Genomic DNA, 113,158 nt, shown 5'->3' with positions numbered 1-113,158 from the left:
CCGCCCAGGGAACCCCCCACGGCAGCTAACCCCGTCTGGGGAGATCCCTGCCGCGGCACCTAACCCCTCCTGGGGAACCTGCCCCCCAGCTCACCTTGGCTCCGCCTCCTCCGCTGAGCATTCCGACGCCGCTTTAATTCTCCTCCCCTCACAGGCTTGCGGCGCCGATTAGAGGAGACTTAGAGCGGGGGGGGGGTGCTCAGCGGAGGAGGCAGAGTGGAGGTGATCTGCGGCGGGGAGCGGTTTCCCCCGCGCACCCCCCCTCCCCGGCCGCCTCAGCTCACCTCCACTCCACCTCCTCGCCTGAACAGGCTTTTAGGCGCCCCCAACCACTAAGCGCCCTGGGCGGCCGCCTAGTTTGCCTAAATGGTTGCACCGGCCCTGGGTGTTTGTCTAACCTGCTCTTAAAAATCTCCAATGATGGAGATTCCACAACTTCCCTAGGCAATTTATTCCAGTGCTTAACCATCCTGACAGGAAGTTTTTCCTTATGGCCAACCTAAACCTCCCTTGCTGTAATTTAAGCCCATTGCGTCTTGTCCTAGCCTCAAAGGTTAAAAAGAGCATTTTTTCTCCCTCCTCCTTGTTGACGTCACTAGGCATAGCCCTAGGTAACTCGGGAGGGTGGAAGGCCACTAAGTGTCAATGAAGCCTTCCTGCACTAGGCCTAAGTGAACCAAACTCTATCCTTCCATGTTTAAACTCTAATCAACCTCAAAAGCCAGGTGCAATTGGAATATGTAAGCAACCAGTTATCTGTGTGCAACCCCCTGCTCAAGCAGTAATAATGAGGCCTGCATGTTTCTGGCTGAAAGGAAAAAGGACAAGATAACGGTTTAAAGAAGTTACTAACAAGCTAGTCTTATAGCTGCCAAGAATGACTTAACTATTACCAGGGACGGAAGGGGTAGAGGGAGGAATGGGGGGAAGAAAGGGAGGGCTAGAGGAGGAAGGGGGGGGGGGTGAGGCTTAACTGCAAAATGTATAAAAGAAGAAAAACTGTTCCTGTTAGTGTGCTTGATTTGAGACTTGCCAGTCTCCTTGCACTGCTTTGGGATCCCAAATAAACTTTGTTTGCTTCTCCCCCTGGTGTGTTTATTGGCGCGAAGCACACCGGGCAACGAACGCGCTGTTGCTTTGCCTCGGGCACTCTGTGCTGGCAACATCCTCGTAACAACTTTTTATGTACTTGAAAACTGTGATCATGTCCCCCCTCAGTCTTCTCTTTTCCAGACTAAACAAACCGAATTTTTTCAATCTTCCCTCACTGGTCATGTTTTCTAGACCTTTAATCATTTTTGTTGCTCTTCTCTGGTCTTTCTCCAGTTTGTCCACATCTTTCCTGAAATATGGTGCCCGGAACTGGACACAATACTCCGGTTGAGGCCTAATCAGCACGGAGTAGAGCGGGAGAATGACTTTTCGTGTCTTGCTTATGACACTCCTGCTCATACACCCAGAATGATGTTTGCTTTTTTTGCAACAGAGTTATACTGTTGACTCATGTTTAGCTTGTGATCCACTATGAGCCCCAGATCCTTTTCCGTAGTACTCCTTCCTAGACAGTCATTTCCCATTTTGTATGTGTGCAACTGATTGTTCCTTCCTAAGTGGAGTACTTTGCATTTGTCCTTATTGAATTTCATCCTGTTTACTTCAGACCATTTCTCCAGTTTGTCCAGATCATGTTGAATTATAATCCTATCCTCTAAAGCAGTAGTTCTCAACTGGGGGTCCGGGGCCCCCTACAGTGCCTCAAGCAGGTTTCAGGGGGGCCTCCAAGCAGGGCCAGCATTAGACTTGCTGGGCCCTAGGGCAGAAAGCCGAAGCCCCACCACATGGGGCTGAAGTCCTGGTCCCTGAGCCCCGTCACCCAGGGTGAAGCTGAAGCCTGAGCAATGTATCTTCGTGGAGGCCCCTGTGGCATGGGGGGGCCCCAGGCAATTGCCCTGCTTGCTACCCCCCTAATACCGGCCCTGGCTTTTATATGCAGAAAACCAGTTATTGCGGCACAAGTGGGCCGTGGAGTTTTTATACCATGGTGGGAGGGCCTCAGAAAGCAAAAGGTTGAGAACCTCTGCTCCAAAGCACTTGCAACCCCTCCCAGGTTGGTATTGTCCGCAAACATTATAAATGTACTTGCTATGCCATTATCTAGATCATTGATGAAGATATTGAACAGAACCGGACCCAGAACTGATCCCTGCGGGACCCCACTCATTATGCCCTTCCAGCATGACTGTGAACCACTGACAACTACTCTCTGGGAACGGTTTCCTACCAGTTATGCACCCACCTTATAGTAGCTCCATCAAGGTCTTCTCTCCCCGCTCCTTCCCCCAGTGAAAGCTGAATGTCTCCTGCAGTCTCTTGATTCCAGCAGCTGGAACTTTAAGACCAACACCAAGTCTTGCGAGACTCGTGATTACATTGCAAGAGTGGGCAACGCCACACCTGCAATTGCGTTAGAGGCGTGAGTGCGCCGATTGGCCCCGGATGTTCAGTTTGCGGGGGCCAAAATGCTTGTGTAAATTGCACCTGCGAAGAAATGGCGAGGGTGGGGGGGCCATCCTTTTGAATGGTTCCCTTAAACACAGGGCGTCTGTAGCAGCACCAGGAACAGAGCCCCAATCTCCTGATCCCACTCTACTGCCCAATGCACCAGACCTCCTACCTTTCTCATGCAGCAGAGACAAAGAGGGAGGCAAGATTGTTTTTGCCCTGTTTTAAAGCACGGAGGGATTGGCAGAGCCAGGAATTGAAGCTAGATCTCCCAAGTCCCTTAATCACAAGGTTGTCATTCCTTTCTAACACTGCTGCCAGCTCACGCATGTGATGTGACCGTGGTTTTGCGGCGATGTTGATCCAAGTATCAGGGGATAGCCGTGTTAGTCTGTGTCCACAAAAACAACGAGGAATCTGGTGGCACCTTAAAGACTAACAGATTTATTTGGGCATAAGCTTTCGTGGGTAAAACACCACAGTCTGTTAGTCTTTAAGGTGCCACCGGACTCTTCGTTGGTTTTGATGTTAATCCAGAAGTTCTTACATACAGTAAAGAGTGTGGGTGTGTGTCAGAGACGTCCGTGTGTCCAGCGAGACCAGGAAAGGGTTCATCTGGAATGGGAATGTGTCCGGCAAGGCCATTCTGCTGCTCCCACAATGCTCTTGTCTGCAACAGAGACAATGAGGGTTATGTTATCTCAACAGGCGCTGTCCTCCCTGTGGTAGTCCTGTCCCAGCAACACGGCACCAAGGCAAATCCAGGGTGGTAAATGACAGTTATTGGCCTAATGCGCTGCTCTTGCTCCTACAATAAAACACTCAACAGAGTCTGTGGGGTTCTCCCTCTGCACCCTCCTTCTGAGATTCAACAGCACAGAGACCCCTAAAAGGCTCTGGACTTGGAGCTGAGATGCTAGTGTTGGCCTGGAGCTGACAGGTGTCTGTGCTAATGCATTATGGCTGAGATTTCCAAAGCTGTCTTGGGAACGTGGCTGCTCAAATCCCATTGGCAGGGGCACTAGTGGGAGGGGGGGCCTCACTTTGTTTAGGGATACATCTGAACTTTGGAATGTTTATCTGAAGCGTCACAGCCCTTTGACTCAGATCAGAGAGCAGGAACCTCGCACAACCTGCGACATCTCATTCTCCAGCGGAAGCCACCCGTGTCCTCTGCTGAGCCATGGGGGGGATAATGCCACCACTCAACGCACATTGCAGTTAAATGTTAACCCAGCAGGGGGACTCCGGCTCCAAACAGCCAGCCCGGCTTGTTTGGGTGATATAGTTAGGTCAGTTAAACAGCCAGGGAGCTAATGATCAGCTACACTCTAGACCTCTAGCCTCATAGTAGATCCCACATGGCAGCTTTTCCCATGCTTATCAGGGAAGTCTGTTCCAGGCTCAGCCCACACACTCACAGCATCCCATGTCTGTCCAGTGAGGGACACACCCACAATCCCTGCAGATCACTGTGGTACTAACACGGCTACCCAGGGCTAACAACATTGGAGTGCTTTCCACATCGTAAGCCATCTGCAGGCTCTGTTCCATTCACACATCCCAGGTGCAAATCGCTTCCTGGTCTTTATACAACAAAGAGTGCGTCCTAAATCCCACATGGCCAGCACCAAACTCATCTTGTATCTGGTGAGGACATTTAGTTCTGTGTAATGAGATCTGAGTTAACATTGTCTGGTGCTGGAAAAGGGGTTTGATGGGGGCTTATCACAGAAGGAATCCGAACCGGGGATGGGGTAGGTGTCAAACTCTCCGACTAGGTAACAGGACTTGCTGCTTCTTCAAGAGAGGACACAGCCCTGGGCATCAGCCCTGGGAACAAGAGACCTGAATCAGACCCCTGGTCCATCTGGCACCGTAGCCTGTCTCAGACAGTGGCCTGCACCAGATGCACCAGAGGATGGTATAAGAACCCCACAGTAGCAGATGTGGGATAATCTGCCTCCCATATTAAGTCTTATCCTGATCTCTATAGCTAGCGACTTAAGCCTGAAGCGTGAGGTTTGATATCCCTTCCATATTCTTGTTATCCATATAAATGTCTAATCCCTTTTTGAAACTTGCCAACTTTTGGCCTCAACAACATCCAGTGGTCATGAGTTCCACAGGATAAGTGCACACGGTGTGGGGAAAAAAAAGTATTTCTTTTGATCAGTGATGACTTTTCCACTTTTTGGCTTAATGAAATGTCTCCTTGTTCTTGTGCTATGAGACAGGGAGAACAGCAGCTAGCTCCCAATCTACCTTCTCTAGACCAGTCATTATTGTATAGTTTCCCCTTTTATTTGTCTTCTTTCTAAGGTAAATAGAGACCAGGGACCAGTTTGCAGGCACGTGCCTCTGGGCAAGCCAACAGGGTTTACAAGTTGCAACCCAAAGACTTCCGAAACTGTCACGTGCCTCTTGCGACGCCCGCCATGTGTGGCTGAGCCATCTCGAGAGCTCTCTGAAGTGGAGAGCAGTGGGGAGAAGGAGCTGAATTCCCCATTCTGTCTTTCCTTGTGTAGAGCTGGGTGCAGCCGGGAGGGGAATAGCAGTGGCTGAGGGAGGCCAGCCCGGCTTCGTCAGGTCAGAGCTGAGAGCAAATCGAAGTCCTGGCACTGTTTCTGCTAGCTTGCAAACACACCGACGCCGTCACTGGAGAGACCCCTGCTGCCCTTGTGTTCGCTCACCCACAGCTTCTTCGAGCACAAGGGGCTGCTGGTCGGACCAGGGTCCGTTACTCTTTAACGACGTCCTTTTCCTCCGTCACTGGCCCCGAAGTGCGTCAGAGCCACGGGTCGCTGGAGCGTCCTGCAGCAGCTCTTTGGCTGTTAACGCTTCCGTCGCTAATGTGGGTGGCAAGCGTGTGCCAGTGGCCACGGCCGTGGCACCAGTGAGAAACCCGTGTTACAGGAATCCCAGGGCTGCCAACTTCTTGCAGGTGCTGTGGTTAGGGCAGGGGAAAGTTTCCTATTGTTCCCTGGGGACTCTGCAAACTCCGTGAGAAACGCAGGCTCAAGGCACCAGGTTTCTTTCCTTGTCAGTCAATGGCTCAGGGCTCTCCCTGGCTGCATCAGAACCCTGAGTTTAGCTCAATGGGCCAATCATGCAGTTGGGCTCCCCCCATTTGGGTGCCTGGAAAGCCACTGTGTGGTTTGCCTGTGAATTTTGGTGTCTGCTGAAGGGAGGCCCGGGTTTGGCACTGCAGATGCTGTAAGAGGCGAGGTGCATTGTGGGACATGCTGAGAAAGTGACTCTCTCCTCACCAGCAGTGTTCCAACAAGGCTATGGGATGGAGTGGGATGTGATTTGGGCAAGTCTTAAGGGAAACTCCAGAAAACTTTCAGAACCTCAGAAAGAGTGTCCAGGCCAGGGGTTGATGGCTCATAGGCTCAAGAGTGCGAACAGGAAGCAGCCCCCTTCTCATTCACGATGCAGCTGCTTTATGGGGGTGCAGGGGTGGGGCAGCGCCTGCCTTCCCAGATTTGCCCACTCTGATGAGCACTTCGTGCCTCACCGCCCCGTGTTTCTACGTCGGCACAGGTCCCATGGCCTCCGCTTCCTCTGCGGCTCGCCTTGCGCAAGGAGCGTTTCCCATAGAGGGTGTGCCTCTTCCACACTACCATGGGCCCTTTGCCCAAAACGCCTTTCTCTGAACGGAAGCCCTGCTTTCGAGTCCAGCAACGCGAATAGCCGGGAAGTGCCCCACATCTGCACCGTCTTCTAGGATCTCTCAGAGGCTGTGAATGCTCTCCACCCATGAGTCACCTCAATTACCGTGAAGTAGAGGAGGATACCATTTGACCACAAATTCTTGTTGCACAACCCCACAGCTGGTGAGTTCCCGTTGCTGTCAAGATGTCAGGACTCCTCGAATGCTGAGGCTACCCGTCTCCTTCCAGGAAGCACCAAGAACTACAGCAAAACATCTCGGATGAAGTCCTGAGAGAGGAAGAAACTTCCCATCTGGCTCCCAGCAGAGAGATCACAAGAAAGATGTGGGGCCATGGCAAAATCCATCTCACGACACTGTGGTTCTCCTGGCAATGGAGGGCTTGTGCAAGGACCCCGAAAAGGAAGACCAGTTTGGTATAGCCACCAGGTTCCTCCCTTATCCACAGTTAAATTTTCCTGTCATACACGCACACAGAGATGATCGTCTTCAGAGCATCCCAGGCTGGGCCACACGTCTCTCTGCTGCACAGTGCACCTGTTTGCTTCTGCAGCAATGCTATAAAAGCAGCACAGGGTGGCGGCCATGTGGGGAGGAGAGGGATTGATGGGGAGCCCCTATATTTCCTTGGGAAAGCAGAAAGAGACATTTGTTTCTTCCCGTATCCATCAGGCTGGAGCAGCCCTGAGACACCGGAGAGGGGAGATGACAGAGCTGGGAAGATGTTCTCAAACACCTACCTACTTCGGAGCTGGGACTTCATCACAGACATGGGAACACAGAATTTGCCCTGTTGGATTAGCCTGCTGGTCCATCTAGTTCAGTGCTCTGACTCTAACCATGCTTAATAGTTGATACCACAGGGGAAGTGTCACACACATACAAAATGTACCTGGCCATCTATGCACAATTCCTTCCTGACCCTGCCGGGATCAGTCTGTGCCCCACTGAAGCATGAGAGTTGGTTATTCCACTCTTATCACCACCGCAGACTTTGACCTACAAAATTATGTCACGTCACCGCTGTTAGTAACGAGACTCCTAAATCCGCGGTGGGGATTTCAAGAGAATATTGCAAAAGTTGCCCCATCCCAAACGCTTCCTGCTTTGGGAGTCAGGATATCATTTTTGGGCCCCAATGCACCAGTTTTTCACCATGGATGAATTCTTACTGGGATTGATGAGAAATAATTGGGAATCACCCAGTTTGAACCCTGCACCCTGCTTTGGATAGAACCAGCATTTAATTAATTTTGGAGGCAGGGTGGTACGGAACGTGCCATTTCAGGATGAAGTGGCCAGCACAGAACCATGCTCATTATGGCAATTCCTCCTGCCTGGATTCCCGGTGCAGTGGTATGCCCCAACGGCAATATGTATTCGTGTCCCTCTGACTCATGGAGAGACACTCAGCAGGCATGTGGTCTGTCCTTAGGCTGCAGCTGTATTGTTCATAGTGAAAGTGACACATTCCCCTACACGAATAACATACTACAGTAATCTGCAGGGCTGCGAGGTAATGGCACCAGTATGATGCAATCCATATCACAGGATACGGGTACAACTTTTTAATAAAGGCACAATCAGAAATACCCACATAAGAGGACACTATTTTGCGGCCGCTCCAGTAGCATGTATCTGGACTTATTTTGGAAATTAAGCACTAGTGACATTTCTTTTAATGAATGGAAGTTGGCAGCTACTTTTACCCAGTCACAGTTTGGAAGGAGGTTACTTTTCAGAGCCTTAAGAGGGCAGAAAAGAGCTCTGTCAGATCCTGGTTATTTAAATAAATAAATAAAGGCTGCTTTCGAGATTGTCTGCCAGGTGTATGGCACATCTGGGCTCTGGCAGTGAGTGACAGAGTGAGGACACAAACCAATCAGTTCTCCCTGGCCACTTTCTTACTGTGTGAGCTCCCATCTCTGGGCCTCAGTTTTGCCAGGGGAAGCTGTGAGGTTTGATTCATTAATTGTTTGTAAAGCGCTTTCAGGTGTGAGGAAAGGGATCCGGGCCATGCAAAGAGCTATCAATAACGAGGCAAGGCAGGAAACGCTATGAAAACCTGGCAGCCTTTGTCCTTTGCAAAATCCTACCCAACTCCCCCATTTCCTCTGAATTCCTATGCATTTTCCTAATTGCTCATTAATTTGAAAAGATGTGAACAGCCAAAGGCCCAAGGTGCATGACTCATAATTATCTTCAACCCCCAAATTCCCCCATGGATTGGTTTACAGTAATGTCCTGGCCACATCCCATGTGTCAGTCAGTGGGAAGATTTGCATGTGTGTGTGTGTATGTGTGGGGGGGTTCCTTATAGTTGCATCTCTTCCTCTTTTACTCTCATTGTATATCTCTGTCCCTCACCCCTCTGTGGGCTGGTTCCCAGACCGAGGCCACATCCAAGCTGCCCATCGTCAGACCCGATCTGTAACTAAGCTCAAGCCCTGGTTGTCTGCATGAGCAAATTCTGTAGCTGCGATTCACCACCTCATGCAGCTTTGCCAGTGGTAGCCAGATGGGGCAGATGACATGGTGATAAAAACACATGTGCCTTCTTTAATCTACAGCTTCCTCCGTTGCTACCTTCAGTGGAGCTGCAGCTGCAGAAATCTGCTAGTGTAAGAAACAACCTGTGGGTGAAACTATGTTGCTAGGTGTGTGTGGTTAAGGTCTCTGCACATCCCTCTGCACATCCCTGTAACCAGGGCCGCCCAGAGGATTCAGGGGGTCCTGGTGCAAAGCAATTTTGGGGGCCCCTTCCATAAAAAAAAGTTGCAATACTATAGAATACTATATTCTTGTGGGGGCCCCTGCGGCCCCGGGGCAAATTGCCCCACTTCCCCCTCCCCCCCTGCCCCTCTGGGGCGGCCCTGGGAAAAATAAACATTTGAAAACCTTCCGCATCTTGGCACAAACACAGTTTTGAGAAAACTTCTTTTCAAGTCACCTTTACAAGGTATCACTGGTTCTCCACATCAGCTAGTGCTAAAAGGCACTAAAGCTCATTAAAAGGGTTGGACAAATATTTTCCGTCAAAACTTTTTTTGGATCGAAAACTAGGGGTTTTTAAAAAGCAGAAAAAATCACGGACAATGTCTGCTTTCCTTCAAAATTTGTTGTGGTTTTTTTTAATTGAAAAGCTGAAATTAGTCTTCCAAAACCTGAACATGGTTTGGGGTTTCAGAAGTGTGGGGCCAAATATTTGCTGCTTGCTGTGTTTGATTGTTTAAAGAAACAATAAAAAATTCTGCTTAAAAAAAATCCAAAACTTTTGAACCACCTCAGCTTGTGACCAAACGCCTGAGCCCATCCAGTCAGAGATTTTTCCAGGTTTCTAATACTTTACTGGCTTCCTTGACTCATATCTGTCTCCATAACTTTGGGTTCATTTAGGTTAGAACATAAGAACATAAGAACGGCCATACTGGGTCAGACCAAAGGTCCATCTAGCCCAGTATCCCGTCTTCCGACAGTGGCCAGTGCCAGGTGCCCCAGAGGGAGTGAACCTAACAGGTAATGATCAAGTGATCTCTCTCCTGCCATCCATCTCCACCCTCTGACAAACAGAGGCTAGGGACACCATTCCTTACCCATCCTGGCTAATAGCCATTAATGGACTTAACCTCCATGAATTTATCTGTTTCCTAGAGACTGGCTCCATGCGGTCCCTCACAAACTGGAGACTGTTACTGTGGGTTTGTCTTTAGTACAGCTTATGTACATACGCCACAAACTGAGCATTTGAGCTTGTTCCAGAATCTGGGATGAGCCTATGTTGTGAAAACTGAAATGCTCAAAATAGCACATGTGAATGGACACAGGGTGCTAAAATTAAATTAACCCAGGGGTTCTCAAACTGGAGGTCAGTACTCCTCAGGGGGGTCGCAAGGTTATTACATGGGGGGTCACGAGCTGTCAGCCTCCACCTCAAACCCCGCTTTGCCTCCAGCATTTATAATAGAGTTAAATATATAAAAAAGTTTTTTTAATTTATAAGGGGGGGTCGCACTCAGAGGTTTGCTATGTGAAAGGGGTCACCGGTACAAAAGTTTGAGAACCATTGAATTAACCCCTCTGGAGCCTTGGGGAATGCTGGGGGGGGGGGTCTCCCTTGGTAGGGTTGGGAAGGAGGTAGGTGGTGTAGGATATTGCTCTTCTCATGTGATCCCTCCCCCATGGCTCTCTTGGCTCTATCACTGTTAATCTAAAGTGGCTAATTTTCAATGAAGCTCCCCTTTCCTGACATGAATCTCCCAACGGCACTGAAATGAATTTGGCATTTGAGAAGTGAAAGGGATGATGGTAGCCCTAAGGGAAAAGATAACAGCTTGGCTCATTGTGTTAAATAGCTGTCTGCAAGCCTCAAACTGCTAAATGAGCTTTAGGGTAGGGAAGGCTGTGCCTCCCCAAACAGCCTGGCCCTGCCCCTTATCTGACCCACCCATGTCCTGCCCCCCGACTGCCCCTCTGGCCCAGTGTCCTGTCTTCCAACAGTGGCCAATGCCAGGTGCTTCCGTGGGAATGAATCCCCAACCCATCCTGCTCCTTGTCCCCTCTCCGCCCTCCCCAACCACCACTCCGGGACCTCACCCCCCACCAACCCCCCTGTCCCCTGACTGCCCCGACCCCTATCCACCCCCTCGCTGAGTCCTGACAGACCTCCGGAACGCCCACGATCCAACCCCCCGTTCCCCGTCCCCTGACCGCCCCCCCAGTAGCGCTGTCCAGGGCCGCTCCTGGGTTACCGGCGCCTCTCCCCTCTCTCGGAGCCTCAGCACGCCACGTCCAGGAGCTGCCCTGGCCCCTGGACAGCGCTGCAGTGGCGTGGTTCCAGCGGGACCGGAGCTCGCAGCCCCGCCCCCTTACCATGCGGCTCTGACTCAGTGGGAGGCTCTCAGGCCCCGCCGGAGCCACGCTGATGCAGCGCGCTGAGGCGCCGGGGGATGGGGGAAGGTGGAGATGGGGCCGAGGGCCCCTGTGGGGCCCGGGGCAAATTGCCCCATTTGCCCCCCCTCTGGGCAACCCTGCCTGTAACCCCCCAGAACCCCAGCAGCTCTGCCCATGCTGGGGTTTTAGTGAAATTCTCTCACTGGACAGTTTGTGAGTGGGGTGTTGGTGGGGTTGTAAGGGGGTGCCTGGAGGGGATCATTGGGGTGAGTGTTCAGTGGATTTGAGGGGCAGCTAGATGAGTTTGGGGATCAATGAGGATGGGGGGGTCAATGGATTTGGGTTAGGAGGGCCAGTGGGGGTAGAAGTCAGGGGTCAGTAGGATGGCAGTTGGGGGACCAGTGAGTTTGGGTTCAGTGTTGTTGGAAATCATAAGAACGGCCATATTGGGCCAGACCAAAGGTCCATCTAGCCCAGTGTCCTGTCTTCCGACAGTGGCCAATGCCAGGTGCTTCTGCGGGAATGAACAGAACAGGTAACATCGTCAAGTGATTCAAGAGTCAGGGGGCTCACTGGGTTTGGGGTCAATAGGATGAGGGTTGGTGGATCAATGGATTTGGGCTGGGGGTCAGTGGGGCTGGCAGCTGGAGGTCAGTAGGATGGTAGTTGGGGGTTAGTAGGATGGGGGTTGGAGGGGCAGTGAGTTTGCATTGGTGGTTAGTAGGAGGATAATGGGGGAGTCAGTGGTTCTGAAGGTCAATAGGATGGTTTGGGGTTCAGAGGGGCTGGAATGGGGAGTCATGGGTTTGAGTTCAGAAGGGGTGAGGGTCAGAGGAGCTGAGGGTCAATAGGATGGAAGGTCAGTAGGATGGAGGTTGGGGGTCAGTGGGCAGGGCTGGGGAGGGGCTACGGGGAGAGTGGGCAGGGCTGGGACTCAGAGGGGCGGGGTTGAGGTCAGTTGGATGGGGTTGGGGTCAGTGGGCGGGGCTGGGTCTCAGAGGGGCGGGGTTGAGGTCAGTAGGATGGGGTTGGGGTCAGTGGGCGGGGCTGGGTCTCAGAGGGGCGGGGTTGAGGTCAGTAGGATGGGGTTGGGGTCAGTGGGCGGGGTTGGGGTCAGTGGGCGGGGCTGGGTCTCAGAGGGGCGGGGTTGGGGTCAGTGGGCGGGGCTGGGTCTCAGAGGGGCGGCGTTGGGGTCAGTGGGCGGGGCTGGGTCTCAGAGGGGCGGGGTTGAGGTCAGTAGGATGGGGTTGGGGTCAGTGGGCGGGGCTGGGTCTCAGAGGGGCGGGGTTGGGTCAGTGGGCGGGGCTGGGTCTCAGAGGGGCGGGGTTGGGGTCAGTGAGGGCGGTGCCGGGCCCTTTAAAGCAGGCGCGCGCGCGCTGGTGATGGCGCGTTTCCTGTGACGTGTAGTTCCCGCGACTCCAGCTGTGGCCGCGCCGCGCGGGCTCCACGTGGGTGGCGGGCCCGGCGCGGGGTCCCGGGGGCGCCATGGCGGGGGCCCCGCCCCAGAAGCGCTTCTACCGGCAGCGGGCTCACTCCAACCCCCTGGCGGACCACACGCTGCGCTAGTGAGTGGGGGGGGGGCTGAGCCCCCATCCCAGGGAGCCCCCCAAGTCCCGACTCCCATCACCTGGAGCCCCCCTGCCCTGGGAGCCTCCTGCCCCACTGAACCCCATGTGCCCCGGGGAGCCCCCTTCATCCTGCCCCCTTCCCATTTTGGGGTCCCTCGATCCCGAATTCCCTTTGCCCTGGGGGAAGCCCCGATCTCACCCTTCCTCATCCTGAGGGGGGAGGCGTCCTGAGCTCCCTGTCTTCTGAAAGAGCCCTTCTGGTTCTCCCCCGCCCCCTTGTGGGAGAGCCCCTGAGCTGGGAGAGAACCGCCTCACCTTGAGCCCTGTATGTATCCAGCAGGCCTCTTCTCTCCCCCCCCCCCCCCCTCCCGGGGAACTAATCAGAGTGCAAATGGCGTAACCCAGCTGGGTTTGTCTTGACTAGGATGTGCAAGAACGCGTTAGCTGACGTTTTATACATCTGGGTAGACAGGGAATGCTCCCTTCAGGTTCTCGCTGGTGGAACTGAAGCTATGCCTAGGGTGGCATGTGTTTAAAAGGTTACACTGAGGCTAGGTCTACCCTACCCAAGCTTGTGTGTGTGTGTGGAGCTGTGATTTTTTGCCCAAAAGTGAATGCCGTTACACAGACAAAATCCTGCTTTTATCGGTATTGCTTGTCTCGCTCAGGGAGACTGAAATAAACTCTATCCCCAAAAGCGCAGTTTTGCCCCTCTAAGCAGTATTTGCTTCTAGTGCAAAGCCTTCCGAGTGTTGACCTGACATGCTTTTATTGACTCTCTTGTTCCAACAATCGCATTTAAACTCTGCTTGGGAAGAGTCCTAAGAGGTTGCTAGTGTTAGTATATTTACATCCATTTTTCAGAGTGTTTAAGAAAACACTGTGAATTTATTTCCTGAAGCACCTCTGTGATGTGCTGTCAGGTCGCAGAGGAAGAGACCGCCCCTGCCCAAAGCACTCACAATCCAGAGAGGAACTGGGACACTTAGGTGGAGAAACACCCTCTAACGCCAAGTTAGATTAGGCTCCACCTGACTCATTCCCTGGGGGCAGGATTGGGCCCTGAAATCTTTGGGTGTTTGTCCAGCTTGAAATGGTCCAAGCACGGACATTTTTAGCCCATTGGGAAGTTATTGCACAGCTTAAATCTCCTCACCGATCAAATTGCTGCTTTCCCGTCCTCTCTTTTAATCTAGCTCTGTCCCTGCCCCTCTCTATTAGTCCCACAAAACCTGAGGAAATGAACTGGGCTGAACACTACCCTGAGTTCTTCGCCCCGTTGACCAAAGATGACCGTCACGATGACCCGAAGGACTCCGAGGAGAGAGCGAAGCCTGTGGCACAAGTCGAATTCGCTGATATTGGCTGTGGTTATGGGGGCTTGTTGGGTAAGTTCCCAGTGATACTTTTCTGTCGGTCTGGACGCAGCAGGTTCTAGATGGGCGGGTGTGGTCGAGGCTGCTGTGGCAGGACGGTTCTGAGGGGGGCGTGGGTTTGTTCAGGGAAGCCCAGATTCGGGTCCATGCCTGACTTCATGCTGTGACTCTAGAGAGCATCTTGGGCATGTCGCTCTCTGTCTGTTGACAGCCATGTGTCCCAAAGTACCTGGTGTGGAACTATGCATGCTTAGCTGAGACCTAGCGCTGACTCACCAGTGGAACTAGCTCCTTGATCTGCTCTGAGCATAGCCCAGACCCGATGCGGGAAATCTGTCCGTGGTGTGGATCAGGGAGAGCTGGTGACATGGGCTGTCTCACCCTGGTGTCCCTATAGATTCTGTTACCAGGCTGCTACCACTGCCTCTCTCCAGGCAAGTGGGAATGACCTGTCTGATACTTATTGTTCTGAACAGTTACCTCTGTCTGGGATTCCCTGGTACTGGCTCTGCCCTGAGAGCAGATGGTAATTCCTCTTTCATCTTTTACAGTCGAGTTGTCTCCCCTCTTCCCCAACACCTTAATGCTGGGCCTGGAGATCCGAGTGAAGGTCTCGGATTACGTCCGTGACCGGATCCAGTCTCTGAGAGCATCCCATCCCGGGCAGTACCAGAACATCGCCTGTATCCGCAGCAATGCCATGAAGCACCTGCCCAACTTCTTTCGCAAGGGGCAGGTGAGGTGCCAGGAGCTGTGCGGCTCCGCCACTGATGTCCCAGGCAGTCATATATAGAACCTCCTGCTTTCAATCCTTGCTATCCTTGGGGAGCACGCAGCCCTCACTCCCCACCTCTCAAATCCTGGGATCTGCTCTGAGATGATAGACAAGCTTCCATAAGACACCCATCACGGTGGTGTCTGGGCAGCCCTTCGTCTACTCCCATTTGAAGGGAAGTTGCTCTTGAACTAAAGGCTCTTTAGCTTCCCACTTGAAAAGAGGAAACCCCAACCCTGAAGGTGCTGTAAACAAGCTGTAATTCAGTGGGGGGGCCCAATCCCAAATCGGTCCCGGAGATGCTGTCGCTGGCTGGGGGCTGCTCCTATAACTACAGTGATACCCCCGCCTTCCTCTGATAACTGCAGTACTGATTGAGTTAGCAATCCCAGGAGGATGGGGACGGTCAGCCAGAGAATGCATCCGTGGCCACGGTGATCTCAATGGGGCAAGGAGGTATTGGTGCTGCTGGCTACGGTGACTAGAAGGGCTCACTGTCTCCCCCTCTCCACCCTGCCGGGGTTGCCCCCTGTGTTTGCAGCTGGCCAAGATGTTCTTCCTCTTCCCGGACCCGCATTTCAAGAAGACTAAGCACAAGTGGCGGATCATCAGCTCGACGCTGCTGGCTGAATACGCCTACGTCCTGCGGGTCGGGGTGAGTTGGGATCAGTCGCTCATGGGGGTGCTGAGGCTTGCGTGGGCTCTCCGGTTCCGGGAAGCCTCTCTGGCTAGGGAAAGAGCCCCTCCCCCCACGAGGGGGTTTAACCCCTCTCTCCCCACAGAGAAAGGGTTTGCATTGTTCCTAAATTAACAAGCTGGGGGGACGGGATGGGTCCAGTTTATTGCAAGGGTCAGAGATGAGGCACAAGTTTCCTGAACGCAGACCTCTGGGCTGTTCCACTGATGATTTCCTAGGGCTCCGTGGGGCCCTGGATGGGACCTACCCACGGAAGACAGACAGGAAGATTCTGTCCTCAACCAACAGCGTTTGCAGGTTTCTATCAAACTCAGCTGTGCCCCAAGGGCATGGTGAGTAAGCCCCACTTACTGCATGGGTCCCAGCACGGCGGGATTGGCCTTTGTCCTGCTTCCTGCAAAGCTGTGCTGGGAGGGCTTCCTGTTGGCAGAGCGAGCCCGTTGCCTGCCCTCGGCAGCTCCCACCTGCCCGCTCATGACTTAGCCGCCTCGGGCAACCTGTCTGCTCCTTCCTGTGCCGTCACCTGGGGATCGTAACCAGCAGATCAAATTGAGGTGATGAAGAGGCGTTGGCCCCACCCAGCCCGGCTGCGTGAGTCACAGGCAAATTCGCTAACGTCTCCCCGTGGTGCCGACCCCAGGGGCAGGGCTATGGCTGCCACGCCTCCATGATTGTCCTGGAGTCTCTAGGAAGGAAAGATGGATCTTTAATTGAAGATGTCGTATGATGAAACACCCAGGAATACGTCCCACCAAAATTGGCAACCCTGGGGGGGACGTGGGGCTGGGAGGTGGTGGGCACCCGGCCAACGGATGAGGTGCAGAAGCAGCCTCATGAATTATTCAAGAGAGCAAAATGGCCTTGGCTAATTGGAGTTGGCACCTCAGATAGTTAGGGAGGAAGTCCCGTGACCACAAGCCGCTCTGAGCAGCGATTACCCCCTCCCCATCAGGGCCCTGAGGTTTGGTGGTTCTATGACATGAGCTATCTGGGTTCTCGGGTTTTACTGCCGCATGGCTGGGATGGGGCGACAGACCCCCGACCCTGCGTAGGTGTCCAATGGCCCCTCCACATCCCCTCTTAGCTGGGTCCTCAGGCTGCTCCCTCTCTCTCGCGCAGGGCCTGGTGTATACCATCACCGACGTGGAAGAGGTGCACGAGTGGATGGTCGGGCACTTCAGCGGGCACCCGCTCTTCGTCCAGGTGCCCTTGGAGGACTTGGTAAGAGCGAGGGTTGCGGGCGCCGGGAGGGGAAGGAGCTCGAAAGGGGAATGTTTGCCCTACCCGCGGGGCCTGCATCCATCCTGGGCTGACTCAGTCTGCGAAAGGTTCTTCCCTTGACCTGGGGTTTCCAAGAAGCCTGTAGAAGTTGGAAAGTGAAACCTGGTCCCACACCAAAACCTCTTCTCTCTTTTCACGTTCACACGCTGGCTGCTTATTGCAGGGTTGGGAGGGGGGAGGGGGTGTGCTGTTGCTAGGGAGACCCCCTGCGTCTGTCCTGTTGCTAGGGAGCCCCCGGCGATGGGCTTGACTAGAAGCTGCTGGATTTCAGGACCCAGCCCAGTGTCCCTTGCTGCTGTTCAGCTGGGCTATATGGCCCATGCTTAGGCCACAGGGGTCCCTCCTGGCGGTGGATTGACCGGCTGCCCCCAACACAGCCAGGCAGGGCCAGTCACTGTTGGCTCACATGGTTTGATGCCTGCTCGGGTCTAATCTCCCTGCAGGGACAGGGGCCGGATGTGATGGGAGCAGCTGAACCACGTGCCCGCTACGCTGGAGACAAGCCAGGCTGATAGAGTCCCCTGGACAAGGGGAGGCATCGGCCGGTCAACAGCTCACGTGGTAACCGGCCTTTCTCCAACAGGGCAGCGATCCCATCGTGGGACGCCTGGGGACCTCCACCGAGGAGGGAAAGAAGGTCCAACGGAACGGCGGCAAGACCTTCCCTGCCGTCTTCCGGCGCATCAAAAACGAAGCCCTGCTGGGGGCACCAGGAACAGAGCAGTGCCAGGGGGCTCCGGACACGTGACTGTGGACCCGAGAGATGGATCGTCCTGGACCGCGTCCTGCAGCCGTGCAGCGTTCCAGGGAGGCCTCTGCCCGTCGCCTGGTGCTGTCGGGGCAGACGGGTTGGTCGCCTGGCCTGCAGCACGACGCCAGCGGCAGCCCTCGATGTCGTGAATACCGGGAGGCTGGCGCCTCTCCTAATGAGAAACACATAAGGAGTGTCCCAAACATCCCCTTGAGCTCTGCGTGCTGCTGCCCACGGGCTCCCGGAGCCGATGCTTTTACTTCTGAGACTGTGCCAGGCAGGGGCCGGCTGCAGCTTCACTCACCTTCGATTTCTGAATAAAACGTGAGCTCACAGCCCTGGCTGGACTCTCTGTGGGTCGCTGCGGGGCGGCTGGCTGGTGATCCAGGGATCTAGTGGTAAAGAGGGGTTTGTTGCCCAGGCTTGGAAGCGGCACTAGGTGTCAACCCTGCAGGCTTGCCCTGTTCCTGTCCTGCAACCTGGCTTCTCCTTGAGCTGCCTGATCCCAGCCAGGGCTCTGTCTGCAGGGCTCCACCTGTTCTCCGGGCACCTCCTCTCCAGCCCAGGCCAGTGGGTGAGGGGAACCGTCCACGCCGAGTGCTAATGGTGCTTTGCTGCCTTTAGTCTCCTGCCAGGTGAGACCGTTGTGCAGTGTCCCCTGAGCCCTGCCAGGGAGCTGTGGGAGGGACAGTCTGTGATACTCTCTGCTATGAGAAATGTGTGGGGGGGGACGACGGACACAAGCTTAATCCATCAGGGCATCCTACTGCAGCCAACCGCTATGGAGATGGAGAAGCCCACTTGGGCCTCCTCTTGCTTAGACTAGGTTCTTTGGGGCAAGGACTGTCTTCGTTATGCGCGTACAGCCCCTAGCACTGGGGCCTCCTGCTCTCAGTCTAGGCCTTTCTATTGCCACCAGCCGAACCTGTGACGGGGCCTTACTTCATTGGCCCCTGCCTCAGTTTCCACGCTCCTGGGGTTTTCTAACTGTCGCACCTGCGTGTGCAGGCCAAATGTACATCCTGCCAACATAGGGTTAAAACAACTCAGTTCCACAAAGGGTTCAGCAAGCAGGTCTTCCCTGGTTTGGGGTGGGGGTGTCCCCAGAGAGCCACCCCCCTACGTTTGCCCATGCTGGCGGAGTAGGAGGTGCCACTCCCCAGGCTACTATAGAGTGATCCTGGCTAGTTGACCCAGCTGCAGGGCCGGGGCCATCGCCTGGGTGCGCCCACCTACTTTTAAAGGGCCATTAAACCCCGTGACAATCCAGCTCCTGTATTGTGGATCTTCCCCGTGCATGCCCCAGGTGTGGTACACGCTTCTTTCTCCTCCTCTGCCCCTGGAACCAGTATATTGTCCAGTCAGTCTGTGCTTTGCCTGTCTGCTGGCTGATACCGCCTCTCCCAGAGCATCACGCCAGCACTGGTTGCTAGCCACCAAGTCCCGCCATATCTCCAGCTTTGGTATCTCCAGCCATGGGCTGCAGGACCCTGTTTCTGGGGGGTGGGGAGGTCTGGGTTGTGATCCCTAGGGGGCTGAATTCCATTGTTTTTGCCTGCGCAATGAGCGTAGCTTCCGATGTTGCAAGTTGGGTAATTCCCAAGGAGCTGGCCGGGAAGGTGGACCAGGCAGGGTTGCTTGGGGGTGGAGCCTGGAACTTCCCCTCCAGGAGCCTTCCAACAATCAGCCTGATCAATACAGAAACTGAGCGAGCGTTGCCTCATGCAGGGAAAGACGAATTCCTTGTCTCACATGCGCTCCTGGGCGTGGGAACTAGGCTCTGCCTCATCCCTCTGACCCTGCTCCGGCCGGGGGAGTTCGGATCAGCGGGGGGAGGCCCCGCTTCCGTGGGGAATGAGTGAGCGAGGAAGTAGCCCTGGCATGTCCCCCTTGGTCGCCGTGTTGCGCTTCCCCCAACGGAGGGGCTGGGGAGAGCAGGGCTGGGCTGGCCTGGCCGTGGGGTGTTTCTTGCCCTGCCCCCCAGCTGGCTGAGTATGGGGCCCCCAGCTTCCTGGGATGACTCAACGATGGGCCTGGGGGAAGCTGCTGTTCTCTGGGGTGGGGATTGGGGGGATCACGAAAGGTGCAGGCTGGAGCCCCTGTGGCTCTACCAGCCTCTAGCCGGAGCCTACGCAGATGCTGTGAAACCCCCTCCCCTGCTCCCCGTGACTTGACTTCCAAGGGGGTTGGAATCCTAAGAGCCCTGCTCAAGGGTGGCTTCCTTTCCAAAGATGCTGGACCCACCCCTTTCCTACCATTCCCCTCCCCTCGATGGGATGGGGAGGGGAAAAAATGGCTGGAAAGTCCCCCCGCTTTCTGGGGGGCTGTGTGGGAAGCCAGAGCGTTGGTGGTTTGAGGCTTTCGGTGAATGGAGGATGCAGTGATCGACATCTACCCCCAAGCCTGAGTCACTGGTGTGATTTCCCCTGGGTGTTGCTCTGCGGGGGCCTGGTCGAGCAGAGGGGGAGGGGCAGATTCCCATGCAGCTCGATGGTTGTAGTTCTGCGAAGTGAGTGAAAATTTGGCTCCCTGCCTCCACTGGGTATTGGGCCTTGTAGGAGTCCCCCCTCCCCCCCCCGCCTCACTTGTGGAACTGATTATCCCCCCTCGGGAGGGTGGGAAACAAGGATCTTAGCAGCTTCTCATCAGATGGAACTGGCACCAGAGGGCAGGTTCCTTGCAGGGGCCCGGGAGCCTCGGCCTTGGGTGCCCTGGAAAGGCCAAGCATGGGGCCGCTGTGGGCTGCCCGTTGAGCCGAGCGCCGCCCCGTGTGCCTGTGCTGGGCTCTTCCTGGTGCGGCACCAAGCCCAGAGCCTCTGCATGGGCACGTCCGTCTGCTTCCTAGCGCCCGGCTCCTCCTTGCCACTCGTGGTGCTAGGCTGGGGAAGAGGGTGGGAGCCACCTTGCTCTCGGCCTACCGGCAAACCATGGCCTGGAAGCGCAGATCTTCTGGGGATGGGGTGAGGGGCCTTTGCTCTGGAAGGGGCGGGGGGGAAATTATCAGCTGCCAAGTGGGCGAAAGGGGGATTCATTGATTGCAGCTGCGTAGCCACAAGAGGGAAGTGGCCCTGATTGGCTCTGCCTGGCCTGGTGCTTCCCGAATGTGGTCCCAGTGGGCTGCACCCCGGGGCTACCTCCCCTTGCATCAGGTGCCTTGCTGAGAAGCAACCCAGCACCTGGTTTGCGGGGTCCTGGCCCCTGACAGCTGCCAAGGAACCTCCAATGGGAGCTCGGCGGCTAAGGAGCAGACCAAGTGTCTCTGGAGCTGTGCAGACAGCGAGCAAGCTGCAAACTCTCCCAACGCACCCGAAAGGGTTACAGTTAAGAAATTTCCCTTAATGGAAGGCAGGGAATGGAGTGGGCCCAGACTGCGAGCACCAGTAATGGAACAGCGAGTAGAAATACTTTCCATTGTCCTGGGGAGAATGCGGGTGCGGTGAGAGGGACTCACTGCCTGGGCTTGGTTCAGCACAGCTCCCTTCGCCTCCTCATGTCAAGTGGCCTTGGGCTGCTTGCTCTGGGCTGTGATTTCAAATGCATTTTCCTGGCTTTGAACGGGGGGAGGAAGGGGAATGCAGCCTTGAAGAGAGATGGGCCCGGCTCGGAGCGGAGACGTGAAACACGTGTAGCGCCATGCCGCTGAGCCAGCGCGCTGGGAGATTGTCGCTGTCGGCGTTTGGGGGCGCGGTGGACTGGTTGGTCACTAAGTCAGCGCTGTGGGAAGGGACAACTTGTTGGAGCCGGGGGGGTTAACCCTTTGGGAAATCAGGCCAAGGGCTGGCAAGTTGGGCTCCCAACATCACTGGCCATGTAACGAAGCCTGTAGCTAATTACAAAAGGCCAGATTCTCCACTGTAGCTTGGACACCCCTGGAAAAGGGTTTTTCTCATTCTGGTTTAGCGGCGTCTACACTGGAAAGTGGACTCCGATTAAGGGAGGTGTGAATGTAAAGCACAATAGCTCTTCCTGTTGGACAAACCATGATCTTCCTCCCACACCCACACTTTGCATTGATGGAAACGACTCCGCCAGGGGAGAATCGGGGCCCAGAGCGCTGGACCCTCACCAGGTGGCTGCTTTGCCGTTTAAATCCATAATGCTGGGTTTGCTGTTTGCAGAGCTGAACGGCGGCCCTGACTTCTTACCAGTCCGACCTCGAAACATTGTGCTTCCTCACGCTAACCGGCTGTTCAACAGTAACCTGAGCTCTGGACTCTATCACCGTGCCACAGAGAAGCAGAAACAGGAGTGACTTTTATTGGCCTTTTTGCAGTTGTTGCTTTGGTCCCTGTTGCCCTTGGGCCAAGGACCTGCCGTCAGGGTCAAATTAAGGCACTCTGGGGCCCTAGCCACCTCCTTCATGGAGTCCCTCAGAGCCCTGCCCCCAAGCTGTGGTTGTACCCCTCTTTATGGCGGTGGGTTTCAGTATTAAGACAAGTGGGGCAATTCACACTTCCTGGAGCTATTGTTTCAGGCTCTCTGCAGACTCAGGCAAGCAAGAGGTGCCTGTTTATGGAGCCTGCTACACGAGAAAATTAGGTTGGCATTACCACATCACTCAGGGGTGTGAAAAATCCACACTCCTGAGTGGCATAGTTAAACCAACCTAAGTCCCTGTGTAGACAGCGCTAGGTTGAGGGAAGAATTCTTCTGTTGATCTCGCTGTCACCTCTCGGGGAGGTGGATTACTAGGCCTGTCTACACTGAAGTGCTGCAGCTATGCAGTTGTAACCTTTCTTGTCTAGACAAGCTCTCAGGCAGGCATCAGTTGCCCTTGGATCAGGCTTTTAGCTTTTCTTTTGCTTCCATGAGGGCTAGAAACCTGATTTTTCTTTTTAAACGAGAGCTGAGCTTCTGATCGCGTCACGTGACTCCATGCCGTCTGCCCTGGTTTATAGCGCCTTGGCCTTAATCCCACCCTAGCTGTCATGTCCTGTCCCACCAGATGTAAGTCCTCAGCCAAGCTGGGCTCCCAGCTGTGGCAAGCGTTCTAGAACGAATTGCCTTTGTTGTGGTTTGCAACTTCCACTGTGCATCGTACGGAGGGGAGGGGGGAAATGGAACATCTGGAGAAACCCAGCTGGCAAACTCAAGTCATGACCTCCTGGCGCTGCACGATCTGCGATCAGCTCTGGGTTACTCACGGCTGCGTGGATCGTAGGGTGCCTAAATACGCTGGGGTCTCCTTGACAGCCTGTTTGGGGCTGGATTCTGCTCTCCAACGGGCACAGCCCAGAGGATGTCAACGGAGTTCCCACTGATCTGTGCCCTGTGCGATTAGATCTGGCCGCCTGTCACTGTTCGCAGGCAGGCTCCTCTTCAGTCGTGGTGTAAGAGAGGAGACTGGTTTGCCTCCTGCTCCCCCGTGAAGAGCAGATGTTCCTACCACCTCTCCTTTTGGACAGACAACTAGGAGTCAGGGGGTGGAAATGAGCAAAGATCACAGGACTCGGCTACCCACCAGCTGATGTATGCGCCTCACAGGGGAAGAGGGGCTTGGACAGTTATGGCAGTGTGGTCTAGTGGCCGCAAGCACAGGACGGGGCAGCAAAAGACGCCAGCTTGTCTTCCCAGCTCCGCCGCTGGCCTGCGGCATGACCTTGACCAACTCACGTTTCCTCTCTGTGCCTACTTCCCTTTGCCCGTCTTTTCCTATTCTGACTGAGAGCTCTTCAGGGAAGGGACTGTCTCTTTAGCCGTTTGTTTGGCACCTAGAACCATTGGGTCCTGTAGGTTCTGCCATGGCTGGGGATGGGGGAATAGACGGACAAGCCGCGACCTGATGTCTTCCCTGAGCAGTTATTTCTCGCACACCGGCTTCCCCTGCCACTCATGCGCCAGCCGTTGCTGTCGTCAGTGCCAGACATGCCCAGAACACAACTGAATATCAAGACAAGCTCAGCTCTTAGTTAGTTCAGCTCGTCTGCACAGCGGCTAGGTGGGATCTCTGCCCCTGGGTTCCCCGTCCAGCAGGTCATGACCAACGTCAGTGCATGTCATGCTGTGAAGGGAAGAGCCTGATGGCAAACGGATGGCACAGAGTTAAGTGTCAGGCTGGTTGGCCCAGCTGGGTTTTACATGGGCATAGCCCGTCGCTGCTCCCAACCGGGCAGAGCTGCTGTTGTGGCCAGAGCAGATTCTAGCCCTAAGTACTCCAGATGGCGCTCCAGATCTCAGTCCCCCCCGGGGTCTAATAACTTGGTGGGATGAGTCCTCACCATGGGTCACATCCCCTCTGATTGTGATGGTCATGTTATTGCTGAAGAGCACCAATCCAGGATCAAGCAACAACCCATCCCAGCCCCGGGCATCCTGCTTCCTGAGATCTAAAGGAGGTGTGTGTGTTCCTGAGTTTTAATATCATCCTCCCTGTTATTTGCCCAACTCCCCTCACTTCCTGACAGTGGAATGGCAGCTGGAGCCATGGGGAAATCTCGATGTGCTGCTGGCACAGAACAACAAAGGGGTCGAGCCCCCTTTTCCAACAGGCTGTCCCCTTGGCCTTTGACTAAGTCACAGAGGCAGGTGTCCTCAGCTGGCTGGGAACATTCCTGGGCTCTGTATAACTGAACCCCCATCGCCTCATTCATGGACCAGGTCCCTCTCGTGCCAGGTGCTGTACAACAGACACAGAAAAAAAAAAAAAAAGATGCTTCCTACTCCAGAGAGCTTCCAGTCTACGGCGCAGCCCCGCTTCCAAAGTGCACCTTGGGAAAGTGTGAGTGCACACACACACTCACATGCACGCACATGTGTACATGCGAAAGTGCACATGCGTGCACGCACACATGCACATACACACACACACGTGCACGGCTGTTCAGGCCCTGGTCAGCCTCTGTGGGAAATGGAGTGAAAGAAGTGAATCCCCTGCCTTGGGGCAGACCCCCCCCACATTTTGTACCCACTTTTTTGTGGGGTGCAGCTCCTTGTTGGAGGAGCTGCTGCTCTCTCCCTTCCCCATGGAGCCTGGGGAGCAGAGCAACACAACTGTAACAAAGGTAAAACACTCCCGCCCCTGTTTGTGCCTTGAACTCATTCATGGGCTCGGTTCACTGGTCTGAGCCCTTGGGGATGGGCGGGGGGGGGACTTTTCCCTCTGTCCTGTTACGAAAGCTGCCCCCCCCCCCAGTCACTGAACCAGTGTGAATGAACCGGCCTCTCCCTCTGCCTTTTAACCCCCAGCCTTGCAGCCCCCCTGGAGCTTGCCTCTTTGCACGTCACCCGTTTGCCCCGGCCCTGCATCCTGTTCGCTTTCATTCATAGATTCCTAAATTCCAAGGCCTGGTGCGATCATCTTATCTGACCCCCTGGATAGGCCAGGCCAAAGACCTGCCCCCCAAATAATTCCTAGGGTGGATCTATTAGAAGAACAGCTGATCTTGACTGAAAAGAATTGTCCACGATGGAGAATCTGGGCAAATGGTTCCAATCATTAACTTCTCTCACTGTTAAAAGTTTACTCCTTATATACCCTTGGGGCTCTTCCCTAGCGGTGGGAAGGTCCTCGTGCCAGTGGCCCATCTCCCCCTCCCCACGCCATATGCCCCGTCTCCCTCCGTGCCCGTCTCTGCTCCCCACCCTGGGTGCCCATCTCCTTTCCCTCCAGGAGCCCATGTTCACCCTCTGTATGTACCCATCTTTGCCATCTCCCCCAGGTGCCCATAACACTCCTTGATGGATCTATTTCCCCCAGATACTCCCTCTGCCCCCAGGTACCTATTACCCCAGGTACTCCTCTCTGGCCCGCAGGTACCTATTACCCCAGGTACCCCCTCTGCCCCCAGGTACCTATTACCCCCAGGTACCCCTCTCTGCCCCCAGGTACCTATTACCCCAGGTACCCCCTCTGCCCCCAGGTACCTATTACCCCCAGGTACCCCTCTCTGCCCCCCAGGTACCTATTACCCCAGGTACCCCCTTCAGCCCCCCAGGTACCTATTACCCCCAGATACTCCTCTCTGCCCCCCAGGTACCTATTACCCCAGGTACCCCCTCTGCCCCCAGGTACCTATTACCCCCAGGTACCCCTCTCTGCCCCCCAGGTACCTATTACCCCCAGGTACCCCTCTCTGCTAGGGTGACCAGATGTCCTGATTTTATAGGGACAGTCACGATTTTTGGGTCTTTTTCTTATATAGGTTCCTATTACCCCCACCTCTGTCCCGATTTTTCACACTTGCTGTCTGGTCACTCTACTCTCTGCCCCCCAGGTACCTATTACCCCAGGTACTCCTCTCTGCCCCCCAGGTACCTATTACCCCCAGGTACCCCTCTCTGCCCCCCAGGTACCTATTACCCCAGGTACTCCTCTCTGCCCCCCCAGGTACCTATTACCCCCAGGTACCCCTCTCTGCCCCCCAGGTACCTATTACCCCAGGTACTCCTCTCTGCCCCCCCAGGTACCTATTACCCCCAGGTACCCCCTTCGGCCCCCCAGGTACCTATTACCCCAGGTACTCCTCTCTGCCCCCCCAGGTACCTATTACCCCCAGGTACCCCCTTCGGCCCCCCAGGTACCTATTACCCCCAGATACTCCTCTCTGCCCCCCAGGTACCTATCTCCCCTGCCCATCTCTCCTCTCCTGAGGTACCCACCCCCAGATACCCACCTCTGCCCTCCCGTACCATCGCGGGGCCCATCTCCCCCCCCCCCCTTCAGATGCATCTGCCCCTTCGCCGGAAACCCACGTGGCGAGCAGCCGGCTCGCTTCGGGCACCCGCTTTCCCAACCGAGCCCACCCCGCGTTCTGATTGGGCAGCCTGGGCTCCTATGTAAACGAAGAGGACACTGACGCACGTCAGGGAGGGCGGGGACGAGGATGCAGGGGGCGTGGCCTCCCTGGCTCCATGTGTCCCATTATAAATAAACCCAGAAAGATGCTCCAGGACTTCATCTGCTCCTCAGCTTTCTTCCTCCATCCACTTTCCAGCTGCCCTGAGCCAGGATGCCTCAGACCCTCAAGCTGGCCAGCAGGGCTTCCCTGCTCACCAGGGGCTTCCCAGAGATCTGGGCTGAGCTCGGCTTCAAGGCACCAGCCAGAGTGATCAAGACCCACAAGACCCTGGAGGACATGCCAGGACCCAGTGCACTGGGCTTCTTCACGGATCTCTTCTGCAAAAGAGGACTGGCCAGGCTGCACGAGCTACAGGTAAGGACCTTGCCTCTGTGGTGTCTTTCCCACCTTGCTGCTTGGCACACGACGTCTTACTTTCTGCATCAGACTAGTTGAGGTTGTAAAGGGTCTACTAATGTATGGGGTGCGTGGAATTACCGAGCTTTAACTAGGTCCTGCCTTTAGTGAACATCATCATATAGGGGTTAGGATTTAGGACCAGATTTCCCAATGGGCCTGGAATCTACCAGATTCCACTGGAGAATTTCCCGTCAGTGTCACCACAGACATTGCTGGGCATTTAATAAAAAAAAGTTCTAGCCAGGGTTTTCAACTAAGTCAATGGGAGTTGGAGGCTCAACATTCATTGAAATTCCAGCCCTGTTTATAAATCCCAGCCTGAACACTTGAGAGTCATAGATTCATAGATTCTAGGACTGGAAGGGACCTCGAGAAGTCATCGAGTCCAGTCCCCTGCCCGCATGGCAGGACCAAATACTGTCTAGACCATTCCTGATAGACATTTATCTAACCTACTCTTAAATATCTCCAGAGTCAGGACATTCAAAGGTGGAAGTCCCCATAAATATGTACAGATGTATTTTTGGTTACTTGTCTATGTCGTTTCAATGTGTGACTTGCAGTGAGGGAAACAATAGATGTACAGAGGCGTACATAAATTAAGGTGTACATGAAGTCATGCTTTACCCCATATATGTCCCGACCGGCTTGCAAAAATCAATTGACGTAACATAGGTTTACCTGGAATCAATCCGTTCACGTGTTAGTTTAACCCTGTGTAAATTGACACTGATTCTGAGCCACACAACTTTTACTCACTGGGCTGCGGAAACAGTGAATTGCATTTGCAGTGTAAATTAATTGCACCCTTTAATAGTGGCTTTGATACGTAAAGGGGAGCATTGTATTTCGTATTGCTAGTTCCGCTGCATACAATATGCGAACTTTATTTTCTGTGCTTTTTAAAAGGATGTGCAATATAGCAGGGCTAACCTGGAGATCCGTCATATCAATTTTCTGACCCGTGTGTGTTTTACATTCTTGGCGGTGGAGGATTTTTTTGGGGGGTATTTAACTCTTTTTTATATGAAAGGAAAAAAAAAACAAAAACGGGGGGAAATACCGTTGGGTAAACTTTATTCACGGAGCGAATTTGTGCTATTCAGTCCCAGACTGTCTGAGTAAAATCCCTGTCGAAATCAGTGCTTTCTTGGGATAAAGTTCATAAAGTTGCCCAAAATTGTGAATACGCACCACTGTGGGAACAATTTTTAAACGGATAAAGCAAATCTTGCATTCTTTCGCCTCTCTGCGGCCGCACGTCTCCTGCTTGTGTGGCTCTGCAAACTTGCGTGCAGCTATCTACGGGTTTTAAAAAGTAATGGTAATGGAACGATCCACTGCGGCTAATTTTTAACCACTTCCAAACTTAGCTAAATGAATATTCCCCTCTCAGGATGAGCCACATGGTGAATGATACACGTGAAAGCTGCGGTCTTTGAGTTATCCATGTGCAACACCGAACAAAACCCATTTCTTTTAGAGCCTAGAGATATTTAGTCTTCCCCTCACCCCAGCTCATAACCCCAAAGCAGTAAGATGCGGCGAAATCCATGTAGTTCCTGAGCCCGAAAGCTAAATTTGCCAATAAAGGAGTGGAAAACAGAGGGTCAGAATGGAGCGACTGGCTTCAGCAGAGCATCGATTAAGTACTAGGCAGGTGTTCCAGCTGCCTCTGAACCCCGCACGGCATATTTGCAAATCCAGATATTTAAACGGACAAGAGCACGCTGGCTTCGCGGCCGCTCTTGGTTTGCCCAACGGTCTCCTGGTGCAGTTGGGGAAGTTGAACAGATAGCAATAGAAACTGCCTGTGGGGGAACTAGGGTTTGGTGTTTTTAACCCCATGTAACACAACCCCCTTCCTGGGTGGAGGCACAAAATAGCCTCGATTTCCTGCGCTGACTGCATCCAGCCCTGAGTACGTTCCTAGCAAACAAGGCATTGTTTCTCTCTCGACTTTCTCTCTCTGCCCCGTGGGCTCAGGGGAACGAATCTGTGGTGGAGGCTGGAGGGGAAGGAGAGCTCTGAATAACGGGGGCTCTTGCAGGGCAGAATCTAGCTGGGAGATCATTGACCCTCTCCGGGCTCGATTTCTGACCACGTCTGCCCAGACGTTCCTGTAAGATCCCGATCCCTGGAAGCCTGGGTTGAGCTGCTGCTGGCTGCAGAGAAACACAATGTAGTTTCATAGGAGTCCGTTGCAATTCGTCTCTGCTGGCAGCCAGGGAATGATCCAACCCAGAGGCTAGCAGGAGGGGGTGCAGGACGGAGCTGGGTGTGTAGGCTGCAGGTGGTAGGGGAATAGATCCCTATAATGCACCGTTGTCTCATGGCTCTGTCCCCCCTGCCCTTAAAGCGCCCACATGTTCTCGTTGCTGACCTGTAACCACCCTGCTAGGACTGCCTGGTTCTAACCAGCTCTGCCTTTGGGTTCCGTGCCCGGTCCAGCTGGTGATGAGAACCCAGCGAAGGAGCTGACCAATTGGGGTCAAAGTGAGATGGGGAGGGGTGGCTGGCCTCCCCCGGCAGCAGTTCCTAGTGCCACCGACGCCTCTCGGGGCCCGCTTGACGGATTGTCTCCTCTTCCCTCCTAGATCGAAGGAAAAGCCAAATACGGGCCGGTGTGGAAAGCCAGCTTTGGGCCGATCCTGACCGTCCACGTCGCGGAGCCCAGCCTGATCGAGCAGGTGCTGAGGCAAGAGGGCAAGCACCCCATCCGCTCCGACTTGTCCTCCTGGAAGGACTACCGGGTGTGCCGGGGCCACGCGTACGGGCTGCTCACGGCGTAAGTCGGCGACTCCGCCACCCTTCGACGCGGGCGCGAGGGTCACGCTGGGTGGGGAGGCTGCAGGAAACATCCTAGGACCCACTGGGTCCTGGAGACACCAGGCAACGCGATGATCCGCTGCAAAATACACTGATATTTAAGGCTTGGATTTTGCCCAAGGGAGTTAGCGGCTCAAATCCCATTGACCGTCACCCGACTCCCTGAAAATCCACCCCCCCAAATATCTGCGTTCTGGGTGGCACCTATGAGCCCCACTCCTGGATCCGGTGCCGTACAGACAAGTAGCAAACCAGAGACCTCCCATTGCAGGCGTCAGGCAGGACAAGAGGCGAGGGAGGGGGCGGGAACCAAACAAAGTGGAGTTTAGCAGAAAAACAGACGTCTCTCTGCCTGCTGCTCACCTGCCAGTGCCTGGTGGGAAAGGAGCCAAGAAAGACCCCGAAATGGGGAGATTGTGGGGGTCACCTCCTCTCCTGGAGGGGGGTCCATCTAGCACATTTGCCGACTCTTCCCTTGGTGGCTCTGTGCCAAGCGGGATCCGGCTCCCTCTGGGCCGGGGGAAGTGCTGTCTCCACGGGACCCGGCCCGGAAGGCCATCACCCATGAGCTAAGAAGGCTTTGCGCAAGCCCAGGCAGAGGCATGAGTCGGGCGAGAGGATTGTGTTGGGCCGTGAGTCAGCGGTGTGACTCAGGTTCCTGGGTTTCTCATCAGCGGGGCCGGCTCGCTCAGAGCAGAGGCGCAGGGTGTGAGTAACTGGCAGAGGGCGTGCAGGCCCGTGGGCTAGCCAAGGGAGCCGCTTTCCCAGCACTGCCGGCCGCTGGGCTCCTGCAGATGGGCTCGGGGCCGGCTTGACCTCCGTGGGAACTGAGTAGTGGGTGCATCACGTCAGAGCAAGCTTCCCCCCTCCCCCATCCCGTGGCCCAGGGAGTGCGCCTCAGCCCTGGCTTAGGGGGGCGCTGCCTCTAGGGGGCGGCAGAGATTAGCCCAGGGGTGGCGTGGGCAGACTGGCACTTGAACCCTGCTTTCCTGGGGGCTAACCGGGTCTCTCTGGCCCTACCAGAGAAGGCGAGGAGTGGCAGAAGATTCGCAGCATCCTGGGCAAACACATGCTGAAGCCCAAGGAGGTGGAGTCGTACACGGGGACCCTGAACGGCGTGGTCAGCGACCTCATCCGCCGGCTGCAGCACCAGCGGAGCCGCCACCAGCAGCACGTGGTCAAGGACGTGGCGGGCGAGTTCTACAAATTCGGCCTGGAAGGTGCATGTCTGGGACGGTGCCGGGGGTGGGCCAGGGCCCCTGGGAAGGGAGAGGCAAGTTCTGCGCAGAGATTGGAGACAGATCTGCCTGAGGGACCCTCCCCCCCCACGCCCCAAACACCTCCCCCCGCGGGGCCTCATGTCTCTGACTTTCTCCGGGTTCATTTCCTTAGGCATCTCCTCCGTGCTCTTCGAATCCCGCATCGGCTGCCTGGAGCCCGAGGTGCCCAAGGAGACGGAGACCTTCATCCGCTCCATCAACCGCATGTTCGTCATGACCCTCCTCACCATGGCCATGCCCAAGTTCCTCCACCGCGTCTTCCCCAAGCCCTGGAAGATCTTCTGCGAGTCTTGGGACTACATGTTCGCTTTTGGTGAGTGTGCTGGGGCCGGGCAGCCTGGGTTGGCTGCTTAGGTGAGTGTGTGCGCAGGCCCGGGCCCGACTCCCCGTCGGAACTTCAGGTTCGTTTCCCCTGGGGCAGGCGATCTGGAGCAAAGATCGGGGGCAACTGGAAAGAGATTCCACTCCCTGCAGCAAATCAGTCGTTGCTCAGGGTATTAGCATTAGCAACTAAACCGGAAAATTAACACCGCCACCGATAAACCGCAGTTGAACAGGGGGCAGTTAAGACTTGGGGACTTTCAAAAACGCCTCTGGGAACTAGAGGCCCACCGTTCAGTTTTGGTGGGCTTTGGGCACCGGAATCCCTTGGGTTCCTCTGAAGAAGTCCTGCCTAGAGCTGGCTCTGTTGGAAAGCCGGGGAAGTGGGGGGAAGCTCTCGAGCCCAGGCTGTGGGGCTGACCTGCGTCCATTCTCTTCCAGCCAAGGGCCACATCGACAAGCGAATGACCGAGGTGGCAGAGAAAGTCTTGCGGGGGGAGACGGTGGAAGGCAAATACCTCACTTACTACCTCGCCCAGGAGAAGCTCTCCATGAAATCCATCTACGGCAACGTGACCGAGCTGCTGCTGGCCGGGGTGGACACGGTAAGTGTCGCGGGAACGTCTGGCTCGGGGCAGTCGGAGCAGGAAGGCAAAGGAGGTTTGCTGCTAGGAGAACTCTGCTGCTAGGAGTTCTGCTTAGCGGCAGCCCTCCTCGGGGATCGAATCCCTGGAGAAATGGAATGGGGGCCGTGGCGGCTGCATGGAACTGATTCCGGCGCCCAGAGTATAGCTGGAGCCCGGCCGGGGATGCCCCGTTTTCCCTCCGGCACCAATGGCAGGGATCCAGCCTCTTCCTAACCCTCCCTTTCTCCTCTGCCCTGCAGATCTCCAGCACCCTGTCCTGGAGCCTGTATGAGTTGTCCCGTCACCCCCGGGTCCAGGCGGCGCTGCATGAGGAGATCACCAGGGTGATGAAAGGCGGCGCCGTCCCGTCGGCCGCAGACGTGGCCCAGATGTCCCTGCTGAAGGCGGTGGTGAAGGAAGCGTTGAGGTGAGCGCTGCTAGGAGGTCAAACGGGGCTGGCTCTGCTCTCTCGCCCAGGGAAGCCAGCTGGGTGCCTGCTGCACAAGGGCTGTGAGGGGACATGGTGCGTCTGCTGGGAGCTTGCAGCCGCCTGGGGTACTGGGATCCCAGGGTTCATCCATCCCCCGTGGAGCTCAGCCCCCAGAGCTGGGAGGCTAGTGCCTGGAGTGGGGATGAAGCAGCTGCCCAGTGTCCCACTGCTGGGATGAGCCCAAGGCTGGGTGCGGGGCTCGAACCCACAGCCGTCCGGCTGCAGCATGAGGCTGGATCACGGCTCCTGTGACTCACGTGTGGCCATGTCCCCTTCTCCCCCGGCAGGTTGTACCCGGTGATCCCCGGCAATGCCCGTGTCATCTCAGACCGAGACATCCAAGTGGGAGAATATCTCATCCCCAGGAAGGTGAGTGGAGCTAACTGCGTAGCTAACGGGATGGGGAAGGGAGTGGGAGGGGGGCTGACCTGGAAGCGGGGGCATCTCCTCCCCAGCTGTGACTGGCCAGCCCCCGGTTGCCTTAGCAGGAGGCAGTGTGTAGCTGAGGGGATATCTCCCCCCACCCTGCTCGCGTGGCATGGTGCCCGTACCCATGTCTCACCCTGCAGCCTCTCCCTCTCTGCCCCCACTTGCAGACCCTGATCACGCTGTGCCACTACGCCACCTCCCGGGACGCCCGCTTCTTCCCCGAGCCCGACTCCTTCAAGCCGGAGCGCTGGCTGCAGAAGGACGCCTCGCACCACCCCTACGCCTCCATCCCTTTCGGCGTCGGCAAGCGCAGCTGCATCGGGAGGCGCATCGCGGAGCTGGAGGTGCACCTGGCACTGGCCCGGGTGAGTGCCGGAGCCGAGCTGCCCCTGAGCGTTGCGGTGGCAAAACGTGGTTGCCGGGGCTGGGGGGGGGCTCCTAATTCCTGTTAAACTGCATCCCCCACACTGCATCGATACCAGCCCCATAGCCCCCCCTCTCCCACCGCATTGGTACCAGCCACCCATAGACCCCCCCGCCCGCCGCTGTATTGGTATCAGCCACCCATAGGCCCCTCTCCCACCGCATTGGTACCAGCCCCGTAGTCCCCCTCTTCCACCGCATTGGTACCAGCCCCATAGTCACCCTCTCCCACTGCATTGGTACCAGCCCTGTCGTTCCCCTCTCCCACCGCATTGGTACCAGCCCCATAGCCCCCCTCTCCCACTGCACTGGTACCAGCCCCCCATATCCCCCCTCATTGCATTGGTATCAGCCCCATAGCCCCCTCCCCCACTGCATGGGAACCAGGCCCATAGCCCCCCTCCCCCACTGTATTCCTACCAGGCCAATTGCTCCCTCTCCCCCAACCCCCGTGCACTCCTATCGGGCCCACTGCATACTCCCCTCCCCTCCCGCCAGCCTTGGCGTGACTGGTGCTAACCCGCCCTCCTCTCTCCTGGCAGATCCTGATGCACTTTGAGGTGAAGCCGGAGCCGGAGCAGGGCCCGGTCAGGCCCATGACCCGCACCCTCCTGGTGCCCGAGAAGGACATCAACCTGCAGTTTGTGAGCCGCTAACGCGGGTGGAGACAGAACCTCTGGCGCCGGGGGCGTCCGAGCTCCCCGTGGGGTGACGGGCCCCGGCCGAACGGGTTGGCTCCAGATCAGAGTCAAGGAAAGGAGGGGCTGGTGCCTCGGAGCACATGCGCTCATCCTTGCTCGGCAGGATGGGAAGGGCTGTGTGCGTGGAAAAAGAGCCGTATAACAAATCTGGGGGGCTGGCGTGGCTTCGTGCCCACCCCCCGCCTGGGCTGTCCTCCCTCCTGAACCTGGAGTTCCCGTGAACTCAGAGCAAGGCAGAGCCGGAGTGGCATTCCCAGAACCAGCGCCTCCTCCAGGCAGCATTCTGCAATGCAATTAGTGTGTGCACCTGGCTCTGCCATCGCCGGGGCAGCAGCCCTGCAGAGCGCTGAGCGGAAACTGCCAGCTCCCTGCCTCCTCTGGTTCGAATCCCCAGGGCAGCCACAGAACCCCGTCACGGCCCGCTCTGGCACAGTCTGGGCATGTAACGGGAAGGAGCAAATCTGGATCCAGCTGGCCTTTGGGGGATGGTTCTGATGCTGATCAGTGACTCGGGTCTGCCTCCTCCCCGGATGTAAATCAGCCTGGCTTTGCTGATCGACACCTGCAGAGGATCAATTCTTGGGGTCCTGCAAAGAGTTGAAAGGAATGTGCATAGACGTGCTAAGGTTTGTGATTGTTAATAATCACTTTAAGCACTCCCCTTTGAAGGACTGTGCCCCTATTTATATTTATTGCCTGTAACTTATTCATGGTTCTTGGGACCCAGCAACGTCTGAAGCTGAGGGCGGGTTTTTTTCCCAAGCCAGCCGCGAGGCTCTTTGTATTTAAGGCAGCTGCAGCGTGAATGTGTCTCGCCTGCCGTCGCGGAACTGTTTGGCTGCAGCTGTTGCTGGTGCTTTGATATTTAAGTGGTATTTATTATTCCCTGGTGAATAAATATGACTCTTTTTTTAAAAAACAAACAAACACCCTTCCTGAGTTTGGTGCATTTGGGGGATGAAGGTGTTGGATGGGAAAGGGGGTTGGGTTGGATTCCAGGCAAAAACCACTGAAACCTGTGCTGTAAAATTACAAGGTAGCACTTAGCGTTCCCAGCTGAGATCAGGGCCCCTTTGGGCCGGGCGCTGTTAGTAAGAGGTGGGAGGGGAAACTGAGGCACAGACGTGGCAGGAGAAAGCAACTTGTCCAAAGTCATCAGCGGCAGAGCCGGGACTAGACTCCAGGTCTCCCACTGCCATTCCAGTGCCCTGCTCGCTAGCCCATGCTGCCTGTCTTAGCATAATACACTTCCTGGGTGATTAATAGCTCCGATTTGCTCCCTGGGTGGAAATCTCTTCCAATTAACTGTCAGGGTCTCTTGGCAACTTGGTTCTAAGGATCCACCTCCTAACTCCCCCAGCCCCACACCCCAGGCAAGCAGCTGGAACCTGTTGTTGAGTGGCTGTTTCAAGGGCTGATGCGTTGCACCCCCGAGGTGGGCGCATTAGAGGGGCAGTTGAACGGCTCCCGCTTTTCAGAAATGCTGACCAGGCCCCACCACCTCTGGAATCGCTACCAGAGAGCTGGAGAGTACAGGAAGAAGGTGCCATCCAGCACAGCGGCGGCCCCTTGCTATGGGGCGTGGGGCCCATTGCAGTGGTCCAAAGGCCAGGTGCAGCAAAAGAAGGCTCAGGTATGCAGAGCTCTCCTCTGCTCCTGGCCTCCCAGGCTGAGGGAGGACGGGGCTAGCAGGGTCAGGGCAAAGATGCGCTCCAGCAATGGTAGGTGCTGCTGGGCTGGCCCAGACCCGGAGTCTAGCTTCACCAGCGTCAAGGTCATCAGGCCACAGCTGCCCATTGAGTTCAGTGGGACGGGCTGGCTCAGAGGAAGGGGCACGAAGCCCCCCCTCGTGGACAGTACTGGAATAACTTACCCCATGGGGCAGTTGCTCCCTACTCTCCCTGCAGTGTCTGAAAGCTGGTGGGAGGGTGGTGGGTTGTGCATGTGGGGGGTAGGGGTTCAGAGCAAGTCCCCCTAGGCGGATGACCCCCCCCAACTAGTTCTGCCCAGCCCAGATGGGGCTCGCCCTGCAACCTGCCCTCCCCCACCAGTCACGTGCTGACTCTTTCCACGCCGTCATCAATTGGATGCTCATGCATGGGAAGGGCTGACAGCTGGGCACAGCAAGGGGCCATGCCCACTGCAGCATTGGGAGTGCTGCTGGCATGTGCCCATCAGGAGCTGGCTGGGGCAGATGGGGCATTAAGTCCAAGGCACGAGGCTGGCATGCAAACAGCTGGGCCTGCTGCTGGCAGGGTGAGGCTCAGATCCACCCCCCAATTCCTATGCGCAGGGATCCATCCATGCACCTGTGGACACACATTCATGCACACACAGCTGTTCACACACGGGGGCAAGCCTTCATGCCCACAGGTCCTTGGCAGCAGGCCCCTGTCTCTGGGGGATGTGAGTGGTTACGCTCAGCCCCTGGTGGAAGTTATGGGCATCCACATCTCGGGGGGTGGGAGGGCAGCTGGAAAGGAGCAATTCTCAGAACCAAACTGCCCCCTGGTGTAACCCCCTTGATTGGGGGGGAGGGATAGCTCAGTGGTTTGAGCATTGGCCTGCTAAACTCAGGGTTGTGAGTTCAATCCTTGAGGGGGCCACTTAGGGATCTGGGGCAAAAATCAGTACCTGGTCCTGCTAGTGAAGGCAGGGGGCTGGACTCGATGACCTTTCAAGGTCCCTTCCAGTTCTAGGAGATAGGATATCTCCATTAATTTTTTTTTTTTTTAAATTTCCACGGCCGTGGGATCCCCCCAGCCACCTTCAGGGTCTTCCCCTTACAGAGCCGCTGTTTCCCAGGAGGGCGGCAGCAGGTCACGGGTGCTGCCAAGGGCTGGCTCAGCAGATCAGCGAGCTGGGACCCGGCTGGCACCTGCTTGACGTTTCCTGCAGGGCTCCGCTTCCCCTGGGGCAGCTTGGGAAGGCCAGGGCTGGGCTGGGCCATGCGCCCAGGGCTGGCGCTGTCCATCCCGCCCCAGCTCTGTGTCGTGTTTACAGTGGACCCCCCATATCCAGGCACTTATCACACCCATCAGCCACGTTTGGTGCCCGTTCCACACCCACCTAGCTCAAATCAGGGTGCTCCCCCACCCAGCCCTCGAATGTACAAGCCAGCCCTGGGCTCCCCCAGCTCTGCTAATGCCCCTCAATGCCAACCCACAGTGCCCCCTGCCAGTCACCCCTGGGCTTCGGCCACCCTCCGTCTGGCCTGACTGAATGCACGGCTCGCTGCTCCCACGCAGGACCCCAATCCCCGCTGAATTTGCTGCAGTTTCAGCCTGGATTTTTCACGCCAGCTGAAGAGCACATGGGGTTTCCCCGGGAGCGTTTGCCACGAAAACCCCCATCTCCCGAGCTAAGCCCCGTGTGGCCTCGCTCCCAGCCGGCCTGACCGCAGCCAACAGCAGGGGCCCCATGGCTCCAAGTCCCCAGTCATAACAGGTTCCAGTGAAACCCCACAGGAATCTAATCAACGCTTGGCATCGTTCCAGGCACGTGAGCCACACGAACCCCGTCATGTCTGAGTGCTTGTTGGACCTGTTCAGCTGCTCGCTGGCAAGGGGAGTAGATTCCTTCCGCCCCTTTCCATATTCCCATGACTCCTGGTGCCCGAGGCCTCACGAAAACCACAAGACGCAGCGATGCTTCTGACAGCAAGGCCCTTGTTTAACCCCCCCAGCGACTGGGGCAGGAGAGCTAAGCTGCACGCACCACCTCTAGGCACAGCGATCTTGGTTGTCCAGTGCCCTGTCTGACCCACTGGGCAGCGTGGCTGCGAGGTCTCACCTGCCACACCTGATCCCTGGGGCTAGGAGGCTGTTACTAAAGGCCTGGTGCTTCCGCTCAAGGAGCTGATGCATTTAGTACGGCAGGTCCCACGTTCAAGTCCCCAGGGCAGTGTTACATGCAACTAGGTTGCCCAGATAGCAAGGGTGAAAAATCGGGACGGGGGGGATAGGTGCCTATATAAGAAAAAGCCCCAAATAGCAGGACTGTCCCTATAAAATCAGGACATCTGGTCACCCTACATGCAACCCAGTCTGAGGTGTTGTACCCCATGGACGATGAGGCCCCTATGGGGTTTCACGTGCCCCAGCCCCTCTGGCAGCTAGGGGGTTAATTGCTCTGCATCATCTCCGGTCCCTGCATGGATGTTTTTCCTGGTAAAACATTCACGTGCCCTGGGCTGCTTTCTTATGCCCCCATCCCGTGCTGGGCCCCTGCTAATGCTGCACCGGGAGCCACAACCGACGTCAATCGCCTGGGACTCTGGACTGGCCAGGGCACACTCGTGGGCTGGGCCCATGACACAGCCGGGCCCCTGTGACGCTGGCCCAGCCGTGCGAGGAGAAGCTGGTGGGACCAGTGGACAGGGCCAGGATTACTCGGCTGCAGCCCTCGCCCCAGGCTTTCGCCCAGTGCCAGGCAAATGCTGGTAGCAAAAGGCAGCCCCGTCACCTGGGGGGGGGGGGGCGGGAAACCCTTCCATGGGCTGGCACCAGCCGTGCCTGGGGTGGCCACCACCTGATGTGGATATCCCGAGGCAGGTGGGCGCGAGTCCCTCTGTACTCCAGGCCAGGGGGAGGCTGCAGCTCCAGGTGTCTCCTGCAGGGGGAGCCACGTAATGTGGCTGCTCCCCAGGGGTGCAAACACAGGGGAACCTGGCTGAGCTGCCAGTGGGGGGAGCTGGGGCTGAGGAGGGCACGTTAACCCCTCCCCTGCCACGGGCCCCCGGGGCATTTGGAGAGGCCAGTGGTGGTGCTATTATTTATCAGGAGCAGCCCCCAGCCAGACGCAGGGGCCGGGGGATCCTTTCCCAGGCCCCCAGATGTGCTGCCACGAATGAGCCAGCAACACGAGGGGTATAAGAGTCATTGAATTACTGTGTCCTTTGGAGCAGCATCTCCTGGTGCTCATGTTCCTTGGGGTGCACTGGGCATCCCCCAAACGCTCAGCAAAGAGCTGTGTAATGGGCATGCCCCATGGCACACCTGGGGAGGGGCTGGACAACAGGCTCTGCCCTCCCCCCTCGGCAAGGCCGTGCCCAGTGGGTTAACGCCCCCTCCCGCAGGTGCACGGGGTCGGGTAGCGGTGTGCCACTGGCTGGCGGGTGGCAGCAGTGGGTCACTATGGGGCAGGGGAATAAAGACCCCAGCGCAAAAGCCTCTGGGTAACGGAGTGCATTTTCACTGCTGGGCCACGCTGCTTGCCTCTGCCAGCGCCTCCTAGACGGGGCGGGGGGACCAGGTTGGCTGGGTGCCCAGGCAGAGCTAACGGGGCCGCATCATCCTGGCATTCAGCTCCCCGACAGGGCCAAGGCCATGTCCCAGGACGCAGAGACGTCACCACTCCCCTGGCTTCCTGGGGCTGAGAGCCCACGTGCGTGTGTTTCCTAACCAGGAGTCACGGGGATGGGGTGGAGGCCGCAGGCCACCCTTGGAGGGTCACAGACGCCATCACAGCCATGCTCGAGATGCCAGGGCCATGACTGCTGGGCTTGGGGCATGGGGAGGGGGGATCAAACCTGAGCCGGAACACCCAGCTTGGCTGACTCAACCGCACCAGCACCCATCTGCGGTGCTGGAGTCAGTGCTTCAGGTGAAAGGCCCATAGTCTCCTCGGAGCCAAGCCTGATCTAGGGCTGGAAGTCCCCCCCCACACCCTCGCTGACCCATTTCCTGCCTCCAGAGCCAGCGAGTCCCCTGCCCTGGGTCTAGATTGGAACTGGTGCCCCATAAAAGGGAAAGCCCCCCCGCTGACCCATTCTCTGCCCCCAGACCCAGCCAGTCCCCTGCCCTGGGGCCAGATCAGGGCCAGTGCCCCTGGAGGGGCAAGGTCCCGTATCTGTGTATGCATGGGGTGTACCCCTCCATTCACGGTGCCCTGATGGACCAGTGCCTCTCCCGCCCTATCTCCACCCCCCACCCCCCAAAAAAATCAGCAAATCTCTGTGGCTTCATGGTTCAGCGCCCGGAAATCAGCTCCCGGACTTCCCCTTCCAACAGGAGTTAGCCGAAATATTTTTTTGGGGGAAAAAGAACAAGTTTGCTTGGCATGGAGGGAAAGTTCCACCGATGGCCACTAGATGGTGTTGCGGCTTCAGCATCAACCCCATGGCAGGGGAATGGGTGTCAATGTGGCATCAGTTCCTGGGGGAGGGGGGGGAGAGGCACATGTGGGGCTTTAAAGGGCTCTGATGGGTCACGTTAAGGTCGCCCCACAAGCCAGCCAGCCCCGCAACCTGAGCCAGACTGGAGTGGGCACCCCTAAGCCCCACAGAGCCAACCGGTTGCTCTCACCTGGTCAGAGACAGCACCCCACTAGCAGGTAAAGGCCCCATATCCCAGTCCCTGAGCCCCTGAGCCAGTCAGTCCCCCACTTGGGGCTGGATCACAGCTGACCCCTCCTAGTGGGTAAAGGCCCCATATCCCAGTCCCTGAGTCAGCCAGTCCCCCGCCCTGGGGTCAGATCACAGCCGGAGCCCCCTAGCGGGTAAAGGCCCCATATCCCAGTCCCTGAGACAGCCGGTCCCCCGCCCTGGGGCCAGATCACAACCGGAGCCCCCTAGCGGGTAAAGGCCCCATATCCCAGTCCTTGAGACAGCCGGTCCCCTGCCCTGGGGCCAGATCACAGCCGGAGCCCCCTAGCGGGTAAAGGCCCCATATCCCAGTCCCTGAGTCAGCCAGTCCCCCGCCCTGGGGTCAGATCACAGCCGGAGCCCCCTAGCGGGTAAAGGCCCCATATCCCAGTCCCTGAGACAGCCGGTCCCCTGCCCTGAGGCCAGATCACAGCCAGAGCCCCCTAGCGGGTAAAGGCCCCATATCCCAGGCCCTGAGCCCCTGAGCCAGCCAGTCCCCCGCCCTGGGGCCAGATCACAGCCGGAGCCCCCTAGCGGGTAAAGGCCCCATATCCCACTCCCTGAGACAGCCAGTCCCCCGCCCTGGGGCCAGATCACAGCCGGAGCCCCCTAGCGGGTAAAGGCCCCATATCCTAGTCCCTGAGACAGCCGGTCCCCCGCCCTGGGGCCAGATCACAGCCGGAGCCCCCTAGCGGGTAAAGGCCCCATATCCCAGTCCCTGAGCCCCTGAGCCAGCCAGTCCCCTGTCCTGAGGCCAGATCACAGCTGGAGCCCCCTAGCGGGTAAAGGCCCCATATCCCAGTCCCTGAGCCCCTGAGCCAGCCAGTCCCCTGCCCTGGGGCCAGATCACAGCCAGAGCCCCCTAGCGGGTAAAGGCTCTGTGTCCCATTCTCCGTCCCCGTGAGCCAGACAGCCCCCTTCGACTCCATTAAGTGGCGTCAGTTTGTGTCTCTGCAGCTCCCAGGCTGGGTGGTGCGGGCTGGGGGGGGGGGGGGGGCAGCTGGGAATTAGCGAGGAGCAGCAGTTCTGAGCCTAGGACCGGGAGTGGGGGGCACCTTCATCCAGCAGCTGTTAACCCTTTGCTGCCGCCCCACCCCCCCACTTCACAGCTAACCCGGGGGCCTCCGGCCGCAACCCAGACTTGGAGCCAGGCCCGGCTGGGAATCTGGGGCAATGCCTCTGGATGTGACAGGCTGCCAGGGCAGGAGACAAGTCACCCAGCCCTGAGCCAGGACCAAAGGTGGACTAGTTAGCGCAAGACAGCACATCCGGCACGCTCAGTGAAAGGTGTTACCCACCCCCCCCACCTTGTCGCACCCGGAGCCTGAAACACCACTGCATCCCACGAGCCGGAGCAGATGGGGCCTGGGTGCCCCCGAGGCTGTGGCAAGGAGGTGTGTCTTTGCAGCAGGGCGCCGTGGGGAGCCGGGCACAGAGAAGGGCTGGGCACGGCCTGAGCGTAGGGCTTTAATCGGAGCTTGAAGGAGAAGAGCCCAGGGCAGCCACAAACCCGGCCCAGCGCAGGGGGCTGGCTGAGTTGGAGCCGAGGTGGACTGAACAGGGCCACCTGGGTTAGAGATTGTTACCTGGTATTCTGCTCCCCTTTGTAGAAGGCAAGGACAATCTGGGACTCTCCAGTCCCGGATCAAAGCTGCCACAGGAACCGGCTTGATTGTAATGGGGTGGGAGCAGGGAAGAGGCAGGGAGCCGCCTGCTTAATGCCCCCCCTAAGCCCCCAGCTGCCCCCGCCGCCCCACTCAGACACTGCCCCATGGCCCCAGCCGCAGCCAGGAGAACCCGAGCTCCCTGGGTGGGACTGTTAGCCACTGGGGCTGCCTGGGCCCTGGATTCTGGCTGGAGCCAGTTGTCACCTACCTTGGGGAGCTGGGGTGGTGTGGGTGTCTTGTCCAGGGACCTAGACGTGTGTTGAGGCCCTTGAGGGGGTATTGTGTAGTTGTGGGTGTGTTGTGCTGTTGGGTAGCTGTGTTTAGAGCCTGGACAGGGCATCACAATCATGTTTATGTCACAACTGTGACAGCTGTGTGTGTACTAAGGCCCGTGGAAGGGGTGTTGTGTAGCTGTGTGTGTGTTATGCGCTTGCGTAGCTGTGTGTGTGTGGTGAGGCCCTTGGAAGGGAATTGTGTAGCTCTGTGTCTGTGTGTGTGTCATGCGGTTGTGTAGCTGTGTGTGTGGTGAGGCCCTTGGAAGGGTGTTGTGTAGCTCTGTGTGTGTTATGCGGTTGTGTAGCTGTGTGTGTGGTGAGGGCCTTGGAAGGGTGTTGTGTAGCTCTGTGTCTGTGTGTGTGTTATGCAGTTGTGTAGCTGTGTGTGTGGTGAGGCCCTTGGAAGGGTGTTGTGTACCGAGGCCCTTCAGGAGGTGTGTAGTTGTGGGTGTGTCGTGCAGTTGTGCGTGTGAGACGTAGCTGTGGAGCAGCGGTCTCAGCGGGGAGCTGTCACAGCAGGCCCATAACTCGCATGCGGACCCCTGGCAGGATGGGTGGGCACAGAGGGCCCAGAGCAGGTGGGGGGTCTAGGTACAGGGCAGGCCGAGGGAAAGGGCACAGGGCAGAGAGGGGGGTTGGAAGACAGAGGCTGGGCTGGGGTTCCAGGCCCAGGGTGGAGGGGGGCACTCAGCACCCTGGGCACACAGAGCGGCAAGGCGCAGAGCCGCGACGAGCAGACGCGAAGGGCCGGGATTTGCGATGGAGCCCTGAGGCCGAGCCCACGATCTGGCTCCTTTCGTTCGCGTCATTAATTCTCCGCTGGACGAGCTCTGCTCCCAGCACGCCCAGCTGAGAGCCCCGCGCCAGGCTGGGGCCCCGGAGGCGTCTTGCAGCGCGGCACGCTCGGCTGCCTGGATTAAACCTCTGCCTTGTGGGAGTGAGTCAGAGCCCGTCTCCCGCACCGCGCAGGGAGAACAGGGCCGAGGGAGGGAATCTGCCAGCCAAGCAGGGGGGAGCTGGAACCAACTCATGATAACGGCCGCTGCTCTCTGAGGACTCTTGGCTGGCACCTGAGTTCATTGCGCTGGTGGATCTAAGGCAAAACACTGCCATGGGGGTGCCCAACTGGATGGCATGGTAGTGCCCCTGGACAGTGAGGGGGTCGGATGGGGAGAGCCCAGGCCCTGGACCGAGAGGGAGGGACACCCAGCCTGAACTCCCCGTCTGGCGGTGGGTAAGGAGCAAGCGCGCCAATCAGCCATCAAAAGGCCATTGAGTCCTAGACGGGCGGGTTTTGCTGGCATGAATTCGCCAGCCTGGCTCCTTCACCTGCTCCGGCTGCCGCACCAGCCGCAACAACAAAACACCGGTGCCTTTTAAAGAGCTACTCACCCAATGCTACACTGCTCTCCCCTCCCCGGGGGGATGGCGCTCTGCCCGGCGAGGGGCCCCTTGGCATGGATCTCTTTGCACATGGCACAGTGCCTGCCACGCTCTGCCAACAGCAGCTGGTGCACACCTGCCCCACCCAGCTGGGAAACTTTCCAAGGGCACTCACAAAACGCCCGGCCCCTCCGCGAGCGAGGCAAGGGACTGGGTCACGGCCATGGAGGGAGGAGGAGAACCCAGGTTGCAAGACCTCCCCCGGCCATCGCCCATCTGCGCTGCAATTCCAGCTTCGTTGCGTGTTCTCGGCCGCCTTTGCCAGAGCTCTTTCCCGGCTCAGGCTGGACCACGGGCTGGCATTTCTGATGTCACATGTCCAGCCCATCCTACCCATGGTGAGCTGCCCCCACAGCCATTCATCCCTCCTGTTTCCGGTTGGATGTTGGCGGACATGGACACCCAATCCTCATGCTTCAGTGCACACGATGCTCCCCCGCTGGAGTCAGGAATCAATCTCCTTCCAGAGTGTAGCTGGCTTAGCTCTTTCCTCGGCAGCTTGCGGTGCTGACCACTGTTGGAACAGGAGAGTTGATCCTCCATCCCTCTGTCTGGGCGCCTGAACTCTGCCACATAAGCCAAATGCTACCGCTCAGCCAGGGGGTGACTTTGCACCCCCCACTCCCAAGTGTTTCATAGCTCTACAGATTCCAAACACCAGAATGGACCATTGCGATCATCCAGTCTGAACACGTCTGGCTTCAGTTCCAACCACTGGATCGGGCTACGTCTTCGTCTCCTGGATTACATCAGTGGTTGGGAGTGACGTGGTGCCAAATGCCTGCAACTGGGCTGGGATGCGAAGGTCAGGCTGAGGGCACAGAGCTGCAGAGCGTACGTGGCTCCGGGCATGGCCTCGTCACCCGCTCCTCTCCAGCCGGCTCCGGTGCTGCCGCACACGCAGACTCCAGCGCCGGGATCCTCCGTGCCATAGCTCCAGCAGAAACGGCCATTCCTAGCCCAGCTGTGTCCTCAAGGCGCATCCTTCCTCCATCCCAATCCCCCCCCGGGCTGAGCCCGAGATTGGAAAACGCCCTTGGCGGGTGTGTCCACTCTGCGATTAAAACCCCACGGCTGGCCCGTGCCAGCTGACCCGGGTTTGCAGGACTCGGGCTGAGGGGCTGTTTGCGGGGCAGACATTCACGCTCAGGCTGGAGGCTGGGCTCTAAGACCCTGTGAGGTGGGAGTGTCCCAAAACGTCCACACCGCAAGTAAACTCCTTAGGCTAAGCCCCAAGCCAGGTCAGTTGGCACGGGCCAGCCAGGGGCAGTGTAGACACATCTTTCTTGTCCTGGAGTGGTCACCTCTCAGCTCCAATGGGCTCGGTTGCATTTCAGCACCATGGACAGAGCTAGTGCAGCGGTGCCTGGGACCTGTAGCACAGTCCCCTTGATCCGAATTCCCTTTCTCCAAAAATCCCAGTTATCCAAATCCACATTGGGTGTCCCTCCCCCTGCCCTCTATTAGTGAATTCCCCCCTAAGCACGTCTCAATCGTTTGTTTAGCCATTCGCTTTCTGCCCTCCGTTCCCCGTATTTCTATACCACGGAAACTGCAAATCACCGGCGTCCCACAGACACCAGGCTGGGGGTGGGGGAAGCTTTCAGCCCCGGGGTGGGGTGAATAAGACCCTGGAAAGCTTAGATCCCATCCATTGAAGGCCCCTGATATCTTCAGAACGGTGACTGGAAATAAAGACGTATGGATGGGAAATAAAATACCCTCCACCATTATAACCAACAGGACCCGCAAACGTCCCCACAAGGACCTTTAGGATCAAGATCAAACTGGGGATTTGGGGTTTGCCGGCTCAGCCCAGCCCACCGAGGCACCTTCCTCCTGCCTGGCCGCTCTGGTAATGCTTTGGGGCCCGGATTTCCAGGTGCTAGCCCTGGCAGGTAAGGCAGAGCAGAAGCCGGGCACAGGGGATCTCAGAGCAGGGCCGCAGGGACGTTACCGGGGATGGAGCTGCACCTGCTTAACCTAGGGGTTGGCTGGGAATGCCGTGGCAGGTGTCTGCCTCCCCGAGACATGAGAGGAGATTGTCCTCATCTCAGCACCTGCGATCGCTACCCCTGGGGCATCACATTCTCCAGCCTGTCTTCGAGATTCAGCTGGGCTCAGGGACTCTCCCACGGGAACCTCTCACAAACTGCAGGGAGGAGCGGGAAGGACCCGGCCACAAAGGCATTATAAAGCCAGACGTGATCGCTGGCTGACCTAGTCTGACCTCAAACCCTAAATCCTGTTTCGTCCAGCTCCCAGAGCACAGGCAGGACTGGGCCCTGCTGCAGAATCACTAGTGTTTTCCCAGACTCATTTGAAGGCTTCTCAGAGCCGCCTACGGGGGGTGAGGGAGGCTCTTAAAATGCCTGGGAACCAGGCATCCAAATCCCCTAATCTCCGCCTAAACGTCCCAGGCAACAGGTCGCCCACCCTTTCTTCCCTGGGGTCAGGTCCTCCAGCAGCTGTTACGAAGGTTCTCCCTGCTGGTCAGTCTCTATTCCCCCGTCCTTGTCCGTTTCCAGCGCGAGCCCCTTGTTCCTTTGGAAAGACTCCATGTTGTTTGGGTTCAGAAAGTTGAAGGTCCCCCAAGCCAACGGGGCTGATGCCGTTAAGGCCCGTCGGTTTCCTAGCCAAGGGAGCGATGCGGTCAGCAGCACGTCCGACCGCCTTCAACTGCCCTAAGCCGAGGGAGCGGGTGCCCATTTGGCAGCTGCTGGATGAGACCAAGAGAGACTCAACCTCACAAGCTTCAAGCTTGGAGCCGAGCGCCTCAACGGCTCAGATCAATCTGGGTATTTTCTAAATAGATCCTGCCTCCCCTCCCCTGGGGCTACAGCCGGCAAAGAGAATTTTCTCCCTGGTTAAATGCATGAAAATACAATCACCCATTGGACATTTCCGGTGCTGAATAGGGAATGCGATCCTCTGCTTTGGCAGGGAACGGGAGACCCCCTGCACTGGTCACAATCCACACGGCACGATCCGTATCCTGCTGTGCCCGGGGCTGAGTGCAACGGCTGGCTGGTGTGACGGGTGAGGCCTATGGAGCCTGCACAGAGGTCAGTTGCCCCAATCCCATAGTCGGTTGAATCTGTTCAGCAAAGCGCCTGGTTCCTTGGTTCTCCCTCGAAGGTTTCGTTGGGCTGCAGATCCGTGGCCAGGGCACGCCAAGGCTTGCAGCCCCCCCACGGACGGTGGCGAAGGTTGACTGAAGGGAGCACGTGCTGGGAAAGGAATGAAGCCAGAGCCGGGTGTGCAGGGAAGGAGGCACCTGGTCCGCTCATGCCACCGGCCCGGCTGTGAGCGCCGTGTCAGCATTTCCAGCCTCTCTCTCCAGGAGCCTCCCGAGTGGCTGCATCGAGCGGTTTCTTTGTCCGGCCTGAGCAAGAGGCGATCGGTGTTCCAGGCAGTCAGGGCAGCAAACCCCCATCCAGGACCCGCCCCTCCCAGCGGTGACGACACCCACCCACTTCGCAGTGTGGGCCGAACGTCCCCTTTGAACCGGGACGTGGCATTTCCCAAATGAAAGCGGGTTTTGGTGGTGGGGGGGGTTGTTCACGAGACCCCCAAATTCTTGGCTGAACCGGGGTTCTATGTTTCAGGCCTTTTGAGGCTCCCACAGCGAGATCTGTGCTGCAGCCCAAGCTCCTCTCTGTCTGGGACCATGCCCGGAACGCAGTTATCCCCTGCAGCTCCAGAGAGCTGCTAATTCCTCCCCATGGAGTCCCTCCTCCCCCCCGTCCTGCAGCAGAGAACAGAAGCAAACCCCAAGGCAGCAGCTATAGGGCAGGGAAATCTCCCCCCCCTGCACAAAGCAGTGCCCCCCCCAGCCCCCTCACAAACCCACCCTGCAACACTCCCCTAGGACGTTCGCTTTTGAAGACAATGATAGCAATTATCAACAGACAGTGCTCACATGGTACCCACCAGTATCTGAGCCCCCCACACGTTGCCATGCTTCGTCCTCACAACACCCCTGTGAGGTAGGGCCAGGCTGTTACCCCCATGGTCCAGACGGGGAACTGCAGCCCCAAGAAGACACCCATCGCCTGTGGTTAGAGCCAAGCCAGTGCTCTAACCACTGGGCCGTCCTTCCTCCCCAGCGATCCGGCCAATTTCTTCTTAAGGTCAAGTCCAGGACAGGACAGGGCCACCTTTCAATGAAAGGCCTCCCAGAGCCGAGCTGAGCATACACCAGGCTGGGGCTTGCAAGGGACGAGACAAAACAAACCTCTTGAGAGCTGTTTGACAGCAATGCCGCCCCCCGCCCACATCCTGGGGGTGAGCCCTTATGGCCCCCTTCTCCCCCACCGAGAATTCCCAGCTGGCAGGATTAAGGATTTTAAAGAAAGAGAGAGAAAGAGAGAGATGGCTTTGTAGCCGACCATTTGCATATAAATGATTCTTTATCCTCCCACGATAGGAGAGAAGGGAAAGGGGAGACAGATTCTCATGCATTCAATTAAAGATGAAATGTACAGGTATCTTATTGCCGGATCCCATTTTGCTTTAGAAATGTGTTTATTGCACCTTTTTTTGGGGGGGGGAACGAGGAGTTCAGAGCCTTTCCAGCTGGCGTCTCCGGGGCGGAGACTCACGGCAGGGTGGGCGGGGAGTTGGGGCTGGAAAGGGTTGATCGGATTTTTGTTTGACCGATGATGAGGTAAGCACGTTCGTTCTCCGCCCCCTGGATCAGTCGTCGCTGGGGGGGTCGATAATCTTCTCCCATCCCCCAAATCAGGGCGGGGTTGCAAGGGAAGCCAGCAGGAAGGGGCCAGCCCGGTCCCTTCCCCCGCAGGAATTTTCACATTGATGGGAGGTTAGCCGGGTGCGGGCCGAGACGCGGGGAGGGCGGCCCCCAGAGTAGGAAGATGAGGTGGAAACAGTGGGGCGGAGACTGCTGGCATGCGCCCTTCCCTGGGATGCAGCCCCCCCGCAGGAGCGGCTCTCCGGGGCGTTCCTCGCGCCAGCCCCCCCGTCCGCCGGCCAGGGGGCGTTATACAGTTGTCACTCTCATGACCACCTCCCGGCCAGAGCTGGCGCCCCCGCGGGGCTCGTTCGGCCGCAGGTGACTGAGGATGTGCAAGATGGTGTAGCCACAGTGATGGTTCAAAATCGTTCTAACCCGCTGACCCCGCCGGGGGTTCCTTTCGCTCCCGGAGGAGGGGTTCGTCCGTGAATTCCTGCCCCCGGCCTTGGCCGCCCCGCTGCCAACGGGCTCCCCCAGGTCCTTGGCCTTGTCGTAATTCAGCACCTTCCACTGCTGGTTCACTGCCTGCCACCGCTTGAAGATTCGATACACCGAGGAGCCCTCGTGAATGATAAGACCTAGGGGAGAGAAGTGGGGGGGGGGGGGGGAGGAGAGAGGTGAGACCTCCTGGGGCAGGCAGCCAAACAGGTTCCTCGAGATGGTGGCCGGCCAGGGCTCGGAACTCACTCATGACAATGTGGCCCTGGAAAATGCCAGGGCCCAGCTATTCAGATCCCAGTGGGAATCGGACCCCTAATTCCCTCCAGGTTCCATGGACAACTGCAAGCTTCTGGGGGAGGGAATGGGGAGGCCTGGTGTTTGGGAGAGGGAAGGCTGGGGCCAGCGGGGCTGGCTGCAGATGGGGCCTAGATTGACAGGTGCGACCCTTTGGAGACCAGCACTACCTTGGGGTTAGGCCCGTCGCCATAGAATCATAGAATATCAGGGTTGGAAGAGACCTCAGGAGGTCATCTAGTCCAATCCCCTGCTCAAAGCAGGACCAACCCCAACTAAATCATCCCAGCCAGGGCTTTGTCAAGCCGGGCCTTAAACACCTCTAAGGAAGGAGATTCCATCACTCCCTAAGTAACCCATTCCAGTGCTTCACCACTCTCCTAGTGAAATAGGGTTTCCTAATATCCAACCTAAACTTCCCCCACTGCAACTTGAGACCATTACTCCTTGTTCTGTCATCTGCCACCACTGAGAACAGCCGAGCTCCACCCTCTCTGGAGCTCCCCTTCAGGTAGTTGAAGACTGCTATCAAATCCCCCTCACTGTTCTCTTCTGCAGACTAAACAATCCCAGTTCCCTCAGCATCTCCTCGTAAGTCATGTGCTCCAGCCCCCTAATCATTTTTGTTGCCCTCTGCTGGACTCTCCAATTTGTCCACATCCCTTCTGTAGTAGGGGGACCAAAACTGGATGCAATACTCCAGGTGTGGCCTCACCAGCGCCGAGTAGAGGGGTATAATCACGTCCCTTGATCTGCTGGCAATGCTCCTACTAATGCCATTAGCCTTCGTGGCAACAAGGGCCCACTGCTGATTCAGCCATGGCATGTCTCGCTTAAATGTGCACAGGCCTGGCCCAGTGGCTGGGCTCGGAAACGGGGTGGGGTCCTTCCTTTGAGCCCTGCTTGGCCTGGGTGGGCATACTGCTCCCATGACGGGAGTCCCTGTGACTGAACGGACTCTTGGGCATGGTGGGCATGTGGGTTCCCCGCCCTGTTTCCGTGCAGAGACCTCCCCTCTGCCAAGGAGGCCAGGAGTGTGAGCTCCAAGCCAGCCAGGGCAAGGCGGTCCCTCCGAGCCCTGGACATGCTCAGAACGGAGAGGCGGTGGCTGTGGAGCCGAGGGCTTGGAGAGTCACGGAGGCTCGGGAGCTGCCAGCCTGAGGCTCTGGATCTGAGCCTTTTATCACTGCAGGCTGGTTTGTTATTGTCGGGCTGCCCAGGGGCGCTGGGGCTCTGTGTACTGGCTTATTATTGTAGGGTCTCCAAGGGGGGAGTCTGCACCCATTGGTCTGTTACCGTAGGGTTTTAATACATGCTGCGTCTCCACGCGCACGCTGGTTTGGTTTTGCAGGGGTGCTCATGAATGCTGGGGCTGTGTTTTCCAGTTCGTTATGCCAGGGTCGTTAATGAGCAGAGACTTCTGGACAGGGTGTCGACATGCACCGGTGCTGGCTGCCGGAATCCCTCCCTGGTGCTCCATGACCCGAGGGGAGCGAGCGCCCACAAGGTTCTCCACTGCCCTGCATGTGGTGCAGCCATTCACACCGCCCACATCACAACAGCGTTTTACACTGGCTGTGCCCTCGTGTGTCGCACGAGGACCAGGGCAACGGAGAAACAGGCCTGGGCTTGGGAGGCTGCAGACACGTTCTTCAGCCTGCAGACCTGGCTACTACATAACCACATCACCTCCCCTACGATCAGAAGGCGAACAAGGGCTTTCCATCTCAGCAATCTGAGACGCTCCTTCGGACGGTGCTACCGCTGCCCGTCCAAGTGACCTTGGGCACGTCCCGTCCCCTGTCCGTGCCTCAGTTTCCCTTGACACCCATTGTCTATGCAGGTTGTAAGTTCTTTAAGTCAGGGACTCTCTCTTGCTATATGGACGTACAGCACCCGGCACAATGGAGCCTGATATTCTCAGTTGGGGCCCGCAGGCATAACAGTAATATAAATAAACAATCGTTTCGGAATGGGCTGGCTGACTACTCATTTATTTTTAATTCCACCTATTGATTATTCTAGCTATTAAGTGTTTTATTATATTATTAAACTATAAGTATTATTTTATTAAAATGCTGTTATTAGTGTGTATGCATTATCATTCTAGCGATTTGTTATGTTCATATTTTAATATTAGATTATTACAATATAATTATCATGATCTATTATACTAGAATATCAGTCATCATTATTAGAATTATCAATTAATTATTCTAGTTATTATTTTATTAGAGTATTAGTAAGCTATAAGCATTGCTTTTTATTATTATCTATTAATTATTATTCTACCTTATTATTCTATCTGATCATTGTTATTCCTGATTGTAACAGGGCCTATTACTGTACATTTTTCGCACATGGGGAAGGCACCAAACATTTCTAAGTAGCATTTCTCCCGTTTCACTATCACGGGATCCTGCCCCTTGGCTGCGAGTCCGACCTCTCGCGTTCCCGAAAGCGGGTACAATGGGACACACGTAGCCGCTGACTCAATCGGAAATGGACCGTCCATCCCTTCGTTTGCAGCTGGTGTCTCATCATTCCAGCCACAAAGCCCCAGCCGGTAATCGTCTCGTCTTTGCTGCCTGCAGAGTCCATCATTGAACGCTGCCGATCTTGTCCCAGCCCTGAGTCCGCTTCATTCGCTTTTAATTAGCAGGCGTCATTACAATCAGGTGGGGCTTTATTGCCAGCGAGGGATGCCCGTTTACAGCAGGAGTCCCTAGAGATCCCAGCCAAGACCCCACTGTGCGAGGTGCCGTACGGAGACGAGCCCATCCCTGCCCTGATGAGCGTACAGTCTTACAGAGAAGGGGAAACCGAGGCACGGAGCGGGGGAGTTACATGCCTCTGTATTCTGATGGTCCCGCCCTACCCATCGCCATGGGAACCGAGCATGGTGCACCTCCAAACCGAAGGGGGAGGTGTGAGGAGGCCATTGGGCAGCAGAGGGTGGGGGGATGAGGTGGATTCACCTTTCAGTTACTGCTCTGGCGTGAGCTGCCGAGCTCCATCCAGAAGGGGTGGACAGGGGAAGTCAGGGAGCCCACGGCTGGAGTGGGGGGACCTGACAGGCCGGGCTCTCACCTATGCAGACAATGTCCATAAAGCCGTACATGCCGTAGCAGATCTGGAAGAGCAGGTCCTGCCGCTGCCACTTGGCCGAGGGGCTGAGGGACGACCAGATGAGCCAGGAGATGCTGGCGATGAGGAAGAGGGAGCCCAGGATGATGGCTGCGATCTGCACCTTCTCGATGACGGTCAGGGAAATCGCCTGCCACTGCAAGGGAAGAAGGCGCCGTGACGGGTTACCGGATCGGGTGTGGGGTGGGGAGTTGGGGGATCAGAGGGGGCTGGGGACTGTGGGGTACGGAGACCCTAGTGGCTGGGCACACGATGCGTGGCAAGGGAGTCATAGAGGCCAAAGAATTGGGTGTTTGGGGGGAAGGGGCTGGGGCCACAGCGGGTTGGGGGGAGGGAATCACAGGGGCTAGGAGACCTGGGGAAGGGAAGCCACTGCCAGTGCACCAGGATAAAGTCAAGTCAGGTCTGGTCTCTGCTGAATGGATTCTGAGGAATGTTTGGATGTCGAGTGGATTCTGAGGAACGTTCGTACGGCCTGTAGGAGCCCATCAGGACGGGGGGGGAGGAGCTCAGGGCTGGGAGAAGGGGGCTGCGGGTTGGGATTGAGGGGCACTGACAAAGCTGTGGGAGGGGAGCCAAGGGCTGGGATAGCGGGAGGTTGTCCGTTGTCTAGGAGTGTCAGTGTCAGGGCGTGTGCGTAGCTTGTGTGCACACGCGTGCGGGTCTGTGGGTCCGTGCCAGTGTGTGGGCGTGCCGGAGCGTGCGTGTGCCCGTACGCCCCCCGCTCACCTGCAGGGGGTTCTTTGTGCTGATGGCTAACACCTGGTATTTGAAGTAACACAGCTCACAGCTCCAAGAGCCCCTCTCGCTGATCCAGCGAATCAAACAGGGCTGGTGCGTGCAGCGGACGGACCCGTCGCACCGGCATGGGCTGAGCAGCTCCCCCTGCAAGGCAAACAGGCCCTGGGGTTAGGGGGGGGCACGCTGGGTAACACCGACCCTCCCCGCTCTGCGGCCCCAGCGAGCGCCTGGCGAGAGCCACGCTCCATTAGGCCACCAACATTTAAACAGCAGTTTATTAGCCTTGTCTGCTTGATGCGCTGACGGGGGGAGCAATTAGCATAAATATTTCATGCCTCCTGACAGGAAGCACTAACGACGCTTCATGGAGACACTGGGCCAGCAGAGCGCCGGCGAGTCCCCTCAGCAGGGGTCACAGGGGTCACCCCCCCCCCAAAAAAACAACACATTGCCATCGGTCAGTTTTACGACCACAGGAAATTGGTGCTTAGATACCATGATGATAGATAGATAGATAGATAGATAGATAGATAGAGGGGGTGGATGGGGATAGATAGATAGATAGATAGATAGATAGATGGGGTGGATGGGGATAGATAGATAGATAGATAGATAGATGGGGTGGATGGGGATAGATAGATAGATAGATAGATAGATAGATAGATAGATGGGGTGGATGGGGATAGATAGATAGATAGATAGATAGATAGATAGATAGATAGATAGATGGGGTGGATGGGGATAGATAGATAGATGGATAGATAGATAGAGGGGGGTGGATGGGGATAGATAGATAGATAGATAGATAGATAGATAGATAGAGGGGGTGTATGGGGATAGATAGATAGATAGATAGATAGATAGATAGATAGATAGATAGATAGATAGATAGATGGGGTGGATGGGGATAGATAGATAGATAGATAGATAGATAGATAGATAGATAGATGGGGTGGATGGGGATAGATAGATAGATGGATAGATAGATAGATGGGGTGGATGGGGATAGATAGATAGATAGATAGATAGATGGGGTGGATGGGGATAGATAGATAGATGGATAGATAGATAGAGGGGGGTGGATGGGGATAGATAGATAGATAGATAGATAGATAGATAGATAGATAGAGGGGGTGTATGGGGATAGATAGATAGAGGGGGTGTAGGGGGATAGATAGATAGATAGACAGATAGATAGAGGGGGTGGATGGGGATAGATAGATAGAGGGGGTGTAGGGGGATAGATAGATAGAGGGGTTGTATGGAAATGGACAGATAGAAGGGGGCTGGATGGATGATGGTGTTGCCCCATCTCCGTGTATCCCTGAGTGGGTGCCCAGCGGGGAGAGGGGTGAAGCCCCCATGATAACACTCCGAGTCCCATCAAGTTTTGCATAAAATCTTTGTTTTTTTTCTAACTATCCCTTTTGGGTGCAAAATCCCGGCTGGACCCTCCCGTGGCATGATCCCTCCCAGGAGCCCCACCCCAGCAGCAGGTCCATACACCGGACTGCAGATTGCTCCCCGCGTGGGAGCTGCAGATGCTGGTCTGATGGTGGGACTGTCCCCAGCTGTGTGGGGCCGAGAGGAGCACGGGCTGGCTGTGCGGGGGCTGGGGACAATCCCCTCTTCCAAGGAGAGGCGACGACATTCTGCAGAGCGGAGAAGGGGGCTGAGATGCGAGGAAACCCCAGGGGCTTTGCTATGTGCTGGCGGCTGCCTTCAGAGATGGGGTCATTGTCCTAGGAAGCCTGGGCTATGCTCCGTGCTGGGCCGGGGGGATCCCTTCCCGTCACGGGAGGGGGTGGCTGGGGCGGCTGTTCGGAGATGCAACAGCGTTACAGAGCATCTCCGTTCAGGGCAGCCGGGTGATCGGAGCTGGGGTCCCCACGCACAGCTCGGCTGATGGTCCTCGGTCCCGCCCCACCCCCGCCCCCCGCCATCCCAGCCCTGCCCCCCCAGCTCTGCCGGTACCTCTCAATCCCGACCACACACCCCTGCCATCCCAGCCCTGCCCCCCCCCAGCTCTGCCGGTACCTCTCAATCCGACCACACACACCCCCGTCCCAGCCCTGCCCCCCCCAGCTCTGCCGGTATCTCTCAATCCCGACCACACCCCCTGCCATCCCTGCCCTGCCCACCCCAGCTCTGCCGGTACCTCTCAATCCCGACCACACCCCCCCCGCCATCCCGGCCCAGCCCACCCCAGCTCTGCCGGTACCTCTCAATCCCGACCACACCCCCCCGCCATCCCAGCCCTGCCCCCCCCCAGCTCTGCCGGTACCTCTCAATCCCGACCACACCCCCCCGCCATCCCAGCCCTGCCCCCCCCCCAGCTCTGCCGGTATCTCTCAATCCCGAACCACACCCCCTGCCATCCCTGCCCTGCCCACCCCAGCTCTGCCGGTACCTCTCAATCCCGACCACACACCCCTGCCATCCCGGCCCTGCCCCCCCAGCTCTGCCGGTACCTCTCAATCCCGACCACACACACCCCCGTCCCAGCCCTGCCCCCCCCAGCTCTGCCGGTATCTCTCAATCCCGACCACACCCCCCTGCCATCCCGGCCCTGCCCACCCCAGCTCTGCCGGTACCTCTCAATCCCGACCCACACCCCCCCCGCCATCCCGGCCCAGCCCACCCCAGCTCTGCTAGTGCCTCTCAATCCCCACCACACACCCCCTGCCATTGCCCCTCAATCCTGCCCCGCAGCCCCCTGCCATCCCAGCCCTGCCCCCCAGCTCTGCCTGTGCCTCTCAATCCCGACCCCCCACACACACCATCCCAGCCCTGCCCCCCCCAGCTCTGCCGGTACCTCTCAATCCAGACCACACCCCCCCGCCATCCCAGCCCTGCCCCCCCCCCAGCTTTGCCGGTACCTCTCAATCCCGACCACACACCCCCGCCATCCCAGCCCTGCCCACCCCAGCTCTGCTAGTGCCTCTCAATCCCCACCACACACCCCCTGCCATTGCCCCTCAATCCTGCCCCGCAGCCCCCTGCCATCCCAGCCCTGCCCCCCAGCTCTGCCTGTGCCTCTCAATCCCGACCCCCCACACACACCATCCCAGCCCTGCCCCCCCCCAGCTCTGCCGGTGCCCCTCAATCCCGACCCGCAGCCCCCCTGTCCCCCCCAGCTCTGCCAATGCTCCTCAGTCTGACCCGCAGCCCCCTGCTAGCCCAGCCCTGCCTCTCGCCCTGTTCTGGAACACCGTCCCCTCGGCAGTGCTGATCCAGCGCCCCGACTCCGTCACCTCCCCTTCGCCAGGGACTTTGGCATGAGCATCACTTGGCTTTTCCTTCCCGTGCTCCCCACTCAGCAGCTGGTCACAGACAGACCCTGATCGCAGCTCCCCGGCGTCCCTGCTGCCCTCGCCCCCCTCCCTCTCCCTTAATTAGCGTCTTTGCTATTCTGCCTGATCAGCAGACAGTGCGGGGCTCTCCAGGAGGCTCCCCTCCCCCAGCCTCTCTACCAACGGCTTTGGCCTCCCTCCCCTGCACCAGAGAACCCAGCCCAGGGCACACTGGGGGGCACGGGTGTGATGGGTAATGGGTGGCGCCTGTTGTGAAGGGCCCCGCTGCACAACTGACCGGAGTCCTGGAGCAGAGTCAGAGCAGGCCGGGCACCCCAAAGTGCTGGCACCCTTCCCCGATGGGGGAGGATAATCTAGGGACATGCAGCCTCCTCCCCAAGGGAAACCCAGATCTGGTAGGACTGGAGCCAGACTCCAGCCCTCTGCACCCAGCTGGGCCCCCCCACCGAAGTACACGAGGTGCTGCATTCACCATGGCGCGGTGCAGGCAGTGCCAACCCGGCAGAGCCCAGGCCGCAGAAGTGGGGGACAGACCCACAGACAGTAGCTGACCCAGAGGGGCCTTGGTCACTATCACAGCTAAAGAGGGGTCACCGCCCGGCCCCCCAGAGCCCAGGAAGAGAAACCCGAACCCTGGGACTGGCAGCAGGGCTGGGGTAGTTACATGAGATGTCCTGGATGGTGGGTGGGTGGGTGTGTTTGTTCGTTCCTGCCAGGACCCCTACCGGGGTCCTCTCCCCGCCGGCCCTGTGCCACGAGGCAGAGGCCGCACATACGCCAAGCTTGTCTGGTTACCGCACGGCGGATCGCGCTCTGCCAGTTTCACGGCTGGCTGACCCCACATTGGTGCACGCGTCCCGCCCGCCACCCTGGCTGGCTGCACAGACTGACCCAGCCAGGGCAGGGGGTTCTGAGCCGTCTCCCCACTGGTCTCCCCACTGGGCTGGCCCACACCAGCCCCTGGCAGAGATCACCGGGGCCTGCTCTGGCTCCCCAAATGCCCCACCTGGCGTAAAAGTCTCCCGGGCCCTTTCTCCCCAGCAGGCCCAGGGGCATTTACTCCTGTCATCCAAGGAGCACCTCCTGCCATACCTGTGTGATCCCACCCAGACTCCAGCTGGGGGTTTACCCAGGCTGGGCAGGCTGGAGAGCGGTGCCCATGGCTGCACCGACCAACGTCTGCTTCAGAGGCTAGATTCTTGGCGCCGCTCAAAGGCCTTCACGAGGGTGGCTGGTGCCCGAGCTGGCCTGAGGGCTCTGCTCACGCGCACTGCACCACAGCCCCTGGCATAGGGGGCGGCTTGGGGACCATGGGTAGAGCACATTGAACTCTGGGTATTCTTGGCTCCATGGGGCCAGGGGAAGCAGAACACAAATTAGAGCAGCCTTTAGGCTGCTCTAACTTGCAGCAAGGGCAGGGCCGGGCCTGAATATGGAGGTACAGAGAGGGAGGGCTCTGGTACCACAGGTAGCTTTTGAAAGGCATTTTTTAGGCCTAATGGTCATTTATTTTTGCTCACAACGTTCCAGGCAAGCTGCCCTCTTTCAAGATGGCCACCCCCGCTCTTGGTTCCCAGCCCTCGACAGCCCGGGCTACCCTGAGGGCCCCTGCGACTTCTGCTCCATGCAGAGCGATAGGAGATGGCAGCCATTTTGCAACAGGGCAGTTCTCGGGGGAGCTCGCCGGAGGGAAATAGCGTTTGCCCCTCGCTGCTGCAGGACAAATGAAAACCAAACGGTCAAGAGTTGTCAGCAGCCCCTAGAGAACAGAGCCTCAGATGGAGCCGGCACCCCGGGAGCTTTAGCCCCATGGGGAGTTCGGACGGCCTGCGCCGGTCCATGGTTAAGGCCACGTGGGACAAACAAAATGGCGCCACGCCCACCGCTCCGTTTCTCACGGGCACTGTTCTTTAACGAACGCCCCCTCTGATCACCCGTCCCGCTGCAGGTCTGGTCTGGGCTCGGGGGGATCCGGGGCCGGAATCACCGGATTCAGCACAGGGGCCAAGCCCGTTTTTAGCGTGGAGCTCGGCTCGGTGCTCCGGACAGAACCACCCCGGCACTGCCAGCACCTGAGGGCTAACCATACGCCAGGGGAATCCCCCGGAGAACAATGGCGCATCCCCCCTCCACTCCGTGGGAACAATGGAGAAACCCCCCCCCCACCCCCGCCCACACCTGAGAATGTGTCTGAGCAACGCCCCCAACCCCGGCCAGGATGGGGGCAAAGGCACCTCTAACTCGGGGCCGCTGGGTCGGGCCCCCTGGTACATGATGTCTGGAGACGGCGCACGGGACAAACAGCCCGGCCCCCAGGGCAGGCGTGTGGGGCTGTGAGCTCTGGGAGTCCCGGACGCAGGATTGGGACAGCGACCCATCCCGGTCCCGCAGGGGCAGCCCCCGGGCCACACAGCAAATCCCCCTCCTTTAATGCGTAAATAACACACAGATCCTAGCGTGATGAGTCCTAGGACACGACTGGGGTTCCTAGGTGCTACCGTAATACACCTAATAAATAATGGGCCATGACTGAGAACCCCACTGCTCTGCCCCTCCGCTGAGCACCCCACAGCCCTCCTCCCCGCTGAGCACCCCTCTGCCCACCCCCTCCTGCAGTGGTCCGCTCAGCTCTTACCACATGGCCCCAGCACCTTCCTCTCCCCCCATCCCAGCGATGCAGCCATCCCCCCTTGTCTGCCAGCTCCCACCCCAACATCTCCCCCACGCGCTGCCCCCTTTGCAGGGGAGGCCGCCGCGGCTACAGGCGACTGGCACCAGGGTGGGACATGGGGCAGCGAAGGATCCAGGACTGTGATTCCCTCAGAGCGTTTCCCCTCCTCAGGTGAACGCCTCCCGGGGTGGGGACTGTCCCTGGCCACAGCTCAGTGTTTTAGGATGAGTACTTTGCTGTATTATGGTGGCACCCCAGGGACCCCACCCAGGCTTGGGGCCCTGTCGTGCCAGGCGCTGCACAGACTCAGAGCAAGAGACAGTCCCTGTGCCCCAGTGCTCACAGTTTGAGCAAAGCAGGTGAAGGGGTATAACAGCAGGATGGGGGGGGTCCACACGGGAGGATACGGACCCTGGGATTAGGGTTTAGTGGCTAATGCACAGGAGTGGGAGCCAGGACTCCTGGGTTCTTTCCCAGCTCTGGGAAGGGAGTGGGGGCTAGCTGGTTGGGGGGGGGCTGGGAGCCAGGACTCCTGGGTTCGATTCCCAGCTCTGGGAAGGGAGTGGGGGCTAGTGGGTTAGGGCTGGGGGGCTGGGAGCCAGGACTCCTGGTTCTATTCCCAGCTAGTGGGGGCTAATGGGTGAGAGCAGGGGGCCTGGATACCAGCCTACCCCGGAGTCCTGGCACAGCCGGTGGTGGTTTCTGTCCTTGGGCCATGTGCCCAGCCGCCCATGGAGCCCGCATGGCACGTGCAGCGGGGAATGTCTCACCCATCGCCTGGAGCCATGACAGGGCTCCAATTAAAGTGACATTTCAACGTGCACCGCGCTGGGCTGATGACTCACTCCCCACCAGGCTTCACTCCCGGCCCAGGCCCCATCCACCACAGAGGGCTGGGGAGGGGGTCCCTGGGCTTCCCCACCCCCTTGGGGCCTGGCCAGAACCACCGTCTGGGGCCTGGGTCTGCTCCCATCTCTGCAGCCTCCCCCCACGTGCTTCACGCCTCCCACCGCATCCTCCCATTTCATCGAGGGGGAAACTGAGTCACAGAGACGGGCCATGTGATCCAGGACGGCGGAGGCCTCCCCGCTCAGAGCAGGGGGTCTCACTGATGGAGCATGGAGCTCAGAGATGAGCGACAAAGACAGTTATGGGGGGGAATTAACCTGGCTCGGCTGGGAGACAATGGGAGGATGAACCCGCTCCATCCCACGGCCCTGACACTCACCCGGGCTGGAGCAATGCCCCATTGATGAGGGTCAGCAGCCAGGGCCCACAGAGCAAAGGCAACTCGTAACCCCATCTCCTAGGGAGGTCAGAAATGTCAGCCACCAGGACGTAGGGACATGGGCCTCCAGCCTGGGGGGCAGGGGACCGGGCACCTGCCAATCGAGTTTGGCCCCTTCCAGGCTGAGGGTGCGGCTTTCCTGCTCCCAAGGCTGCACACTGGCTTTTACGGGGAAGCCCCCGTGGCACGGGCGAGATGCCGTGGAGATGTAGCGACTTGTGGGTGGAGAGGGGTCAGCCCTGCGCAGGGAACGGGGGGCGAAGGAGCTGGGCCGGGAGGAGGGGAAATATCCTATTGACCTGACGGAGCTGCCTGGGGAGTCACCGCTAGGCCTAGGGCGAGAGCTCCCATGCTGGAGCCGTGGGACGCCAGATGGGGCAGGGTCCCGGAGGGAGGGGCCAGAAGGAACCTGTGGGCGCCAGGTCTGTAGAATTTTTGGTGGTGCCCAGAATGGGTCCAAGAAGGGCCATCCCGTCCATAGAGGGCCAGGGCAGACGCGGGACTAGCGGGTGGCCTGGTGCCAGCAGCAGCGAGCAGGGGTGGGAAGAGGTGGGGCGAGGTGGGAAGAGGCGGGCGGGGGCTTGGGGGAAGGGGTGGAGTGGGGCAGGGAGGGGACAGAGCAGGGGTGGGAAGAGGCAGGCGTGGACTTGGGGGAAGGGGTGGAATGGGGCGGGGAGGGGACAGAGCAGGGACGGGAAGAGGTGGGGTGGGGCGGGAAGAGGTGGGCGGAGGCTTGGGGGAAGGGGTGGAGTAGGGGTGGGGAGAGAGCAGAGCAGGGGCGGGAAGAGGTGGGTGGGGTTTGGGGGAAGAGGTGGAATGGGGTGTGGAGGGGGCAGAGCGGGGGTGGGAAGAGGTGAAGCGAGGTGGGAAGAGGCGGGCGGGGACTTGGGAGAAGGGGTGGAATGGGGTGGGGAGGGGGCAGAGCAGGGGCGGGAAGAGGTGGGATGGGGCAGGAAGAGGCGGGCGGGGGTTTGGGGGAAGGGGTGGAATGGGGCGGGGAGGGGGCAGAGCAGGGGCGTGAAGAGGTGGGGCAGGGCAGGCTGGAGCCAGGTCACTCATTGCTGATGGCACCAGGCCCTCTGCTAACCCCCCGGGCCGCCCAGGACCCCACGTCCCCCTGAAGCCCAAGACGGGATGGCTCTGAAAATCTAAGCCCAAATACTGGTGGAGCCGGGCCCACGTTCCTGAATATTGGTGGAGCACGAGCACCACGGGCCCATATAACTGGCTGCCTATGCTGTGGGGGCTTCCCACGATCCCAACCCCCCACCCAGTGCTGCCCTGGCTGGCTTCCGGGCGTCCCCGCCAACAGGGCCGGCTCCAGGCACCAGCTTGTCAAGCAGGTGCTTGGGGCGGCCGCTCCGGCGAGGGGCGGCACCTCCAGGTATTCAGCGGCAATTCGGCGGACGGTCCCTCACTCCGCCTGGGAGTGAAGGACCTCCTGCCGAATTGCCACCGCAGATCGCAATCGCAATCGCGGCTTTTTTTGTTTTGTTTTTTTTTGTTTTGGCTGCTTGGGGCGGCCAAAACCCTGGAGCCGGCCCTCCCGCCAAGCTGCCGTCCCTCCTGCCGCCCCAGCTGGCCCATGTGTTTGGCCTTGGCCTGGACATCTCCTCTCTCAGACACCAGGCCCTCGGGAGGCCAGAAAGCCCAGCCTCTTGGGTGGGGACTGGGCCATCTCCGTCACCGAGCCCAGGGCGAGCTGGTACCGATGCACCAGGCCCGGCAGCAGCTAACAAATTGCTTTGGCTGGGATGGAGACGGAGACGGAGACGTGCTGGATCTGCCCAGGGTCCAATCCCTGGTGGTGTTTGCGGAGGGTGAGGGGACAACACTCCCTGTCTCTCCCACACGTCCCCAGCCCCCCAGCCCTGGTAGGCTGCAGGGGCATAGGGAATATCCAGGCGGGAGCCCCCCGCTGGAGTCTAAAGAGGCACAAGCACTGAAGCATGCATAAACACGTGTGTGCACGCACATCCATGTAATATGTATGCACTTACACACCTAGAGGCGTGGGCTCACACACGTCTACAGCCACACACGTACACCCACAAGCATACGCCCACGTGTTTGCATAGGCACATGGGGCCACACATGAATGTGCACAAAAACGCACCCGTGTCCCCACCGGCACGTTCCGGTGTATGCACCACAGGCAGAGACGCAACCCCCCCCCCCCCCCCACAACACACAACACACACATTTACCTGGGGCGTTTACGCTTATCGGCGAGGAGGGAATTACTGGTGCATTAGCTTCAAATGAGCCCAGTCAATATCACGGGGTCCCTTCTCTCAGTACCCCCCAGCCCTAGTGCAAACCCTAAATCACTCCAGCTGAGATCTTCAAGGCCACAAAAATCCCACTGGCTTCATACCCATTCCCTCTTCGGAGCTGCAGGGGTTAAAATGCTCCAAGGACTCCCCCAGGAAGAGGGAGGGGGTTCCCACTGGGGTCCGCCCACTCCAGATCCCCAGCCCCACTCCTTTCCTCTTTGCCCCTTTAATCTGCCCAGGTCCAGCTGGGGGGCACGGACCCACGTGCCTTGCTCTAGCCACGCCTCGGCGGTTCCTAGAAAGACTTTGCGCCTTCCGTGACTCCGTGGCCCAGGCCTGTTCAAACCAGGAGTCCCCCTTCCCCGGGGCATCCGGCAGCACCAGGACCGGAAGAACAAGCTCTGCACAGTAAGTACCGCGGCCGCCTGGTCTCGAAGGGGAAGGATTAATTAACGGTTCCCAAATCCCAGCATAAATATCCCGCCTCCCTCCGGCGCAGGCAGGTTTGCGTCTGCCAAGCAGTGGGGCCAACAAGTGGGGATGGAGGGAGCGACCCGTCTACCTCACGGTTCCAACCTCCTGCTTTTCTCTCATTTCCCATCCTGCCAGTCCAATTGAGGGGCACCCCATCAGCTTGGCCCAGCGAGTTCAGCACCACGCCGGGCATCTGCCTTGCCTACAGTCACAACCCGGCTCTCAAAGGCAAGCAGCGCTTCCCCTCTGGAGTTACAGATCTCGAGTACCTCTGGCCGGGATCGCAGGAGGTCTTGCCAGGTGCCTGCAGCCAGTTGGAGATTCAGCAGGGGGCGATCTCCCCTGAGGCCCCATGCCACCCAGGAGTCTGCCTAGGCCCCTCTGCTACTGGGACGAGACACTTCTGAAGCCACTACACGCCGTTGGCCATTAAAGAGCCTCCCAAGTCTTCTCACAAGAGTCACAGCGTTATCCCCGGCACCCCACTTCCAACTCGGGGAATTACCCGATCCCTTAGACATCCCGCTGCAGTGCCATTTGAATGACGTGCTCGCACGTCCACCCTCACGCACTGCTAAGCGGCGGCTGCGCTCCTCCCCAGAGGCAGCTGCATTTCGGCGGTGGGGAAAGGGGCTTCTGGACACTGCATGCTCTGGGGGCAGCCCACGAGCCGTGAGTATAGTGCTCCGTGCCAGGCCAACACGGGCTGAGACACAAGGCTTCTCTGCCCCGGCCCCAAACAACACACCCACAAGCTAGGTCTGGCTTATGCCTGGGCATGATTGTAACCCCAGTGCAGCCCCTGAAAGCTCCTTTATCCCCCCAGGATTTCAGTGCAAGCTGCATACTCCTCCATCCCACTGACTGTCCCAATTGGGACACATCCCCCCAGATGCCCAGACCCGTCCTGCCAACCCACCCCCTAAGTCCATCCATGGCACCCCAAGGGTGGGTATGACCCAGTCCCGGGGTCTGAGGGGGGAGCAGCGGGTGGGCTAGATGGGACGTGGCCCCACAAGGAACTGGTCTGCAAAATAAGGGACACACTGTGCCCACTAAGACCACCTTCGTCTGGGCATCGGCATTTCCTCAGAGGGCCAGGAGGACAATTCAAACACCCTCCCTGGACATCTTCACCATAACAACCCGGCCCCCTTGCCACGAGGCACAGACCTGGCATTGTCTGGCACACAGAACCCACCCCCCTTGCCACGAGGCACAGCCCTGGCATTGCCTGGCGCCCCGAACCCGGCTCCCTTGCCATGAGGCACAGCCCTGGCATTGCCTGGCACCCAGAACCTGGCTCCCTTGCCACGAGGCACAGACCTGGCATTGCCTGGCGCACAGAACCCACCCCCCTGCCACGAGGCACAGACCTGGCATTGCCTGGCACCCAGAACCTGGCTCCCTTGCCACGAGGCACAGACCTGGCATTGCCTGGTGCACAGAACCCGCCTCCCCTGCCACGAGGCACAGACCTGGCATTGCCTGGTGCACAGAACCCGCCTCCCCTGCCACGAGGCACAGACCTGGCATTGCCTGACGCCCAGAACCTGGCTCCCTTGCCACGAGGCACAGACCTGGCATTGCCTGGTGCACAGAACCTTGTCACCCCTGCCACGAGGCACAGACGTGGCATTGCCTGGTGCACAGAACCTTGTCACCCCTGCCACGAGGCACAGACGTGGCATTGCCTGGCGCACAGAACCTGTCACCCCTGCCATGAGGCACAGACCCTGGCATTGCCTGGCGCACAGACCCTGGCCTGTGCTCACACTTTGTCCATTGGCATTCTCGCCATTTGGTATCTGCCGACCCCCTGTTGCACCTTGGCATTCTTGCTCCTCCAACATGTTTCTATCCTTACTATGGCCCATGCTCTGGCACCCTCGTCTTCTGATAACCAGCCACAGCCTAGCACTGCCTGGCACCTTCACCTCCTAGCAACCCAACCCGCTGGCCACATTCACCATCAGGCAGGCCCAGGCATCTTCCCCACACGCTGACCCTCGATCCTGCCTGCCCTGCCCCTCAGAATCCCTCGGCACCCTCATCCCCTGGTACCTCCACCCATGATCTCTCCCTGGCACCCTTCACCCCCTAGTATCCCTCAAACCTAGTAACCCCCTAACACCCCTCACCCCTAGTAATCCCAGTAACCCCCGGCAACCCTCACCCCTAGTAACCCTCTTACACCCCTCACCCCTAGTAACCCCGACCCCCCTCACCCCTAGTAATCCCAGTAACCCCCTGACACCCCTCACCCCTAGTAACCCCCTGACCCCCCTCACCCCTAGTAATCCCGGTAACCCCCGGCAACCCTCACCCCCAGTAACCCCCCTGACACCCCTCACCCCCAGCAACCCTCACTCCTAGTAACCCCCTGACACCCCTCATAATCCTGGTAAACTCCAGCAACCCTCATCCTAGTAACCCCCTGGCACCTCCCCTCTAGTAACTCCCTTGAATCCCTCACCCCTAGTAACCCCGGTAACCCCCTGGCATCCTAGTAACCCCCTGGCACCCCTAATAAACCCAGTAACCCCCTAGCACCCCTAGTAACCCCCTGGCACGCCTCACCCCTAGTAACCCCGGTAACCGCCTGGCACCCCTAATAACCCCCTGGCATCCCTCACCCCTAGTAACTCCGGTAACCCCCTGGCACTCCTAGTAACCCCCTGGCACCCTTCACCCTTAATAAACCCAGTAACCCCCTGGCACTCCTAGTAACCCCCTGACACCCTTCACCCTTAATAAACCCAGTAACCCCCTGGCACCCCTAGTAACCCCCTGGCACTCCTCACCCCTAGTAACCCCGATAATCCCCTGGCATCCCTAACCTCTAGTAACCCCGGTAACTGCCCGGCACCCCTAATAACCCCCTGGCACCCCTCACCCCTAGTAACTCTGGTAACCCCCTGGCACTCCTAGTAACCCCCTGGCATGCCTCACCCCTAATAAACCCAGTTACCCCCTGGCATCCCTAGTAACCCCCTGGCATCCCTAACCTCTAGTAACCCCGGTAAGCCCCCGGTACTCCTCACCCCTAGTAACCAGCGAGGCGCCGACTGACCTGCTCGGGCCCCTGGAAGCAGATCCGGCACTGCGGGGTCCTCATGCCGCTGTCCAGGCTGCTGCTGAGAGACACGGTGTCCAGGGCCCCCCCGGCGCCGGGCTGCTGGCCGGGCTGCTGGCCGGGGGGCGGCGGCCGGGGCTCCTTCTCCTCCAAGGCCAGGCTGCGGGGCCGGGGCTCGGCCACCCCGCCGTAGTACTCGGCCTCATCGTCCTGCCGGGCCGAGCAGTCGGCGAAGGGGGGCCAGCCGCAGCCGCTGCCCCCCAGCGCCCGGCTCCCCCCGGCTCCGGGCTCGGGCTCCGGGCGGCCGCGTCGCATCAGCACCAGCAGCTTCAGCTCGTTGAAGAACATGCGGATCCGGTACTTGAACATCATTTACCCCGGGCCCAGCGGCTGCAGCGCCTCGGAGAGCTGGGGCAGGGGCGAGGGGCGCACGGGGCGAGGGGCGCCCGGGGCGGGGGGGCGCTTAGCTCTATCCCTGCGCGGCGCCCGCCGCATCGGGAGAAGGGGAGGAGGAGGGGGCCTGTGGGGGGGCCTCGAGGGGGCAACAAGGGGGAGAGGGGCCAGCACCGCCTGGGGGACACATCTCCGGGGGCGCAGGGACTGCGGAGCGCACGGGGGGCAGCTAGTGATGGAGGAGGAGGGAGACAGGGGCAGGGAAGGGGGGCGGCCCCGGTCGCTCTCCTAAGGCCGGGCCGGTTCCTGGGCCCCTCCGCAGCCCGCGTCCTGCTGCCTCCCCCGGGTCATGGTGAGCGGCGAATCCAGCGGCGGCCCAAAGGGGCTTAACCCCGGGGGGCTGCGCCCCTCTCCGCCTCCTCCCCTCGGGGCGCCGGCTCCTTTGTCTGCAGGGCTCGGGGCATCTCCGCTCCTCCCGGCAGGCGCTCACCCGCCGACACGCGCGGCCCGGAGGAGCCGCATCCTGCCCCCGCCGGCGGCCGGGCGCCCAGCCCCGCGCCCCCCTCTCCGCGCCCCGGCTGGGCTCGCCCTGCGCCGCGGGTATTGTCTCTCCAAAACCGCGGCTCTGCGCGCAACAGGAGCTGCTGCTGCTGCCCGGAGCGCTCCCCCTCCTTCCGGGGGGCCAGCGCCCCCCCCTCGCCACGCTCCCCCTCCCCAGCCACCGCCGGGAAGGCTAGGGCGCAGGGCTGGCCATAGCCGGGGCTGGCGGCGGCTCAGGGCTGGAGAGGAGAAATATGGCTTCTTCTTCCGGTACAGCAGCGTGTTAAATAAAACATTTCGGGAGGAGGAGGGGGGGGAGGCGAGAGCTGCTGCGCTACGCTGGTTGCCCCCCCCCCCCCAACGTGGGGAGCACGTGGGGGAGTCCCCGGGAAATGTGAAAGTGACCAGAGGGGGGTCCCCCCCTCCCCAAAGGTGGGAGCCTTCCAGACAAGGAGGGGGAGAGGAAAGGTCCCACGTTCCCCCTCTCCAGGAAGGAGGGACCGGAGCCAGAAGGAGGCAGGTGTGGGGAGCCCAGCCAGCCCGCAGTTCCCCTCCCCAGCAATGGAGAAGGAGCCCTGGCTCTCCCCTCCCAAGCCTGGAGTGCTGGGCGAGTGGGTGAGACTCTGTCTCTTTGTCTCTTTCCCACACCCCCCTCAGGTCCCTGGCCGCAGCCTGGCTGGACTAGGGGAACTTTGGCTGTGAATTTCCCAACCTGGCTACTCTCCTCCAAATCCCTCCCCAGCCAGGGCGCTAGCACCGAACTCGACCAGGGTTTGATAGCTTGGCTGTGAGCGGGTCACCTAATCCACTAATGTCCCATCCATTTCTTTGTGCCCTCCCGCCCCTGTCTGTGTCCACCTGTTGACTCATAAGATGGACCAATGTGCTAGGCGCAGCACACACAGTGCAGAGAGAGGAAGCTCCGCAGAGCAGGGCTGTGTTTGTACAGCAGCTCCCTGGCTGGCCCCCTAAGCACTGGACCACCCAGGCAGGGCACGAAGCTCTGCCCACATGGCGCTGGGCCTAATTTTGGTGGCCTCTGGCTGCATGCCCAGCTGTCATTCTTTCAGGAGCTCTGGTGACATTGCCAGAGGATGTTGAGTGAAGGCCAAAAGTATAACCGGGCTCAAGAAAGAAGTAGATAAGTTGATGGAGGATGGGTCCCTCAATGGCTATTAGCCAAGATGGGCCGGGCCTCCCTAAGCCTCTGATTAGCAGAAGCTGGAGCTGGATGACAGGGGATGGATCACTTGATAATTCCTTGTTCTGTTCATTTCCACTGAAGCATCTGGCATTGGCCACTGTCAGAAGACAGGATCTTGGGCTAGATGGACCATTGGTCTGACCCAATATGGCCGAGCAGTGTCGCTAGCCATAAGTGTCCAAAAACCACGAGTCGGCCCCCAAAATCATGAGATTGGCTTAGAAATCACGAGATTGTTTAAAAAAAATAGTCCGTTTTGGTTTCTTTTTAATTTTCTTCTGGGTTTCTGAGCCTTTAGGGTCACACCCGGGGCAGGTTTTCAGGCTGACCTTTTTAAAATACGAACGCTGGGATTCTCACGCGACGGTCTGGCTCCAGGAGCTGGGACTTGAAGGAAAATCCCAAATATTGCAAGTCTCGCAATCAAAGCACAACAGTTGCCAATCCCACGAGTGACACTTTCATTAAAGATGAAAAAAATAGTCTAACCTATTTCAACCTCGTTTCCACTTTCTCTGGCAAAAGCTAAACTTGCCCATGTTTAGTGACTACTATAAAGGAGGGGTTTTAAATAAAATCTGGGGTGAAACTGATAAGCCCTCTTAGAGTTGTGGGTCTTCCTCCCTCCCCATTTCCTGTTTTAGGCTGCATTATACCCTGGGGTGTTGAATTGAGCTGTGTTGTGTTGCATTGTGCTGTGTGGAATTGCAGTGGGTTGTATTGCATGGCTTTGCATGGCGTTATGTTTCATTGTGTCATGTCACATTGCCGTGTATTATGCTTCACGCAATGCAATGCAACACAGCACAATGCAATGAAACAGCGCCACTCAATGCAATGCAACCCGACACACTACAGTGGTGGTGTGCTGTGCTGAACTGCATTGCATTGAGTGGTGCTGTGTTGCATTGTGCTACGCTGCATTGCATTGTCCGATGTTGTGTTTCTTTGTCGTGTTACATTGCACTGTATGGTGCTTCACCATACTGTGCTGGGTTGCACTGCATGCCATTGTGTTGAATCGCACTGTATTGTGTTGTGTTGCCTAGCACTGCATTGAGTGGCATGTAGTGTTGCGTTGCATTGTAATGTATCACTATGACCCCCATGCATTAAGGACCCCTGCACACAATCCTAAATTGTCCCTCTATCAAATCTTATTGGTTTTCTTTTGATTCCCTTGATACCTGGAATTTACATTCGGTCCTGTAGCAAGAAGGTCTCCGAGGGCAGGATTTGCATAGGAAGCCACTTTACTAATTTACCAGGGAAAAACACATTTGATTTCTCAAACCAACCTGTGGCTGGGAGTGCAATAATGCTGCCCGGTATATCAAAGGACGTGTGTCTGGAATTTTATAGTTACAGCCAAGAAATAGACCTCCCCAGACATCCAGCCATAGATAACTCATCCCCCAGGCCAAATGACACTGTCGGAGGCATTGTTAGCCCAAAGTGGCCAGTTAAAACAGTTATATTTGCAGGTCATTAATTTCTCAATTCCCAAGGATTATCTCAGGATAATATCCACAGGGTCACATGTTATGACTTCATTATGGGCCCGGCTAATATAGTTTCCCTGCATTTTGATAAGGTAGTTGGAATAATTTCCTTCCTTTCTATAAACGATTGATGGCTTTGACCTTAATTTGCTACCAGTGCCAAAAATCTTACTGGAATCCGTTTGCTCTCTGAGCTTTGAACCCCAGGGCTTGGATCATAGCTTCCATGTTGTCACTTTGACGTCACAAAGGAGCCCCCCATCCCAGGACTATATTACTGGCCCAGAAGCATTCTGGGAAGTTTGCATCCATCAGGGGATTGGTCAGGACACCATATTGGATGGGCCAATGGGCGGGTCTAGTTTGGCAAACCTTCTGTCGATTGGGCTACAGAAATGACAAACTCGGCTATTTTAGTCTCGTCGGCTCTTATGCTTTTGTGGGCTCACTGACGGAGCGCCCCCTTGTGGCCGTCAGCTTTTTCCTCATCTAGCTCCTCCTGCTGACGGGCCACTTCAGCCCTGGGATGGTCTTGCCTCTTCTCATGACTCAACCTTCCAGCTTGGGCTCACCCCTTCTGGGGTAACAGAAAGTCCAATGTCCTTACAAAAGGTCTTCAGCTCTGACTGGGGGCCCTGTGGTCCCCACCCCCTTCCCTCAATCCTTTTCCCCTTCCCAGGGGCCTCCCACCTGCTTCCCCAGTGACTAGAGGGAAACCCAGGCCCTTCCACTATACTGGGCTCCAGTCCAGGGATCCTATAACCCGCAACCTGTCCCCAGACTCCCTCCTGCCATAGCCTGTCAGCAGGCCTCAGCCTCTTGCAGGTCCTACCCTCTCATCAGCGCTCGCTCCACCCCAGCTGTGTTTCTCTCCTGGCCTCGCCACTCAGGAGAGGAGCCCCCAGGCCAGCTCTCCCCCTGGGCATCCTTGTCCATGGCTCTGGGCTCTTTGCTCTCTACCTCCAAGCCAGGGCCTGCAGCGTTCTCTCCTTCTCATCTGTGCTCCCTTTAATAGTCACCACCCAGCTCCTTCCCCAGCCGGGCTTCATCTTTAATTGGCCTCTCAGGCCTGCATTAACCCTCTCAGAGCCAGGATCAGGGCGGGGAGTCTATACCCCGTCATGGATGTTTTTACTTAAAGCCTGTGATCGGGGTGTGTCTCAGCTCTTGTTTCAAACAGAAAGAAAGTTGGGGACTCTGGCAGTTGGGAAGGAAATCTTGGCACCACAACCCCTCGGTGATAATAATACCATGGGGCTTTTGATCATTTGGGTTGCTCTGTGCTAACGTCGGAACGTCGTTTGAGAGCAGGTCACCGGGGTGTTTCCTGTAGGAAGATGTTGGTTCGGTTTAATGGGGCAGCGGGGGTGGTAAGAAAACCCCAGCAGGAAGTGAAATAACAACTGGACCTGTTACTGGGAGTAAACGCTTCACGGTTGTTAAAAGACACTGTCGGGGCTGTTAGCGGGGAGGATTCTATCTTTTTACATAAGAACGGCCAGACTGGGTCAGACCAAAGGTCCATCTAGCCCAGTGTCCTGTCTTCTGACAGTGGCCAATGCCAGGTGCCCCAGAGGGAATGAACAGAACAGGGAATCATCAAGTGATCCATCCCCTGTCGCCCATTCCCAGCTTCTGGCAAAGAGGCTAGGGACACCATCCCTGCTCATCCTGGCTAATAGCCATTGATGGACCTGTCCTCCATGAACTTATCTAGTTCTTTTTTGATCCCTGTTATAATCTTGGCCTTCACAACATCCCCTGGCAAAGAGTTCTACTGGTTGACTGTGCGTTGTGTGAAGAAATACTTCCTTTTGTTTGTTTTAAACCTGCTGCCTATTAATTTCATTTGGTGACCCCTAGTTCTTGTGTTATGAAAAGGAATAAATTACACTTCCTTACTTACTTTCTCCACACCAGTCATGATTTTATAGACCTCTATCATATCCCCCCTTAGTCGTCTCTTTTCCAAGCTGAAAAGTCCCAGTCTTATTAATCTCTCCTCATACGGCAGCCGTTCCATACCCCTAACCATTTTTGTTGCCCTTTTCTGAACCTTTTCCAATTCCAATATATCTGTTTTGAGATGGGTCGACCACATCTGCACGCAGTATTCAAGATGTGGGCGTTACCATGGATTTATATAGAGGCAACAGGATATTTTCTGTCTTATTCTCTATCCCTTTCTTAATGATTCTTTGCTCCAGCTGAGCTACCAAAGTGGGATTGGGTGGGAACCAGCAGAACGAAAGGACATGTGGCGGGATGAAAAGTGACACCCTTCCCTTTCTCAGAGGATGGCAGTGGGGTTGTTGATGGGTGGCTGTCCTGGCTAATACCTGCTGAAGAAGCTAGACCTTCCTGGCCCATCGTCCCAGGACTTTAGGGAAGGCAGATCTGCATACTTGCTGTTTGCCAATCCTTTCCCCTCTCATGTTACACTTCGCTCTTACTGTTAGAATTAAGCAACGCTTTGATTTCGGAAGGCCGTTGGATCGCTCTACTCACCCCTGAAGAAGAGAGGTTTTTTTACCCACAAAAGCTTATGCCCAAATAAATCTGTTAGTCTTTAAGGTGCCACTGGACTCCTGGTTGTTTTTGTGGCTACAGACTAACACGGCTACCCCCCGATACTCTACTCACCACTGGCCACAGAGCGCCGCAGGGGGAACCGCAGGTTGGACCTGCTGGGGAAAGCATGGTGGAGGCACAGGGTGGGCCAGCCCAGCGCCCGCTCCAGGAATTTCACACCAGGAGAGGTGACAGCGCTTGTGGGGGGTGCGCTCGGAGAGGCCACAGCAGGGTCAGAGGTGCCGCCCTGTAACTGTGACAATAATTATTAGCGCTAATTAAATAATAAATCAGAGGAGGCCAGCCAATGTGTTTGTAATGAGCCATTCCAGGAAATGACTGATGAGCTCTCTGGGGCAGGGTCCGTCGCCGTGGTCCCACGGCCATACAGCACCTGCCCAGCAGGGTCCCGTTTGGGGTCTCAAGGCGCTGCCATAATACACCTAGTTTATGAATCGTGAATAAAGCTGCTGTTTTGCTAGATGTTCATCTGCACCCTCCCCCCCATGCGTGGAACAACGAGGGACGCACCGTCTGCCGCTGAGTTCTGCCCACTCGTGACAGGAGTGGGTGTTTGTCCTCCGGCGGGACCCTGACTGAGGACACGGCCTCCACTCCGGTTCCGGCCCAGGAGAGCCAGAAAGGAATCATCTGAAGACAGTGTAAAACCAACTCCCTGCAGAGACGCACCCCTGGATGCAAACAAGCAAAGAGCAGTCCTGGATCTCTCCAGCACCAGGGCCATTTCCCTCCACTAGAGCCAGCCTGGGCCCTGTTCGTGGTGCTGAAAACCTGGCGTCAGGGCGGTGGTAGGTTGCTCTTGGGACACCCTCTTCCCCCTGCCCCACTCGCCTCTTCTGGGGCAGAGCGTCTCGTTCAATCGGGTACAGCTGTGATCTGCTGCCCCCCCGGGCCTGGGGGATCGGGAGACACCCTGCAGCTGGAGCTGGGCTGGTATTTGAACGCTCATGATTGGTTTCTGGTTGGTTTGCGGCAGGGCCCGCAATGTGCCGGGCACTTTGCAGCGAGGACGGTCTCCTGTCCCCAGGGAGCGCCTGAGCTAGGAAGGGGCAGGCATGGAGGCAGAGGCTCCGGGAAGGGAGCAGCAGGTAGAAAGGATGGCCTAGTGGGCTGAGCTCTGGCCAGGGACCTGAGTTCGATTCCTAGCTCTGCGGCTGACTCCCGGGCAGCCTACGGGCAGGGCCGGTGCTACCATTAAGGCAAACTAGGTGGTTGCCTGGGGCGCCAAAAAGCGATGCCCTCAATTTTTTTTTACAGCGTTCCTACGCCCCCTCCCCGAGTGCGCTGTCGCCGCTCCACTTCTCCCGCCTCCCAGGCTTGCGGCGCCAATCCGCTGTTTGGCGCCACAAGTCTGGGAGGGGAGGAGAATTAGAGCGGGGGCGGCGTGCTCGGGGAGGAGGCAGAGCAGAGGTGAGCTGGGGTGGGGAGCTGCCACACGGCTCCACGGGGAGGGGGGAGCTGCTGCGGGGGGGGGGGGCGCCTCAGGGCAGAGGGGGGAGGAGCTGCTGTGGGGGGGGGCTCAGGGTGGAGGGGGGGCAGGGAGCTGCTGCAGGGCTAGGGGGGCACAAGGTGGAAGTTTCGCGTAGGGCGCGAAACTTCCTTGCACCGGCCCTGCCTACAGGCCCTGTAGTGTCAGGCGCTGCACAGCCACAGAATGAGAGACAGTCCCTGCCCAAGACAGAAGAGACAAAGGGTGGGAGAAGGGAAGGATTATTACCCCCGGCTTTACAGCTGGGGGGCCTGCGGCTCAGAAGAAGAGCCCGTCCCTCCATTGATCCCAACCTGGGCCAAAGGGATTCTACTCTCCGCTATCCGTCCACCTGGGTCTTTGGAACGCTCCCGTCCCTGAGGGGAGCAAACCGTGGTGCTTTGCTCCTGCGATAAAGGCTGGGGCGCGGCGAAGGAGAAAGCAGGAGGCCTGGCTGCTCGTCTTTCAAGGAGAACGGCTCCGATAGCCATCTCGGGCGCTCAGAACACAATCAGGATAATGGATGGGGAAGGCGCTTGCCCAGAGCTGCTGTTCAAGTCATTTCCCTGGAGAGGAGGCGATCCACGAGCGCCATTAACCCTTCCGTGGGGCGTAGAGGAAATTCTCCACTGCGGATTTTGCTTTCTGTCACGCCTGATCCCTATCTAGACGTGTCCTTATATGGCCCTCATCACCCTGGTATCTGAGCGCTTCACAGCACCCCTGGGAGCTAGCGGGGCATTATCCCCATTTTACAGCGGGGGAAACTGAGGCACGGCACGACTGAGCCCCAGAGCCATTGGATCCAGACCACTGGCACAATTTTCCCAGGGGCGTGGTGGAGTCTCCATTGGCGGCCATTTTAAAATCAAGATGGGATGTGTTTCTGCTCAGGGAATTCTCTTGAGGAAGTTCTCTGGCTTGCGTTATACAAGAGGTCAGACTAGGTGATCTTGGACTCTATGAACCCCCAGTGGGATCTGGGCTCCTAATTTCCATTGATTTTCTTGGAGGATCTGGGCCTAAGTGACTGGAAGCCAGGACTCCTCCCCCAGGCTCGCTGCTCTACCCACTAGACCTTCCATCCTTTTTCAGGGTTGCCCTCCAGTTGTAGCCCCTTATTATTCCCCCACCAAGATCGGGGCTCCCGTTGTGCCAGGGCCTGCCCCAAAGGAACTAACCGGACAAGGCAAAGGGTGGAAGAAAGGCAGGACTGTTCTCCGGGAGGGATGCTGAGGCTCGGAGAGGGCGGGATTTTGAACAGGGCTCAGCACCCAGGATTGAGGCCAGCTGAGCTCTTCTGACAAATCAGGTCCTTTATTCAAGCACCTTAATGGGAGCAGGGCCGCCCTGCGGAAGATCTAGCTCCCCGGGACTTGCCCGAGGTCTGTAGCACAGCTGGGAAATAACGTCACAGCTCCCGCATCCCCAGTGAGCGCGTTAACCACCAGGCTGCCCTCCCTCATGTCCTGTGACCCTGGAATGTCAGTGCCACACGAAGGCGGGGGCAGATCAAAGGTGCTAAAAGGCAACTGGACGCATTCGCCTCAGGATGGCGCCTGGGGGACCCCTGGCACAGTGTCTGGGGAAGCCGGCCGTGCTGGACGAGGGATCACCGTGTAGAAGCCCCGGGCGGCGTGCCAGATATGGGCTCGGTGACGTGCAGTGTGCCAGCCCAGCGAGAGGGGTCATGGAAAGGGAACACTTCCCTTCGATCGCGGCCCCGCGAGGAAACGCAGGAGCTGAGAACATTGCTCCTGTGACATTGTCACTCGGTACGTCTCCGGCGTGTGTGTGTGTGTGAGAGAGAGAGAGAGAGAGTGTGTGTGACAGCAGAGCTGGGGGGAGGGTCTGGCAGCTCCCAAAGCCTTCCTAGCCGCCATCAGGCCTTTGCCCCCACCGAAATTCACCCTGGTGCGGAGACGGCGCAAGGCGAGAGGCAACCTGTGGATCGAGACCCAGAATTGGCTTGCCAGAATGTTTCAAAGGACGGTGCAGCCGCTCCTCTCCCACGGGGCGAGCTGGGCTCGCCTCCCGGCTCCAGGCACCGCAGCCTCTGGGCTTCCGGCGCCACTCAGGTTTGGCCCAGCCGTCATGATGACGGGAGCCCAGGTAGGCCACATTCGAGCGAGTGGTGCTGCAACCCCGCGAGCCGGCTCACATCTCCACGCACACACATTTGATCCAGCCGGGGCGGCGGGGCCAAACCTGAGCGGTGCCGCAACCCCGGAGGTCGCAACGCCCCCCCCGGCGGGGACAGCCAAGCCCAGCCAGCCCCACAGCACGGGAGCTGCAGGAGCTGCCACTGTGGGGTGAGTGCCGGGCAGGACCCAAGGCCTCCAAGGGGGCAGGATCGGACCTAAACCACCCCAGGGCCTCCACTCCCAGCCTATTTACTGGGCCGTGGCAGGTCCTAAAACAGGTCCTGAGCCCAACGAGGTCGGGAACCACTGGGCTGGACTGAGTGGACTCCTGAGTGCTACATCTCCTGTTTGATACAGTGCTTTTGGACCACGGTGCCTTTCGCATGCACGGCCCCCCGCAGCCAACGGGTGGGAGCCTGTCCCCTCCCCAGAGCCCCGCATCAGCCTCTCGTCGGTTTAAACAGCGACGTGGCGGCTTTCACTTCCACGGCAGCCGGGCAGGAGCGTCAGCCCCTGAGCTGAAGACGAGCGGCTGCAGCATGCGGGAACCTCCCAGAGGAAGGGTCGGGAACCCCTGACTTCCTGCAGCAGTGGGAGGTTGTCAATTTCCTTTCCCTCCTCCTCCTGATCTCTCCTGCAGGCCTCCAGCCAGTCTCTTTTTCGCTGACCCATTTAATTTCCCATCATCCTGTCTGGCTCCCAGGACAGCGCAGGCCCTGGGTGGGCGTCAGACCCAGCACCACGCCGAGCCTGGGCTCTAAATCCATTCAGAGCAGCCAGCAGACCCATCAGCGGAGCCTGGGGCTGGCTCCCCTCTCATGGCCAGGGGGTTGATGACTGGGCTGTCTCTGAATCTTCCCAGGCAGCAGAGCGGAGTCGCTGCAGAACTGGGGGGGTGGAGGGATTTGTATTGCTAACAGTAATGATGGCGGCAAAACCACACTGACACCTTCCTTTGCTATCTGCAGCCTGGCCTCCTACCCACGACCCCAGTATGTCTGGCTGCATGAAGCCCTGGACACCTGCTCCAGCTCCCAGCCATGGGTGGGTGGCAGGGACATTTAAGCCGTGTGCTTTTCAACCTGCCTGCTCCCCGCCCTCACTTCTCCCAGCATCGCACCTTTTAATCGAGCTGCCAGGTACAGCGTCAAGGCCACACACCGCACCCCGTGGGGTCCATCTCAAGCCCCCGCCGTACCCAACTCCCCATCCCCCGGGACCTTTCTGCCCCCGGAGAGTCTGAAAGCTGCGATGGGCCGAGGTGTCCACTAGGGGGGCCCAGCACACCATGAAACGCAAGAGACATCTGGGGCTGAGATTTGCAGAGCTGGATCCCCTCCCCTTCTACTGCCCCCCCCCCCAAACTGGGGAACAGGAAGGGGCGGTGTGGAGGGGAACCCCACTTGATTGAGGATTAAGAGCAAGGATGTGGATTCTCCTAGTCTGCCCTGTTGCAAAGGCCTAGAGGGTCGGTGAAGTCCCCGCAGAGCTGGCAGGCCTCTGGGGTTTAGGATCCCTGCCCGGAGCTCATCCTCTAATGCAGAAACAGGAAAAGCCCAGCGCCTCCTGCAGGGGGTTCTAGGAAGTGCGGGCTCCATCCCAAAGGATGGGGCAGTGCGGAGACTGCAGTAGTCATTCCACGCTGGTCAGAGGGGACACGGGGGTTAAACCCCCAAATGCCATAGGGCCTTAGAAGCTCTCCTGCCGACATAGTGCTGTGCACACGGGCACTTTTGGGGTGTGACTTGTCGCTCGCTCAGGAGGGTGGAATATTCACTCCCCCCGAGCGACACACGTTTTGCAGCATCCACAGTGGTGTAGACAGAGCGTTAGGAATGAACCCAGAGCTCACTGGATCCCTCTGAGCGGGAACCTTCCTTGTAACAACAGGACCCGATTCAGCCTCGGGCCCCGAGAGGCAGCACATAACGCTGGGTCTCTATTCCAGCCCTTCCCTTCCGTGACCCACGTCCTCAGAAGCCAAGATTGCAGCGGGCCTATGAGCCACGTTAGAGCCTAGAATATTGGCGCGTTAGCCAAGCGGTGCACGGGGAGCCCGGGACTGGAATCACCGGGGCAGAAGATCAGATCTGAGGTGCATCAGCAGAGCTGGATGTGACGAGCCCAACACCAGAAAAGCAGGAGAGGCTGTGGGCAGGGATGGACGGCCCAGGCCTTCCCCACCCAGCGCTGGTTAGGCTGTCCCGCTTTCGGCCCCTCTCTCTCCTGAGCACATGCACAGGAAATCAAACAAACCCCAACCCCGCCCTTTTTGGTTACAAAGAGACTGGGGTAATTCCTTGAGAAATAGCTGGGAGACACCTTGGGAAATCTCCTCCCTGTCTTTGCTGCCACTCCACTTGACCCCGTGGCTAAAATCAGGCTCCATGTGAAATCTACAAAGGCTCAGTTTTCTGTTCCGAGTCCCTAGGGAACTTGGGGTGCACCGGGAGCTTGGCAGACAAGGGGAGACCAGATCCCTGCCTGGAACTGCTGAATGACCTTTCCCCATTTCTCTTTGTTACTATCAGGAAATGCCAGACACCCATTCAAACCAGCCCAGAGCCCTGGCTCGCTGCGGCACCAGCCTGTGTCCCGCATGAGGGGGCATCTTCCCCTCCACCCCACTTTGCTGTCTCTCTGGGCACATCCGATGCCAGTTTTGGCTTGTCGGCCGGCCCGAAGCCGCGCGGCCGGCCCTAAATTAAAACATGAATGATCGCAACGGGTAGCTTCCCAGGAGAAAGGAGCAACGATGTCTTGAGCTGATTTAAGTGGCTTCAACTAATTATACAGCTTAACGACCAAAGGCCGTTTACAGACAGGTCCCCGAGCGTTCCTTGTGTTGGCCTGCTTGCCAGGCAAGGAGGCACTGTCGGGCTCTGAGCAGAGGGAGCAGATCACAATTCCACAAGGAACCTTCTTCTGCTTTGCTCCAGGCCGGGCTGAAGAATTACCAGGGCAGGCATGGCATGGAGCGTGAGAGCAGCCCCAACCGCAGTGCCAGCGCGAGGATGCAGGGAGGCTTGCTGGGCTGCGATTTGCACGAGCAGCTGCTGCCCTGTTTGGCTGCTACCTGGGGGCCTCGTTACCCGTGGGATTGGCAGGCGGCTGGGGATGCAATACCACTGGAAACTGCAATCCCCTGAGCCGGCTGATGGGAGATTGATTGTCCAGGGTCCCAGGGGTGCAAGCCCAGATTCCCTCAGCTTAGACTCTCAGAAAGGCTGTGGCAGCCCTTGCTCCACCCCACAGGAAGCCTGGCAGGGTGGGGTTAACACCCTGGGACCGGCAGCCAGAGAGGCCCCGCGTCTTGCCAATGATACGGCGAAATGGCATGAGGCAGCTGAATCCAGAGGGAGAAGAGAGCAACCCGGCAGGAGCTGGTGGTGTGGTGTCCCAGCATCACCTGTGCGCTGCAAAACCCCACCTGTATGACACGCGGCTACGGGCTGAGCCCAGCCCATCATTCCTGGCTGGGTCTGGGCTGCAAGAAGCCTTTGTTTTACGTGATTGTCTGGGCGATGCTGCCCCTGACCAGCCTGGCTTAGGCACCTTAGGATGCTGTGGAGGGGGGGATCCATCTCTGTGATAAATGAAGGTGTGGGGGGGGGAGCTTTCTTTTATGGACAGCCAGCCAGCCAGTAGCTATAAAATCCCTCTTGGTAGCTGTTCTCTACTTGCTCTACCTGTAAAGGGTTAAAAAGTCTCACTGCTCTGCACAGGGAAAAGGAAGTGAGTGGGCACCTGGCCAGAAGAGCCAATGGGAAGGCTCGAACTTTTTAAAATTGAGACAAAACTCCCCCCTTTTGTCTTTCTGTTCTCCTGGGGAAAGCGGACAGGGCAGAGCTATGCTGTAAGAAGCATGGACCGGGTATGAAAAACTCATCAGTATCATACCTAGAAATGACTCATTTAAAACCCCAGCTATGTAAGCAGATCAGGGAATGTCTAGGAAGACGCGATTAGGTTTATCCCTTTTATTTTGTTATGGCTGGTGGATTCCTCCGTGCTAACCCCAGGTGCTTTTGTTTTGCTTGTAACCTTTAAGCTGGACCTCAAGAAAGCTATTCTTGGTGCTTAATCCTTGTAGTTGCTCTTTTAAAACCTAGCAATAGCCTGAGTTCCCAGATGTATTTTCTTTCTTTTTTTTTTTTTTGTTAATAAAATTTACCTTTTTTAAGAACAGAATTGGATTTTTGTGTCTTAAGAGGTTTCTGCAGAGGTTGTTTAATTAGCTGGTGGCAACAGCTGATTTCCTCTCCCCCCTTTCTCAGCTCTTCCCCGAAGGGGAGTGTGAAAGGGCTTGAGGGTCCCCCACAGCAAGGAATTCCCAAGTGCTCCTTCCTGGGCTCCCAAAGGGGTTCTGCACTTGGGTGGTGGCAGCACCCATCCAAGGTCAGAGAAAAGCTGTAAGCTTGGAAGTTTAATACAAGGCTGGAGTGGCCAGTGATTCATTTTTAGAATCCTTGCGGGCCCCCACCTTCTGCACTCAAAGTGCTCGAGTAGGGAATCAGCCTTGACAACCTCCATTAAGTCACCACCACACACACACAATTAGTGACCAAAAGGCAACGGAATCCAGGGGAGCGGGGATGGAAACATGAGGGAGCAGCTTCCAGGGGTTCTCCTAGACAGGGTCCAGCTGTGGGCGAGACTGGGGTGTGCCCCTTGGCTGGGTAGCCGCGAGGGTCCCCATCCCCGTGGGCTGGGATGCAGGGGGAGGTCGGCAGGATATGCAGCAATGACCATGCATCCAGAGCTTTAGTGGCATGAGAGATCTGCCCTCTGCTGACTGTGTGGATGGCCCAGGAGGAAAGAGGACCAGGGGGTGACACGGATCTCAGTCACAGAGGAATCTGTTGCTGCCAAGGGGCCGAGAGAAGGAAGAAAAGTCTGCCTGGAGAGAGAGGAGCTCCCTTGGGGCAGCCCCGGCCCCATCACAAGCTGGGGGCTGGGAGCAGCACCACGACCCAACCACCTTTAGTGGCGCTGACTCAACAGCTCCAAGAGACGCCTGCCTGAAACACCCAGCGATGCAGATGCTGCAACCAGACAGGTCCTAGATTGGGGTTCCTAGTGTTGTACTTAAAGTACTGCACAGGATCTTTTCAGGGGGAATAAGACAAAACGCCACATTTATTAGTAATACATGTATTCACTAACACTGTATTATATGCATATAATATATTACACTTACACACACACACACAAACACACTCCGTCTTGTTGTTACCAATTAGTTGCTCCCCTTAACTTCACTGGCCAGGTGAGTTAGATGGGGGAGGGGGTGGAGCCGGGCTTCTGACGATCCAGATCAATGCTCCCATGTTGACAAGACGAGACCCGGGGTCCTCTGCAAGACACCTCACTTTTATAGCAGCTTTCCTCTTATGCAAATCTAGACCAGATTCAAACTCTGTGTCTGTGTCCATTGGTCCTTTGTGCTGCTTTCTTTTGAGTGTTGTCCCAATGCTGCAAAGAGGGTGTTTCCAAAAGAAGGTGCTTGCTTCTAACCCCCGAGGCCCTCGGTATGTCTGCTTGTCTTTAATGAGCCCACTTGACACGTTTTATTGTCCTTGGGTCTGGCTCCCAGCCCCTCTCCAACAGTTGAGGCTGTCTGGAGGTGCTGCCTTCCATGCCTTGCTCATCCACACCTCATTCATTCAACAGGGCAATTGATTAAGGGGGGGGGGGGGGGAAGCTCTTGTTCTACTGCTAGCAAAAAAAATTTTTTTCTATCTTATTCTATTCTTAGGGGTTTTAATATTATACCAAGGGCAATGCAAAGTTTCTAAATGAGGCTTTGATACAAAGTCCCATGAAAACAGAGGTCACACGTGGGTAGACCCACCACAAGGTTAGATGAAGAGGCACAATGTAAAGTCATATGAAAATTATCAGAGATTTATCTACACTAGGTGCTACCACGATATGCCTTCTCCTCCTTGGCTGGTGCACCTGGAAGATAACAGCTCACTACTGGGGCTAGCGATGCTGGAGGAGATCTGCGTCAGGGTGCTGATGAACCAGAGTTCAAGCCCACCAAGCGGGGGTTACACCAGACAGGTGGGGTCCTGGGAGGCTTATGCTGCTTCCTTGGGGGCCATGAAGGTGGGGGAGGGGACAGAAGAGCCTCAGAGTTGCCCTCAAGGGGCCCGATGTGGGTGTTGGGGACGCCAGGCTGGGCCCCTTCAGAGTAGCACCCAGCACCAAGGACGGGTGGGGCTCTGGCAGCGAGGCCCGGATGGGTCGTACCCTGGCTCCCCCGGCCCCCAGGGGACGTGGCTGTCAGCGGGGATCAACCCGGGGGCGGCTGGCCCCTTGGCACACAGAGCAGACTGCCAGTGGCCCCAGGCTGGCAGCAGTAGTAGAGCTGTTATCCCACCTTGGAAAGGGAGCAGGCCTGTGCCAGGAGGAGGGGAGCTCGGCCTCGCCCCACTCCGCCCCTCCTCGGAGACCGGGGCCCTCGAAACCTGCCCAGAACCCAGGAGTCCGGGCTCCCCCGCCTCCCACGGAACCCAGGAGTCCGGGCTCCTCCCACAGAACCAAGGAACCCAGGAGTCCGGGCTCTCCACGCCCCACAGAACCCAGGAGTCCGGGCTCCCGCCAAGGAACCCAGGAGTCCGGGCTCTCCACGCCCCACAGAACCCAGGAGTCCGGGCTCCCGCCAAGGAACCCAGGAGTCCGGGCGAGCGGGGGGAGGGGGCTGCTCCATCGACCTTCCGGCCGGCCCGTCTCGCTGGTTCCGGTCCTCCGGCCCCGCCCCCGCCCGGGCCCCGCCGCCGACACCCGCGGCCCCCGGCCCCACTGCTGCGCTGCCACCTCGGGGTGAGTCCGCTCCCCCCCCCGACCCCTCCCCCCCGGTACCCCGGGCCCCGCCTCCCCACAGCCCCCCCCGCGGCCCCTACACCCCCCCCGCCAACCCCCCCGGTCTGGGGATTCTGCCCCCCCCGCACTGCCCCCCCCCGCACCGCCCCCCGAGTTAGCCCCTGCCGGGGGGGCTGGTCCCCGTTGGGGATTCCCAGGGGCGGGGCAGGTCAGGCTCCGTCCCCTCCCCCACGGCACATGGTGCGGGCCGGTGGGGGCAGGGCTGGCCCTGGCCGGGGGGGTGGGACCGGGGTGGGGCGAACCCTTGGCCCGGAGTCTCGCCAGCGACCGGACCGGGGCCTCCCTCCGACCAGCGGGGCCGGAGCAGGGTTTCTGCGCTGAAATGGCCAGGTGGGGTGTCTGTTATTGTAGGGTCGCTCGTGGAGGCTGGGCCCCACGCGTTGTGTGCTTCCTCCCCCTTCCCCTCCCCCCCTCCACGTGGGTGCCCTCGTAGGGCTGCCCAAAGGGTCTGGGGCCGAGGTCGCCGCTGTTGTAGGGTGGCTGTGGTATGGGGGGGGGGGTTGGTGCATTTTTAGGGTGGCGTGGGACCCCTGCAATGTGTGGTGTGTGTATGTGGGTCTGTGGTAGGGTTATTGAGGTGGTGGGGCAGCCGTTCTGGGGTCGCTCGGGGTCCTGGGTGCTGGGCAGTCGTGGGGTCGCCCTGGCTCTGCTGCAGGAACCCCATATTGCGTGTTTCAGGGGTGGGGTGGAAGGTGACACATTTATCTTGGGCAGGGGAGGGGGCCCCATGGGATCCAAGAGCATGGGGGGGAGCTGGGGGGAGCAGACAGGGGATCTGAGTGGGGGGGAGCAGTGGGGTGCAGGCGGGGGTTGCTAACAATTCATAATTCCCTCTGCCTTAACCTGCCGTCCCCTTCCCTCCTAGCCGGTGCGGAGCCAGGATGGCGAAGGAGATGCGGGCGCAGTACGAGCCGGTGGCGGAGATCGGCGTCGGCGCCTACGGCACCGTCTACAAGGCCCGGGACTTGCAGACCGGCAAGTTCGTGGCCCTCAAGAACGTGCGCGTCCAGACCAACGAGAACGGGCTGCCGCTCTCCACCGTGCGTGAAGTGGCGCTGCTCAAGCGGTTGGAGCATTTCGACCACCCCAACATCGTCCGGTGAGGCGCTGGGGGCGGCTGTGCGGACGGGGGAGGGCTGGGAGGAAGCCGAGACCGGAGGAGCACTTGCACGTGGTGCTCAGTCACGTGGGGCGGGGCTGGCGGGCTCTTAGTTTGCATTGGAGGGAGTTTGGTTTTGGGGACCCAACAGCCACTTCCCTCTGCACCCCCCGGGGATAAACGTCCCAGGCTGTGCAAGAAAGGGAATCAGTATCCCATGGGGGGGACTCCCCCCCGGCTCCGGGGTGTGGGGGGAAAGGGTAAGGAGGCTTGGGGGTGTGGGTGGGAGGTAAGGAGTGGGGAGGGGTCCCCAATCTGGGGTCTGCGTAGGAGGCACATGGCTAGTCCTGCCTGGGAGGTTAGAGTGGCCGTGCAGGGGACAGAACACTGCTCTGCTCTCTGGAAACTCCCTTTCTGTATGAGCTAATCCCTGGGAGCTGGAAGCCGCCTCGGGCCGCTTTGCGCCCGTTTTTCCAGCTCTGGGAAATGTGCGGCCGGTTCTAGGAATTGAGCCGTGGTCTGGGAGCTGCCTCCTTCCTGCGATTCCTGCAATGCTAGTCGCGGGGAGGGAGCGTGCCCGGGGCTGGGCCGCGGGATGGCTCGGCTGGCAAACGTGTGGGTTTCCACTGGCAGAGGATGTCCGTCCTCCCCCCGCTGAGGGGCCCGCCTGCGCTGAGGGTGGGGGAGGAGGTTCAAGAGCTGCTCTGTGTCTTGCCTGGCCTTGGTCCCCAGGTGTTTATAGGCCTGTTGTGTTAGGCCAGGGGTAGGCAACCTGTGGCACGCGAGCTGATTTTCAGTGGCACTCACACTGCCCGGGTCCTGGCCACCGGTCCAGGGAGCTCTGCATTTGAATTTAATTTTAAATGAAGCTTCTTAAACATTTTATAAACCTTATTTACTTTCCATACAACAATAGTTTAGTTCTATATTATAGACTTCTAGAAAGAGACCTTCTAAAAACGTTAACATGTATGACTGGCAGGCGAAACCTTACGTTAGAGTGAATAAATGAAGACTCGGCACAGCGCTTCTGAAAGGTTGCCGACCCCTGCGTTAGGCTTTTTCTGCCAGCCGGTTCCGCTCTGCTTGGGGTCCTGCCCACGCCAGCCTGGGGCACTGCTGGCTTTACAGAAACGCTGGGGTGACGGCAGGAGAGCTCCAGGGAAGGAGGTCATTGGTGGGTGGGGTCCCCATCCTGCCCCTCTCCCGGCTGTACTGAGACGCTTGGGGGTAAATAGAGACGTTTTAGGGAGCTTCTAAAAAAATCCAGCCTCAGCAGCAAGGCCTTGGGGTGAGGGGGTGGGGGCAAGGCAGGTGGGATGAGTGGCAAACCATTGGGGAGGGGGGTGGGGTGGGGGTGCGGTGGGGATTGAGGGCAGCCACATCTGAAGGGACTGTAGCTTTCTACACGCTTAGCTCCCTGGCGGCCTCCTATGGTGAGAGGGGCTAGTGGAGCTGTCCTGCCCCCACCGCGAAGGGCCAGGCCTGGCACACTGCCCCCAAGTGATCTCCGGGGGTGGGCGGTGGGGACACTGCTGCCCTTGGTGCTACGGCTCCCCCTGTCAGAGGAGCTGGCAGGGGCCGGTTCTGCTGGCTCTGTCCCTTTGAGTCGCGGGCGATGAGGGACGCAGACAAAGTTTCCATTTTGTCTGCACGTGAGCCTGGCCCTCCTGTCTCTTCCCTGCTACCAGCTTCACAGACATTTTGCAGGCAGTTCCCAGCCCCTTGTCTGCCTCTCTGAGCCAGAGGGCAGGGCGGCAGGATCTCGGCGTCCTGTGCTGATTAGCTTCCAGGAAGCCGGGAGGAAGCAGTGGGGCCCCGGGAATTGCTGATTGAGTTATCCAGATAAGAGTCTGGAGCTCTGCTTTGGGCTATCTGGCAGCAGGATCTGCAGCTGGGAATCGAATCAGCCCAGTACTGGCTGGAGCTCTGTGATTGGTTGGGGGTTTGATACTGTGAGCTCAGGAAGCGTGTCCCCAAATTACCATGTGATAGAAAGCATGGGGGGCAGGATTGGGGGCTGTAGGTTGGGATTGAGGGACATTGGCAGAGCTGTGGGGGGGGCAGGGGAGCTGCAGGTCAGGACTGAGGGACATTGGCAGAGCTGTGTTCCATCCCTCTAGATGGGCCTGGGGGGGTCCCTGGCCCCCATCTGTCCCACGTTGGGCCCAGACAGCCCCGGTCCTTCGCGTTGTGTTGGGCTGGATCGTTGAGTTCCTGAAGCTGCGAGCGGGAGCCCCACTTCCAGCAGAGCCTGTGTCAGTCAGACCCCTGCCTGGCCCCTCCCTCCCGCACTCCGATCCCCAGCCCCTGCCAAGCTCCCTTCTCCGCCTCCCCGCAGGTTGATGGATGTCTGTGCCACCACCCGGACGGAGCGCGAGACCAAGGTGACGCTGGTGTTCGAGCACGTGGATCAGGACCTGAAGACGTATCTGGACAAGACGCCGGCCCCTGGCTTGCCAGTGGAGAAGATAAAGGTACAAGGGGAATCGAAGGGAGCTTCGGGGACGCCCCTGCCCCGCGGCACCCACTGCCCTCGTGACAGAGGGTGATTGGGCAGGGGAGAGTTGCTTGCCTAGAGGAGGCTCCAGGAGCTGGGCTGGTTCAGCCTGGCCTAAACACATCTGATTGCTCTCCATCAATACAGCCGGGGGAAGCCCAGGGGAGGGACGAGCTAGTGAAGGCAAAAGACAACGTTGGCCCAGGGTCTGGAACAGCCTCCAGTAGGGGATAAACAATCCAGCTGGATAGCTCCGCGAATGGGATGGCATGACAGGCTCCACGGCTGGATTCGATGCCCCAGGAGGGCCCTTCCTGTCCTGTATCCCTGGCCCCCGCCCCACCTGTGCTGCTGGGGCAGGCAGGGAATCTGACCCTGCGCTCTCCCCCTGCTCGGCCAGGACCTGATGCGCCAGTTCCTGAGCGGCCTGGACTTCCTGCACTCAAATTGCATCGTGCACCGCGACCTGAAGCCGGAGAACATCCTGGTGACCAGCAGTGGGCAAGTGAAGCTGGCGGACTTCGGCCTGGCCCGGATCTACAGCTGCCAGATGGCCCTGACCCCTGTGGTGAGCGCTCCTAGCCCTAAGGCCTGTGCACGTGGAGGGGATGGACGGGAGCAGCTCTTGGCTCATGGAGCCCGGCTTTGAAATGCTGAGGTGTCTCCTCCCCTGCTGGGCCCCAGGCCCCCTGCGGTCCCGCACTTGTGCCTGCGATACTCTGCCTTTGGTGCTGGGGCTCCCGCCGCTGTCGGGCGGGGAGAGATTTTTCACGGTCAGTGTCTGAGCCGCTGCCGTGGGTGGGGATGGCGGGTTGGGAGCCGTGTGAGCCTGAGTCACTGGAGGGTGACTGCCGGCCGCCTCATCCTCTGCTGCAGGCATCTTCCCGCAGAGGCGCCGGCCCGGCCCCCAGCCAGAGATCCTGTGCTGGGTGACGGGCTCCTTCCCCGGGCCGGCCTGGCCTGCGCTCGCTGTCTGTGAGCCCTGCGGGGTGCCCTCTCTGCTGCAAAGGGAGGATTTCCCCAGGGTTCGGAGCTGCCCAGACATGAGTGCTTCCCAGTTACCCCATCAGTGGGAGCTTCACTCAGCTGCTACAAGGCACCACCCGCGGGGGGATTAGGGGGACCAGACAGCAAATGGGAAAACTTGGGACAGAGGGTGGGGGTAATAGGAGCCTATATAAGAAAAAGACGCAAAAAGCGGGACTGTCCCTATAGAATCGGGACCTCTGGGGATCCCGGGGACACCCCCGCTGTGCCAAGTGGTCCCCCTGCCACCGATGCTGGTGGGAGTGGGGTGTGCTGGGAACCTGGCAGGGGCTTGGGCGCACTCAGCCATCGTTGGGCTGGGCTCCCAGGGCCCTGACTGGGCTGGGGCTGGGGGTGGGGTGAAGGTATAGCCGGAGCTCATGGCTGTGTGAGCAGCAAAGGGGGCCTGACTCAGTAGCTCTTCCTTCTCTGGGGGCTGGAGATTGAGGGCCCCTGCCCTGCTTGAGGGCTGAGAGATCTGGGGGTTCTCCAAGCTGCTAACTTCCAGCTCTTGGGGCACCTGGGGGCAGGGCCGGGGGCAGCCCTGGGTCTGTAGCTGGGGTGCTGCTGTCGGGGGTGACGAGCTCCAATGTGGTGGGGTGGGAGGGGGGGAGCTGCAGGCTCCAGCAGCCCCCATGCTGCTTCCCCCCCAGCCAGTGGGGTGCGTGGAATCTGTAGGGTAAATATTGTGCCATAGGCAGGAAGTGGGACCGGCGGGTGGGGACACTGTCTAAAGGCATTTCCTGCCCAGCAGGGACCGGGAGCTCTGAGCTTCCAACCAGCCCTGGAGAGACTCACCCTCCAGGAGATGGGGAACTCGTAAGCTGCTTCCGGGAGGGGAGCCCTAAACCCCAGCAGGTTTCTACCCAGGGATGGAGACAGTCTGTTTCTGTGCCCGTGCAGGTGGTTACCTTGTGGTACCGCGCCCCGGAAGTGCTGCTCCAGTCGACCTACGCCACCCCCGTGGACATGTGGAGCGTCGGCTGCATCTTTGCCGAGATGTTCCGGCGAAAGTGAGTGCGCGTGGAGAGGAGCTTGGCGGGTGCTGGGCAGGGCCGGGGTGCGGGCACTGGGGTGCCTGCAGACACAGGGTGGGCACTGGGTGGCGTGGGCACGGGTGGGTGAGGGTGTGGCTGTGTGTGGTGCGGGTAGGCCTGGCTGGATGTCCATGTATAACCTTGAACCCCTCTCTGGGCGGGAGGCGTCGTGCCCAGCATCTCACGGAGCCAGGAACCCTGACTCCCAGTTCCCTGCTCCGACCAGTCAGTCATGCTGCCTTGCGGTAACATGACCCTGCTGGGGACTAGGACGGCATGGCTGGGTTGGCTCTGGCCGGCTGCAGACCATGGTGGGGAGCCCACCTGCTGGTCTCAGCCCTCCCTCCCCCCCAGCCCCTTGCTGTAGCCTAGCAAGCCCAGCTGGGAGACAATTGATTAGTTCTGAGCCAGGAACTACCACCCCCCCCAGGCTTATCAGCTTGGCTCTGTGCTGATAGCCGGGGAGGGGCCCCGCGCTGCCAGATCTCCCCTCCCGGCCTTGTGGGCTCAGCTCTGGGCCTCTCCAGGGGTGGGGGGATGTGTGATAATGAGGCTGACGCCCTGGTATCCAGCGGGCCCCTTCTGGGCAGGTCATGGCTAGCTGGGGGAGGGGGAGTTGGGCCCCGGCCTGTTACTGGCCCCTCCAAGCCCTCCCACCATTGTTCAGCCTCTTTGGCCTTTGAGCGGGCCGGGGGGTGATGTGGGTGGGAGTGTGTGCCCATGCAGCCACCTCTGGGTGGGGACAGGATGGCTCTGGTTCTGACCCAAAGGGAGGGGGCTAACGGTGGGGAGCACGCCCCACGCTCAGCTCAGCAGCCAGCCCCTCTCTCCCCTGCAGGCCCCTCTTCTGTGGCAACTCAGAAGCCGACCAGCTGGGCAAGATTTTTGAGTAAGTTCTGAAGCTTCCCTAGTGTCTTGCGGGAGGGGGCTGGATGGGGGCAGGGGTGGCACCCTGGGATCGCGGGGGGATGGGACTCATTCAAGCAGCTCTTGAATGAGGCACTTAAGGGCCGAGCCCCAGGGTGGGGCTGGGGGACCCAGCCCTGGTTGAGAGCTGATTGATGGGACAGGGCGGGGCAGCGTGCCTGGGTGTAGGGCTGCTGCTGGAGGTATAAGCACAAAAGTTTGTGGGGTGGGGAGGCTGCTGGGAGCTTGTCCTCTCCTTTATCCTGTTAACAACTCTCGGGGACACTCAGTAACCAACCCACCCTGCTGTGCTCCAAGATGAAGCCGGGTCCAGCCTTGTGCTGCGTAGTGACTGACCTCCTCTCACATCCCCCCCTTCCCTCCCCGGGTGGCCAAGGAAGGAGGCGACCGGTTGAGAGGTTTTTTTGCCATGTGGGGAGCAGAATGTCCAGGGTGCTGCCTCATGCAAGTGGCCCGGGGCCCAGCGCCGCGGGCAGCTCTGTGCTAGAGGAGGGAAGGTGCATTTCAACCCTGGGGCCGAGGGGACAGTAGCGGTGCCGGCGCCTGGGTTTGCCTCAATGCGCGGACGGGGCTTCGAGCTACCCCTGCCTGGTCTGCCCAGGATCGGAACCTGGGTTAGGTAGTTACTAGGCATATTACAGTAGCCTCTAGGAGCCCCTTTGTGCACGGCGCTGCGCAGACAGAACAGACACGGCCCTTGCCCCAGAGACGGCCGCTATAAGGGAGCAGTCTGGTGAACACGGGCTACCTTAGCGGGGGTTAAAGAGGCCCCTTTGTTCCTAGCAGAGACAAGGTGTCACGGAGTCCCCGGGCGATGCTCTGGAACTACTCCCCAGAAAGCCAGTCAGGACTTTGGGGAGCCTCCTCTCCCTCGGAGCAGACTGTCTTCAGGGCAAGAAGCTCACACGGCTTCACCTCCTGGGTCTCTCCTGGGAGCATTCAGCATATGCCCCTCCGTGCGCTTCCCACAGCGAGTCCGCCCAGGCTGGGTCCTGGGGAAGCCAAAGGGTTCTGCACCCCCACTTCGCAGTCAGACGTGACTCTCAGCCAGCCAGTAAAACAGAGGTTTATTAGATGACAGGAACACGGTCTAAAATGGAGCTTGTAGGTCCAGAGAACAGGACCCCTCCGCTGGGTCCATTCTGGGAGGGCAGTGAGCCAGACAACCACGTCTGCACTCACTCCCCGTCCCCAGCCAGCCCCAAACTGACTCGCTCTCCAGCCCCTTCTCCTCCTCTGGGCTTTGTCCCGTTCCCGGGCCAGGAGATCACCTGATTCCTTTGTTCTCCAACACCTTTAGCTATCCCCTTGCAGGGGGGAAGGGCCCTGGCCATTAGTTGCCAGGAGACAGAGTGTCGGCCATTTATGTATACTGACCCTTTGCTCTGCAACAATTACACACCCCTTATCCCACCACCTAGAGACTTAAGAAATGCATAGGGGAAACTGTGGCACCCCTACAGGGTATTCCGAGGAAACATTAAGAGCAGCCCCAGGGGCTGGAGGGGCAGAGAGCCGGGGTGTTAGATATCTGCTGGGAATCGTGGGTGAGGGATTCGGAACTGGGCCGGGAGAGGCTCTTGTCTGAAGAGGCTGGGGCTGTGTAGGGGGCAGGAGATGGGACAGTGGGTCAGGGAGCCTGGGCTCGGCTCACAAAGGACTTATCAAGGAAACAGAAAGCTGGTATCCTTGGAATCCCATGCAACATTAACCTGTGGAACTCACTGCCACAAGAGCTCACGAGGCCGAGAGCTTGGCAGGGTTCAGAAGAGAATCCGACTCCCCATGGGTAATGAGAGAGAGAAAAATACCTTGTTTTTAAACAAGGGATCAGAATCCTTTAGCCTCAGGGCAGAGGGAAAACGTTGGCTGGAGTTAGTAGGGCAGGCTGATCCCTCGCATCCCGGGCAGAGTTCCCCACACCTTCCTCCTGCCCTTGGTCGGATGGGACAGTGGGCTGCGTGGACCTCTGCTCTGGGCTGGCAGTGCCCATGTCCCACCCCTGCCTGGGTGCCAGTTGCTGTGCAAAACCAGCCCCCTCCCTGCTGCCCCGTCCCAATGGTTCTCTTCCCTCCCCCGCAGCATGATCGGGCTCCCGGCAGAGGACGACTGGCCCCTGGACGTGGCCCTGCCACACTGCGCCTTCACGGCACGCTTCCCGCAGCCCGTGGAAATGTTTGTGCCAGAGATGGAGAAGCTGGGGGCGCAGCTTCTCTTGGTAGGTCGGGGCGGGGGGGGAGATGACGGGGAGTAAGGGGGGGGAAGCAGCAATAATTTAGCCTGAGAAGGAGAATTGGGGAGGGGGCCCTCTGGAGCCCCTCGAGCTGCTGATACTGCTTGGTGAGACGAGGGCCTGGTCCGTGTGATGCAGCCGCGGGCTTCTCAGCGGTGGGACCTAGTCCGTGTTTGTTCCCACCGCAAAACCAGCACGTGGGGTCGGCCGGCTCTGGAAATGACACGCCCGGGGGCATCGGCAGAGCTGGGGGGAGGGGGCTGCGCGTCGGGATTGAGGAGCACCAGCAGAGCTGTGTAGTGGGGAGCCCAGGGTTGGGAGAGCGGGGGCCTGCGGGTCGGGGAGGGGGGACAGGACGCAGGGTCCTGTTAATTCGCCCTTCACTCTTTGAATACCCAGTTGGCTCAGCTGGCCCCCAGCTGATCCACTGGGTGGGGAGGCCCAGACCCAAAATCCCTCTCTGTGGGGGTAGGGCGGTGTCTGTCCCATTTAACCCTTTCTCCTCTCCTCCCTAGGAGATGCTGACCTTTAACCCCTACCAGCGGATCTCGGCCTTCAACGCACTGCGTCACCTTTACCTCCAGGACAAGAGCCTGGTGGAGGGGTAACGCCCCAGCGCCCCCCTCTCCCCTCCACGGGGACCCAACGGAGGACTCGGGATAGTGCCAGTTCTGCACCCGCCCCACGCCCCCGGGGGGGCACAGCCACCAGCACGCACATGGAGACGGACTCGAGCAGGGAGCGAGACGCCTCCTCCCCGGTGGTGTCTCCCCCCACCCCCCCACGGGTGCCTGGTCCCGGGCAGGCCTAGCTCTGTTAAAGGTCAGTTTGTGTTGGGAAGGGGCCCGGCGGGGCCTCACCCGAGTTCTCACGGACACTTTGAGTAGCCCTTTGTAACCGTTTACAAGATAACTGTTGCTGCCTTATCACATTCCAGCCTCCTGCCGCTGGTCTCAGCTCTTCCCACCCCGCTAGCGCTAGCGAGGGGCTGAGAGCAGCCCGACAGACCCCTCCCCCTCCCCACACTCGGGGCAGGTGTTTTTTTGTTTGTTTTTTTACAAGAAATATTCGCGCGCGGTTTTTCTACTACCAGGGCGGTGGCCAGGGCGAGCCGCCGGATTGGTGCACGTGTGACAGTTGCTTCCCCGAGGGTGGATTGGGGAATCCCGGGGGGAGGAGGGGGTGTTCCCTCCCCCGGGGCCGGGAATCGACAGTTTATATTTATAATGATTTTTCTCAGACACTTAACTTTGTGTTTTTTTTTTTTTTTAATCGGCTCTAAAAATGGTAAGAGTCTAATAAAGGGAAGGCAGGGGGACGGGAGGGCAGTGCCTGGGCAGACCTGGCTGCCCTCGCGTCTGGCCCCACCCCAGCCTGCTTTGTCACTTGGCTTGCCTGACGGTGTCTTGGGTTTGACTGGTGCGGCTGAGAAACCAGGACCGCGCCCCTCGTCATGTGGGGGTCAGAGGTCCCCTTCCTCTGATCACTGCTGGCCCAGTGACTGGCAGGTTACGGGGTCGCGGGAGTGGCGGCATCTGGGCATTGCCCCTCATTGCTCTTGACTGGCTTGTTCACCCGTGGGTCTGAGATCCAGGGGCGGAGGAGGAAGGGGTTGTCGACCCCAGGAAGCAGACACCCCTTCCTCTGCGGCAGTGGACAGAACCATGCCCCCTGTTCCCAGAGCGTCCATCCAGGCTGCAGCGGGTGGCCAGGGACAGGACCCTGAGGGCTGTGTACTTGTTCTCACCTGGCATCCCTCCCAAGGAGAGGGGTCATGCTTATGTTCCTGCCTTCTGCTAGCTGGGGGTCTCACCGCTGGGGGGAGGGGGGTGCGACTGCACCTTTACTCTAAGGGGAGGGGGAGGGAGGAGTGTCCGCCCCCCAGTGATACCACAGAGCCGAAGGGTCACTGAAACGTGTTTATTTGAATGATCGATAAAGTAACAGATACACACAACAGTGAATGAGCTGTGCAGGTTCCAGCCACTCCAATGGACACTGATAACACGGGTCCAGCACGGATCCCCCGGCCGGGGGCCGAGCAGACTGGGGAGAGGCTGACATCCTGCTGCCCCTCTGTTTAAACACAAGTCTCTGGGAGCAGTGGCGGCTTTGCTAGCGCCCCAGCCGAGTTCTGCCCCACCTCCAGGGGAACCCGCACCCACAAGCGCTGCTGGGAAAGCCCCCTCCGAACCAGCCAGCCCACCTAAAGCACTGAAACCTCTAGTAGCACTGTCTGGGGCTGAGTCACGCTGGAGTCCCCCATGCCCCCGAGGGCCTGTGTGCGGGACCTTGCCCTGTGGCTCTGTTTACATACCAGCTGGGGCTGGGGACTTCCCCAGGGAGCGGGGGATGTGCTGTCATCAGCTGAAGCCTTGAACTCTAGGCTGCAAGGCCGGCTCAGCTGGCAAATGATCCAGGCGGGTGGCGGAGAGGAAGTCGACTCCTTCAGTGCCCTGGTCTCCCCGCTCTGCCGGGCTGCGCTCAGGGCTGCTACTGGCAGCCGGCACCCGGTGTGCATTTAACACTGAGGCGGGGGCACTCTCCTTGAGTTCCCTACAAGGGTTAATTGACAAAGGAGCCAGCAGCATTCTGCTGTCTCCGGGGGAGGGGGGGGCATAGCCCAGAGCTGAAGGGCAGAGTTTGGGGCGAGGGCCCTTGAATGAAGGGTGGCTGGAGAATTGGGCGCCTGTGCTGGTTCTGCAGAAGGCCCCAGTGTCCTTGCCCTGAGCCTGGTACAGGGAGGGCTCTGTCGCACTGCGGGAAAACAACCTTCTACTGCTACAACATACCTAGAGTTTCCAGCTAGACTTATAAATAAATAGCATGCAGCCCCTCGGGGCTCTAGCCACACTAGTCACAGGGGTGAGGGGACTCACAGAGGCAGGGCAGGAAGAAGAATCAAAACTATCCAGTGTTGGTTAAGGATGGTGCTTCTCCGGGGGGGGGTTACCCAGCTCTGCCTGGGCCCTCTACTGCATGCGAGGGGAGGGGGAGCAGCCGGCATCTTTTGATGAGCCTCCAGCCCCCCACTACTGTCCGCCGGGGTCCAGCCAAGCGGTGGCTGGGCCAGCGTTGTCTTGCCAGGGAGCTGGGTTCCGCCTCTTCCTGCCCAAGGCAGCGTGAGGAGGCCAGGGCCTGGCCCAGCCTGCCAGGGCTTTGGGGAGGAGGGGGCCTTGGTCTGGCCCAGAGCTATGGCCTGCAGCGGGGGCTGGTCTGTGCCATCGGAGCTGGCGGAGACACTCAGTGCAAACTCAGGTGAAGGTGACAAGCTAGCACTGTCTGTCCCTGTAGTGTGGGGGAATCCATTGGCCCTGGCTCTATTCCCAGCTGAGCCTCGCTGCCCAGCCACACGTGTAACAGCACCAGGCGCCGACTCCCCATGTCCGACCCAAGAGAGAGGGGCAGACACTGCCCCTTGGAGACAGTGGGACCAGCCCAGCCCTCCCACTCAGTCTCAAAGCCACACTCCCCTGCTGCAGGGAGGTGTAGCACTGCGCTCTAAGGAAGGCATCGGCCAAGCTGTGTCTGGCTGTGGGGCTAAGGTCTCAGGCAGGGGGTGCAGCAAAAACCAAAGAAGCCACAGCCGGGGGCTGGCAAAGAGATCCCAGCCGGCCCTGCAAAAGGCAGGGAATTGCCCGGCAGAGATCACCTGGGCAAGGAATCCAGGCGGGGATGGGTCCTCTGCAGCAGGCCGATCCCCTTATGACAGCGCAGCAGCTCAGCGGAGGAGGATGGGACTCCAGCTCGGCCGCTCTCGGAGGCGGCTGGTCTCTACTGCCCCAGGGAGGTTAGGGTCGGACAGCTGGGGGTGAGCCATGGACATGGAGGTCAGAGGCTTTGAAAGATGCTTTTGCAGGGGGCTGAGGAGCTGGTCCAAGGCTCAGAACTGTTCCTGCAAAGCCCTTAGGTGGGGCAAGAGGAAGCGGGAGCAGGTGCCACCTGCTGAAAGGCTACAGTCTGGCTATTAAGATTCCACTTATTCGAAGGATAGAAATGCCAAATTTCCTGCTACGCACCAGCACGCTGGTACCTGTTAGATCCCCCCAGTCACATGAACATCTTCAGGGCAGTTAACCCCGCGAGAGGCTGTACAGTCTCCTTTTGGATTAATACAGATCAGAGACAAAGCCTCCTGCCCCACCCCTTAAAGGAATGTAACTAACTTCCTAGATGATGGGGCCCTGGCATTTGGCTCTGGCTCCGCGGTCTCTAAGCTGCACGGGTCCCTTCCTCTCCTTGTCGGGTCAGCACAGCTGCAGCCAGGTGAGTTTTCACAAGGGTAAATACAGCCCTGGAGTTTGTTCCTGGCCAGGCTGCCATGACCGGTCTCAGCAGGGCAACACGCTTCTCCGTGTTTGGCTACGTACCAGGAACAGAGCCAGGGAACTGGTCGGAGCAAGGCACCGACGACAGGTTAGCAGCGTCATGCTCCTAGCCGTGCCCAGCGCTCAGCGTGGCTGCCTGGCTCTGGCACGGCTGAGCCCGGGCTCTCGCAGCACGAGAACGGTCTTGCGGGGCTCCCCACCCCACGCCACTCCCACCCGCCGCTTGCCAAAGGCTTCATATCAAGGATGGAGCCGTGCAGCTGCCGTTTCATCCGCTCAGCGCTTTGGTAACACGGCAGTGGGAAGGGGGGCAGATGCAGGCGTCGCTTTCCTTCCGAGCAGTGAAGGGAGATGGATTCTCAGGGCTAAGGTACAAGCAACTGGGGAGGGGAAAGGGTGGGGGGTGGACAGTCTATAAGAAGGCACTGGGATTTGCTCTAGGGTCTTTCTGGTTTCTGTAGCGCATGGCTAGCAAGACTCCGAGGATCTAGGAGAACAGAGAGAGAGAAGGGGGGGGATTAGGTGCAATGGGGGCTCCCCGTGTCACAGGCTGCAGCTCCCACTGGTGGTGCTGGTCCCTCCCCGCTGAGTCACACGGCGCTCCTGGGGCCCATTGTGTAAGGCTTTGCTGAGAGATGACCTGGAGTCGTCCCCCGCTCTCCCGCCCCCGCACCAGCCCCGGCTGGAGGAATTACCTCCGTGAAGCTGAAGAAAAGTCCGACTCCCCCGAGGATTTTCAGGGCCTCGTCCGAATGCTTCAGCATCTTCTCCCCGCACTTGGGACAGCTGGGCCCATGGCCCATGGTAGTGTTGTCCTTACACATCTGGAGAGGGTGATAAAACCCCACAGTGACACTCCCCTCGCGGGCAGGGCGGAACCATCCCCCGGTAGAGCACCGTGACCCCAGCCAGGAAAGCATGGTACGGGCAAGGGGGCTGGGCGTGAACAGGATTCCCTCTCCTGATGGAGACACTGCCTGATCCTCCGCCGGCCAGACCGCGTACAGACTCGTGCCCAGCCGGGACGTCTCCCTGCTGGGAGAAGTCAGAGTTACAGCCCTGGAGCCCGAATGCCTCACCAGCCGCCCCGGGAACCAGGCCGGAGATCTCCCAGCTGGTTTCTCCTGGGGGTGAACAACTGGGCACCCCCGGAGAGCCGGGAAAGCCCAGAGGCAGAAGTGCTGGGGTAAGGCACTGCCCCACCCTGGGACTCACAGCTGTGCAGAGGTTGTAGTCCATCTGGAACGTCCTGATGGCGACTGGGTCATTGGTGTTGTTTAGCAGCCCGCAGCAGTTCAGATTCACCTCGATCTCGTTGCGGGTCTTGTTGCTCAGGATGTCCCAGGTGGCGCGGAAGAGACTCTCCTGTGGGCAGAGCCCCCCCCAGGTTACCCCACGAACAGCACAGCCAGCAAGTGCCCTCTGGGCCAGGGCCACAGCTGCACCCGCCGCAGCAACTGACCAGCCTGCAATGCTGCTCTGCAGCCACTAGAGGACGCTGTTCCCCATAGCCAGAGGTTTTCCCCTTTGTCCCTCCTTCGGTGTGCAGGGGCAGGGAGACCGGCTTTACATGCATAGCGGGGGAGAAGCGCTAGAAGAGGGACCCCTAGGAGGGGAGCCGGCCCACCTGGCAGACAGAGATGGGGGAAGGAGCCCCCCCCCAAGAAGACAATAATGGGCACAGCCAGAGTCAATGATGGGGCGGAGGGCAGGGCCTGATGCGATCAGTGGGGCTACACACATCCCCGAATTGTCAGCTCAACGGCAGGAAGGGAACGCAAGTTCTCAATGTCGTGATAACCGGCGACAACAAACAGTAACGGGGGAACGGTGCGACGGAGCCAAAAAGGCCCATTGCTCTAACTCAAGGGCTGGGTTGCGATCAGGCCTGGTAAAACCTCGGACCAGAGAACCCCAAATCTGTGTGCTGGAACGTAGGGCTGATTGATGGACACAGCAAGGAGGGGATGGGCCGTTCCACCCTGCCCACCACTTCCTCGGGGGGGGGGGGGGTGTCTGTAAAGAAAGAGACTGGGGAGAAAAAAATCAGCTACTGGAGCAAGCGTCACCATCACAGCTACCACGCCACTAGCTCCTGGAATATCAGCCTTCCATCAGCCTGATCCTGAGAGATGCCCCGGCCAGGCCCAGGGGATCCAGACAACATCGTCGCCTTCACCAGCTCCAGCCCCAATACCAGCTGGGATGGAACGGGCTTGGACTTTAGCAGCTGCAGCAGTTCCAGACAGCTCAGCGAACTCCTCTCTTCCCTGCAGGACAGTTCTTTCCAGCGTTGATACCCTAGTCTAGACAGCGTTCCTTGCCTTTTTTAATAGCGGGAACCGGCTTGCTGCCTTCCTAAACTGCCAGGGAGAGCTCAGGGACCAGCGCCAGTCCCTGGACCAGTCGTGGAGACACACTGATCTAAGAGCCTGGCACCCAAACGGGTTTTTCCTTCTAAAACCTCTCACCAGCTCAAGGGAAAGGGACCAAGGGCTGGGGCCAGCATGAGAGCTGGAGTGAATACTTGATTGTTCAAAGGCTGGACCTGTTCTGCCTTCTCATTGTTAATGAAGGTTAAGAAGATTTTTAATGGTGCGTTTGCCATGGTACGAAGCAGGACTAGCCAGCCCTGGACCTTCCTTACCACTGGTTAACGTTGGACAGCGAGTGGGTTATGGTAACGCCTATAGCACATATAATCCACCTAAAATAACATAACAGGCCCTTCCAGCTCCCCCCCGTCCCAGCACTGACAGCTGGCTTTGGGCTGTTTCCATGAGGAGATGCCGGCGCTCGCTGTCCTGAGGCACAGCCGCGGGGGGCTGAGGGGGCCCTCTGGAAGAGGTGGTGGGGGTGGCGTTTTGCAGGAGACAAGCTTTGAGACCAGCGTGAAATGGGGGTTTCTACCACGATCAACCCAGCTCGGCAGGAACGGAGGAGTGGGACAAGGGGCAAGGCATGGGATGGTTTTAAAATGCAGAGAGAAAGTGGGCAGGTGTTCCCGAGAACTCAGCGCTGACCCACCTCTGCTCCGGGGTAAGACTCCCAGCAACTCCCCGAGGAACACGGTTAAACTAGCCCCCCCAAGAATCCCCCTCCTCGCCGCATGTAGAGAGAGTCTCGTGCATGGTTGCCTCTCCCCGCCCCCTTTCCTGTCTGTCTTCTCTTCCCAGGCAACCCGAGTCCTCCTCCCGTGTGAGACCGGCCCCGCGGACAGCCTGCTCTGCACTGCCACACTGGGGCCTGGCGCTAAGACCCCTGGGGGCGCAGCCTGAGCCGAGCACTGCAGCAAGCAGTGGATTGTGGGCAAACATGGCTGTCTGCCAGCCCCCAGAGCGGCACTGTGGGAAGGTGTTAGAGGACTAGCCGCCATTGAGTGGAGCTAGCCACCGCCTGTACTACACGTGCTGGGGCGAGTAGGTGACAGTGCACTTAGGCAACCTGTAACCTCTCCATGACAGGCCAGGCAACTTGAGTTAAAGCACCACCGTGCCTGCGTTAGGGGTTGGGGTGGGCGGATGGGACTCAAGGCGAGATACAAGCCAAGTGGTGCCCCTGTGTCAACTCTGCAGTAACAAGCCCTTGACCTATGCTCTTCTGGGCAGAGCCTGGCATCTCATGTGGGTCTGGCTGGCCTGCAGGCCCTGATTCCGGGGGGCGGGCCGGGGGTCACCTGGGCCCTGTAACTAGCCAAACCAGATAGAGGATCAACCTCAGTGCACTGATGGGCTGGTGAGACATCTACCAGACCCTGAGTTTAGTGGGAAGAGGGTTTCACCCAACACCTTTGAACCCGTTGGTTGGAAGCCACAAGAGCAGCTGCCAGGGCCCCTTCCCGTTTCCCCATGAAGATGGATGTACGGATTCTCTGGCACATCTCGCTGAAGCCAAGGGTTGGGGAGGGAGGCGGACTCACCTCTCTGCTTGTGTTAAGGGCCAGACACGAACAGGAGACTCCCAACTGGAAGAGAAAGACGAGCCCCAGAATGACCATGTACTGAGGAAGAGTCGCTGTTAAGGAAACACGGCAGGGGAACACTGCCATCTCCTCCCAGCCTCCTGCCCCCTTACCCAGCCTCCTGGGTGGAACAGGACAGTGACAGCAACCCAGCACCTGCCCAGACAGCTTCCTTTGCCAGCTGCCAAAACCCATGCAGAAGACCAAACCTGTGCCCTGCTCTAGCGCCCTCTCGCCATAGCCCACTGTTATTTCAGGGGAGCCAGAAACTCCCATGGAGAGGACACCTTCTATTTGTGTGACCCTTGCTTCTTTTAGCACCACAAGCCAACTCCCCAAGCATGCTGGGTGCGCCCCACGGCGACCTTCTGAACTTCAGACTGGAGGGTGGAGCAGGAGGGGGGTTAGCTAGACAGGCATGGGGTCAGTTTAGGGCTGTTTCAACGTATAGAGGGGAGCATTGGGGAAAGGAAACTGCAGCTTTACAAAGAGATGGCGCTCGGCTGTGTCTCCGCAGGAACCCGCCCAGCAGTGCAGCGCAGCTGGAGCAACTCCCCTCTGTTGATGCTATTCTGCGCCGGAATTGGGTCCAGTGGGTGGGTTATTCCAGAGCAGGTCCGTCGGGCGGGTCTCCCCTGCAGCCAAGCCCTGAGGTGGGAGGCCGTGCCAGAGGAAGGTGAAGTGACTTGTGGAGTAAGAAAACCTCGCTCTGCTCTTAGACAAGGCCAGGGCAGAGCTGGAGTGGAACCCACTGGCAGGGTCCTGGTCTATTACCTTGTTCAGGGGACAGGGTGGGTCGTTGCATGGAAAGAGACTTTTGCTCCAGGAAGGACCCCACCATCCCAGGTGCCTTGTGAGGAGGAAAGGGCCCCATCTTCCTCTAGCCCACCCAGAGCAGCTGAGCTGGCAGTTTACCCTTCCCAAGGGGCAGGGGTGGCGCTTCCATTTAGGTGACCTAGGCAGGCGCCTAGGGCGCCGGGATTTGGCAGGGGGCGGCAATTCTGCATCAGGTCCTTCACTCGCTCCGGGACCCGCCGCCGCAGTGCCCCGAAGACCGGGAGTGCGGAAGGACCCCCGCCTAGGGCGCCAAAAACCCTAGCACCGCTCCTACCGAGGGGTGACCATCACAGGCTAATTAGGGCCCTTTAAACACAGATTATCCTCCACAGGCAACCCCCCTCCCCAGCACATGTTAATGTAGAGCTCACTATACGGCCCAGTCAGAGAAGGCAACAGCCATAAAACCAGCAGCCTCGGCTTGCTAGTGCTGCAGGGAGTTTGTCCACACTGCTTTCCCGGGCAGGGCCTGGGGCCAGGAGAGCCACCATTAACGTGTGTATGGCAGGGAAAAGATTGTCCCCCCTTTCCCTTTCCTCCAGCAGCCTGATTCTCCCCCCCAAGCCCAGGGTCCCCTCCAAACTGGAGTAGATGGCAGCGGGACCCCCGCTGCAGGGCGCTGCACCATTTGGGGTTAGCTGGCTCGGAGCGCCAAGGCCTATGCTGCAGCCTGGCCCCCCTGAAGCTGATCTCTGGCTGTGCTAGGCAGGGTGCAAACAGGACAAAGAGCCCCCCCAGGGCTTCCACCCTATGGCCTAGTCTCCCCTTCAGAGGTTCGCGGTCTAGCCCTACTAGCAAACACTCTTAGGGGACCCACCGCTTACACCCATTGGGCGAGGGAAATAAGCTAGTCCAACAAAACCCCTTTACACCAGTATAACTGCACCTACAATAGGGCCACAAGAAATGCCCCTGCCTAGCCGGCCTCCGTCTGGTGAGGAGAGCAGCTTGCGCAGAACCTGGCCTACGTGACTGGAATGACTGCTTCCCTCGCCTGTGCAGAACTCAGCCTTGCCCTGCTGGCCAGTTGGAGAGTTCATGACCTCCTACTTCAGCTTTTCCTACCTACCCCCTGCTGTGGTGCCCCTAAAGTCCAGGGTATTGGCCACCCCAAGACTGGAATGACCCCCACTGAGACCTAGCCTTTGCCCTCGGGTGCCTGGGGAGCATTTGCCACCCAACCTTGTTTAACAAGAGTTTAGCCTTAACAGAGGCTGGCAGAGTTCCTGTCGCCCTTGCTGAGGTCTCCAAAACTGCTACAACCACCAGCCAGCTCAGCTGAATATTAGGTCGGTTTCTCAAAAGTTAAGATTTCAAGTGGAACTGTGGTTTCCTCTTCGCATCACTTCCCCTTCACTGAAACATCAGCCCATTTATAGGTAGCAATCAGCCATGCCTGGCCTTGTTCGTGCCTCATCGAGGTAGATACAGGTTCTGCCCCAGTCCGGGCCAAGATGGGTCCCCAGGTCCCTTCTGGCAAGCGCCGGCCTGGCGCAGAGCCTGCAGCAGCCCCTAGCAATGCTGAAGTGCCCCAGTGATGTGACAGGCGCCGCCAAGGAAGAGCCTATTCAAAGTGCAACAGCTACATCTGCCAGCCTCATGACAGCCAAATGGAGATGAAAACCCCACCCACGCGTGCGGGGAGTGGAACAGGAGCGGCACGTCAGGCTGGCTGCCGGAGAGGGATGTGCGATGGGGCTTATTTATAGATAACAAGGAGCAGCTGGAAGAGGGGCTAGAACTGTAACTCCCCAGCTTCCACCAGACACCGCTTCCCCCCCGTACATTTGAGCGGGAGGGGTTAGAACAAGTCCATGGAAATCCCGCTGCTGCGGGCATCGAACGGGATCCTCTCTCTCAGCCACCATTCCTCCCCGCCCCAAGCTCTTTGCCCTCAGTGGCTGGCAGTGGGCAGGGCCCAACGGGGCCCCTCTGGCTGACCGGCCTGTAGAGATGCAGGCCGGAGGAGTGGCTCGCTCCAAGATGCCAGCCTCCTTTTTCTTATGGGGCACAGCAAGACAGACACCCCAGTGCTGCTGCCCCTGTGAGCACCCACAGGCCGCCCCCCGCCCCTGAGAGGGAGAGCAGGGAGCCACCTCCCCCCGATGCTTCTCCCTTGGCAGTCTGCAGGGCTGTCCCTGCCACGCGGTCTCAAGTGCTTTACCTAGTGAGAGTTCAAACAGCCCCTGCCTGAGTTTACCCACAGCCAGTCTCGCTCAGATTCCCACAGCACATTCACTTCCTCCTTTAGTCTAGACACTGCACCTGTTTTACCCACTTGCTCTTAGCTACTTCTCCCGCTAAGCCTCCTCCCCAACTTTGGAGAGGACAGTCACATCGTTCATGTAGTTGTTGCAACACCACATGCCCCCAGCCCAGGTAGGGGCACAAGGGAATTCTAAAGGAAGGCCATGCCTCCTCTTCATAGATGTCAGAGCCAGAACAGACCATGGCGATTGTGACGAAGTGGGAGTGTTCTTAATGTTTCCTCTGAATAATGTGTGGGTGCCTCAGTTTCCCCTATGCATTTCTTAAGTCTCTGGGTAGTGGGATAAAGGCCAGTGTGCATAAATGGCCGACACTGTCTCCTGGCAAATAATGGCCGGGGCCCTTTCCCCCCCCCAAGGTGATAGCTAAAGGTGTTCGAGAACAAAGATCAGGTGACCTCCTGGCCCGCGAAAGAGACAAAGGCCAGAGAGGAGGGGCTGGAGAGTTTCAGTTTGGGGCTGGCTGGGGACGGGGGGGGTGAGTGCAGACGGGGTTGTCTGGCTCACTGCCCCCCAAAATGGACCCAGCTGAGGGGTCCTGTTCTCTGGACCTACAAGCTCTGTTTTAGACCGTGTTCCTGTCATCTAATAAACCTCTGTTTTACTGGCTGGCTGAGAGTCACGTCTGACTGCGAAGTGGGGGTGCAGGACCCTGTGGCTTCCCCAGGACCCCGCCTGGGCAGACTCACTGTGGGAAGCGCACGGAGGGGCAGAGGATGCTGAATGCTCCAAGGTCAGACCCAGGAAGCGTCTTGCCCTGGAGACAGTCTGCTCTGAGAGCAGAGGCTCCCCAGAGTCCTGACGGGCTTTGTGGGGAGCAGTTCCAGAGCATCGCCCGGGGACTCTGTGACAGCAATCTAGTCTGAGCTGCGGCACAGCAGGGGCCAGAGCTCCTCCCCCTAAAGCCAGGCCCACTGCCTGAAGGGAGCATCTGGCATTCCCGACAGAGGCTGCTGCTTTGCTGTAACAAGCGAGACCACCTAGCAGGGTCCTAAGGCTTAAACCTCCAGCTTTCAGCCTCTCAGACTGGGTTCCCCATTGTTACTACCACCAGATCGGCTAGAGTTTGAACCACCCGTAACCCTGCTCAGAGAAGGGTCTGACAACAGTGGGCCCCCCCCATGGAGCCACACAGCGATAGCAACAGCGGGAGTTTTGTCAGCAGCTGTAGCCGAGCCCTGAGGATGCTCAAGGCCCGTTCTTGCTCCACCCAGCGGCTGAGGCTCTGGACCACGTCTCGTGCCACAGAGAACTGGGAGATTATTAGCGGCACAGGGCAGAGTCGTGAGGAGCGTGGCATGGCCCTGGCCTCCCAGGCGGCAGAGAAGGATACGAAGAAGAGCATGACTTGGTGGTGGTGGATAGCCCCGATGAGTCCCACGATGGCAATGAGCAGCAGGAAGACGCCCACGGCGATGACTCCGCCGATGATGTGGATGCTGGAGACAATGCCAAAGCTTTTCCCCCAGGCAGCCACGCCGATCAGCAGCAACCCAACCAGCTGGAAAACAAGAGGAGACGGTCAGCCTGGGATGCGAGGGGCCCTTTCCCCCGTGCCGCCCAGCACACTGGTCCCCACATTACCTCCGCATCCTGGGAGAGGCACCTCATCTCCTGCATAGCACAGGAGGGGGCTTTGCTAAGATCCCGGCCCCCAAAGAACTGACAGTCCAAACAGTCAGGCTGCAAAGGGGGAGCGCTTATGTTACTTGGAGGGAGGGCAGGCAAGTGGACCGCACACTGGACTGCGGAGACCTGGGTTCTGTTCCCAGCTGAGTGACACCCTCCGCCTCAGCTTCCCCATCTGTAAAATGGGGCTAATGATACTTACCTTTGTAAAGTGCTTGGTTTTGTAAGCAATACTGTCCCCTTCCTGGTCTGGCCTTAAAACTTACCCCCTAAACCTGGCCTGCCTCTTGCCCAGCATTTAAGTGACAGTGCCCTTTGCCTGTTGCCCAGCTTTACTCTCCTGAGTAGCCCCACTGATTGCAGCAGGACTCCTCAAGCCGGGAAAGGTAAGCACGTGCCTAAGCATCAGCTGGACTGGGGCCTTGTTTTGTGACTTACTCTTTTGCGGTTTTTATTTTCAGCTCCTCGTCCAACCCCTGCCGGTTTCCCCTTCCATTAACCATTGTTTATTCCAGCCCTTTGCTCCCACCCCAGCTAGCGGGCCCTCCCCCATTCCTTTCATGCCAAGATCCAAGCTCACATCCCTACCCACGCACGCCTGCAATTAGTTGGCTTCTTAATCACCCATTTCAAGAGATCAGATGTTGGAAGAATGGACGCCCGCTCCAGTTTTGCATCTTTGGGGGTGGGGGCGTCTCTGCACTTCCGTAATCTACGATCTCTACTCCAGGAACCTAGCGACTGCCAGACTGGATTGGACTCACTGTCCATCTCGTCCAGTTTCCTGTCTGACAGCAGCCAGCACGTTTCAGAGGAAAGTGCAAGAAACCCCCAGTAGGTAAATGCGGGATAATCTATTTCCTGCCATCTAGGTCTCAGTCTGATCTTTATTAGAGCCTGACGCATGAGGGTTAATATCCCTTCTAGATTGTTAGCATTAATTATAACTCTGGAGATTCTTGTTACCCACAGAAGGATCCAACCCCTTTTAAAACTTGCTCCATTTGTGGCCTCAACTTCCACTGTCTCATTACATGCATGTGGTGTATTGGTTTTGAGTTTGCCATCTTTTAATCAGTTGGCTTGTGACTGAGTGGCTCATTATTCCCCACACTTCAGAGCTAGAACCACATTCAACAACTTGAATGTGAAAAATACATCCATGCTAACCTTTACTTCCTTTAAGAGTGTGGTAGATGCTCCTTTTCCATCTCCTAGACCGATACGTCCCAGAAAGATCCACTCACCATTTGAGCTCATAAAATGGGTTCCAACTGGGGGAGGAATTGGTTAGCTCTTGCCATCCTTTGGCCTCGTTTATACACAAACGAGCATCCGTTTAAACTAAACTGGTTTCTTAAATTAGCGCAAGCCCCGCTGCAGGCACACAAAAAAAAACAAACACAAAAAACCACAATTTGAAGGGCTTATGTTGGCTTTCCAGTGTTTGATTCCTTAAAGACTTGAGCCACATCAGAATAGGCCAATCGAACTGAGTTAAGAGCACCTCCAGAGGGGCTCGCGCTGGCTTACCAAATCCAGTTAAAGAGGCACCTTCGTGCATTTGCACCTTCCAGGTCAGCCAAATGGCAACAAGACAGAGCAATACAGGGGGCTGTGAGCCAATACAGCAACAGCTTCTGAGCTGAACTAAACAGCTGTTTAGCTTGTGCACATTAATACGACCAGGTCAGCAATACGAGAATATAGACATTAACACAGGCTGCTTCTCTTGCAACTTATCCTCCATCACATCACCCCTCATGGGGTCTCCGAGACCAGGCTCCAGCCTGAGCCCAAACATCTACCCTGCAACTTTATAGCCCCTGCAAGCCTGAGTCAGCCGCAGCTGTGCCATGGCTCTTACTCCAGACCAGACATACCCTAAGATATTACAGCGATGAGCACCAGAAATACCAGGTGATAGATAGTCTGGCCCCAGTGAAGTTGGCAGCAAGACCTCCTTGACTTAAACAGCACCAGGATTTTACCCACCTTCTCTGTGTTCTGGGCTGTGAACAATTAGGTTGCCTAGAACCAGAGGTTTGAATCCTGGCCGGGCTGATCTTCTGAGATGTCTGAAAGTCCCATATGCAAAGTCCCACGCACTCTCTACAGATGCTCAATAGCCCCTAGAGATTAGGTTTTCCCTGATCGCCTTGAATGGAAGGCATCTCCTTGCCAGCAGGCTGTTCACTGCCCGCTTTTAACATCCCCATGCCCACCCCTGAAAACAAGAGGCTGTATTTTAGTGATTAGATAGCTCCTAGGTGACGATGTGAACCGTGCAGCTCTAAGATCTGTACCAGTTTACTGCACCTCCTCTCCCAGCACGGCAAATCTCAGCCGCTAGGGACAGCTATCTGGCAGCGTGACAGTATTTGAAGTCACCCCTCCAGAGAGTTGGTGCAAAGAGAACAGAGTTCGGGTGGCACTTGCATCTCCAAACTTCTAGTGTTTCAGAGATTCTGCAGTAACATTCGCTCTTGCAGAGACCAGATGGGTTTTTAAGCCAATGAAACCCTGCTGATTTCTGCACAAACTAATGCAGCTGGTGACCACTGGGTTGCCAGGAAAACAAGAGAACATTGCAGGTGAACACTGCTGCTGGCGTTGCTCTCACGGAAGAGGTCTTCATGTGGGCAGGGGAGGGGGCACCTGGCAAAGAAGAGCATGAGACGCCCTCTCACTGGGCGATTGTCTGGCACCACGGACGATACAGATGGCTGGGGAGTGGTCATGCAGGAGCACTGGGATGTCTCTCCTGCACTCATTCTTTAGCACAGCGACATGCGGATCTGCTTGCCCTTCAGCTGCTCACGACAGGAGGAATCCTGCACAGCTGTCGCCCGGGATAAAGGAAACAGCAGGCCAGAGTTCCCCTGCTGTAACTGACCGCAGTGAGGTTCCATCAGCGATGAGTCCGCTTCCTGTCAGCGCGCGTTTCCCTCTCTGCCTACAGCATTCCACCTCCTCATTCCCCAGCAGACAAGGGCTGGGCCCTCTCCCTAGCCCAGTTTGGTTTCTGACCTCCCTTCCTGTCTCATTTCATAGCAGGCAGGCCCATGGAGCAGACAAGCTACCGCGGTTACCTACGTTTAGGCCAAGCGAATGGACATGACGAATGCCTCCTGTCTGTGGGTGGGCGCACAACACTGGCTTGAAGACAAGCTCTGCTACAGGCCAGGATTGTGGGACGCGAGGTCTTATTCCAACGCAGTCATCCCCACACGCACTGCTCCCTTTCAGCTTGCTGTTCCTACGCGGTTCGCTTTGGACACGCAGGTGCCAGTGGATACCCGACCGCTCGCCCTAAGGGTAGGGGCAGCACTAATCTGGCTCTCACTTCTTGACCCGATGGGACGTAAAGCCTGAGCCGCGCTCACAGCCAGCCCTGCTGCGGTCCTAGTTCCCAGGGCTCTCGCCGTGTAGAAGAGGAACTAGTGTTCAGTGCTTTAAACCAACTGTCCTTTTCACTAGGCTTTGGCTGCATGGCCAGGCTTTCCATTCAAGCCATGGTCGCCCAGATGCCTTCTGCTTCCATAGATACCTGGGGCCTGATTCCCCATTGCCCAGACTCATGTCATTGACGCCCATTCAGCTTTGGTGTGAAGTGCAATAGGGTCACACTGGTAGCACCGTGTACTGGTGTGACTGCAGGGCACCAGAGAATTGGGCCCCTGGTGTACTTTAACCAGGCAGATCCAGAGAAGGCAGCTCACAGATCTGCACGCTAGATCGCTCAGCACAAGGGTTCCAACCGTTTCTGCTGGCAGACCTGGATTCACGGCTGCCCTCCCACTACTTGTCTGTCCATTTTCCTACCCCTTTCTCACCGTGCGGTCTCTCGCTTTGTCTGCATTTGTTTCACCCAACCCTGCCTGTTCCTACATGCTGCTCAGGGAGGACAGCGGCCTCGCTGCGTCAGTCAAACCCAGCGACCGGCAGAAAAAGGTTAGAGCAAGACCAGAATCAGTAATATTGCCACTTTGTTAAAGCACAGAGTCTGGTGAGGCATTATGGGCCATAAAAGCTTCTGAAGACTCAAAACCACTGCAGGACCCAAGGCAAAAATACTTGAGCCCTGATCCACAAAGACACCCAAGTCTGGGGTATAGGTGCCTATGCCCCAGATTTATGCACCACTGCAATCTGCAAAACCACACTTGGTGGCCACCTAACCCTGTAGGCACCTAAACTCCCGAGCACTCAAGTCTTTGCAGTAGACATGGCCTAGTGAGTACGTTTCTGCCTTTGAGCCCCAGAAAGATCCATCGACTGGAGGAAGAGAGATATTTGCCTGCCTATCTTCTCTGCAGGGCCCAGTCCAGGAATCATGTTCAGAGGCTACCTACAGGACAGGGCCCCCATTCAAAATCTGGCTGGAGGAGGCAGCGTGACAGATTTGTTACCATAGACCACATCAACACTTTTAGCCCAGTGATTAGTGCACTCACCAGGGATGGGGGGGACCCCAGTTCAATTCCTCTCTCTACCAAAGGAGAGGACAAGATTTGAACACAGGTCTCCCATCTCTCAGGAGAGCACCGAGTGATGGGATTGTCTGATGTGGGGCTCCCTTCACCTACTGAAGCTGATTGGAGCAGGAGTGGGTACCCTAGCCCCGGCCTACGGAATCGCTCACCCATGATGAACAGCAGGAGAGATTGAGAGAGCCCCACATCAGAATACCCCCTAGCTCAGTGGTCAGAGCACTCAGATGGGGGAAGACCCCTGTTCAAATCATTGCCCCCTCAGGCACTGTCTCCCACATGCCAGGCGAGTGTTCCAACCACTGGGCCTAAAGTGGACACAACCATCTCCACTCACCACTCCATTGTGTGGCATGAGGCAGGGGCTTAACTCATTCTCCCCATGGTTGAGGTGCCTATGCCGTCCAACTCCAGGAGAGGGTCACTGGCTGGGGATTGCGAGCAGGGCCTGGTGCCTCCCTGTAGTAGGAAGGGAGCCTATAAGCAGGTCCTGCCTCATACCAGGCCTCTAATACAAGAGTTTATGTCTCAGACTCTCTTCCTACTACACAGCTCAGACTTGGGCACCTGTCCCTGAGAGAGAGAGACAGGGATCAGCCTACACCCTTCTCCTGGGCACCTCCCACTGGCTAGCTTAGGCAGTTCCCCTCCCTCACCCCAGTCGTTACATAGAGAGCCTAGGCATCTAACTCAGGCTTTGTGGATCGCCATGTTATTCCTGTGATTGGCGCCGCGACACTGAGCATCTCAACGTGGATCCAGCCCTCGGTTATCAAGTTCACGGCAATCATTGGGCCACTCCGCTTGTTTCAGACCTGAGCTGCCCAGACTCTGGGACCTCATCAGGAGCCCCAGGCCTCAATTTGAGAGACCCCCTCTCATGGTTAGTGTGTGATCTTCTGATCTGCTCAGCATCCAGCACCCTCGGACCCTGGCCCATGACCGGGGCCCTCAGGCACTACCCCAGTACAGACGATGGCGGAAAGTCCATGCTGTCATCCACGCTACGGCCACTGCTAAACCAGGCCAGTTTCTTTTACACCAGTGCACTCAGTATTGCTACCGCTGACGGGAGATTTCCAAGAAAAGCCTCCAGCAGCCCTAGAAGATGCATGTCTGTTAAAGGGGTGTGACCTCTGGCTAACCAGATTAGAAGAGTATCCCAGAGAACCAAGAGGGTGCTGCTAAATAGGCGCTGAAATAATGTGCATTTCTGGAACACCCTCCCGCAGAACACATTCGATTACTGAAGCTCCTAACCAAGCCCTGCAGCGCCAGCACGCTGACACTGGCTGACATCAGCAGAAGATGCCTATTACCGCAAGAGGTTAGGAAAGAGCTACTGAAGTCTCACTTCCTTGTCTCACAGATACAATCAAGGCCCGGCCCACACTAGGATTTTACATTGGTATAGCTGCGTCTCCCGGGGGTGTGAGAAATCCACACCCCCGAGACATGTCGCTATAGCGACCTCAGCCCCGGTGCAGACAGCACTCCGTTGATGGGCGAATTCTTCCATTGACCTAGCTACTGCCTCTCAGAGATTGACAACCTAGACCAATGGCACAGGTAGCATCGGAAACGCTACAACAGCGCAGCCGCTCCGTTTCCGTATAGACATGCCCTTCCGGGGCCTGCATTATAAAGGCGCTTAGAAGCATTCAGCTAAAATGACTAAGACTGCAGCTTTTATACTTACAGTGGGGTACCTTGTTTTCGGCTTACTCAAGAGAAAAACCTCTGCCTCACAGCCGGGCAGCTCAGGAACCCGGCTGGTTTGGGCTACAATGCAGATGGGCTGCTTCTTGGGTGTTTGAGGCAGTTCGGTACTCCACTAGAAAGTTTTGTCACTTGACCTATTCCAGTATAACTGAAGCAGCTAACCCCCCTGGAGTGGCTATATCAGGATAAAGAACGAGGAGTCCTTGTGGCACCTTAGAAACTAACAAATTTACTTGAGCATAAGCTTTTGTGGGCTAAAGCCCGCTTCATCAGATGCATGCAGTGGAAGATACATTAGGAAGGGGTGTGTGTGTGTGTGTGTGTATATATACACACACACACACACACACAGAGAGAGAACATGAAAAAAATGGGGGTTGCCATACCAACTCCAAGGAGACTAATCGATTAAAGTGGGCTATTATCAGCAGGATTTTCCACTGCATGCATCTGATGAAGTGGGCTTTAGCCCACAAAGGCTTATGCTCAAATAAATTTGTTAGTCTCCAAGGTGCCACAAGGACTCCTCGTTCTTTTTACGGATACAGACTAACACGGCTGCCACTCTGAAATATATCAGGATAGAGAGCTTAAACTGTATGGCTTACTCTGGTTCAGGAAGGAAAATCAGTTTTACCAAAATCAGGCACTTTTGACTGATGGATGCAGTTATGCACTAGGCAGGGCGGATGCTGTTAAAGAATCACACCCCTCACAGACCAATAAGGCCTGGTCTCCACTTAAAATTATATCCGTTTAGTCATCTCTCTAAGGGCTAGGCTGATGGAAAATTCTTCCCTCAACCTCGTTGGCACCTCTCTGAGGGATGGATTAATGACATCCATGGCAAAACCCCTTCCATCGCTGCAGGAAGCGTCTACACTACAGCGTTACCGCAGTCAAACTTTTCAGTGTAGACCAGTTGCTGGTGGGACTGAAGATGGTTAGATGCTGATGTCAGGGCAGGCTGCTGGCTCAGGCGTGAGGGAATGGGATGGGGGTGGTCTGTTTTTACTGCCTGTTGAGGAGTCCAACCTCAGCCTGTGTGGGGTCAGAGACCTGGACTTCAGCACTAACCCATGTTTGTCTGGGGAGGAGGGGGGAGCAAGTCTCCTCATGGAGCTCAGGGCTAGGGAAGATGCCAAGTCAGCTGCCCTAGAGATCAGAGCCTCTATGGGCCCCAGAGAAGTTATAGCCTGAGCAGAGACAGGCCACATACCCATGCAGTACACCCTGCCTTAGGGACAACACAAGGGGGGCAGCTCTCAGCCCCACCCCCGACACAAGGGGGGCTCCTCCCCGACACAAGGGGGGGGGCGGCTCTCGGCTCCACCCCCCCACCCCCGACACAAGGGGGGGGGCGGCTCTCGGCTCCACCCCCCCACCCCCGACACAAGGGGGGGGGCGGCTCTCGGCTCCACCCCCCCACCCCCGACACAAGGGGGGGGGGCGGCTCTCGGCTCCACCCCCCCACCCCCGACACAAGGGGGGGGGCGGCTCTCGGCTCCACCCCCCCACCCCCGACACAAGGGGGGGGGCGGCTCTCGGCTCCACCCCCCCACCCCCGACACAAGGGGGGGGCGGCTCTCGGCTCCTCCCCCCACCCCCGACACAAGGGGGGGGCGGCTCTCGGCTCCACCCCCCCACCCCCGACACAAGGGGGGGGGCGGCTCTCGGCTCCACCCCCCCACCCCCGACACAAGGGGGGGGGCGGCTCTCGGCTCCACCCCCCCCACCCCCGACACAAGGGGGGGGGCGGCTCTCGGCTCCACCCCCCCACCCCCGACACAAGGGGGGGCGGCTCTCAGCCCCCCAGGCCCAGCGCGGGAAGCTGGACCCCTCCCCCCAGGCCGAGCCCCACCCCCGAGCTGGGGGGGGCCCCGCCGGAGCCCCGGGGCCGCGCTCACCACGTAGACCACGTTGAGGGCGCAGAGCGCGTTGCGGGAGCAGGCGAAGCCGCCGCCGCACACCATTTTCCCGGGCGGGGGCAGCCGGCCGCAGGCTCCGGGGACAGCGCAGGCCGGGCCGCTCCTGGCCCTTTAAATCCCAGCCCAGCGCCCAGCGCCGCACTGCGCCTGCGCGCCGGGCCCGCCCTCCTCGCCGCATTGCGCCTGCGCACGCACCGCCCCTCCGCCCGCCTCCTTTGGATGCGCCTGCGCAGCCCCAGGCGTGAGTACGAGTGCGTACGCCGCGCTCGCACACACGCACTACGCCTGGGGAGAACCTCCTTTTGTGCGCCTGCGCAGCACTCTGGCGTTGCGCGCGTGCGGTCTTCTCAACCACAGCTCACACGCACGGCGCCTGCGTAGCATTCTCGCCTCCCGCG

At 58.1% G+C, this 113,158-nt stretch overlaps 5 protein-coding genes across 7 annotated transcripts; 3 read left to right on the top strand and 2 right to left on the bottom strand.

Moving 5' to 3' along the window:
- Positions 1 to 12,484: 12,484 nt before the first annotated feature.
- Positions 12,485 to 17,851, top strand: METTL1 (methyltransferase 1, tRNA methylguanosine). 2 transcript variants are annotated; one of them, XM_054012711.1, is made up of 6 exons: positions 12,485 to 12,633; positions 13,858 to 14,024; positions 14,564 to 14,748; positions 15,329 to 15,442; positions 16,604 to 16,705; positions 17,349 to 17,851. In XM_054012711.1, exons 1-6 carry the CDS (start codon positions 12,554 to 12,556, stop codon positions 17,511 to 17,513), a joined length of 813 nt encoding a protein of 270 aa, XP_053868686.1. In that variant the 5' UTR covers positions 12,485 to 12,553; the 3' UTR covers positions 17,514 to 17,851. The 2 variants fall into 2 exon arrangements, with proteins under 2 accessions (XP_053868686.1, XP_053868687.1); XM_054012712.1 differs by lacking the exon at positions 17,349 to 17,851 and adding an exon at positions 17,209 to 17,335.
- An 8,557-nt stretch (positions 17,852 to 26,408) lies between these two features.
- LOC128827978 (25-hydroxyvitamin D-1 alpha hydroxylase, mitochondrial) lies at positions 26,409 to 34,733 on the top strand. Its single transcript, XM_054012231.1, has 9 exons — positions 26,409 to 26,668; positions 29,311 to 29,501; positions 30,566 to 30,762; positions 30,935 to 31,135; positions 31,585 to 31,748; positions 32,030 to 32,196; positions 32,547 to 32,628; positions 32,856 to 33,053; positions 33,654 to 34,733. The coding sequence occupies exons 1-9, from the start codon at positions 26,465 to 26,467 to the stop codon at positions 33,765 to 33,767; spliced, it is 1,518 nt and encodes a 505-aa protein (XP_053868206.1). The 5' UTR covers positions 26,409 to 26,464; the 3' UTR covers positions 33,768 to 34,733.
- A 13,227-nt stretch (positions 34,734 to 47,960) lies between these two features.
- On the bottom strand, positions 47,961 to 67,246 carry MARCHF9 (membrane associated ring-CH-type finger 9). Its single transcript, XM_054012782.1, has 4 exons — positions 66,037 to 67,246; positions 52,929 to 53,084; positions 52,143 to 52,335; positions 47,961 to 48,895 (listed from the first exon to the last, which is right to left on the bottom strand). Exons 1-4 carry the CDS (start codon positions 66,409 to 66,411, stop codon positions 48,564 to 48,566), a joined length of 1,056 nt encoding a protein of 351 aa, XP_053868757.1. The 5' UTR covers positions 66,412 to 67,246; the 3' UTR covers positions 47,961 to 48,563.
- Positions 67,247 to 82,609: 15,363 nt separating this feature from the next.
- Positions 82,610 to 92,984, top strand: CDK4 (cyclin dependent kinase 4). 2 transcript variants are annotated; one of them, XM_054013268.1, is made up of 8 exons: positions 82,610 to 82,713; positions 83,639 to 83,872; positions 86,214 to 86,349; positions 86,773 to 86,940; positions 88,302 to 88,411; positions 89,274 to 89,324; positions 91,445 to 91,580; positions 92,111 to 92,984. In XM_054013268.1, exons 2-8 carry the CDS (start codon positions 83,655 to 83,657, stop codon positions 92,201 to 92,203), a joined length of 912 nt encoding a protein of 303 aa, XP_053869243.1. In that variant the 5' UTR covers positions 82,610 to 82,713; positions 83,639 to 83,654; the 3' UTR covers positions 92,204 to 92,984. The 2 variants fall into 2 exon arrangements, with proteins under 2 accessions (XP_053869243.1, XP_053869242.1); XM_054013267.1 differs by lacking the exon at positions 82,610 to 82,713 and adding an exon at positions 83,012 to 83,103.
- A 517-nt stretch (positions 92,985 to 93,501) lies between these two features.
- On the bottom strand, positions 93,502 to 112,898 carry TSPAN31 (tetraspanin 31). The gene is made up of 6 exons (XM_054013269.1): positions 112,740 to 112,898; positions 104,322 to 104,489; positions 99,843 to 99,923; positions 97,139 to 97,288; positions 96,619 to 96,747; positions 93,502 to 96,410 (listed from the first exon to the last, which is right to left on the bottom strand). The coding sequence occupies exons 1-6, from the start codon at positions 112,803 to 112,805 to the stop codon at positions 96,336 to 96,338; spliced, it is 669 nt and encodes a 222-aa protein (XP_053869244.1). The 5' UTR covers positions 112,806 to 112,898; the 3' UTR covers positions 93,502 to 96,335.
- Between the last annotated feature and the right edge of the window lie 260 nt (positions 112,899 to 113,158).

Source organism: Malaclemys terrapin, chromosome 23 (genome assembly GCF_027887155.1).
Source record: "Malaclemys terrapin pileata isolate rMalTer1 chromosome 23, rMalTer1.hap1, whole genome shotgun sequence".
Taxonomy (NCBI): Eukaryota; Metazoa; Chordata; order Testudines; family Emydidae; genus Malaclemys; species Malaclemys terrapin.
Note: the sequence above shows the minus strand (reverse complement) of the source record. Positions and strands in the feature narration are given on the sequence as shown.

Bases quoted from the DNA above. Each gene is read 5' to 3' on its own strand.
- LOC128827978 (XM_054012231.1), top strand. From the start codon at position 26,465: ATGCCTCAGACCCTCAAGCTGGCCAGCAGGGCTTCCCTGCTCACCAGG. The intron at 31,136-31,584 runs GTGAGTGTGCTG...ATTCTCTTCCAG, and splicing joins GGACTACATGTTCGCTTTTG to CCAAGGGCCACATCGACAAG. The intron at 31,749-32,029 runs GTAAGTGTCGCG...TCTGCCCTGCAG, and splicing joins TGCTGGCCGGGGTGGACACG to ATCTCCAGCACCCTGTCCTG.
- METTL1 (XM_054012711.1), top strand. From the start codon at position 12,554: ATGGCGGGGGCCCCGCCCCAGAAGCGCTTCTACCGGCAGCGGGCTCAC. The intron at 14,749-15,328 runs GTGAGGTGCCAG...CTGTGTTTGCAG, and splicing joins ACTTCTTTCGCAAGGGGCAG to CTGGCCAAGATGTTCTTCCT. The intron at 15,443-16,603 runs GTGAGTTGGGAT...TCTCTCGCGCAG, and splicing joins CCTACGTCCTGCGGGTCGGG to GGCCTGGTGTATACCATCAC.
- MARCHF9 (XM_054012782.1), bottom strand. From the start codon at position 66,411: ATGATGTTCAAGTACCGGATCCGCATGTTCTTCAACGAGCTGAAGCTG. The intron at 52,336-52,928 runs GTGAGCGGGGGG...CTTCCCTTGCAG, and splicing joins GCACAAAGAACCCCCTGCAG to TGGCAGGCGATTTCCCTGAC. The intron at 48,896-52,142 runs GTGAGAGCCCGG...TCTCTCCCCTAG, and splicing joins TATGGACATTGTCTGCATAG to GTCTTATCATTCACGAGGGC.
- CDK4 (XM_054013267.1), top strand. The intron at 89,325-91,444 runs GTAAGTTCTGAA...CCTCCCCCGCAG, and splicing joins CAGCTGGGCAAGATTTTTGA to CATGATCGGGCTCCCGGCAG. The intron at 91,581-92,110 runs GTAGGTCGGGGC...TCTCCTCCCTAG, and splicing joins TGGGGGCGCAGCTTCTCTTG to GAGATGCTGACCTTTAACCC.
- TSPAN31 (XM_054013269.1), bottom strand. From the start codon at position 112,805: ATGGTGTGCGGCGGCGGCTTCGCCTGCTCCCGCAACGCGCTCTGCGCC. The intron at 104,490-112,739 runs GTGAGCGCGGCC...CTTGTTTTCCAG, and splicing joins CCCTCAACGTGGTCTACGTG to CTGGTTGGGTTGCTGCTGAT. The intron at 96,411-96,618 runs GTAATTCCTCCA...CTGTTCTCCTAG, and splicing joins TTTTCTTCAGCTTCACGGAG to ATCCTCGGAGTCTTGCTAGC.